Genomic DNA, 140,872 nt, shown 5'->3' on the forward strand with positions numbered 1-140,872 from the left:
AAAAGCATAATACAGGTAGAAAGCAATCAAAGGTTTGACTAGAACAAGATGTGCGAAATGAATATCTTGCTTGTGGAAATTACAATATCTGTAATGTTATTCATCTCAACCCTTCAAAAAGAACCAAAAAGTATATGTGAACATATACTGCAAACAAAAACCTTATTTTAAACTTTAAAGAAGCCAGTGAAGTAAAGATAAACCAACCCAAATGGAGGTGAGAACAAAGCAGAGAAAAGAAACTGATGTCATCTTCCGTATTGCTCTTCATTTTCACACACACACAAACACACACACACACACACACACACACACACACACACACACACACACACACACTATATTTAAATGTAATTCTGTCCTGAGCTGAACAGAATGTGGAATAAATCATTTTGGGACTAGATAGAATTGTAGATGACAGTGAGAGTAGACAGAAGCAGACCAGAGCCACACTCACACTTTGTTCCCCATGTTGTACATACACACACCACCACCTTGTGATAATTTCAGGGTCTATTATTATACTTTGGTGCAGGTTTAATTCATGTTACAGCTCAGAATGCATAGAGCCCCTGAGAATTGCACAGCACAATTGTGAGCCTTTAAATTACCGTCCTTCACATATGAACTTGAACACATCCTTGTAAATCTCCAGGCTGCATATAAAAGTTAGTTAGTTAGTAACTTTATTAATCCTGGGGGAAATTTTGTCTCGCTGTGGTCCATAATTGGGGGAAACAATTACAAAACAGAAGGAAGACAAACACAACAGTTGATAACATCGCAGTATACCATAATGCACAGAAGTTAAACGTCATCTCATCATACTGCTGATCGAGAATGGTGACTAAATCACCAACAGCATTGGAATATCTATATATAATGGCATCTTTGAAGAGAAATAAAAAGATTTGACTGCTCCTCAAGCTGGTGCGTTAAAGTGACTCCTCCATAAAAACACCTCATCTTCAAGCACATTCAAAAATTTGGTTATTGATTAACTGCTTTATTGTGTACTTGATACAGCAACATAGAAAAGAGGGAACTGATTCAAGACTGGTTGATGACCCAGAATCCTGACCATCACATCTGTCTTCTATTGGCCAATCAAGCTGTTGTAAAATACCTGATGAACACCAACCTGTGACATATTCACAAATGTTTATTTCCTTTTTATGGATCTACTGAACATTTTTGCTCTGCAGCATTTTCAAGTTACCAAATTGAAGCCTTTTACTGTTAAAACCCTGTTCCCAGTCAGACAAGGAAATGGAACCAGCAATCACAGTCACTTCTGCAAATTGGAGGGAACTGCATACCGACTTTGAGAGTTGGCCCAGTGATGGAAGAATGAAGCACAGAGTTGGTGTGAAGTAGCACCGTCACCAAGGTTGAATACTGTATGTGCGCTGGCTGCCATGGCAATGATTTTGTACCCTGTGAGCCCTGGCTCAAGACCATGGTAGTGTGACGACCCTCTCCTTTCACTACTTATAGTGTCAGAAGTAGGAAGGCTTGCCATGAATGAGTGACGAGATGAAGGTTCAGTTTCAGCCAAACCATTTTTCAGTGTTGTGGTTTTGTTTAGCTTTTGGTGTAAGTTGAGGTTTGCTTTTGTATATGATGACCATTGATCTGTCATATTGTTATACAGAATTTCTTTGTAACTAACCCTTTAATGCTCGTATAATGCATGATTTTGTTGTTGTGGTAATTGGTGGATATTGGTTTTTTTAGCCATTTTATTATTCTTGCTGCTATTGCCACTATTGTTTGTTGTGTCTAATAAGTCCCCCATACCCCAACCCCCCACCCCTCTCTCACTCCCTCTCTCTCTCTCTCTCTCTCTCCTTATCTGTCCCTGTCCCTATTTCCTTTTCCATATCTTTGTTTCTGTTCCTTTCATTACTACTGCCACAACTAGTCAAATCAAATGGCCTAACCCCATTGAACCTGGTTCTGCTTTACGTTTCGGAAAAGAAAAAGAAAAAGAAACATTTTCATCCCTGCTGTCACAGATGTGGTGCTTAGTGCAAGTGTAAATGGATTCATAGACTTTGGTTCTAGATCTAATCTACTTGTAAAATGTCATGTTTTAACTTTTGTGATTCGGTGCTTTACAAGTAAAATTGACTTGACTTGACTTTTGCGATGGTACCCTATTGTCAACTGTCCGTGCAGTGCATGTACTGTCAAGGGTCAAGTATGCTACTTGTCTCAGATGATGCATAACATCAATGCACTGATTTGTATTTCAAGATGGTGTCTCACTTTGTCACTTTAATCTGAGGAATAGCAGTGAGTTTTAAATGTCCTTCTGACACTATGATGCAATAAATTAGCAACCACAGAGCCCGGCAGTGTGTGAGCTGTTTTCTTTTATTTCGTGGCTTACCATGAGGTCATCAAAGGTCAAACCCAACCAACTTAGACATGGCAAAGCAAGGATTAAGCACTTAACATAAAAGTCATCCAGAGGTGCGTTTAAGGTTCCTCTTATCCATCTTGTCTTCTTTTCTCAAAAAAACAAATGTGTCTGTTGCTGTCGGCAACTATAATCTACTTTATTCACCAGCTGGGTTAATCACCTGAAAAATGTCAGTCACCACTGAGCATCTGCTACAAATTTCTATAGCTAATGTTTGTTAGATAGTACGATCTGCATTCTGTTAAAAGGTTGATTAGGGTGAAGCTTTGATTATTGCCAAGTAATTAACACCAAAGATTTGAACCCAAAAAAAAGGCATTTGGGCCAGCCATGGTAATGAATTATGTTGAAAAGGTCAGAGGTCAGCCTCAGTGTGATCTGATTATGTTCGGCAAAAAGCATGTCCGGCCATTACTTACCAACCAGAGTATCTCAGGAGGAGAAGGGGTGCATTCAAAGCCTTTGGCTAAACTCCATCAGAATCTAAACTACATGAGCGTGTATATTATGAACTGAGAACCATAATTGTAGATACTTAAATGAATTCTATTAGGACATTCTTTATGTCTTATGGTATTAGCAAGAGGTTGAGAATAAATCCCATTAATCAACTGGATCCTCAAACTAACAAAAACACATAGTTCCATGGCGCCAAGGCACGAGTATAGTCTGACTTTGTTTAAGTAAAGTAAAAAAAATTTAAACTCCTAACTGGACTGTTGCAGTTTCCTTGAAAACGTTTTGCCTCTCATCCAAGAGGCATCTTCAGTTCTAAGTCACGAGTGGAGAGTTGCAGGCTTTAAGCGTATGCGTGGGTGTGACCCTCTTACAGAGTCACATGTGAAATTTGTGTTTCAGAGTCCTTGAGGTCACATGAGAGTTGTTGGCCCAAACAGTATCTACCCTTACCCTTTTCACACTGAAAAACGCGTGTCAATGCAGGTTTTTGGACCCGTGTTTGCTCTGGATTAGGGCGCATTCAAGCTTCCAGAAGACCCGGGTCTGAACTCCCACTGTGAGGGCTGTATGCCTGTGTTTTTCTCTCTCATACGTCATTGCACTGACATCATCATTACACATAAATATGCGCCGGAACACTGAGAGGTAAATGAACGACAACGACGTCGTCGAGTTGAACGTTAGCGTTGTCGTTGCGTGCGTTGCAGTGTTGTCTCTTTTGCAAAGCATACAAACTAGGGGCAGATTGTAAAATGTCCGAGCGCTAATGCAGCGAAGGAGGATGGAGTTTTTGGCTGGTCTGGAAGAGAGACGAAGAAGCTACAGGCGAAGCCTGACAGGCGGCACAGTGACAAAATCAGGATGCGACAGGAAGGTTGCGTGAAACCTGAGACGACGCAGGTTGCCTTTTTCCCACCGCAGGCGAGCTGAGTCAAGCCACTAAACACCCAGGTCACTTGGCGGGTCGGTCAACGCGGGTCAAAATGCAGAGTCGACCCTTTCAGAGTGCCCAAAAACCCTTGTTGACCCGCATTTTTGGTGCAGTGTGAAAGGGGCTTATGTGGCTTGTTAGGGTCAGAGGGATCTAAGAAGAGGTGCTAAGTTCCCTGGGGAGGGTGCTCAAGACTGTACTGTCGGTGGGGGACAGGTAACGATGAAGGCCACCTCCTCTGTTCAGGGATGGTCGCTCCAGTGTGACATAGAAGTTTCCTTAACTCCTGTTTCAAGATGTGAAAATCACTGTCCTCAAAGGAATGAGGCAAAATGTCCTCAAGAAAACTGAAAGAGTCCAGTTGCCTTAGACGCAGTACTTAAGAGATACAATGGCCTGGATGACAAAAAAAATCTCCACTGAAAAAATGTTTTAAATTTTTTTTCCCTTACTAAAAAAAAAAAAAATCTAATGTTTGGACCAAAAACATTCCACCTGCAGAAATTGTTTCCAAGTAGCATATACTGTTTAGTGATAAGCCATGGCAACTGGTCTTTCTGATCCAAAAAAAATGAACATTCTGTCCCTTGAAGGTTACTACGCCCCAGTGCCACGTCCTTTACACATTTCAATCCCTTTCTACCACACAAGTATAAGAACAATCATCTCTCAAAAGATCAGTTTGAGGGCATTAACTTAGCAGTGATTGTCATGATTGTAACACATTAAGTTCTGCCGTAAAATCTGCTTTTACATGGAAAGACACCTTCTTTTTTTTTTACTTTACTATGTCTAAAGCCCTTAGAAGTATAACTTAATGTTAACTAGTCTGCAGTGGCATTGAAAGATGTTTGAAAAATTATGATGCTCCTCTGTACATGATGTAAATAGTGTGGCAAGAATACAGTACACCTCTCAATATTAATGCACTCCAGTACAACACCATCAACCAATACATCAAACCAAGTGAAAAACTGTCCCCCACATAAATACAAAATTCATGGAAGAGTCTTTGTGTCGGAGCGCTACAAGTTTGCCTAATGAAATGGCCTGTGAGTGTAAGTGAAGTTGACATGCTTAAAAAAAATTGTGAAATGTATCTTCAAATTACCGAACAAGAAAATTTTACAACTGCTGGGGAAATGTGTCTCTGTTTATCTCCTCTAAACAGTCAGATGCAAATATATTCAAAAATTTAGTCTGACTGATTGAATAATAACAGTGTCTGGTAGCCTATTTGCAAGCCATCATCCACTAAGGCTGGGGAATAATGGGGTCAGTTTCCTGCTCTGGTTAAGAGCCTATTTTGTGATTAACTGTTGATTTATGGTCTCTTAAGAGAATTAGACTCCCTCTTTCTCTGCTGACTGTGAAATAATATCATCGAAAGGGGAAAACACTTTCTAGTGTGCCATAGAGTGGAGAAATTCAATCATGAGTATTTTGGGCTTTGGTCAAGGTGAATTAAGAGAGCCACAGCACTGGCTGTTTCAGCCCAGCAGAAGGTTGTGCAGTTCATCCTTTAACATTTCTTCAGAGCACACTCAATTGAAAAACAAATAAACAAATATAAACTAAAAAAAAACAAAATGTGAACCAGATGAAAGATGAAATCCTGGTATGATCTATTCGTTTAGGAGTCATAAATGTACTGATATTGCGACAAAGCAGTGAAGATTCATTGCCGTAGATGTCTGTGTAGGTTCTCATTCATCCAGGTCATCGTAGATCGTAGATCGAAGCGAAGTAAAATCTGGTCAACTTACGTCCAGTTGACCAGATTTTACTTCGCTTCGATTCATTGCTGTACAGTTCTTTTTCAAAATAACAGTTTGTGCTTAAGTTGTGTTGGTTTGCATAATATGTGGGGCACTGTGGTAGTGTTGAAGCATCCTTGAGCAAGATAATTAGCCCTTAGTGCCATGAAGCCTTCATTTTCACTAACTGTTGAGTATATATTGGTTAATGTGAAGGAGTGTGTAGCACTAACTGTGTTGTGTGATGTTGTATGTCTGTCAAAATTTTTTTTTTTTTTTTTAAAAAGGGAGGGGGGCGACACTTCCTCTGCCACTAGATGGCAGTACCTGTGACCAAATCACAACTGAAGCACTTTTGCGCTTCCTATGGACTTTTCCTTAATTAAGTCTAAATTCTTGCTTGTGTTGTACGTCGCTTTGGACAAAAGCGTCTGCTAAATGAAATTGTAGAATTGTAGAGTGCACCAATATTTTTTACACAATGAAACACTTAACTGACACCATCAAAACCTCCAGCATGAGGAATGACGCAGTTGACTTGTCGCCATTTGGAACTGAACTAGAAAATTCCAATGTTCAAGTTTAAAGCTTAAGTGCATCATGTTTCCATATAAATGAACGTCCCTTTTAATCTCTTGCCAAATGAGGTCTCGCGATCTCCATTACTCTCATCGCTGGAGTTTTGGTCCACGGGAACATCCCTCATTGCCTGAAGGAAGCATTCTTCACACACTCTATGAGCAGATTTTGCTACTTGCAGTTTGACCTCTGCTAACTTTAATGTGGTTAAATAACATAATGGCACTGCTCCTCTAGATTTTCTTAATCTTACCAAGCTAAATGGATCAGATTTTGATAGTGAAATGAGTCATTTGGCAGGGGTTGTGTGACGCCCATAACATTTTATCCAATGGTAATGATGGAGCAGGCTTTTTGCGCAGTTTTTATGATGAGCTCTATGTACTGTCTGCCAGTGTATTCCACATCATCTTAGTTTAACTTTTTATGTGTTTGCTCCTTGCTTTTCTGTTGAGTAGAAACATGTAAATTACAAACTGACTCCATACATCATGAGAATACCAAAATTGTCCCCCAATTGATTCAGAAATGTATGAATGAAAACAGAATAGTTCTTCATTTAATGTAATCACACTGCACATGATTGTACTTCCCTCCAATCTACATCCAATAAATTGCAAAGAAAATTGCATTTTGTAATGAAGCTTTCAGCTTTTGTTGCCGTTCTATTGCAAGGATTGCAACTGACAACCACTTTATCTCCAGGTTTTCGGTTTAGACTTATAATTCCAGTCAAGAAGGTGTATGTTTAGGTCAATTAAAGCAATGTCAGATGAAAGGCATTTCTGTCTTCATAGGAAAACTCTCTTGATCCTCATTTTGTTCCAAACAACTCAAAAAATATTTTCAGATTTGTAGCTCTAAAACACTGTGATGAATTTGAAGCATTTGAAAATGGGCTGTAATAGCGTTCTCCCTTTTTCAATTAAAATTTTTGGCTCTCAGTCATATGGAGTTGGACAGCAATTGCTGTGGCAGATAGTCTGACTATACATTGCTACCAGTAGATGACACACATGTGTGCATCAACTAAACCACCACATTTGAACAATGTGAGAATTAACTTGGATTGTGTATTGACTCTGTTTAAAAAAAAAAAAATGTTGTGAATTGAGCATCTTTAAACTGAATAGTAGATTTACCCGGCACTCCTCGATTTTCACTTTGGTCAGCGTTCCCTTTATAACGAGGATGTTAGCGAGGGGGGGAATGTTACACTGGCATGTCTTGATGTCAATTTGAAAAACAATTGGAAGAAAAAAAACAATCACCTCAACTCCCATCGTCACATCACAGCTATGGTTGGGTGTCATTTGAAATCTCACGATTCTGATATTGAGTACTGCTCGGAATTGATTTTCAAAACTAAACCTTATCTATCACTAATGTAAAAGGAAGCCATAATTGGATGATATTATTCACAAGTCAAACAAAAATAGGGTGACGTGGATGTCTACTGGACTCTAGCGAACTTTCAAATATACTGCATGTCTTGTATTCAATTGCATTTCACCCTTGCTTTGTCAACTAACTCTTACATATACGTGCCACTGGCAATGTTTCTTTTCACCAGCCTTTAATTTATTGCAGCTCACTATTTCACTCTGGACAGGTATCGTGTGGTCTGCGAGTGTGAGCCTCTGAGCTGAAAAAGGTTTTCAACTGTCTGATGTAAGAGGAAGTCCAGTACATACGCCACAGAAACACTGAGCTGAGAGTGGCTTTAATCAACTCAGGATACTGGCACCTGTAGTAACAGAAGCCTTTCACATTCCAGCGTCTCCAGCAGGTAGTTATTCTCAACACATAGTCCATATGTCGACTAATTAGACTTTGGCACTGAACATTTCAGTATGTCCAAATCAGAGCGCGGCACAGCTACCTTGTTACTGACCTTTCTGTAGATCTGAGAGGCATCAGCTGTGAATAGCAATAACAATGCCCTGGGTGACATTACCATTGTGATGTGAACAACATTTCACAGATCATGGAACAGGATTGTCAGAGGGAGATGACTGCTACTAGGAAACCAAAGGCTCCAAACTCTTCCCTGACACATCTCTTTTTACAAACAATAAGGGATAGTCTGGGAATGTTTAGCTTTCAAATGATCTTGCATCAGCAAATTAAAGCCAGAAACTCCCCACTTTCCCGTGCCTTGACTCCCTAGTTTATATATGTTGTTATCGTAGCTGACAAGCAGATGAAGGTGGGGGAGATACCACTGCCATGTTGACCATATGGCTAGATTATTATGCACTCACAGAGCATCTTAATGAGTCCACAACCTGATAGACATTCTTTTGAGCCTTCAACAGACACACACACACACTCTGACACACACACACACACACACACACACACACACACACACACAAAGAGATTTCACATGCAAACATACATCATTGATTGAGACTCGCATTAAGGTAAAACATGAAAAATGTGTCTAGCTCTTGTTCATATCCATTTTTTTCTGAAACATGTATGCATTATGGAAAACTGTGAAAAATAATTAAAGCATTGGCATGAGCTAAAACCAAAGCCCTGTACTGACACCATGTGGTGATATTCACACATTAAATCTGTGCTGGACACTAAGGTCAGCAATTGAGACAGACAGACCACAGATTTGTGCTGATGACATGTTCTGGCACATGTTCAAATGGGCACAGCCCAGATAAGAACTGATAATGTTTAGATTAAAACATAAATTTAGACAGGCAACAAGCACCTTCAGATTTGGTTTGAAACAATAAAACCTGGTTTACACAAGATTATTACAGTATGTGACAACAGTGTACCTGTTCCCATGGTGCTAGTGGTGCTAAAGATGGAGCTTTACAGCCAGAGAACGAGCGAAAGAGATAAGAACTTGCTGTTTCATGCTTCTGTTCAGAAACACTACCCATCAACTCTTACAACGGTTCCACATACACCCAGATACTTGTTTGTGTGTGTGTGTGTTTGTGTGTGTGTGTGTGTGTGTCTGTGTGTGTGTGTGTGTGTGTGTGTGTGTGTGTGTGTGTGTGTGTGTGTGTGTGTGTGTGTGTGTGTGTGTGTACCAGACGTACTTGCAGAATAAAATCCAAAGCACCACTAGTGTATATACAGAATATTCCTTGCTCAAGGTTATTTTTAGTTCAGAGGACAAAGCTACGTGTTGGTCTCTGCTAATTCATTAAAAACACTTGAGTAAGAGAAAGAGAGGAAGAGTGTTTTTCTCCAAGCACATAAGTTGTGTGAGGCAGAAACAGACTGGAGTCTACATGAGGCTAGGTGTAAATGATCCTTGTACCTTTTTATTGGCCCCCCTTCCCCATACTGGTAAAAAAAATATTAGATAACATGAACACTGACGTTTGTTTGTCCGTCACACACTTAGTCATGTTGGGTGGTTACAGTGCAGTATTCCGTGGTATCTCATTCAGGTGGTTACAAATCAACATGAATCAAATCCACACACAAACTTCCTGGTTGGTCATCATCATGACCCTCAGCAGAGCATACACACACACACACACACACACACACACACACACACACACACAGACCTGCGCAGGCTAATATGGGTGGAGATTTCATAAACTAGTGATAACGCAAAAAAAAAACAAGTGACCAAAGGACAAACTTAATGACAGACTGACAGAGACACTGACACAGAGGGTTTCTAGCAGGATTCAGACTGAGAGCAAACTGGATCTAAAATGCTTAATTTACTTTTCTTTCTGTAGAATAGGGATTTGATGATATTAAGACCAACTGATCATTATCGGTTTGTTTTTTGGGGGCTTTTTTTGGGGGGTGGGTAGTGTTGAATTAAAGGAAGAAGTCGCATGAGGAAATAAAAAAGCAGCAAGAGGATAATCACTGGGAACAAGAAAACAAATATCTAATTGAAAGCATACGTATCAGCAAGACAAGGTAATTTTTACATTTTGTCTCATTTCAAAATAATCTAATTGAATCAAATGATTAAAGGAAATTGTATGTTTTTCCTTATATTAATGTTTTACATCTTTTTCCAGAGAAATCCAACAGAAAATATTACAAGTCTTGTTTAGTACTCTTTGAGAATTTCTTCTTGGCACATTCTACATACCCACGACAAAACAAGAGAAAGATGGAAGAACTGAAATTCAGAGGAAAGAAAAGGGAAGGAAGACACAGGTAAGAGTACATATACAGCTTCTTGATGTTTACCACCTTTAAATTCTGCTTTATTTGTAGATTATGAATACGCGACATGAAAGGAATTTAAAAACATAGCACATGTATGCATAGCCAACTGAGCCTAGTTACAGTCTTAATTAGCCTGCCTGATCAAATAGATACCAAAGGGAGCAAAAATCTGTTCTGCTGATATTTTCTTTTTTAAGCAACAGAAATCAATCTTGTTCCCTGGGGGCTACTTTTATTTTTATGACTAATGCTGTCTCTGTGCTTTTTGGCAAACTTGATAAGACAAAATTGGCAGTGGACATGATATCTCCTTCACTGTAGAAATTTATTGTGTGAGTAATTAAAACCCTTTATCTGTTTTCAGCCATAAACAACTAGTGTTCTGTCTCGATGCTTTTTGTACCTCAATTCACTATAAACTGGTTACAAAAGAGGGACAACAGTTCCAACAATTTACTGGAATAGAAATCATTACATAATGAAAGTATTTCCTTGTTTCAGGCCAGTATTTATAATTCTTTAACTACCAAAGTTACAAGGGTTAACTTTATAAAGCCATCAAGTGGCCTTTGAAAGGAAGTCAATTTACTCACCATGTACTTTGAGCGAGGCACTTTTAAATTTGATTTCCAGTTCATGCATGCAATCAGAGTGTACTCACCACTTCGTCATTGTCGGATGTTGAATTGTTAGGAGCATGGATACTGCAAATTGATAAAACTCTCTGCAAGGTGATGTATGATTGAGTATTACTAGGTCTCTATTTGGTATAATATACAATAGCAGGAAACAGTTAATTTCCCCTGTGCAAGACAACATCCTCTCAGATACCTACTGCAGTTCTGGGAGCACTGCTTCATTTAAAAGGTTAATTACATACTAGAATTTTAATCACACTTTGCATGTTGGTACTTCAAAATGCTTGGTCAAAGTAATATGCCTTTGCATCAAGGTATTTTCAAATTAATTGAAATATTTACCTATATTTCCCATAAATATCTTATTTTATGTTGTGCCTTCTGCTAAAATATGAGATTAGAGCCTTAATGAGAAAAAAATGACATCACTGTATTACCATTGAATATCGCCAGCAAATCCAAGAGAGCATGTAAATCACTTATGCCTTTTTGTCTAATATCATATTAGGTGTACAGCTATACAATTCAATAACATATTTCAAGAATTACAAAATTTCAAACCTCAGCCATGAAAAACTTGAAAGGAGCAACAACTGACAAGGGTAAAATATTTCAAATATGTACACGAATATTTATAATCATAGAATTATTAATTAAGCCTAGTGGTGCGACAGGAATACTGAAGCTTCGAAAACACATTCTTCAATCCTAACAGAACATACACAAAATGACTTTGTATTATTGTTATTATCATTATTATTGACCAAACTCAAATATGAGCCATACCCTGATCACAGTCTTTTATATATAATTATACATAAACATATATTTATGTAGTCATATATACACATACATATATGTGCGTGTACATATATATATATATATATATATATATATATATATATATAAGTATACAGTATATATACACACATATACACATCCATTTATATATATACATATGTACACACACACACATACATATATATATATATATATATATATGTAATGCCCTATACACAGCAATACAAGAATATGTATATGCTTCAACCCTCATTAAATAAAATAAGTGTAATGACCGAGTAATGAGTAATTTGTGTGGTCAGTTCACTAGAGGGTCACCAATTAAAAAAATAGCTGACACAATCTGCAATTTTCTGAGCAGTTCAGTGGCCAAGAGTAGAATATTAAACATTTCATTATAAATAATAAATGACACTATTAGTCTGCTCAGTTAGGGTTTGAGAAACTCATCTCAAACATACAGAATTATTTTTACTCAATTTTTCCCATACTAAAGGATAACAAAACAAGTACAACAAGCTCAATGAGCATTATTTTAGCCTGGGATAAATTAAATGGAGATCCCATTATGATGCCAGCATGTCTGCATGCATTTATGAAAACTTTAATAGCGAAGAAGACACCAAAAGCCCAGGAGTGTTCGTTCTTAAATTCAACAGACTGACATGGCTAATTATGTAGGGAGTCATGATTGAAGAGAAGAGTGAGTCACTGTGCTAAAACTGCAAAGCAGTTCCACCTGGACTCACTGGTATTTGTGATAATTGCAACAGCAAAGATCACCATGTGTTATCAATTCCCACATTTTAATAAGTGTGATGTACTTGACATGAATTGGAAAGTGGTGGAGGAGGGATCCACTCATTTCCATCTCCACTCTATTCATTGCCTGAATGTCAGTAATTTGGCTTAATGCTCAAAAACACACACGTAACAATATTCAGAGGTACTATGGCAGATCGGTACCAGAACACTTGCGGTAAGTGACAACATTAAAGCAGTCATGGGAAAAAATGAACTAAAGAGACAAAACATGAGGAGTTTATGCGGCACAGCTACAGGGAAGCAAGACCAAAACGTACCCCAAAGACTTTAAACCCCAAAAATATCTTAAATCATTGACTAATGATGGGAAACACAGACAGAAAAGGCCTCCACTTCCACTGATCATAGCCGGCTATGGTTATAATGGTGAGGATGACTGTGGTGGTAGTTAAAGTCACTCACTGTATGTGTCCATGTGTGTTTCAGGGACACATGGGATCCATTCCAGCTCAACCCAATAGGAGCTGAGAAGGAACAAAAGAGAAGATGTTTCCAACTGGCCCAGTACCTAGTGGCTCTTATTGTGGGATTAGCGGTCCTCACCAGTGCCATCATTGCTAAGGTACAGTCATCTGGCTGTCTGTGTCTCTATAGATGTGAATCTTTGTCTTAATCCTCTTTATTATAGATCAGAGTTTTCGATAATGGATCCATCTGCACTTCCACCTCCATTACCTTTCAATGCATTCAATGTTTGCCTCCTTTAGGCTCATTTTTCTCCCTTACACTCAATGATGAATTAGAGGACTACTTCAGCCATGAAACAATGTGTTCCCTCACTATTACTTTCTCTGTCCTATTTCTGAGTCAAAGTAAGTGGTCCCATCTAAAGAGCTGCCTTATTTGTGGACAAATGAGGACCATAATGCAATGCAGTATCTTTCAAGATAATTCACCAAAGTAGAAATGAGTCTCCAGTAATCTTTATGTTTCAGTGGAAGCAGAGCACACTAATAACACTACACTCAGGACCAATGAGTGGAAATGCATTTTCTCTAAATATCTCAAAGAAAAGAGACAGAGAAACATCTCAAAAACGATACATTTTACTTCTGGCTTTCTCTAATCTGCATCTTTCATTACACTGAACATTCGCGTGGTCTCTGTCTAATCAGGGTTCACTCCTGGTGCTGTCAACATTGTCCAGTCCATCTTCAATGCGCAGCCCTAAGGAAAAACAGTTCTACATGCTGATGCTGGTGTTCTGTCTCGTCTGCCCCAACTTCCTGGTGTTCATTAAATCCCTCTGGAGGTGTGCCTTCAAGAGCTTTGTACAACCCAACATGAAGACCATGTCATTTGTAAGTGTCTTAAAACATGCTCTTCTTAAATGTTTATCCTATCAGATACATTTACATGCTCCTCTGCAGATTCACAGGATTTATGAGCTAGGCGACATTTGTGGAGTCATTTTATGAACAAAAGTTAGGCTTTTATTGACCATTACTCTCCGAAGTACACAGTGTGAATCGATTTGCATCTGCATTGTTTACACTGCTACGTGTTTAATAGCGTGCAGTCTCTTTGTATATTACGGCCGCAAAGTATGATTGAAATTGACTTAAACTTGGATACAATATCGTCAGAGGCTTATGCTGCCTGAATGAGTTACGTTTGGTTAGCCCTGTGCAAATAAATGTGGACATATCACATTCAGGCTTTCCGAGTGTTACCAGACAAAACAAAATCAAATTGTGGCATTGAATAAAGACATTTTTAAGGACATTTTATGACAGTCGAATCATTTTATCCAGCCTTTTACAGCTGCTTTTCACATTGCCTGTCAGGAAAAACCTTTTGGGACTGCAAAGCCTCATGTGACAGAAGGAGCTTAAAAACCAGAGACAGCCCTTTCATTGGATAAAAAGTTAGTGCAGACTCAAGATTCTAGGATGAGCCACCAAACATTTGAATTATTATTAAAGGGAGATAAAAGACCAGTACATTTTTTGTAAAAATATTGGACTTTTTTTTCATATATCGTGAGGTAAATGAAAAATTAACACAGAAGACAAAAGACAGAGACAGAGACTTTCCATAACCATCCAGGACTACTCACCTGTATATTTCTATCCATTAAATTACTTTGAGTGGTGTGAAGATACATAAGTAAGCGTCTCTCTCTCTCTCTCTCTCTCTCTCTCTCTCTCTCTCTCTCTCTCTCTCTCTCTCTCTCGCTCACACAGATCTGTGCCATTGAGTGTCTGGTGTCTCTTGGAACCTCAATCCTTGTGCTCATTGTTATGCCCAAACTTGACGTCTTGACTAATCTCTTCTGCAGCGGAGGTGTCTGTATCATCTCTGCAATCCTTCAGATTGTATTCAGACTACAGAGAGAACCTTGGAAAATTATGTTCCCAATCTGCTCCCTCACTCTCACAGTTGCTGGTAACTGTCTTTATAATCATTGCATCTCCAAGATCGTTGACTCTCTCGTTGTCTGTTCTTTCGTTGCTCTCCTAACAAGTCATATAAAGCAGATCTCAATGAGAACCTCCACAGATGCAGGCTGCTGAGAGACACGTGCTTTAATTCAAAATTGAAACAGGCTTCTTTTCTTGCTCATAGCAATTATTTGTTTTGATCCATCAATCCATGTCCTAGATTAGGCCGTGTAGAGGTGAAATGAAAAAAGCAGTAATTTTTCTTTTCCAATAAAATGTTACTCTTTTATCTCTGTTTTCCCCAGTTGTAGAAAACACACTTCAGTCCATAAGAAGTCACTAACTTTCTTGTGACTGTTGAGTTGGGTTTTGCATGCTGAATCTAGCTCAGTAAGGTTTGCAAACTATGACAGCTGATTCATGTGAATGACACACACACAAGTTTTACTTTACTTTCTGTTATGGCTGTCTCGCATGAAATGATCAGATTTGAGCATTCAAACACAATTGCCTGAAGTTTGCAAACACCGCAGTTCAGAGTGTAGCTAAACAACTCACACTGATTAAAATAAGACTTTGATTCGTGACACACTGCAACCTCCAATGTGATGTATGTCTCTCATTAGCAATGCCAGCAATAGCACCAATGCAGTAACTTTTTTTTTATAATTTGCAACGAACAGGTTACTGCCTTTTGGGAATTGACTACTATGTTCGTGTGACATCATATGTGGACAGACAGAGTGATGACTGCTTTGTCTATATCGCCATTGGACTTTTCTCTTCACTCCTCATCTCCCTTTGTTGGTGGGAAAATCCACTGCAAGCTACAAATCGTATGCGGGTACAGTGTTCTGATATGTTCCTGTTCTTTCATCTTTTATCCATCAACTCAGATTTAACAGCGTCATTCACTCCAGCGCTAAAATACATAAAAAATTTTAAGTCCTTCTCTGACCTCTAGCCTCCGTATTTCCTGTGCTGTACATTCACCGAGGGGAAGGAACCCAAGTAAAGGATTTAAAGCTTTAAAATATCAAATACTAATCTTATTTTATAATTGAGTTTTCCCCTTTCTACAATCTCAGTGCTCACCTGGCCACCGCAGACATGTTTTCCTGTATTTGGAAAGAGATGTACGTGGATATTGAACTGTTTTTGTGCTTCTTTATTTGTGGTATTGACTCTGGTCTCTCTGATCTCCTTCCATCTCCCTGCAGGATACATTGACAGAACTGGATGGATTCAGAGACTTTGTGTTTGTCATCAGCAGTATTCTGAGGATAATAGTGATAGGTGATTATCTGCCATCACTGTCTGGAAGACTGATTGAAAAATAGACAAAATGACACACTCTCTCTAAACTAGTGTGTGACAACATATTATTTTGCCGTGCTTTGTTTGTGGAATTCTTATTTGCAATGAGAGCAAACCTTTTTCAGATAAAAATTACAGACGACAATAATCAGTGGACGTTCTCCAGCTTTGCCGAAGGCCTGAAATTGTTTTTTGAATTTAGTTATTGTGTGCATTACACGTGTAGAATTTTCTATGTAGTACAACTCAACAGTATTATTTCACGAGTTTTATCCTCAATTTCCTTCTATATACATAAAACCCACTGTCTCACACTGCAAGTCTATTGTATTATAAGTTTTTTATATTATATTACTTGAAACTTTGTTTTCATATTGTATTTAATTACCGCTAAAAGTATTCACCTTGATGTCACTGCTGTATTTTATTCATTTGTAGGAGGTGTGTACCTGCTCAACCATGTCTTGATTGAGAAGACTGTCATCTTGTCTAACTTTAAACTACAGAATGACGACTGGGAATTGTTACAGATAGGACTGGTGCTGTTCTTCTTACAGGTAGGAAGGAGAAAACGTTGATTGAAATATAAAAATAATAGGGTTTAAACCTAATATTTAATCAAAATGTATTCTTTTTAACTTCATTTTAACCAGTTAAAAAAAATGAAAAGACATTTTTATTTACAATGATGACCTGGAAAAGAGGCATCAGAATAGGGTTAACTACTTGCTTTACTAGATATTTAATGGCTCAAAGAAGATAATGCCTAAATTATATCAGCTAGTTAAATAAGTCTTTAATTTTTTTAACTTATTTGACTAAAACAAAAGACCTATATCAATGTAGTAGTCCTCTTAGGGCACTAATGTGACTACTGTTTCTACTCAGGCATTCTGCTCAGCAGCCTGCCACTGGTTCGGAGTTGTGGCTTGCAAGATTCATGCAGTCAGGATGAGTTTTGCTCTGCCAGTGTGTTGCACAGGACCTGCAGTACTGGTGTTAGGACTGGTACTATTCATTACCCAGGCACAAAAACTGGACGGAGCAGAACATGGGAGCATCACAGGTGAGTTTATTGCGCAAAAATCCTCAGTCTCATTATTTATTGGTTAATTTTTGTATGTGAATAAACCTGCTGGCTGTAAGATGCAATACTAACATCCTCAACCTTTATTCTTTTATTGCAGCATTTTGTGAAAGCTTGGTTGTCCTGAGCCAAAAAAACACCACCCCTGTGGTCTTACTAGAAATCACCAGGAGCATCTGCCGCACCTCACTCAACAGGTACAAATACTTAGGCTACGTACCATGTGGATGATGTGGATTGTGTTTAACAACATCTATGTATAGATTTATATACATTTTGCCCCAAATTTTAATTGATTATTTGATTGACAGCTACTACTTGCAATGGCCTTTTTCCATGCTGGCACTTGAGGGAGTGTGTATGTGGTCAGGCTTTGTCACATGTACTTACTATGTATGGAAGATCAAGGTATTAATATGAACACACACACACACACACACACACACACACACACACACACACACACACACACACACACACACACACACACACTCACACACACACAGTATTCATAACAACCATTTTGAATCCAGCCACAATTTTAATATCATTAGAATGAGTGCAACTTCCTTTGAGATGCTGAAGAATTTACAACTTTGAATTAGATGAACATGGAAACTGAGTGTGAAACTATTGGGAATGTAATTGTTCAAGTGTGAGTGTGAGACTGCAAGAGAGTCAACATTACAACATAATACATTCCACATTTTTAAAAAAATGTTATAAATACTTGTAAAGTCTTACACTTAAAAGCATCTTTGGTCCACCACCCCGCAGGTCCAGCGTATAGAGAGAACATCTCAGCTCTTTGTCCGTCGTCTCTATGAATCTGCTTTCATTGACTTGTCTCTGCTACTCAACACCAAGATGAAGGTGCCCCGAGCCCGAAACCAGGAGAGGTGAGAGGGATCTTAGAGGATTGTCCCCAGTCTAATTTCAAGATATTTGAAAATGTCACTTCGAGCTCTAAATCATTAACAGGGTAATAATCAATAAAAACAATGCCAGAGATGTGTTGACACACACAATATAGGATATTATGGGCCTATGCTGATGCCGATATTAAGGAGTAAAAATTTTTTCCATAACAATTAATTGGACAACAATGCAAGGAGATATAATAACTCCAATATTTTTTGCATTGGCTCGTTAGTTGGATTTGCTTATTGTATGAAATGGACAATATTCCCCACAGTTAAAATTCACTACCTGATATTTCTTCTCTCCACTCTTCCTTACAGCCATGACGACATCCAGAGCTGCGTGATCTATCTGTGTGCTACCATGTGGCATGAGACCTATGATGAAATGCTAAAAATTCTGACCTCCATGTTCAGGTTTGAAACACTGCTGTCATTGAATCACATGAAACCAAGGCAGCAAAGCAATGCTTCTCAGCACTGTACAGTTAAAATGAAAAAATGCACATCTAGCCTGGAGATTTTTTTGCTTGTTTCAGATTGGACCGCTATCGTGGTGATCCTAAGGAGGAACATAAGGACTGTTTTGACTTTGAGTGTCACATTTATGTGGATGATGCCTTTATGACTGAAAAAGAGACTGGGAAGAGGCTGGTTAATTCATATGTCAATGACTTGACCCATGTTGTCATTGAGGTTTACAGGTGAGAATATCTATCCATCAACCTCAAGATACATAAACATACATAAAATCACTCCAATCATCTATCAATCCATCAATCCATCCAGGGTGTTTACCAACAAAGAGCCAGATGACGTGTCAATCATTGAGACTCCGTATGGTGGCAGGCTAATGTTTGTTTTGCCAGAAGGCAACATGCTCTACATTCACTTAAAAGACAAAAGTCTCATCAGGAACAAGAAAAGATGGTCCCAGGTATGTTTTCAATGGTGGTTTGTATCCATGTATTTCCATATATATGTCTAAATTAGGAATGCAACGATGTACTTGACATGGATTTGATTTGTTTACACTAAAGTTAATATCAATATGGATTTTCCTAATCCGAAGAAAATCAGCACTAGACTTCCCTATTACCAGTAGATGAGTTTTGCTTTCTGTTTTTTCCCCTGATGTGGTGAGTCTGCTTGATGTTTGTTGGTGCTTCAGTCAAAATGCTACAAATTATACAGTCGATAAAATAATGTCTTTTATCTGTAAAACTTTCCTTTTAACAAATGTCATGCCATGTCTCTTGTATCAAACAAAGTTTCAACTGGACAAAACATCTCTGAAGCTGGGATACATTTTCACACATTTTTGTACATAATTGTTTTTTAGATAATGTACCTATATTATCTCCTTGGCTGGAAGGGCTACATTTCCAAGAACCCTCAGAAGATCACTGTAAGACTTTTCTGCCTTCTTTGCAAAATATGTACATAGCCATACGTTGAAATTGGAATATGTTTATCAAATATTCAATTATTAACATCTATCTTGCTTTTTTTTTAAGCGCCAAAATAACCCATGCAGAGCCAGTTTGGTCTCTATGGATGGAGAAATTTTCCTGTTGCCACAGTATGACAATGACAACAAGAGAAAATTCATTTCAGATGACAACACATATATCCTCGCTCTGGACGGAGATACTGACTTCCAACCTAAAGCAGTTATTCTGTTAGTAGACAGGTACGTTGTTTTTTTTCTGTCATTCTGCCATAAAAGTTCAACAGATATCACTCTACTGCAGGGGGACTGCAAAACAGGTGTCGTTTTGTCACTAGTAAGCCAGTTGTGAGGACAGAATGTCAGTTTTTATTTACAACAGTGTAATTTAAACATGCACTTTGATTGACAGGTTGAGGATGTATTATAATGTAGGTGCAGCCTGTGGACGAATCCATCCGACTGGTATGGGTAAGTAATTATAATTACGAATTATTAAGTAAGTAAGTTAGTATTTTGTTTTTGTTCAGGGCACAGAGGCTCAGTAGTCTGGGACCGCATGCATCTGAAGCTAATGCTGTTAAATGGTCAATTTTGATAAAATAGGCATTGTTACTGCAATGGTTACGAATGTTATTCACCATATTTCCTCAAAAGATTTGACAGTAGGTTTTTTGGGGGGGGGGGTACTCCCCTGTCTTCGCTTATCTAAACCCTTCAACGTAAGCTCTATTCTCATAACACAATTCATCGAAATCCATTCAGAACTGACAATCGTATTCTCCTCCTCTCACTATTCAAAACAAGTTCAATGGTTTTAAGATGCAACATTTAAGGTGGCGGTCATTGTCTTGCTGCAGCATCCTGTGCTAGATTCTTGTTTTCATCACCCTGTTAATGTGACAACTCAGGAATATCATTTCACCCTTCATATTTCCTCCCCCTCTTAGTCACTTTTCTCTATCATTGTCTCTGCTCTCCATCCTGCTTGTCTAGGTCCAATGGTGTGGTACCAGAAGTTTGAGTATGCTGTAGGCCACTGGCTACAGAAGACAGCAGAGCACGTGTTCGGGTCTGTGCTTTGTAGTCCCGGGTGTTTCAGTCTGTTCAGAGGTTCAGCCTTGATGGACGACAACGTGCTGAAAAGATACACGACTACTGCAACAAGAGCTTCAGAATATGTGCAGTATGACCAAGGTTGACACACACCAAAACTAGCAAATGGAACAACTCTTCACACTGATTCTCTCCAATTTATGCAGCATGTTATTCACTTTTGTAGGGGAAGATCGCTGGCTGTGTACTTTGCTGCTGCAGCAAGGTTGGCGTGTCGAATACAATGCCGCATCTGATGCATATACCAACTCACCACAGGAATTCAAAGAGTTTTACAACCAGAGACGGCGATGGGGGCCCTCTACACTGGCCAACACACTGGACCTCCTGCATAGGTCAGTACATACACTTTGTATGTGTTTACTTGATTTTATGCAGTCATACCTACAGGTCAGTATGAACTGTTTTGTTGTGATGTACATTGCAGTGGTTCAGAGACAGTGAAGAGGAACACCTCCATATCCAGGCTGTACATCTTCTACCAGATGTTCACTGTTGGTTCCTCCATCCTTGGACCAGCATCTGTGACTCTTATGGTAGCAGGTACATGAGGCATTCAAGTTCTCTTGCCACATGGTAGTTGTTCTTCTATTCAGTTTTACCTATATTTTGTGTTTAAATTCATAAAAGCAATGTTGTGTGACTCAGAGATGCACACATCCAGTATTATGGCCCTGCCCAATGCAAGAACTTTCCACTGGAGTGTTATTTTTCACAATCAATTGTCCTCTTTTCTTACACTCTAGTTACATATGGGAATGCAAAATTAATGCTGACAAACCCTTGTTCTGGGTGGTGACTCATTTCCAAAAGAATAAGTGTAACAGCAATTCCAACATTAATTATATAGTCTTAATATATCTTCATCTCCTGGCATCTTCCTCTGAATGTACTCCTCTCTGTCTCCTCCTGCCAGGTGCTTTCCAGTTTGTCTTCCAAATGGCTGGTACACTTTCCATCATCGTTGCGAGCATTCCTCCCGTGTTGTACATCATTGTCTGTTTTGTTGCCAAGCCCAATAACCAAATAACAATCGCTGCCATTATGAGCATTCTGTATGCCTTCCTCATGACAGCGTCCTTATTTTCTATTATCGGTAGGTAAAATCTTATTGTGTTTGTGGACTTTCTCTAATTATTAGTTGTGATACATGCCCCGCCCCTCTGTTTTAGGCGATATGGTGATTCAGGGCACCTTCCTCACCCCGACTGGTCTATTTTTGGTTTCTATGACAATCATGTACATGGTGACAGCGATCCTACACCCTGAGGAGTTTGGTATGGTACTATGAGTTTACTAAAATAAAAATTCACTTTTTTCGTATGAGTTAAGTTACATTACATTCTTGTTTCCTCTTCCAGGGATGATCATCTACGGTCTGATGTATTTCATCTGTATCCCCAGTGGATACCTTCTACTCACCATCTACTCACTGGTTAACATGCACATTGTGTCCTGGGGCACAAGGGAATCCAATAAGTAATGCATTAATCATTTCTAACAAAAGTTTGAGATCATTTTTTCCATAGATCTTTACAATAACTACCTGGTTTAATTTCTAATCATAAAGAAATTGCAAATCCCCATTTTCGAGAAACTAATCAAGTAATATTTATAGAAAATCTGCTGATTGACTTGTCAGGAGTTATGGTGGAATTGGGACTTATATATAATACTAGTGAATGAAAGCACTCGCAACATGGGCTTGATCCCTGAACAAGGCAGCAGCAGACAATGATGGTAACAGCAGTAGATAATAGAAAATGGATGTGAAGGATAGATTTAACATGAAAACATTTTATTCAATTGAGGAACACTGACAATGCTGCTATCAGATGACGAACGAGGCCTGAAGAATAAATCTAACATTAAAGCAGCTATAGCAAACTCAATCATGCAAAAGGGTGAGCTGAATGTTTGATGGGTTCATGATGCTGCAGCTATTCCAAATTTGTGTTAAGCAAATCTTTCAACTCATCTATCCATTAAGGACTACTTATCAGTTCAGACCGCAGTTGGAGCAGGATAGTTTTCAACAAATATTCACCTGTCCAGAACTGGAACACAAATAATGAAGAGTGATTGTATTATAATTCATGCTAATGCATCTTAAATAAGCACTCTATTTGTCTGCATTACTATGTGCGGATGTTGTTTCTGACTGTCCCTACTTCTCTCTGTCAGGGGCGGTGAGGAGGTGAAAAAGAAAAATAATATTCTGTGTGACAGAAACTGTAAACTCTGCTGCTGGGACCTTAAGTTACAGGTACTGGTGAAGGCTGTTGACACACCTTGATGTGCATGTTTAGCCATTGATGGATGGATGAATTCACTGTGTCATGTTCATCTATAGATAACCCAGGAAACTGAGAATCTGATGGTTCAGCAAATCACAGGCCAGGCTATCAAGCAAGCCACTCCTGCTCCAGTAACCCACCAGGAAACAACTCAACAGGAAGCCTCAAATTTGCAGCCACAAACTAAACAGGACACTGCTGCAGAAGAAGCTGACAATGGAGCTAAGCAACCCACAGTTGATACGCAGAAAGGGAAGGAAAGTGACACTACGTCAATTGACAGGTATTTTTGCTTCATCATCTGTTAAGTCACTCAGCCCAACTGTGATGGCATCGCTCACGCAAAGATCTGACACACCCTTGCACAAAATGCAGAAACACATGACATTTTGTTGAAAGGGATAGTTCAGCCAAAAATGAAAATGCAGTCATCATCTACTAATTGTCATACCAACAGAAAGTTGGGTGAAGTTTCTTTGGTCCACCAAACACTGGAGTTTCATTTGATGGTTTTATCATATATTTTTCACTTCATGTGTTTGGGAGAGCACTGCGACGCCTTTTCCTGTGAAACTTGAAATGGGAAATCCATGTGTCCAATCAGTCACAAACGTGTCTGTGTTTGTGTGTATGGTGATGACAGCATTGAGAAAAAGAGCATATCGCGGAGCACACCTGACACGGATTATGAAGAGGACGAGGAGGATGATGATGATGATGATGATTCCAACCTGATTGGAAGTCTGGAGAATATAGAGGAGCTTCCTCCAAGTGGTGAGACATTTTTAACTGTTTATGGATCAGTGACAAATAAAACTTGGTGAGATGAGCAATGAAAGCATGCATCAAGTTTGCTCAAATGAACATTGTGTTCTTATGGTGGTTTCATGACATTTGAAATGACATTTGCAATGTTTATGTCAAAAGGAAGACAGACTACTGTCTCATACTGTATCATGAGGTCTCACCACCAAAGAATGAGAAATAATAGTGTATCCAACTAGTGTAATTAACTATACTCAGAAAATAATTACATTATTTTTCAATATCGCATAAAGATTAAACTTCTTTAGGATAATCTCTAAAATGTTAGTTCCAAGATTGAGTTTGTGATGTATATTTAAAACTTGTACGTTTTCTAGGTAATCTTTGGCAAATTTTGTGCAAATAGTAAAAAAATAAAAAATATGTAACTGCACTGCAAAAGTGGATAAGACTTTGACACATTCATTTACCTGAATAGGATCTTTTGAGTCAGAATAAAATGACTGTATATTGTGTTGTCTAAGGTTATTAGATGACATTATTTTTACATTGAGGGATAAAAAAAAAATATTTTAAAACTGTGCATTTTAATATTTCAGCAACACTTCTCCAATGAATGATTGAGGTCATTTAAAGCTGCAGTTCATGTTCAATAGCAGGTGTCACTGTTTACATATTTAACTATGCTGATTTGTCCTAAATGCTGCATACTGCTGCACTGGACATAGTCTCCACAACAAACCATGTCAATGTTGGGGTGCATGTTTGTGTGTGTACCTAGACTGGGTGAACCCGGTGAAAGAAGAGTTTCTGAAAAAGCTGACATATGCCAACCTGAAGAGGAATTTACAAGAACAAATACGGTAAAGAATTGACCGCATTTTACAGGGAAAAGCACACTTGTTTGGTTCTCTCTCTCTCTCTCTCTTTTTTTTTTTTAGTTCTTAACTGGCTTTTTTCAAAATACCTGCAAAAAGTGTTGTTGTTCATTGAATGTTTGCGTGTGTGTTTGTGTCTCTTGTCCTTTCCTTGACCTCAGATACACTCTCCGTAATAAAAACCAGGAAGATGTGTGTGAAGAGCTGGTCTTAATGTTAACAGACACTCTTCATGGAGAGCTACAAGGAGTGGGACCTGAAGATATTTTGCCAGAAAGCCATTTAGAAGAATTACAACACGCTTTGACAGAGCAGGTAAAATAACCATGATGATGATGATGATGACGACGATGATGGGTGCAACACCACTGATTTGATTTGGTCTGCCGACTCCAGATTTCTATATTACTTATGCTTAGCAGATCTGCTCCAAAATATAATGGCTTTTTCCAAGGCCTACCCTTTAAACCCCTTCACCTAGGGTAGTGAAAATCAGCGTGGTAGTTTTTGCATACACCTGTTCAAAGATGGACAAAGATCAGTAATACTGACCTTTTCTTCCTCCCAGGCTCGACGCACCCTTAAGACCAGCCGCATGGAAAGGTTAGAGAAGAGAGTGAAGAGGGCCATCGAGAAAACACTCACTGCCCCGCAGGTGCAGAAACTGGATGAGGTAATATCCTAATTCTCTCTGGCATTGAGAGAGAAAAATATTCTGCAGTTAACAGGGATTAGATGGCACTGCTAAAAGCTCTTTACTATTGTCCAAAAATACAAATAATAACATAACATAAATGGGTCATCAATAAAGGAGAGGGGGAAAAGTCAAGTATAGCAGTGGGGAATTGTAAATGTTTAAACAGTCTTAGTTTTAGTTTTACACTCACTCTAATTCTATTAAAGTTGTTGCTCTGTGTGTGTGTGTGTGTGTGTGTGTGTGTGTGTGTGTGTGTGTGTGTGTAGGGTGAGCAGGATTTCTGGAACAAGTTACTTGAGCGCTACTTGAAGCCTATCGTAGACACTAAAGCACATCTGGAGGAGGTCACCAGAGAACTCAAGTCACTGCGCAACAAGGTCAGTTGTCAGCAATTCCTGTATAAATATGGATAGAAATTACAGAAATTTTTGCTCGGACAGACAACCATGAGTTTGTGTTGGAAGAGAGCCTCCTGATGGGACAAATGCAATACAAGATAATCAAACAGAGAATCAGTCAATGAATCTGTCAGTTTACGTAGCAAAATATGCAACAATAAGTTCAGAGAATGCAAACAGGTTGCCCCAATCAAGCAAGAGCCCAAAGCCATTCATGTCTACCACCAATGCACAGAGGAGCACTCCTTCCAATATGAAGGAGCCATAGAACCATTTATTCTTGGAAAAGTGCCTTATAATGTGCCTGTATAAACACAGGGCTTCATGCATGAATGTTTTCTTATTTCTCTCATCATTTAATCTTTTTCTTCATTTTTTTTCCCAAATATTCAAGATCTACATTTGAATTAGAGCCACAGGAGTTTAAATACTAATACCAGTATAGATGTTTGACAGTTTTAAAAGCCCTGGACCAGGTTGAAAATTCTTACTCTATCAACAGTACACCTTTGGCCCACAAGAGGGAGCTGCTTCTACCACACTTGTTCTTCCACTGGGCTTTGCCAGCTCAGAACAAATGTCTGGCTGAACCAGTTATAATTGTGCTATAATAGAAAAAAACACCAAACGATAGCACACCGACATTAGAGGGAGCAGAGAGTGCAGACTGAAATAATCACCCATTTGCAAGCTATACTAACAAAGTTTCAACCTGAAGCCAACCGCAATAAATCAATTCTTGAGGGACCGAGCTACAAAAACAGACCACAGCTTTATAAAGTTTTTTAAAATGTGTATATTGTTTTATGGATGAGAGAAAATAAAAAATAATGAGATTCAATAAAGTGATGTGGAAATAGGGAGGCTCACTGAAGCACAAATTAGCTCCTCTCATGATTTAAAGATCAGACCTATTGTGAATTAGGTCATGATGATTTGTTTGTTACTTTCAAAAAATGGGTTCTCGGAAAAAAGTGCATTCTCTGTTAAAATTTCTGTTCATTTGAAATGCACACTCAAACTTTAGTGTCAAGTTGCCCAGTAACATTTCAAGTAATGCTTCATCCAAATGTGCAATTTGCATTTCAATGACCTTCAGTTAGGTGTCTTGAATTCACAAAAATGTTTTCTCCCCTGCATGACTTCTTTGTGATTCAAGAAGTCAGAAAATGTCAGTTCATTGCAACCATGAAAGAGCTTATTTGTCTTGATGCTGAAGTTGGGTCAAATCAAGGTTTTTGTGGTTTATTGAGCAAAGGCCTGGATGCAGAAAACTTGGATTACCCCAGACAATGCATTTGAGAGTTTATAAACTGATGTTTTGGGCTGTTGTTAGTGCTGGGGCTCCAAAAACAAAAATGTGACTTTTATCTTCTGGCTTCTGGAGCCACTTCTAAGTCATCCAGGGGGCGATAACATCGCCGAGTTCAACACATTTAACTCTTGAGTAATTGAAACGCAAGTTACACTTTAAAAGTAAACTATCATTAAAATGTTCTCATTATTTGTATATTGAATATAGAAACATTATTCTTCTTTGACTCCGCAGGCTGTATTCCTTTATTTCATCATCAACGTGCTGTGGGTGGTTGCGACCTTCTTCCTGCAGGCCATTGGAAGTGATGTCATCAGCATCAAGATCCCTAAATACTATCCAAATGGAAGTGAATCTGGAGATTTCCTCAAGGTTGAGACACACACACACACACACACACCTAAATGCAGTGACATCATACTAGATCTGCCACATCAGCTGTCATGCCTGCAGTTTACCATATACATTGTTGTGTTGACAGGTGGAGCCTCTCAGTTTGATGTTCCTGTTGTCTTTTGCAATTCTCCTTATCATCCAGTTCATCGCCATGCTATATCATAGGTATACACACACACACACACACACACACACACACACACACCCTACTCTCATAACTTCAGAATTTTCTTTTCATCAACAACAACAACAAAAAAAACCTGATTCAACAATAGGTACTGAAGATTTTCCCTACCACATCTATTTTTTTAATGTTCATCAGCTTGTAATTCATTGTCTGCGTCTCGGCTTGCAGGATCTACACTCTCATCCACGTTGTATCCTACCGCAGTACAGAGAAGGACTACAAGCAGAGAGATGACGTGAGTACCTCAAACTCTTATAAAAAACACATGTAAGTTTTTGGGGGTTTTTTTTCCCTTTACTGTGACTTGAATCCTTGTCCTTGAGGAAACTGAAATCACGACTGAGGGCAAGATGGTTTAGAGAGATGCCGCTGTTGCTTGGCTCCTGCTGGACAGGTCGTTTAGCCTGAGGACCTATTTGCTCAGAATAGAAGGGTTGAAAGGAGGGATATTCACTTGGTTTCTAATCTAAAACTTTACCATTCTATGCCACCACACCCCAATACTCTGGTTCCTGAAAAATACTGCAGGCAATTTAGCTAAAGAGATTAAACATTACAAAAACAAAAAGGGAAATAATGTGTTTCAAAGAGAGAGAAAATGAAAGTAAGCCTGGTATAGAGTAATACTAGAGTATTTGAGTTTCAGAGGACAACAGATTAGTTAAACCAAGAGTTCATCGTCTCTGTTCAACCATTATTGAATACAAATGATCTTAAACATTACTAAAAGTTTGGGTTTTCTTTTTGTTTATCTTTAAAATATCGTAATAATTAATTTTAAAAGGCAAATTACTTCAATTTCTTTTATCACAATGCTTTAGTCTCTCATATTCCATCCCAAACATCAGCAGCAAGACTTCACAAAGACTCCAACAAACACAACTCCATTTACATGCATGTAATGTTTTCCTTTGCAAGTTAATTATCACAGCTAATTGCAACTGCCAGACCAGACAATCGACGCGTGCTTCAAGCAAACACAAGCACTTAGCCCAATTCATGACTTGAATAAAAAATAACCCGTAATGAATTCAAGCAAACTTCGTCCAGGATGCCAATTCCAATATCACCGCTTAAGTACAGTAAAGTTAGGTTCATTGACATCCAGCAGCCTCATCAACCACCACAGAGGGGGGGGGGGGGGTTTAATGTGACTTGTCCTGGTGTGGTCAATTTCTTTACTCCCAAGAGCATGTCCAGCCCTGAGGTAACTTAGTGGCCCTCCACATTTTGATACGTTTTATTTTTTTATTAGCAAACAAGTCTCACGAACCGACAGAAACTGCCAGTCGCGCGAGGGCACTCCTAGCTAGCTAAACTTTGCACGTAGCACACCCGGGGTAATTCACCGCTCTCAATTTGTCCAGTTCGATCGAAGTTTCTTGTCTTTAGGATTGCAGCAACTGCGTAAAGGCCACTTTGTATTTCAGCAAATAAATTTAGCGGCTTAATATATCAAAAGCAAACTTTACCTGCAATTGGTTAGACATGACGTCATTAAACTGCGCGCTTTCAACGGCGTTTTCAACCACAGGTGCACCGATATCTTAAGAAAGAAGAAAATAGTGAAGAAAAAAAAAAAGAGTACTTAAGAAGTGTTTTTGTTTTGTTGCTCATTGGAAAGACTAATTTATCGATAAAGTTGGTATGAAAATAAATATTTTAACATTCTGTTACCTCTGCGTGAAACTCCTTCGGCTCCAGTACACTGCTTGAGTATGTCACTTTTTAAATGTACAATTTAATATAGGATTTAAGAAGTAGTTTCGGAGTAGAATGACATGGCATGTAGGCATTTATGTACAATTCATATTACATCACCTTATTTATGTAGACTAAGCAAGCTATGAAAGGGGTTTTATTTAAATTTGTATTAATCTGAATTAACGCACCTGAAACAAAAACAGTCATGGAAATACGTAGCACACCTACGGCATTTCTTTCCACAATGCAATAAGAGAGTGTTTATTTTCTCACCTGTGCATCTCAATGAGATCATTTCTGTTTGTCCCTTTCTGTTGTCTAGGAGGAGGAGGAGGATGATGGAGGCTTGACCCTGGAGAACCATACAGCCAATGGACTTTTCATCACCAGCGATGACCTGTAGTCACTCTGTAGTCACTGGTTTACAAATCGCATCACTTTTCTCAGCTTCCACAGAACTCTTAACACATAGCAATGATTTCAAAGCATGGAGTGCACTTTAACAGTCTTTTTGTGACAGACCATCGACCAACCCATTTAAATTCCATGGAAATTATCAAGCTTCTCTTGCCAGGGAGGCAAATGGCATGAAGAAAATCAATTTAAGCTTTTGTCAACAATATAAATTGAGTTATCAATAGGACATGAGCTCAAGTTTGCACTCTTTAAATTAAAAAAAAAATTTAAATGTACATGGGCGTAAGACTTTAATTTACTTCATTGTTCTCATACAAATACAAGGTCTACCAAGAGTGTGTTACCGATTGTAGATTCATGAGAGAAAAAAAACTTACCAGGATTGCTTTGACAGTCTTCGGCAACAGGGTAAATGTCTGGAGACTTAATGATAGACAGCCTATGTTTGTGCCACATGCAACTGTCAGTGGTTTTGAAGCTTGCTTAAATTAAATAATTAATTCATTATACCTTGGAGGAGATACACTTTGGACACTGGGGAAAAATGTAAGAAAGACAGTATAATGTGTTTATTTTTGGACTGTCAAAATATTTGTGTAAAATACCTGTGTGGAATCCATGGAAGTAGGGGCAAACCTTGCAATTTGTATATGTATTTGAACTTCTTAATGTAAACTTCAATGTTGAGCACTGGAATCTAAGTTGTATGGATTAAAAATGCAATATTGCCCATTAAATATTGTGAGAATTGTTTGAACACTGTACTGTTAAATTCAATATTGCATCCGTGTAACTGGGCTACTTGTATTCATTTATGTGAAGAGAATTTGCTCATAAAAATGAAAACTGCATGGAGAAAAACCAAAACAAAATTTGCATATAATTATTGGATGATGTGCATTCTTCGATTTCTGTCTATGTACACTTGACTGTCAGTACGTCACACTCAGAAAAAAAATGCAATCTCGTTTTTTTTCTCCTTTTTTTAATGAACACATTTCATTCAAATGAATGGAAGCAGTACACAGGTATTAAATAGAGGCAATTGCAAAGCAATCATCCAGTACATTTTTGGGGAAAGGTTTCAGCTGAGGTAAGGCAGCAAACGCACACTGAGCACCGTGTTAAAGGTTGACACCCGCGTCATCACTGTTTTGCAGGCGCAGTCTGATTCTAGCCGTGTGACAGTGACAGTGCCATCAATTAGCAGGTTCATGAGGTTTGTTATTGGAATGGTGTCTTTCAATGTGAACACATGCTCTGTTCCACTTGCTGCCAAAGTTCCCCAAACGCCCAGTATTTAAAGAAAACAAAAAAAAAGGTTGACACATCACCAAAAACTCAGTGGCTAACATGTTCCAGCTTTCATTTTCGTTTCTTACCGTTTACCTTTTGTGTGATGATGTTTGTTTCTTTAATCCGACACTTTACGACATGGCAAATTTCACTTACATGTTTCACAAAAATTCAGCTGTTCACACGTCATTTTGTGAGTTTTGGTTACTGAGCCATCTAAAAGAAGCCAACTGGCCGTCGCTGGTACATTACTCAGAAACTGATAACCCTGAGGATGTGAACACTTGGAAATAGACAACAGGGTTTGTTTATATTATATTTATAGAAGTCAATCACTGTGCTCAATGTGTCTTGTATATTAATATTAAGAATAGCTGACAAATCAGCTTGTATCATGATTGAGATTTTCACCAGCTACTCACTAGCCAATAGAAACCCCTACCAGTCCAGAGAGGAGTCCGCCAACCAGTCAGATGCTCACTTCAGCGATCAAAAGCTTGGCTGAAGCTGCGTTTGTTTCCTCCTCTGTTGTTGCCATAGCCACCACCGCCACTCTTCCGGAACCCATTACTGCGGCCACCATTTCCTCCAGAACTGCGACCTCTCCCACCTCTGAATCCTCCTCTTCTGTCACCACGGTTACCGCCACCAAAGCCTCTGTCTCCACGATTATTGAACTGCTTCTCCTCCAGCTCTGGGAGCTCTGTGGCCACAGTCAGTTGCCAACGGCGACCATCTGTCCAGCTCTCCTGTTGAGAAATCAAATAATATGAAAAGGATTATTAGCAAAACTGCAAGTCTGTCAACTTCAAGCAGAACATACTGTCAAAAGGTATTTTCTTCATTAATTTTGTCTTTAAAAATTAGTGGTTGTGTTTGTGCTTTCTCTGGTTTTTACCTGAATCTGCTTGACTTTGTCGACAGGGACATCAAAACAAACTCCCTGTCAGAGAGACAACATGGGTGAGATGGTGAGTGTTTCTGCAAAACACACTTTTGCAGTCATAATGAGACAGACACAAAAGGCATGCTCATTTCACACACACACACACACACACACACAATCTTTTCTTACTTTTGCATTTTAATTGGCTGGAGGGTATTCTGTTTCTTTTCTACTAAGTTAGACTCACTGTCTGATTCTTATCTGAGTGGGATTTTGTTGCAAAAGACCAAGTTCAAGTAGAATCTACAAAGAACACCAAATGACTATTATTTGAGGCCTACCATTTAAAGCCAATATTCACATTCCTGTTTAACCAATACATTTTCTGAGACATTTATAGTACTGCAGAAATATTATACCATCACCACCCAAATACACACAATCACACACTTGCACGACTACTCTACACATACTGTCACACTGGCATAAAGAAAGAAAACCAATTCAGCAGAACTACTTTTTTTTTTTTTTTTTTTTTTTTTTAAATCACTGCCATTCTTGTTCCTTAAAACAAAGTGCCTCTATTACCAACAATAAAGTCTTTGCCGACAGTTTGGGCCAACATTCCTTTGTGCTGTAAGTACACTGCAGAGGTCTGGTGACCTCACTCAACACCCCCACGGCCACAAGCTACTCCGACATAAATTTTGCATTACTTGAGGCCATTCGTCAGACTTCTCAACACGAATCAGTAAAGTGGTCAAGTGTACATACTGTTTTTCCTTTGAGGAAGGTCATTCTATGAATGTGGTTCTCCATCTCTTCTCCTAGTTGTTCTTTGATGGTTCTCCAGGCGTATCCCAAATTGTGCATTTCCTGAGAACACACCAACTGCAGAGTGGTATAACCCTAACAAAAAAAAGGAGGAACGATGTATTAAAAGTAGTTCAGGAGGAGGGTTCAAAGAATGAGATGAGAACTACATTCAAAGTCCATAAACAAAGATCATCCTGGAGTTGTTGCACAGTGGTGTGCAAGTGAGGACGGCGGCTGACGTGCAGTCTGTCTCTATTGAACTTACAACATCAGAGTTGAGCAGTGACCTCTGCTCCAGACTAGTGGCTCCTGAAATATGAGCCAAGGCAGCAGCTAAAGCCTCCACCGCTCCTTTCTCTTCGATCAGCTTCTCAGCAGACTGTCTGAAGTATCCAATCGCTGTGACTGGCACAGAGTCCAGGAACCTGGTGAAAAGAAAGATGGCAAATCTTGACAACCTTAAACCTCAATGTCTCATTGTGACTGGCACAAACCAAACGCTCATACTCACCGAACGGCATCTTTGCTCGATGACTTGATGATGTCACTGGCAGTAGGAACGCCTACTCGTCGGAATGAGATGCCCTGGATTAAAAGCAAATAAAGCTGCTTTTCAGTTTGATAGCACTGTAACATCTGATGTGGTCGCAAACATTGCAAATGTTCCCCTGCAGATTCTCTCAGGCCTCTAATGAAACACGCACTCCTCTCGTTCACTCAGCCTTCTTGCACAATCCCATGTCAGCACAGATGCTACTTTGGTTTTAATTTAGCAATGTTGCTCCAACAGTTTCAGTTATGAAAACACTGAAGTGGTACGTACAGCTTTGTTTTCTACGTAGCGCAGCTGATCTTCTTCTTTCCTCTGGTAGAAACAGATACAGACACCAGTCCTGCCTGCTCGGCCCGTACGACCTGAACGATGGATGTACGACTCCACATCCTGACAACAAATGCAGATCAAGAGAATGTAGTGAAGGAAACCAGCATTTGTGATGTGTATTTTTCATCAAAAAGCCATTAAATATAACCACAATTAATCTGCTAGAATGTCATTCATTTCATTATTATTTATATGAAGCTTTACACTTTTTTAGAAATGCAGTGTAGAGTGCAAATGCTAATGGGGGGGGGTACATTGGTTGAATAAAAATCTTTAAAGTTCAATTTTAAAATTTAAATAATTTATCAGAGGTTAAAATATCTCTAAGTATCTATACCTTGGGAGGAGAACACTGAACCACAAGGTCAACTTCAGGGATATCTAACCCACGGGCTGCAACGTTGGTGGCAACCAAAACCTCAAACGTTCCGTTCCTGAAGCCCTTGAGTGTCATCTCTCTCTGTTTCTGGGGGATGTCGCCATGGAGGGACTGGGCACCCTGAAAAGACAAGACATTTCACACACAAGTGAATTTACGTCAAAGGCCCCAAACACCAGGATGTACAAGAAGAGTCAACGGCCCTGAGAACGATAACTGCAATGGGTTCTTGTCATGTAATCCTGCGCTTGAATCAGGCGACTAAGGCCAAGTGCTACCTGTTTGATGGATGCATTCAGGGAAAGTTCGTTGGCTTCTTTCTTGGTCTCACAGAAGACAATGGTTCTGCCGTGGCTGCCGCTGTACACCTGGATCACATCTCCTATCACCGCTGCACGCTGTGACCAGTGGCAAGTGATGGCCAAATGCTACACCAGAAGGACATAGGTGGACGGATAACGAGAGAAAAACACAGGGGGGCTTCCATTAATCCTGATTCATTGCCCTTCCAAGAGAAACACTTATTGTTACTGTGCTTTCCAGACTTACAGTACATGATCTCAATTTAGAGTATCTATTACTTTAATGCTCTCTGCTTGGGGTCAACTTTGGGGGTCCTTTCAAACCTACGTAATGTGGTCTGGACTCAGATTTTCAGAGTGTTTGTTTTCTCTTTTCTGAATGGTTTTAGAGCAGACTTAAGACCTTCCTTTTCGATCAGGCTTATAGTTAGGACTGCTTAGGCTGGCCCTGAGATATGCTGCTCTAGGCTTAGACTGCCAGGGGATCTCCCATGGTGCACTGCGCTTCTCTCTCCTCCTCTCTGTCCCCCTGTATGTGTTATACATAAATCACACTCATATGTGTTTCTAACTCTTCTTCCCTGGAGCCTTCGGGCTACCCGCATCCCAGATCCTGGGTGCTCCTGGAGGAGGCTGCAGACCTGAAGAGGCTCAAATTGTTGGTTTGCTTAAAACAGGACAATATGAGCACTAACCTGAAAACTCTAAACTCAGACCAAAACTGATAGCCAACAACTGTGGTAGCCCCCCCAAGAGCCCCACCTAAGAACTACACCAGTCACAATGCATGTTAAGACACCAGCCATCACACACTATCAAGTGCCTCTCTCCAACCAACACCAACACTTACTTCCACAGTTGTTGCAGTTCTCTTGGTTTTCTTGCCAATCAGGTCGACATGTTTGCACTCAGGTCTCATATATTTCTTGGCTACCTCATAGACCCACGGGGGGCAGGTGGCCGAAAACAGCAGAGTCTGTGGGTTGGCGTCACGGTCTGAAGGAGAACATCAACACACAGAGAAAAAAAACATATTGTTGAAATCGTTAGAGGGAAAGGAATTACAGTCAAATATTTATCACACTAGATCCAAGACCATACTCTTCTGTTCTTATATCTATAGCAACCTGTATGGGCACACATGCTGAGAGGTGTAACACTATCCTACACAAAAAAAAAGAAAAAACGCACACAGAACTCATACTGTATATGTCATCCAAAAAAGGAGTTTTATTCAAAAACTCACCTTTGTTATAGGATGAAGCCAGGATTTCCTCAACTTGCTCAGCAAAGCCCATGTCCAACATTTGGTCCACTTCATCCAGAACAACGTGTTTCAGTTTGGAGAGGTCCAGTTTATGGTTCTGGAGGTTGTCTTTGATGCGGCCAGGGGTGCCCACCAAAATATCAATCCCATTGCGGATAGCATCGACTACAAAGATGAAGAAATCTGTTATAGTTGATGTTGATTTATGACACAAATTGACAAAACAGCAGAAGAAAACATGAGGAAAGACAAATTCTTAGCTTGAATCAACATGGTCAAGTATTTAGTAACTACATACATATTAAACTATTTCTTTTCTTAAGTCTCAATGTGGATCAATCTTGATTCGAAGCATTTCAAAATTCAATTTACAAGAAATCAAAATAATGAAAGGGAAGTGTGCATTTGACGGATGTTTAGGTCGGACGTACTCTGTGGGTTGTATGAGCTGCCTCCATAGAAGCAGGAGATAGACAGCCTCTTGGAGATGTCTTTGAAGTCCTTAGCAACCTGGATAGCCAATTCTCTGGTTGGAGCTAACACCAAGACCTACATAAGCCAGAGAAGAAAAAAAAACAAAACAGACAAAATGTTCACAACTCCGATAATGTGTCACGTGACAGTGGATAACCATTGGACTGTTGCATTCGTGAGCACCTTGGGAGCGCGGCCTCGAACTCGATCCCCAGGATCTTTCTGGAGCTTCTCCACCAATGGGATGGCAAAAGAGAAGGTTTTTCCCGTTCCTGTGCGGGCTTGAGCAAGAACGTCTTCTCCGTCGTACACAGAGTCAAATGTCTTGAATTGGATGTCAAACAGGTAAGTGACTCCTCGAGCTGAAAGAACAGCCAAGACAAGAGAGAGAGGGGGACAGGTCATGTTGCACAGCCCACTTTTTTTTTCTTTTCTTTTTTTTTTTTATTTACATATTTTTTTCTTCCTGTCTGGCCCAAACTAATGGTGTCAGGTTGGGGACATACACCATGGCATAACAAGTCTACCTTTGAGCTTCTCCACGGTGCCTTGAGAGATCCTGAAGTTGGAAAAGGCTCCTTCTCTCTGCTCCGGCGTCTCCTCCTGAACAATTCAAATGAGCATTACTCTACTGTGAAAGGCACCTATTGAAGAGCACCGCAAACATCAAGGCACGACTAAAAAGAAGAACATTTCCATACAACACGTACACAAAGAAAAATAAATGGAGTAATTTGCATAGATTGTGAAACTTTTTGAGTTTTTAAAAACATAGCTAGTTGTGAAAAGAGTTGCTTTTCAATTATCTCCTTCCTGTTCTGATATTTCAGTCAAAAGATAATTCCAGGATCTTCTGAGAGCTTCCAGAGCAAGCCATCCGATCTTGAGAAAATAATGAATAAGAAATAATGCTTTATTATCTGAGTTTTGCATTTCATGTAAATGTTAAAATAGAAGCACATTATGACCGGGGGTGTGATATTAAAAAGGGATAAAAAGGCATTTTTCATTTCACTGCGCCTTTAAACTCACTAGATCACTCATGCTTCAGAGAGACTGTAACATCTTTTTGGAAGTTATTAAAAGTACCACTAATTAAAAAGATAGAATCCACTGTGAGCCTTACCTGTTCTTTCTCACTGTCGTCTTCACTTGACTGGGATGGCGTGGCGGCGGGGGTCTGAGTGGGTGTGTTTGGGTTGGAATGTCCGTTGATTGCTGCCTCAGCAACAGCTTTTTTCTGCTTCTTTTTCTTTTTCTGAAGCCGAGACATGTGGAGACAGTGATTTAGAAGGGCTGCGAATGACTTCCCTTGCTGTGGCAGAGCCAGAGAACATGGATTTCTTTCCCAGCAAACATCAAAATCATCATCAGCGTCCCCAACAAACACCTGGATGGAAATTAAATATGGTTTCTTCACCACTAAGCACCAACACCATGCCCTCAAATAGTACTGACCTCTGGCTCTGCTTCTGTGTTCCTCTTCATCTTCTGCTTTGGTGTTTCAACATAACTGTTGCCATTCATGTCTGCGGCGTCCTCCTTGTCGTCGTTCATTTGGTCCACTGCCAGCTTTTCTTTTTTCTTCTTCTTTTTAGGCGCAGGAGGTTCACAGTCGGGCTCCTCCAGCTCTCCTTCGACTTCCAACTGCTTCTTCTTAAGCTTTTTGCCTTCCTTGATCTTGTTCTTCATATTTTTGAAAGACAAACAATGAAATTTCACATGAGCCAAGAACCAGAACTATTACTGCAGGAAGGAGTGATATTTGTTCAAGGATAATTCTGTGTCAAATACAATTGTAAATCAAATGTTGTGGTGCTGCAGAGACACCCTGCAACATGTGGTGGCTAGTCTTTCTTTGTTCATATAACTGATCCGCCCTCATGAGGTTCAGCACTCTTGATCAATTAGTCTTCAGTGAGGAAAAACATTTCATTCAATTTGACGACATTGAGTTCCATCTAACAACCTATGACACTGTACAACTAAATCAATGGTAAAAAATTAACTTTTGATCTTTGAAGTACTTGAAGCTATTAAAATAATTATATATGTATGTGTGTGTGTATACGTTAACTTCAATTGTTTTTCAGTGGTATGTTTGTATGCGCAGCTGTGTGACACGTCATCAGCTTGCGCCCAAAACGCAGATTTGCACGTGAAACTGTAGTTGCTCGATCGCACAAGCGCTGCCTCCCTCCCTCCATCCACATGGTTTACAGATCAGCTCAGTAACACATGGGCTCGCCACGTGATCCCCTTGCTAGGCCATGCGGCTATCTTCACAATGCTAGCAATAAACTTTAGCGGTAGGACACCTTTACTACACACTTTTTTTTAAAGAAATGCGCTGTCAACACTGTTCCACTATTCCCTCGACCTTGACTGACTTCAAGTCCATTTGCTAACGCTTAACGAGCCGGTAACCTAACGCTTCGTCTCGCGTAGGTAAATCTGCCACATGTTTTGACGAAGGCAGACGGAGAGGAAGGAGTCAGTCTACAGCGACACGAGCCAGTCCACCTACCTTCAGGGCTTTAGGGTCCGCGACAGTGTTCACCTCGTCCTCCATGGCTTGATCTTCTGTTTCAAAACTGATCTTAGATGGCATTTCTCGTCCCTGATGGAATCCCTCGGCGTGGACACACAGGCGTACCTACGAGCACGCGAATCGAAAGGAACGCGTCATCGACGTGCGCGTTCATGGGAATGCGGGAGTCCAGCGTGAAAAAAAACCGAGGCAAATTAAATACGCTTTTATCGATATTTAAACCACCGAACATCTTTTTGTTCTGATATTTTAAACACAACATAACACCCTTTTATAAGTATTTATTCTTAGCATAATGATAAAAAAAATTCATGAAGCTTCTACTCGCATAACAAATGCTATATACTGATAACAAGTACGATGTAATTGTCCAGTTCTTTATGTTTTACGTCTAGTTTGAGGCTTAGTATTGTTACATCTATATCTGTCAGTTATGATTAAAATATGTAAGGCTGTACATCGAGCTGAGCTGATAAATACAGTAATTAAAGATTTAAAAATTCAAAATATATATATATATAAGTAAGTAAACCAAATAATGACGTGTACTTTAACCACTTGCCACGTTTATATCTTTAATTATTGTGATATGGTTTGATTGCCTTACCATCTGCAAGCAAAGATTGATAATTACATTAATAACTGACTAAACATATGCAATGATTATGAAAACTGCACTGAGAATATGTGTCCAGTAGATGGCGCACTTAAGCTTTCTCCTTCTGTTCCACCAGTTCGCAGGCGCCCTGGATTCACCAGCATTCCTGGCATGAAGAGCACTTGATTAGATTATGTGAGGCCATTTCTCTCTCTCAGAGAAGCACAGAGGGACTAATGCACGCATTTGTAACCACCAGTTTTGACAACTGTATTGCTCTCCTTACCAAAGAATAGAATACATCAGCTGCAGTGTTTCAAAACTCAGCCGCACAAGTGCTGCCTGAGACCAGAGGGAGAGCACACTTTACATCTATTTCTTAGTTTTGATTTTAGTTGGCTGGTCTTTTTTGTATTAATTTTTAAAATTCTCTTATTGGTTTATAAGGCACTGCGTGATCTCTCACTTGGCTACGTCTCACAAATGACCGTAGCTGGTGAACTGGGAAGGCCTCTCAAATCCTCTGGCACTTCCACAGAGTAGAATTTAAACTTAGAGCCATGCTGCTTTCAGCCATTATGTTTCCAGATGCTGGAGCAGCCTGCAGGAGGATCTGAGCGGAGCAACAGATAATACTTTTAAACATGAACTCAAAATCTATCTATTATTGTATGAAACGTAAGACTTGACACACATAATAATAATAATACGTGTCATCTAAGAACTGGTGCAACAAATTCTTTGTCAAGTTTTTAGTGGTAAAGGAGAGGAATTTCAGCCTTTCCACATCAAGAAGAATCGTGCAATGTTTGTGCATCGTAGCCTGGTGTCATAGCCCGCTGCAGTTTTTGAGTTGTTGTTTTTGTTTTGTTTTGTTTTGTTTTGTTTTGTTTTTCATTAAGGAGACAAAAGCAACACATGAAATAAACAAGTAATATAAATAGATTCACTTCTGCATTTTGCTACCATTTATGGTCACTGGTGCCTGCAGTCTGCACTTTCTCAGCAAGGACAGATTTAATGAACCCTCTGTGTGTGTGTGTGTGTGTGTGTGTGTGTGTGTGTGTGTGTGTGTGTGTGTGTGTGTGTGTGTGTGTGTGTGTGTGCGCGCGCGCATGCGTGCGCATGCATGCATGGGCACACGCGTGTGTGTTCGTGCACTACAACTGCAACATGAACCCCACCCATCTTGAATCTCTAGCATTTGATGAATCTGCAGGCAGGTCACTCTTGATAGACTGCCACACACCAACAAATACACTAGCAGGGAAGGATGGACAGGCGTGGCCATGACACCAGAGGTGGCAGGGCTCGTGCGTCAGCCACCACAGAGCTGTGCGCTGTCATACTGTACAACTCAGGCATAGATAAACATTTCCTTCTGGGACTGAAAAAGAAAAAAATTGGTTCATGTTTGCAAACCCAACATTGTGTTGTGTATTCATTTTATCAGACACCTATGGGGGAATATTTCGACTTTTCATTTAATTTCAAATCTGATTTTACAACATATTTTTTGTTTTAAAAAACATCTGTAAATCATTCAGTAAATTTCCATTAATAATACTTGTCCCAGAAGACATGTTCACTTCATTTATTTATTATATTCCATCTGAACACATAAATTGTGTTGCAAAGTACAAAGATAAGGACATTTTTGTTCCCATTTATGACTCAAGTGAACATTAACCTCATAATTTCAGGAGACACAGACATGACGGCATGTGACTTAGATGGCACAGATAATAAGGCGGTCAAGCTCCTGCTTTAGATGCACACCTCCTGATCGTCGGGGCCTCGTTTTTTTTCTTAGGATCTTCTGGATCTTGTTATTGATTTTATGAGATGAATCATGCAGAAGCTTTCCACTGTCTGAATAAGACCTTCTTTAGGCTGATGTGATCATTCGTCCGCGTTAAGTCGTATGAATCTTTCTGCAACAACAACCAAAAATCCTAATTTCCACTTCTGTAGGGCACAATTCTTTTTTTTTTTTAACAATAAATATAATCCACTCATCTACAAAACTGTGTAGTTTTTTTATTCATCACTGGATACCATCGGCTTCTGCCATTGCACATTGTGAGATTATTTCATTCTTGGCGTTTCTGAAAACAATGAATTGAAATCATATAAATATATTTACTAATTTAGTCAAAGTTTCAGCTGACCATCCTGTGTCTTACCTCAGCCAAGGAGGTCGTGTTTTCAGTGCCCCTTGTTTGTCTCATTGACTTTTAGCAGGTTACACAAAAAATAGGAGGCAGATTTAAGTGACCATGATGAAGCGCTGTAGTATGCATGGGACAACAAAGAAGTTCTTCAACTTTGGGGCAGATTTATTTAAAAATTGCATTTATTTCTTTTTTAATATGGATTTGGCTGCGTTTGCCTTGATGGTGGTATCTCAGAGTGTCTTCTAGTTACAGGACCTCCAACCAAAAGACCGTTGCTCCAACTTTCTGACAGGACACATGAGCACATTTACCAATCAATGTTTGTGTTGTTTTGTTTTGTTTTTCTTATACTTCATTCATCCTGGAGTGGATTGAAGGCTCTGTGTTTGACCCCTCAATGAGAGGGTCAACGCAACATCCCTCTGTGCACTTCAGCGCTCTGTTAATGTTTCATCTCGTCACGTTTGATCATGTTTTTCCACAGAGAGGAAACCTGAAAACACTGACTTGGTCGTCACTGGTTTCTCCAATCTTGGACTCTCAAATCTTGACTCTAAGTTACAACCCTTGGCCCAAAAGCACATCAAAGCAACTGTTATCAACCATCAGCAGCAGGAAAAGAATACCCACACAGCCTTACCCCACATGGGACTAAATAAATGCATCTGTAAATCAGTATGAGGTTTTACTCACTGATCCCTGGAGGCGAGAATGGATTTCATCCATGCAGCCTAAAAATACAGTTCCTGCATCCTGTCATGCAGTATTACTGTTTATCACTATTCACTGCAATAATGGTAGTATTACTCGCAGTAGGACGTACTGCAGCGACACTGTCTTGCAGTACTTATTTTTATTACGTTATTTCAGGCTACTTATCACGAGTATTGTTTGGACTTCCCGTCATTCTGCTCCGACCTCCATGGAATTTCCTTGTGATTGCAAACTCGCCTAACAATCCCCTTCTCCTCTCCCTCTCCCTCTCCCTCTTTCTCTCTCTGTTTTTGTCTCCCTCGTTCTGCTTTAGTTTGCCTCATGCTGGAGGTCATCAAAATACCTGAAAATACATAGAAAGTGAAAGTTAGCCTGTAGCCGTTCACGCATGTTTAATTATTTAAGACTCATTCCGTGAAAACATGGTGATTGTCTGTCTGATCTGCCAACTCAGATCCCTCCTTTCTACAGTTTATTTTTGCGGAAGCATGTGAGAGAACAGCGAGTACCATTCACCAGAGTACTCGAAGTATAATCACATCTCACTGAGGGAGGGGAGACGCTTTCAAGTTTTCTTGATCTTGTTTCTGAAAATGCACCCTGATATGAAAACAGGAAGGCGCCAGAACGGTGACAAGTTCGTCCCTCACACTGATGTCAGCCATTTTTCAAAGCTTTCAAATCACTTTAGTGAACATTTGACTTCTCCTCTGTAATGAGTCAAAACCCAAATACTATACAATAAAACACAAAGATGAAAACCTTCCACTACTTTTGAAACCTGCACATTTGTATGCTGACAAATAGTTGTTTGACGTGTTCTTTGGTACAATAGAATTAAAATTATATTTTTATATATTGTATGTTTTGTTTCATTTAACATTATTTACATATTTATATGATATTTATTGACATGAGACAAATCAATATGCAGCCTGCAAGAGTGAATGCGATCCCGCAACACAGTTTTATTTATCCAATGATTTAACAAATAAAGGTTTGTTTTTTTTAATTGAAGAAAAATAGTCAGGTATGGAGTTTACTTAAGCGGTAGGTCACGAACCCTACAGATGTCATCGTCATGTCAGATGTTGTGGCTCTTCTCTCGGGATACAGACCAGAGCAACCGACGCATCTTAGGTAGAAACATCTTAACATCGCTGCCGTTTTACGTCACTAACCGTAACTCGGTCGGTCTTTACTTCCTGTTGCGGTGAGTTACTTTCACACAATTGAAGTCAACTACTTCACTATCAGATATCTCCTTTCAGTTTGTTTGCGCGTGTGTGTGTGTGCGCACGCGCGCGCACGGCTCTGCAGCAGCATCACGCCCTTTTGTAGAAAACTCCAGGCGGGGCGTTCTTAAATCTACTCGCTCGTCGCTGAGTGTCATCGTTAGACTGGAGGCGCAGCAAACAATTTGGAAATTAAACGTCGCGAATCTTACTTGGGACTTTTCTTCTGTTTCTTTCTTAGGGAGACATCGAGAAGATATATATGTATATGACTGAAGAGGCTCGGGGTTGTTAGCGGCTGTGTTCGGTTTGTGTTGTTGAATTTGATAGGACCGTTGTTTATCTCTGGAGTTGATATGCTGCGCTACATAACGAGGACTTGTGTCACGGCCACCCTCGTCCTTCTCCTCTTCTTAGGGTGAGTCCCGTTCCCTCAGTCCACCGGCTGATGTAAAAGTGACGGAATCCTGAAAACTGAGCAATTAATGTAACTGTAACCCTTCCTGGGTGTTACAATCTCTCTCTCTCTCTCTCTCTCTCTCTCTCTCTCTCTCTCTCTCTCTCTCTCTCTCTCTCTCTCTCACACACACACACACACACACACACGTGGTTGAAGTTGGCTAAAAACCGTTAAAAAACAACAGTAAATGTTGAACTAGTTGAAATGCAGTTGTGCGACATGCGGAGTTACACGCCACGCTGTTGGAATATTTAGAAAGTTTGTGACGTAGTTGGGCTGTGCGGTGTTGAGAAAAGATGGCATTTAGATTCTTTTAGACGGATATTGTGACGGGGTTTGCAGTAACAGAGGAAACGGTCACTTTGACATTATTTTCGTAGACAAACTCATTAATATGATAATGGTGTGGGGATCTGTATCAAATAAAGATAATTTTCGTAAGCATACCGTAGAATACCGCGTGACATGTGGGCGGGACATTTCTGCGTCATCGTATAATTTAGAATAGTATTTTGACACATAATCAGCCTTTGACAAGTATTCCTGCTATTTGAAGCTTGAAGTAAACCACATTGTGGTTATGAATGAGTATGTAATGCTTAAAAATATTTGTTGGCATTCATAGTTCACTTAGTGACAATTGTAAAAGTATTGGCATGTGTTTTAGATGATTAAAGGAATGGTTAGCTGCCAGTCAGTGTCAGCACTGTGCAGCGATTGCAACATGCTCGTCCTCACACACAACCACTCCTTCCCACCCTGCTGGCAAAATATAATAATATATCAAATACTCAAATTTCATAAACGTCATTGTGGTGGCCATTATTGAAGCAATTCGTGTGTGTGATGCTCAACACAATTTGCAAAATGTTTTACAGCTGAAAGTGTAACAGCTGGCTACGTGATCAGCTGCATCATACATTTCTCAAATGAAGTGATCAATGTTGTTGAGCAGTGACTAAAATATGAAGCAAATCCATCTGGGTATGAAAGATATATTTAAAATGTAAAATCAATTCAATATTGCTGCCACAGTTGGTTGGCAACAGGCAGGGTGGCCTTAAACCAATGGCTGAGAGGTTTTGGGCCCTGTCCCATCATCGCTGTCTAACTTGTATGTCTCCCCCTCCTCCTCCGTTCCACTTCCCCGTTCTGTGGCCGTTAGCCTCCACCTGCGAGGGCCCTGCCTCCGGGAGTTAGATAGTGAGTGTCCTGCTGTGGACCCACTATCATCAGAATACTGTGAGCTTTGGGATGCTCTTAAGTATCTCTTTTCCCCGATTTTGCTAATTTTAAATTAGTGGGCACTGGTCTCAAATTTATTTTTCCCATCATTTTGCAACTCGCTCAAGTAAAGGGTGAAAGCTTGACCCATAGGGGGGTGGAGCTGGGCTTGACAAAGTGTTAATTTGGATCAATCAGCAGGTTCCAACCATGGTATAAAGTGACTGACAGGATGTTGTATACGTGGCCTATTGACACAACTGTTTTATGAATCAAGACGCTGGAGAGATGAACTAAGTTAAACGGCTCTTTACTTGTAGAATCCAGAACGTAACAGAAGTCTACACAGATCAATGCATGCCTAGTAGCGAACATAACATGTTACGACAACATAAAGTAGTCGCTATTTATGATATAGGTTATACAGTACACAGGAAAACTGACAAATTACAAAACAATGTTATTTTTTCAGTGTCCCCAAAATGATAGGCTCCACAACACGAGGGGCCCCGGGGCTTCAGCCCAGGAAAGCCCATGCATTAAAGCGGCCTTGGCAACAGGGACGTTAAATGATAGAGATCCAGCTCGGTCATAGGAGTTGGCAGAAATACAAGGATGATAACGGGGGCAAAAGCAGTTGCCCCATTTTGGTACGATTCATTATTGATCTAATGCAAAAATGTTCCAAAGTACAAGTTTTGTTAAATTGAACAAATTGGACCGAAGCAACAGATGTCATACATGTCAGACATTTACATTCTACAAACTCACAAAATTGAACGTAGCTACTTTTACTCCTTGTTGTGATACATCTTTAGTCACAATTCTCAAGTTTTACTAAATTAGAAACATATATTTACATTGGGCCAATTCCTATTTTTCCAGCAGATGAATATTTATGACAGCGTAGAAAAAGTTGTAAAATTGACTTTCTTTTCCGAACCTGTTTACTGTGTAGGGAGGTAAAAATGCATAGACAATATATGAACTTTTACAGGGACACAGAGGTGCTCTGTTCGGACCTTTTCTAGGTGCAGTTCACCTGTTTTCTTTTTTTCTTTGTTTTCTCTGTGTATAGGCTATGTTACCTGGTTGATGTTTAACCAGGAAGTTTTACAGATGCAGCTGATTAACAGGGTTAACATTCACCAGCTGCTTTTGATACTGAACCTTCACATTACTCAGAGTAAAGATCAATATTTGAAACAAATTACAGTACTGATGTGGTGGGAGGAGAAATATTTGAAGTAAGATGTGGACTGAGTTGTCCTGAGGGGTCAGGAAGTAATTAATTATACCTCTCTGGAGCCATTTGGTAATTGTTGACTCTCTGGAAGTCCAATTTATAATAATTGCATTGACATTTACAGTGATGAATAAACCTTGTGTAGTCCCAATTTTCTACTTTTTGTTTTTTTTGGAGCTCAAACCAAGTTCAAGCATGTTGAACACCGTGTCGCTGTTGGTTAGTCTTTCTGTTGTTGTCACATCTATATGAGTTGGCTTTATAGCGTCATGGACATCACATGAACACAACAGTGCAAATAAAACCTCTCTAAGAAACAAATCAAGGCCACAAAATCCTCATTTAACCACTGCAGCTACAATCATCGACTCGGTTAGAATTTAAAATATACCTGAAAAAATTCTGTTACTCTTACTTCATTTCTGCCAAATATTATCGCGCCTGAGTCGATCAAACGAGCTAAAATGAATGTTACGTTTCAAGACCGCTGAAACTGTGTAAGTGACTCAAGTATCCATGTTTACCCGTTAACCTGGTGGAAGACTACTGAAAGGGTTTTTACATGCTTTTAACTGTGTGACCTATTGCTTCACAGGTTCATCTTTATGTACTCGGGATACACTGTCCCAGTCTCAAGGTGAGATCAAGTAGAGGTTTCTGGTTCACGATACCTACACTACCATAAAACCACGCTTCAGCAAACCCACTTAACTGCATCCGACGCTCTCGTACCAGTGAATTGTAACAAACCATTAAACGCAGTTTCACGACCAAACCAGCCCAGGATGTTTCATCTTGTAGCATGTTTATGGAACATAACACATTCTTTTTTCAATTTGACATTTTTTTTGTCTTGTTATTAATAAATATGTGTGTTCCCTTTGTAGTTTCTTCAAGACTTGTGAAACAATAGTTGTTGAAAAAGAAGTGGTGGTAAGAGAATGCTGGGACAACAGCAGCTGGAGGATTGGCTATCTACAAATGCCACCTGGGTGAGCACACACTGTTGTTTTGAGTGTGAGGAGTTGAGAGTGGGCTGAAATGGAACTTCACATCCTGTGGTGTCACACCCCGGTTATTGCATTTTAACCCCCATTGCAATCGTTTTCCATAATCAGCTACCACTCTCTGGTTTCTTTCCTCATCTGGGCATGTGGCCAAACAGATAAAAGCTTCCCGATGCATCCTTTTTTCAAGGAGCAGCGCAGTTCATCAGCTCTTTTACTTGCTGGTTGTACCCTGTTAAGACCCCTGTGCTTATTCATTCACAAAAATTCTGAAAAATATGTTTGCTGTATTTTTTTTTTTTTCGCAGACTGAAATATGCTCAGCCAAGCACACAGAAGGGGTAAGCAACTCAAGAGATGTGGGTTTTTTTTTTGCATGTAAAATATTTGCAGCTGTTTATTAAAATGAATCTGTGCATGATCAAATAATTAAACGCAGCTTTAATTTATAGTTCAGTGAGACCAACAAACACCTCTAAACACCCACAATTACAACAGTATGAACATTTGAGGTTAAAGGAAAAAGAAGACGGATACAAAATTTAAGAGATTAAAAAAAAAGTGTGGAAAAAGGGATGGTATACGCAAAAAAAAAAAAAAAGACAACGCTGTCATCACCTATTCACCATCATGCTGGTGGAAGGGTCGGTGAAGTTTTTATAGTCTCCAAATTTTGAAGTGTTTGGGAGTCCAAAACACTCCTGGAGTTCCACAGGAAAAGATGTTGCAGTAATCTCTTAAATGTACAAAATGTATATGATAAAATCCCAGCAGTGTTTTTTGGACTAAAAAAAAAAAATTTGACCTGACATTCCGTCAGCATGAAGGTGAGAAGATGACGTCTGAATTTTCGTTGTTGGGTTTACTATCCCTTTAAGAGCATAAATTTTGGCTCTGTTCCAGAGCCAGAGCTGTGATATGGTGCATGCTGGCTCTTGTGAACCGTTTGAAGTTAAACAGAATGAGACCATATTGTTATGAAGCACAACCACGGTTCTATTAATATCTCTTTTGGGAAGAGAATTGTTTTTCTCTCCTGCCTCAATGCTAATGTTCATTGTCTATGCCAAGTAGCAGACAGGCATTTGGTGGAGGTTTGGAGCTCTATAATGCACACAGAGAGGAAGGAAAGGAAGAGGATCTATCTGTTTGTCTGGCTCAAAAATCACACACACACACACACACAAATGCAATAATGCTATGTCTGTTTGGTCTCCTTAGACGCACTGATGTGAACACAGTGACAAACTGGAATGCCCCCCTGGTTTGGGAGGGGACCTTCGATCCAGTAGTCATCGATGCCATCTATAAGCGGATGGATCCCAGAATTGCCGTGGTGGTCTTTGCTGTTGGCAAGTAGGTTCAGTGGATAGGATATTATGAGTAAGGATGTCCTGAGCTGCTGTTAGACCTGAAAATGTAGAAGTATGCTATGAAAAATACTTTCACTATCTGCACTGTTGTATTTGTCTTCATATTGATTTTGTTTTTGTGTTTTTCACCGTCTAATGATTGTCTGGCTTGCTTCTGCGCAGGTATACCCGTTTCCTGAAGGCTTTCCTGGAGTCCGGTGAAAAGTATTTTCTGGTAGACTTCAGAGTGACTTACTATATCTTCACAGATAGAGAAGAAGATGTTCCTAAAGTGAGTTGGTTTGCTTTATTATACACAACATAAACCAACATGTCACAACAAAGCATTTCTGCTTTGCTCATACTGCAGCACATACAAAGGAGCGATTGCTGTGTGACGTGCAGCTTGTTTGCGTGTGTGTTCTTGTACTTGCTACACAATGACCAGAATATGTTTTTAACCAACAGAGTGAGGACATTTTTGAGAAGTGAGGAAAATTTAGCTGCTCAAATCTTGGTCTTTGGGTTGGGGTTGGAATAAGTTTATGGTCAGGTGTCGGGTCAGGGTGATTTTGTTGTGATGGTTAGGGTTAAGAGCTAGGGAATGCATTACATTAATGAAGATCCTTACAAAGATATAAGAACAAAGTGTGTGTGTGTGTGTGTGTGTGTGTGTGTGTGTGTGTGTGTGTGTGTGTGTGTGTGGTAAGGTATGCTGTCACTCCCCATAAAGATGCATCTGTGAACCGGTTGGAACTTGCATGTCTCGTGCAGCCATCTAAAAGATTGAAAGTGTAGCTCTTTTATTTTAAATCTGCCACAGAGTTACATTATGTGATGAAATGAAGGGGGAAAAATGCAGTTTGTGACATTGAGAGATAGATTCAGTCTCAGGTCTTGGAGTTAATGCTTTCAAACCCAATATTTGTTTATCTTCTTACAGAAGAGACTATAAAAGATAATCCTGTGTTCTGGTTCTTTGGCCATGCAATTGGTTTCTTTTGATTAAACATGTCCAGCATCAGTCACCAGTCTACTAATGACACTTAAAGACATGTTCGGGCATTTAGAGAGGGCATACCTCCACATTGGAATTTGCTGCTGTTCCACAGAATTCGCGAGTGGTGAAACCTGATCATCATGTTGATTTGTATCTTACTGGAACTAAAAAGCACACATTGTAAACTGAATCATGTTTCTAAACTCTCGCTTAACTCCTGTAACTACTAGGTGGTTACTGGCGGTACTTGAATTGAGCTTGAAGGTGTGATAAGGTCAGGGCTCTCAAAAGTAAAGTCTCCCCATGTGGTGTATGGTTTCAGCCTTGTTGACTGTCATAAGTCTGTCGATCACAAAAACATTGGTTTCAGATATCGGTATTGAGGGCTGAACATGAATCCAAGTTTTAGCAAAATCACAATATGACTGAGTGCAATGGTTCCAGAACAAAAGTCCTGTAGCACTCAAAACCATCAAATCTACTGTGCGCCCCCCTCCCTCCACAGCTGGTGCTAGCAACACCAGTGGCCAGGCCAGTGTTGCCAAAATGAATTGTTTTTAACATTAACAGAAAAATGCAGGGTTTATTTTAAACATTGAAAGATACATTTTTAATGTAGAGTTTGGGATCCTGATCCTTTGCAGAGAGATTTTTTTTGCATTATTTTGCCTTTGTATCCTGTGTCTACCAATGCAAACGCATCATAAATGTGGCAAGAGAAGATTGAAATTTAATTTCAAGCGACATCAGTTGTTGTGTGTCTATAAAGTACATTGTGATTTGTAATCAATTACTTTTTGTATCTGACTGGTTAGGTGGAGCTGAAAACAGGCAGGAGGATCTCAATCCTCTCAGTCCCAAGTGCCAACCGCTGGCAGGAAGTTGTGCTTGGCAGGATGAAGTGGGCTACCATCTCCATTGACAAACAGGTTGAACCCCTTTCCTGATGTCTTCACGCCTCTCGTCTAGTTTAGTCTACTCAAAAACACTCAGTCTCACAGATCATTTGTTTCAGATCCGTAATGAGGCCGACTATCTTTTTATGATGGACATCGATAGTGTTTTCCACAATCGCTTTGGAGCCGAGTCCCTCAGCCCGCTGTCCGCTGTACTCCACCGTGGCTACTACAAGGTTTACTCTTTTTACTACATCGTATTCATGTTAAATCAGTGGTAATCTTTCCCTTACTCATTATATCTTAATGATAATTAAATAACCTATCTTGCCACGCTGTTTTTTTTGGGGGGGGGGGGTATTCTCTCCTAACTTGCATGATTATTGTATTTAACCTTTTTACATTCTCTCTTTTGTCAGAACACACAGAGGGATCAGTTTCCATATGAGCGCCGCCCCCTGTCTAAAGCCTTCATTCCTTCTGGTGAAGGAGACTACTATTACACTGCAGCTGTGTGGGGGGGCTACCTGGAGGAAATGTACAAGCTAGTCAAGTAAACAAAACCACATTTTCTTTAAAGTCATTTTCATGCTTTACCTGATTAAATGAGCGTACGGCAGACAGAGAGGGGAGTTGATAATAAATGGAGAATGGGATACTGGACACATAAAACACCGTAGTTCTGATGTTATTTTGTGAGGTTGTTGTTGGACCAGTATATTGGTTTTCATGACTCTCCTTCAGAATAAATGTAACTGTAGCACAAGCCTCTTAATCAACAGATCTGCCTCTTGTCTTGCAGGCATTGTTACACGCAGGCACAGGAAGATGCCAAAGTAAATATTGAAGCTGTATGGCAGGAAGAGAGTCACCTCAATAGGTATAGTGTCACATTTGGTTCCATATGTTCATTACAGATTTTCATTTTTTTCCTCATGTTTTCAGTATTATTAATTCCAGGTTTTCTATATTTAATTACATAAATTGGTAATTTAAAAACCTATTTTCAATTTCTTATCTGTCATTTAAAAAACAACAACAACAACAACAACATACGTTATCCATGGCCATGTTGTACCAGCTTGTCTCCCTGACTCTCTGTCGCAGGTATCTGCTTTATAACAAACCCACCAAGGTGCTGTCTCCAGAGTACCTGTGGTCAGACTATGATCAGGTACCGTCGGACATCAAAGTCGTCAGGATCTCCCAGCTTGTGAAGAATTATGCAGACGTGCGCCCCAATGGTGGACACTGATGTCAAGTCGATAACTTTCAGGACATTAAACCTGGTAAACAGCAAAAAATGGTGTTTCCTTACAATCAAAGAACTTCAAGAACACCCCCCCAGGGAATGACATTTACTGCAAATATAACAAAATGTTAAAACAAACAAAGCTGATTATTGTATCTCATTTAGAAGTAAAAGGCAGGTTGGTGAAGCACTGGACGGAACAGAAAACTGCTAGTCTTCCTCCTTCTTCTTCTTCTGTGAATGAATTAAGCAATATCACATGAGATATCATGTGATGATGCGTTCAGTTGCTTCTGGGTAGAGGTGGCACTAACTAACTTAGCTTATTGTACCATGATCACTCTTTGTTGGCGAAGGCTCCTGCTCCCAGCTCTCTGCATGCAGTATGCTTTGGCCCCCCACTCAGAGACTGACCTGGGATTACTGTGGGTCTGCTTGTTTTGCCACCAGACAGCCTTTAGGCCTTTGAGCTTAGTCATTGTCCCCCAGAACCTTTAAAGACTTTGTGGGGGGTAGCACCTTTGACCCCTGGGTGATTGCCACCTTAGCTCAGTTGGGTCAAAACGACCACCGTCAGCAACACAGCAAAAAGCCTTAACCCTGAACCAAGAGCTGTCCACCAGCGTGGACATGCATGGTAACCTGTGGATCCACGAAAGGCTATACTCAACCTATTTTCTGGACAAGAAAATGAAAGAAGGACTTTGGTTTGTCTGCGTCTGAAGAGGACTTCAGATGTGTTTAAAAAATCCACATGTGAAGCACAGCAAACTTCCTAGGAATTGCAACACAAGAGGATCCAGTGATTTGAAGGACACGTCCTGTTGCCATCATGCCCCCAACAGGCAGTGTCTATGTTTTACCCTTGACTACGTCCATTATGGCAGCCTTCTTACACTTGCAGTCACAGTAAAGATTCTGTTCTATGTGGATGATAGACTGCTCCATGTGCCATCCTGGTCTCTGAGAGTCCAGGACACATCTCTGCTTCTTATGTGACCCAACAGGGTCTCAAAGTAAGTTTGAGAAAGAGCTGCCTGACCCCTTTGCCAGAACGTGATCTCTGAATACAGTTCCTAGGCCAGCCTGTCTACTATCTCAGGGCATCATCAGCATCCTCAGTCTTCTTACCTTTTATAGGGGGCAAATAGTTTGCCCACATCAGGTTTCTTCACCTCTTGGGCAAGTTGATATGTGCCTCAACCTGGGCTTGCTGCAGTTCAACCAGATGCACCCTAACTCAGATAGCCCTACCTGGGGGTGTGAGTACCTGTCATCACTTCTTAAGTCAACAGTGCTATAGTGGGAATCCGTGTCCCTCATTCTAAGGGAGGCTTGAAAGTGCCATGCCCAAAAGCTCTGGGAGCTCTGACGTAGGATCTACCACGGATTTTCTATTCCTGTTATTGCATCACGGAGTCTCTGGTAGAGGCTGGGCCGAGATGGTTGTCCCTTAAGACTGTGACTGATGGCTGTCTCTTAATTGAAATATGTTGATAAGCTACAGGCGTTGTGTGAGTGAATCATGTTTGCAATAGAAACCAGATGTCTCCTGTGTAATGATGTTGAGGAATATGGACTTTTTCCCTAAGATGCTTTCTTGGTCATACCAAAATCCGCCCATCCAGCCAGGCCTGGCCAGGTTTGACCCCTCACCAGGAGAACCCAACTGTTGACTGTTAATGCCTTCAATGTTGTGGGTGTACTTATGATTCTTTGGATCCTGGATGAACAAATACAGCATACAGCCCCTCAGAATCTGTGTGATCCTGCATGAAGATTCAGCGAAACGGATCGCCTGATGACTCTTGAGGATATCAGGGGGTATTACAAGTGACTTTGGTGTAACGTGACCTGTGTATGAGCAAAATGGAAGACTTAGTGCTTTTAGACCAGAAGTTCTTGGACTCAGTTAAATCCATCAAAACAGGGACCCCCAAAAACATGCCAGTCAAAGTAAATAAATTGGTACATCATCTGACAGATAAGTGCTAGATAAGTGACTCTCACACACCCAAACATGGCTACTGAGCCACTTTGAAGGGCTTTCAACAGTAATGGTTCTGAAACGCATTTCTTTGTGTGTGTGTGTGTGTGTGTGTGTGTGTGTGTGTGTGTGTGTGTGTGTGTGTGTGTGTGTGTGTGTGGTAGATGATTTATTCATTAATTTTGCTGGCTTGTTCAAAGTTTGCACTATCTTTATATTTTGTATGTTCTATTGTATTGCTTGTAAATGTTTTTTTTTTTTTTTTAATCTGTATCTCACTTTCGTGAATGAAGACAAAGAATGTCAGCAGTACAACAGGATCAGCTTCTTGACTATCTGGCAACATGGTTTCACAATCGATGTTAGGGGAGGCAGCACAGGAAGGGGAAGCAGAGCTGTGTACAGCGGAAAGAACTGCTGATTTCAAATGGGGACATTGGCAGGAGGTGGAAGGAGCACTCCTAAACCCAAATATCCTATTTTTTGAGGAGGAAGCTGGCTGGATGACTGGCTGGTTGGTAAGAGAGTTACTCCACTAAGTTTAAGTGAAGTGAGACAAAGCTCTGAGTTTACAAGCTGATTAAAACTCGTCGACTGTAACGAGCAACAGAAAGAACGAGATTGCCCGAACAAGCGAGTGAAAGAAGCTGCTTCTTGACCAAAGAGACTGGGTCACATAGCCAGCGAGACCTCTTGGTGGAACCTCTTTCGTGAGTCAGCAGAGAGGGTTCAAGCGTCTGATTAGGATACTCCCTTGGGTGGGCTTCTGTGGAAGAGTTTCTTGGCGCACCGACATGAGAAGATGCCTTGTTTTCGAACAAGCAAGACCGTGCTGATCTGGACTGGGAACACTTTGATGTTTGGGTTTCCTGACTCAGCCTGCTCACATATTAACCTGGTGTCAGTTAGACAGTAGAAAATAAATGGACCGTAACAATTATATATGAGTTGGAGAATCATGACTCACGCCAACGACACCAGCCTGAAAGCCACGCGAACAACTCACCGTATTATCACAAAGCTGAATAAACTCAGTCATACGAAGCACTCCCCTTAAGTATATTTATTAAGTTTCTGCCACGCCTTTTCAACATAAGACTGTATGAAAAAGACATGCTTGGCCAACAAATATCTTAATATACTGATTGCGTATCATGGTGCGGCCAACAAATGGTGAAGTAGCTTTATCAGTTATGCTGTGTTACAACACTGCCCTCTAGTGGACAAGTATAATCCTGTAATAGGTTAGTTCCTAAATAATGACAGTTACTGAACATGCGATAAAAGGTCCTAAGAAGGACACGTATACTAAATAATGGTCCTGGCTTGGCTTCAGGACTGTCACAAGTCATGCTTGTAGGCCAGTCTCTTAAAGAGAGAGAAAATGTGCACAATATTCATGTTAAGAAATACAATACGATAGCTGGACTGATATCCTCAGTTGAAATTGACATAATTATACAGTCATATTTTTTTTTTAACTCTGGACAAGCGTCTGTTGAATGTTCAAATCTGAAGAGTTACTCTGGTAGACTGAAGCCCAAGTCTGCTCCACTTTCAGTCCTTAGTATTCTGGACAACATCTGATATTTGATAATGGTATGTATTGTCACAGGTTTTCCAAGTATATCTTCACAGCATGAACACATTAAACTGATGCTGAAAGACCTTTTAGTTGTTGTGCTAAGTTTCAGAAGAGATGAAGGACCACGTCAACAGTGCTGTGTTTAGCTCATGCAAGGTTCCAGCCATCTCAGGTACAGTTTCAGTGGATATTTTCCAAAGGGACAGTTTTTTTTTAACCATTAAAAACATTGTTTTCACAGACAAGGATGGTTGTTGAAATTGGGGATTTTGTGTCAAAAAGTCTAACTCAAACTGAACCTCATTTTAGCTTCATCTGAGCTGTAGGGGGCATGCTTTCGCAGAATGAGATATCCTCTCCTGGTGTGTGAATATGGTTTTAAGACACTGAAATAAGAATTTATTCTTAGATTCAGATCTTGTTTTTTATGCATCTGGCCCAGAGCTGCAGGCAGCGGTGACGACTTCAGCTGATATGTTCCACAATACCTTTCAAACAAGTTGCAGTGCAATCAATGAATCAGAATCAGAATCAGAATGCCTTTATTGTCACTATACGCAGGTACAATGAGATTAAAAAAACCCAAAACCTCACCAAACAGTGCAAAAGACAGAGGAGAAAAAAAACGAGAAATAAATACAATGTAGACATAGATGTGAGGTGCACAATGTTGAGGAATAAATAAGGTGTATATACTGTACAGATTTGAAAATAAATATATATTACACATTTATGTGTGTTGTCCATGAGTGGTTGGAAATATTGCACATAGTTAGAATATAGCTTAATATTGGAATATTGCACAAAGAGAAAATCAGTGCATGTTATAATTCAGGGTGGCTATAGCTTTTGGGGGAAAAACTGTTCTTGAGTCTGTTTGTTTAGGACTTTATGCATCTGTAGCGCCTCCCTGAGGGCATCAGGTCAAACAGGGCAGACCTGGGGTGGGAGCTGTCTTTGGTAATTGCTCTGGCTCTGCTAAGGCAGCGGGAGGTGTAGATGTCCATCAGAGAGGGGAGAGGGCAGCCGATGATCTTCTGTGCTGCCCTCGTAACCCTCTGCAGCCTCTGTCTGTCTGCAGCGGTAGAGCTGCCGACAATACTGTGATGCAGTATGTCAGCAGGCTCTCAATGGACGAGTGGTCGAAGGTCAGCAGCAGGTCGAAGTTGAGGTAGTGCTTCCTGAGGACTCTCAGGAAGTGTAGCCACTGTTGAGCCTTCTTGATGATTGAAGTGGTGTTTTCTGACCTGGATGTGTTGTCGCGATGAGGACGGCAAGGAACTTGAAAGTGTGGACCCTTTCCACTTGCTCGCCGTTGATGTGAAAGGGGGCTGGGTCGGTGCTTCCTGAAGTCGATGATGATCTCTTTAGTCGTTTTGGTGTTCAGAGCAAGGTTGTTCTCTGAGTACCAGACTGCAAGCTTCAGGACCTCCTCTCTGTAGGCAGCCTCATCACCCCTGGGGAGGAGTCCGACCACCGTAGTGTCGTCAGCAAACTTGATGATGAGGTTGTTGTTATGGGCCAGTCTGCAGTCGTGGGTGTAGAGGCAGTAGAGGAGGGGCTCAGCACACAGCCCTGTGGGGAGCCAATGCTCAGCGCGCAGGTGGAGGAGAGGTGGGGGCCAAGTCTCACAGTCTTGGGTCAGTTTGAAAGGAAGTCCTTAATCCAGGCACATGTGAGAGGGGGGAGGCCAAGTCTTTGAGTGAATATTTTATTGCTGAAATTTCACACACCGACCTGATCAGTTGCACTTGAAATGAGAGTTGACACGGGGCTGAGCAGTCCTCCAAAAATATATCAAAACCAACATTTAGATCCACTCAGACTCCATCTTAGTCATGTCACTGACTTTATTCAACATGATCATAATATAGACAAATGTGAGAAGTAATCTTGATACTCTTCTGAAGTCAAATCTATCAGCCCTACAACTGCCAAAGATTTGCTTATAACTTGACTAAAAATATATGAATACAGTATTGCATAAGGGCAACTTTATAACGCTGAATACATTTTTGATGTCAAAGATTTAAAGTAATAAGAGAATTCTGTATTTTAAACTCCCAGATCTCCTTGTTTAGCAGGAAGAAACATTAACACAGTCAAACATTTTGTTTTCATTTACTTTTATTAACCCAATGTGATCAGCAACTGTAACAGGTAATTACTCAGCAAAAGGTTTTACTAATCCAAGATATCCACACAAACAAAGACATCTGCCCTGTCCTCAGGCATAGTACTGCAGGTTGGCTTTCTTCTTGGCTTGGACCTCCAGGATTCCCTCCATGTAATCTTCATGATTCAGCTCTGTGGCTCCACGCCGCAGTGCGATCATACCGGCCTCCACACACACCGCTTTGCATTGGGCTCCGTTGAAGTCATCGGTGCAGCGGGCCAGCTCCTCGTAGTTGACGTCAGGACTGACATTCATTTTGCGGGAGTGAATCTGCATGATGCGGGCTCTGGCTTCTTCATTCGGCATGGGGAACTCGATCTTCCTGTCCAGACGACCTGAGCGGAGCAGTGCGGGGTCCAAGATGTCCACTCTGTTGGTGGCGGCGATCACCTAAAACATGTCCACAAGATTACTGTAGTTACCCTGCAATCATCCTTTGTACAGCTACAGCTAAAACCTTGTGAATAAGAAGACAGCAAGTAAAACTTTGTTATTTATAAAAAATGGTTATTATTATTATTATTATTATTATTATTATTATCATGGTCATTGTCATTTTTATTATCAATTAATTCAGAGAATTATGTCTTCTATGATTGGTAGCAATCAAAATATAAACAATGAATGTTGAAAATATGTCACAAGTGAACGCCAATATTTAGTGCTACTGTTATTTTAATGGCTGGGTCTGATATTGTTGTGGTGATCATTAAAAAAAGGGGAAAACAAATGTAGATGTTTATCATTGTACGGGGTAATGAATCGGCACGCTGTGTACTGGTGAGGAATTAGACGAGAGGGATGTGGGAGCTCTACACCGGCTTTGAATGCTGCAATACAGGAAAATTTAATTCATGAATTCAGTGTCATAAATTTTGACACAATTGTGCTGTCTGAATAAAACTACAGAGCTTTAGTATTTGTTAAATGCTTTAACTGAAATTGAAATTCACTGTCGTCTTCAATAGAGTCAGCCCATCACATCAACCTCACAACTATACCACAAGTGGATTTTCTAGGTGTTTAAAGCTGTTTTAATGGAAGTAGCATTACCTTGACTTGCATGTTGGGTTGAAATCCATCCAGCTGGTTGAGCAGCTCCAGCATGGTCCTCTGAACCTCTCGGTCTCCAGCCTTCTCACTGTCAAACCTCTTGGTGCCGATGGCATCCAGCTCATCAATGAAGATGATGGATGGGGCTTTCTCTTTGGCCAAAGCGAAGGCATCTCGAACCAGCTTGGCTCCATCTCCAATGAACATCTGGACCAGCTGTGGACCAGCTAGCTTCAGGAAAGTGGCTTTGGTCTGAGCAGCACAGGCCCTGGCCAGGAGGGTCTTCCCCGTTCCAGGTGGTCCATACATGAGGACCCCTTTGGGTGGCTGGATGCCCAGGTTTTCAAATTTCTCCTTGTGGTTCATGGGTAAAACAATGGCCTCCACCAGCTCCTGGATCTGCTTGTCTAGACCTCCAATGTCGCTGTACTGCTCTGTGGGGCGCTCATCCACCTCCATGGCCTTGACTCTGGAGTCATACTCGGTGGGTAAGGTCTCCAGGATCAGGTAGGAGTCTTTGTTGACACCCACCAGGTCTCCGGGTTTCAGCTTCTCCGCGTCCACTAGCCCGATCACCGGCAGAAAGTAGGTCTGCCGGGTAGAGGTCTTAATGACGGCGCACTTTCCTTTCCTCTGGGAGTCCAGGTCCACATTAGCCCCGTCCTCCTCCTGGTCGTTGGGGTCCACATCCAACAGCTCGATCACGTTGGACACCAGATACGGCAGGGTTTTGTTCACTTTTATCTTTTCCGTGTTTTCTTTGATTTTATCTTTCATGGCCTGAAGTTCGTGGGTCACCCTCAAGACCTCGCTCTTCATGATCTTTATCTCGCTGTCCAGGAGCCGAGTCCGCTGAACTATCTCCTCTGTGGACATTTTTAATACTTCTTCGCCGATTCCATCTTCCACTTCGTCCCAAACTGATTTGTCACTCAGCGACGCCATCTTTGCTCTCTCTCTATGGTGACCTGTGACACAGCGGAAGATAAAGATTCTTCTTTCCGGAAGTGGTCGACAATGTTGGTAACGTCCGACACAGAGAATGTCACAAACCTGACGCTCGAATGCATTTTGTTGTATTTGCTGACTTGAAGTGGGGGAAGAGAACGTGTAAGTTGTGCAGTAATACACAGTGTTGCACGTATACATGTTAGAGTTATGTGAAACTTTTTGGACATTATTACACTGTTAAAAGTGTGCAGCATGTTCGTTGCACAGGTTAGCTAACGACGCTAGCCTTAGCTCGGTTGCTAACCCTAGTTAGCCACGCTGCTGAAGCGTTTGCCATGCATTACAGAAAATTTGGAGACAACCGGTGAGCTGACAAGTTCCACACTTGTATCCTCAGTGTAATAATACGCTTTACATTACGTTCTTGCGCCCATACGATTTAAAGAGCGGACTCCTCTGTCGCTGTTGTTGGTGGTTAGCAAGCTGCGAGTATATTCGCGCCACCGCTTCAGCACCTCAGCTGTGCGTCATTTGCACGTATTTCAATTAACTCGGACGGTTCACCTGGTTCCTCCTCGAGCTAAGGCGTGTTAGCCTCATTTAACTCTTTCTCCGTCTATTTTTTCATGAAGGATTAAGACAGGGCCAAGAGCGGCGCATTTATCGTATGCGATTTGAATCCCTGGACTCACGGTTCTCAAGCAGCATTCCTGCAAGATTATCCATCCAGTGTTCCTGTCGGCCTGCTCGGTGGCAGCGAATCGTGAGGAGGTGAAGAGATGGACCAAAACAACAGCATACCGGCCTTTCAGGGGCTGGCCTCCCCTCAGGTAAGACCCTGACCCCTTCAGCACAAGTTTCAATAAAGTTCTAAAATCAAAAATGTCATCCTTTTTGTATGGATCTGTGTGCATGGCTTGTAGTTGTTTGGAAATTGTTTTCAACTTGCTTTTTTTCTCCTTTAAATCCTTAACTTCTTTTGGATGACTTAAGCTCAGTAGACACAGGAAGAATCTAGCAGTGATGTGGCAACAGTCTGGAATGTCCACAAGGACCAACTCAGCAGAGAGTGTATGACTTTATGTTTGCAAAGCTTTCTAATCTACATTTTGTGTGTCTGGATGGAGGAGGCACCAACAACTCATGCTGCACCAGTGTTCTTTGTCACACACATTGCGTAGCATAGACTATATACTTGTGTTTGGAAATGCTCATTGACGGTGTGTGCTGGATGAAAGCAATATTTGAGTTGGCTTCAGGAAAGAGCCCATATTTATCTAATGAAGAATTGAAGAAGCTCAAGGTTTCAGCTCAGCATGCAGCTTTTTTCCTGAGACCATTTGAGATTCTTTATTTTTCCATGTTTTGGAAATGACAGTCTGCTGTGTATCAGGACATGTTATGTAAAGAAACTAGCACGTGACTTTTATCATGTATGAACTCACTTTTTCAGTCCTGATACAGATACCGGGGATTGTGTCAGCCAATCCTGAGCATAATTTTGGTACCAACGCACTTGAAGATACTGTGATCAATTTAGCATGACCTATTATTATTCAGCCCAAACATTGTTTGTTTGTTTGTTTTACAGGGTGCCATGACTCCAGGCATGCCCATCTTCAGTCCCATGATGCCATATGGCTCAGGCCTGACACCTCAGCCTGTCCAGAACACCAACAGTCTTTCTATTCTGGAAGAACAGCAGAGACAACAGCAACAGCAGCAGCAGCAGCAACAGCAACAGGCACAGCAGGCCAACACAGGTACAAAGCCTGGTTTTCATGTCCCTCTTTATTCCCTCCCACATTTTCAGCATTAGTGGGCTTATTTCCTCCCTGGCTTCATACCGATAAAATTCTTATTCATATACTGTATATGTATCTTCTAATTAGCTTTCGTGAAAATTCATGAAATAATCTATTTTCCAGGTCTTCCAGGGACATCGGGGCAGACTCCTCAGCTTTTCCATTCCCAGACAGTTACAGGCTCAACCACAACAGCACTTCCAGGAAACACCCCACTCTACAACACCCCGCTGACCCCCATGACTCCCATCACACCAGCCACACCTGCCTCGGAAAGCTCTGGAATAGTACCACAGCTACAGTATGTTTCTTATGAAATGGAACTGATCATTTAGAGAAAAGTATAATTTATTTTAGATTATTTGCATCAGTCTTGATATCATTTAGCTGCTGCATTCACTTTATTCTTATGTTATGTTACTTTAGTCAGCCAGCAGTGCTTATTGATCTTGGGGCTTCTGACTTGGATCTCTGCATAACTACTTACTTTACTCCTACATGCCCTCCTCCTTCCTTATCTATTGCATTCCCATTGTTTGATGGGGAGGGCCATGGGTTGTACGACACCAAAATTTGGCACTGTGCTTTCTTTTGGGGAACCTTTTTGGAAATGAAATTTTTAATAAGCATCAAACTGCAGGAAATGTGTACAATTTTTGACCACAGGAGGACTTTGCTTGATTACCACCAATACAATGAGTCGTAATTAGTCACTGAACATTTTCGTATGCTCTTACTGTGCTTTGTCTGCCCTCCCTCTTATTAGAAATATTGTGTCTACTGTAAATCTTGGCTGTAAATTGGACTTGAAGACCATTGCCTTGAGAGCTAGGAATGCAGAGTACAACCCAAAGGTGAGACAGCCACACTTTGGTCATCTGCTCTGTGTTGCTTAATAATAGCTCTTTGAATATATTCTCTTTATGTCAATGTTGTGAAATGATCTCAACAGCGTAGTTAAGTCACTTCCCTGCTCTGTGCTTTAGCGTTTTGCTGCAGTTATTATGAGAATACGAGAACCAAGGACCACAGCTCTCATCTTCAGCTCTGGAAAGATGGTCTGCACTGGAGCCAAAAGGTCAGAACTTCTTTATTTCGACAATCTTTTCTGAGTTTTTTTTCTGTTGTAAAAACACTAAATATGTGTAGCACATTGTCTTAAACACCTGCATGGTCTTATCCATCTCTAAAAAAAATTTCCCTGTGGTTCAATTGTGTCTTCTCCTCCCAGTGAGGAGCAATCGCGGTTAGCAGCAAGAAAATACGCTAGAGTGGTGCAAAAGCTCGGTTTTCCTGCCAAATTTTTGGACTTCAAGATTCAGAACATGGTGGGCAGTTGTGATGTGAAGTTTCCCATTCGGCTAGAAGGATTGGTCCTCACACATCAACAGTTCAGCAGGTACATTCAACGCGAGCCACCATCATTCATTCATTTCTGCTTTTTCAAACTACCAACAGGGTGGCTTTGACAATGTTGTCAATGAAGGGAAGAGAAGATGCTGGGTAGTACAAGAGACTTTTAGCATTGTTGAATGTCTGGTTCACTTGTCTCACAGTTAATGAGTTTATTTCAGTTAAACCACTGAAATAGGGTCTGTAGTGAACACTTGCTTAGGATATTTTAATGTGTCAGTGAATTTTGAAGCTTTTAAGTGTCTGTCACTAATGAGTGGCTCAGTGAGACTACAGAGGTCACTGAAAGACGTCATGCCAAATACAGACACGTAAAACTGATAATGAAGTGTGTGTGTATGTATAGAGAGAGAGAGAGAGAGACTGAAGTGGTGTTCATTTGTGAAGGTCATCATGCAAAACAAAACCAGATGCGTCTTGTAAACTTTTGTTTAATGCAGAGCTCATTTTCAGCAATAATCCAATGTCAAAATCTCAGTCTTTTGGCAAAGCAACCCAGGGCATGAGATCCTGATCAGATAATCACACTGATACATCTCAGAAGAAGCATGGGGAACAGTTTTGTGTTTGCACAACAGATGGTTAAAATACCAACAAATATGCAGTTTTTATAAGTTGAATTTGTTGTAATAGGAGACACAGAGCTCTCTTGCCTGAACTGTGATCCAGCCAACTCAGGCCTGAGGTGAAGTGTCCCTCACATCCAGCATCATCTGACAGCATGGCTGTCATTGCTTAAAAGTGAATTGGCTTTAGCATGTTGGCTGTGGTGAGTTAGCAATGGTTTGGAACTATTGAAACAACTTGTGTTCTGTTGCAGCTACGAACCAGAGCTGTTTCCAGGACTGATTTACCGAATGATCAAACCCAGAATTGTTCTGCTCATCTTTGTTTCGGGGAAGGTTGTATTAACAGGTAAGGCCTGCTCACCTGTTCAAGGGTCCAAATCCCAACCTGGTTAGTTAGGTTAAGGTTGGTTATATTATTGAATTTATCATACTTGTGATATTTTTCAGCACTGACAGTAGGCTGATAACAAATGCACACGGCTCCTCAAGGGATTTCTAAAATATTGAATGCGGGTTGTTTAAATGTATCGATGAAGGTCAAGATTATCAATAATTTCCCACCATCATGATACTATGATCTGTTGTCTGTTCCAAGGTGCAAAGGTGAGAGGAGAGATCTACGACGCTTTTGAAAACATCTACCCCATCCTGAAAGGCTTCCGCAAGACTACGTAGAAGCTTCATTTACTGTCTCCCCAACCCTGTCTCTTACTGTTTTTTTTTTTTTTGGTTGTTTTTATAAATTCACTTAAAAGGTTCTTCTGCGTGTGGCCCTCAACAAGTGAACTGCTGTGAGGCCTGTGCAGGGATGTATGAGGTATTATATACTTTTGGTTCCTCAAGTGTTTTCAGATTTTTTTTAAAAACAGTATTTTTTTTTTTTTTTGTACATGTTTCGCTTCTGATGATCTGAATGGATGCTTTTAAACATACACTCACAGTTTTTAGGTGTTTTATGTTGTCACATCCCTGCTTGTATATTTTTCAAGCTGTTTTGATAGTTGTGTATATTGAATTTGTATTGTCTGCTGAGTCACTCAGTTGAAGCAATACATGTTTGGCAGGATTTGATCAAGAATTTTATCCTCATACATTTGTCATTTAAACTAATGGTAAATTCTGATCTGTCGAGCTTTGAAGTTTAAGGCTCTGAAGTTCTGAAAAGACGGATGTTGAATTGAGTTGATTGCTCTTCGGGAAAGTTCTTGCCAAGTTGTTACTTCTTAAAGGTTTGGGTTTGTTGTACAATCTCGAACACCCAACTACTTAGATCAAGCAAAAACTCTCTTTTTTTTTGTAGAAACTGTTCTTATGCTGTTATATCAGTTAATGTTTTAATGGTTCAATTTTATTGGAATTGTCATGTAATGGACTCCCATCTGATGAAGCCGATGATGCTCAGCGACCTGCTGAGCGAACAGGAAGCTTCATTTATAACTTGAGAACCATCAGTTTGAGTCAAAGTAGGCCTTAATCCAAATGCAATCAAACAGCACAGTTGGTATCAGGAGAGGACACTGTCAAACCATCCATGTTTTAAAGCTTTCCTTTTTTATTATTGGCTATCTAAAATCACGGTGTTCCATGCAGCAGTTATTAATGACCCTCAGCCACAAACATTTGAATGTGTTCAAACCTTGGGCACTCGGTGATGATGTGCTTATTCTTAACCTTTGGAAACGAGCAGTTACCAATTTCTCTGTCAAAAATGTTGCCGCAAAATGCTTTTGGTAAACATGGAACTGTCTTCATTTGTGTATCTCAGCTGAAGGCTGGCAGGAGAGATGTTGATGGGTGAGCAGATGCTCATCTGAAGATTTAAACCCGGACATCCAAATGAGTTCCTGCTTCTTCTGAAATTGTTAATGTTCTAAGATGTGTATTAATAAAGTGTACATACAGATTTTCTCATCAAAGCTTCTTAAAACACTTGATCTTTTAATGTCGTCCAGTCTAATGGAAGATCAGACATGTGTGAAGTGATTGCTCATTATTTCTGTGATGAAATAATTCCTCCCAGACTCAACAGCTGGGCCATGGTAGCCTCACACAATTTGATATTACACTAAAATTTTATTTACAGAAAAAAAACTGCCTCTGAAGTCTAATAAATTGCTGTCAGCTATATTATGTAAAGGTCCTTTGATAACTTACTAGCTAATCAGTGGCCCTGATGGGGATGCCGGCTTCCTATTGTGGTAATCTGATCCAACCCTTCAAGTACTACATTAGCTGTCCAAACACAGCCTTCAGTAGAACTTCAAAGTTCTCTTAAATGGTTACAATCTGGGGCAGCACGGTGGTGCAGTGGTCAGCACTGTCTCCTCACAGCAAGAAGGTTCCAGGTTCAAGCCCCGGCTCCATCACAGGATCTTTCTGTGTGAGTCTCCATGTTCTCCCTGTTCCTGTGTGGGTTCTCTCTGGTACTCCAGCTTCCTCCCACAGTCCAAAGACATCAAGAGGGGACGAGGCTGCTTGATACTCTTAAATTGAGTGTAGGTGTGACTGTGAGTGTGAATGTTTGTCTCTCTATATGTGTTGGTGATGGACTGGTGACCTGCCCAGGGTGAACCCCGCCTCTCGCCTGAAAGCCGCTGAGATAGGCTCCAGCCCCCGCCCCCCCTTTAAACAGGATAAGTGGAAGAAAATGGATGGATGGATTGTTACATTCTGAAGAGGTTTCAGCAGTCTCCTTTTAATTTGTCCAACAAGCTACCCATCAGGTAAAATTCCAACAAGAACAAGTCAATCAAAAGGGTTAAAACATGAGGTTGAATAACCACTGAGCTCACACCTTGCGTGTTAAGTGTTCTGTACATTTACTTCATTGGAGGCTCATAGAAAAATGCAGAATATCATCATGAATTTTATCATGACGAGGCACAAGGTAATATGTGCTTTTTATTGATCCTTTTACAAACAGTGTGGAGAGCTGAGAACTGAGTTAATCTGTTCAACGATTCATGAAGACTTCAGATTAGTGCCTGTACCTTCTGAGTTGTTGTATGAATAAGGCAAGATTGCAGTTAATCAGCAGTCACCTCCTGTGGGTAGCTAAAGGTTCAGACTACCTCAGTGTTGGTCCAGTCTTGTTACAAACACATGAAATGCAAGTTAGACTTATTTGAAGATGTGCCAACCCAGAATTCATAGTGAATCGGTCATAGTTCAGATGGATCAGAATATGACGCCTACGTAAAAGATCATTTCCTGCGTGAGTCTGCTGGTGAGGCCACGATCAGAGCCTGGTGAGTCCAGGTAGTCACCGTGTCGGTGACTCCGCCCAGCTCTATTCAGGCTGTTCAATCTGAGTGTGTTGATCTGAACTGAAGTCTTGCTTCCAAATGAACTCAGGGCAGTATTGGTTGTCATGGTTACAGCTGACGGAGCAAGTATAGACAGCCAGAGTCCCCCAGTCGATACTGGCTCCTGTTGAGTCCACACTTAAACTGTTCAACAGCTGGGGCATCACCTAAACACACACACACACACACACACAAAATACATATGAACTATTACAAAAGATTCATTTACAGAATCTTTTACTCTGGGTCATTCAGTAAAGCTGGAGGTTGATGTTAGAGTGTCTCTTAATGAACTGTATTGATTTGGCTGAATTAACTCCTGGACCATAGACATGATAAATCAACAGAGCAGGAGGTGAAGCAGAAGCTGCCACCACTAACACTCACTGTTGTTGCTGTGCCCCATGTTTATTTGTGCGGATCAGCAGACCTACAGCTCTCGGGGCCATTTGTGTGGATTTCATGGTCAGCTCTAAATGGTAAAAGGGCTCTAAAGTGCTTGTCTACCTCAAAGTACTCAAAGCACTTTACAATGTTGCATCATTCACCCAAACACTAATGGTGGAGGCTGCTGAACCTTCCAAGCATCAGTGCTAATTGTCATTATTCATTTGTTTATGTGTTGTTTAGGCGACTAGCTAAGCGGTACGGGTTCATAGCGGCTTTCATCTAAATCAGGCTTCTCCAAGAAATGTTTCTCCCCAGCAGTTAAGAGAAATGTGTTCAGATATCTAGGGGACACACAGAACTTGACATATTCAACACGCAGATATGGGGGTTGGACTGGCCAACCAGAAACTTAGAACCAACAAACTACTTTGATCTTTGCTTCCCCACAAAACAAGCGCAAGAGCAGTAAAACCACCCACCTGAAACTCAAAAGTCCTCTTGGCACCACATGGGCAAGCTTGGATATCTGGATCTGAAGGGATGTTCTGAGAAGAGACCCACAGGGGAGAGCCCCCCCGATTGTAACGCAACACCTGCACAGCACACAGCAGAGGAGGAAAAATGATCAGAGGATTTATTTATTTATTTTGGTGAGTGTGAGAAGTCAGCCAAGACATTTTACCTGGTGTGGTTCTGGGGCGATCCTCTTCTTAAACCGCTGGAACACTTTGTTGTCCTCAGTCTCGTGCATAGCCATGTCCTCCAGGTCGGTCTCTGCGAGGGCTGAGTAGATCGAGAGGTTGGGTTTGATGCTTATAGACCTGATGCATCATACAGAACCTGCGCCACTGTTGCATGCTTCTCCCTTTCAGAGCTACTGTGACTTGTCCACATCCTTTTAGGTGTTGTTCATCTACATTTCTAATACTTAATTCACAGACTGGCAATGGCAAGTCCATTTACATAGAGGCCTATTGTTGAACGTTGTTTGACTTTTATTTCATGTTTCTTTCTGCTACAGAGGTGGAGAAATAAACGTTTTAGTGGATAATTAACTTCACCTGACTGGTGCATATCAGACATGATCTAAATCTTACTTTCAGCTAAAGATGGACAATCTTCCCTCCTCGGAGGGATGGCCGTGTCCTCTTCTTCCTCATCCTCTGTCTGCTCTTCCTCTGGCTCAGTTACCAGCTCAGACTCAGGGAAGAGAAAAGGCAAGGCTGTGATCACAGGGGCTTCTACACAGAGAGAGGGAGAAAAACAAACAACACAAGAGATGTTAACAGACCTCTTTAAACCATGAAGCTGCCGCCCCCCCCCCCCCCCCGCCCCCACACACACACACACCTTTGCTGCAACACTCCTTCTTGTGCGTGTGTTTCCAGTGGAGGGTCTGGTGGTGTTTTCCGCAGTAGTTTACAGCATGACAGCGGGAGCAGGCTTTGTTACCAGGACAACCACACACCCAACACAGTTTGACTCCAGAGGCAGGCAGCGCACTCTGGCCTTGATCGTGACCACTGGGGGGTTCATCCTCTAAAGAGTAAATAAGACAAGAGAAACATGAAGACGTCAGGTAGCCAACACCACACCTGCCCGCACTATGAGGAGAGGATTCAAACCTCTTCCTGAATAGTTCAACAAGGATGTTCGTCTGGGCAGACGCACACACCTGGTGGGGGGTCGAAGGGGTAGAACTCATTCCTTCTGGGTAGCTGACTTCTGAAAACTGATTAGGAAGACAGAGGACAGAGTCTGTCAGAAAATTTGATCATTAATTTGTTTCGGGGGAATATGTTAGTGTTTATTAAGAAAAAACAGAAGAAGAAGAGATGTAACGTGGGGACAACAAAGATGGCGACAAACAGAAACAGATGAAAAACACAAAACTTGGTGCTTCCAGGTACCTTTCAAGCAGCTGCTGTCATTGCGGGTGAAGCACTCTGGAGTTTTGCAACAGAACAGGAAGAGGGTTCGGTGGAAGGCTTGGTCCTGGCCTGAGATGGGAGCGTAGACCTGCAGCAGAGAATATGACATCTACTTCAGGGTGGAATGAGGTACAGGTCATGCAGCACTCCAAGGAAAATGAGTTTTGGCTATGAAAACTGGAAATGACTTGACGACTGATATTTACATGTTGCCTTGAATACTCAGTTGATATATCCTGTAAGAAGTTTAAAGGGAATTAGCGCACAGCGTGTTTACGCTTGGATACAGTGTAACAATGGCAGACATGGAACTTGGCAGGTCTTTGATTCTACAGAGTCTCGTATTTTCAAACCTCCCCCTCTTAGTGTTTCTTAGGATCTGAAGTCTCCTGACATCTGTCACCCTGACATTTTAAGAGTTAGTGACATTCAGGCTCAAGTACTATCAAAGTCTACACTCAGTACGAGATTTTTACATGTTAACTTGTAAACATACGAACTTAAGAGTAAAACCAGCAGTTTTATTATAATGGAGCTCATCTATGGTTTCTCCAAGTCACATGACACAAGAAAACTACACGGTATCTGAGTGTATCGTGAATTATGGTCATTGCCGTAATGATCATTCCTTCAGCACACTTGCCTGCAGCAGGAATGCCATCGGCAGGCGGCATTTCTCACACTCCAGTCCCGCTGATGAGGGCAGGCCTCGCTGGGAGAGCCACGCCGGTTTCCCCCCAACTTTACTGGGGAACTGCGGTGATTGAAGCCGCCATGTCTCCGCCTCCTCCAGGAAACCCAGAACTATCTCCAGCGATGACATGTGTGTAACAACGGGGCAAAAACGCTGTCAGATGGTCCGGTGGAAGAACCGGTAGCGATTCTATACGAGAAAACTTGTCACAACCATGGTCACAACACTTGGCAACACGAGTACAGTCCGAAAAATCGTCCGTGTGGAAACATGGGGTGATCGCAGACGGTTCCGCAATCACAGCTCGCTTTGTTTACTTCACTTGACAAACTAAAATCAATTTTGTATGAGGGAAAACTTGTAATTAGTTACGTTGAGTCCATCTCCCCAAAAAATCAATAAACCAAATTAAATATGACATGTGTTTTGTCCCCTCTGTCCACTAGATGGCGCATGTAATGTGCTTGCAAGGTTCAGTTGCGTGAGGCGCTGTGCAGAGTAAATATGGAGTAACAAGTACTTTATCTAATTGTCAGAGCATAAGGGCGTAACATAGGATGCAGTGTTGGTGTCTGTCTCATGTCAAGTTCGATACAGTGGCATTTACCATTTTAAAATAACGTTATTTTTAACTCAAATTTCAAATCTGTCCGTGGCTGTCATCATTTTAGCAGATCGTACTGAAAAAAAAACAGGTCAGAACAATGTGATGAAAAACGATAAACAAGCTAATGCTCTGTGAGAAAATGACTGCAACCAAAACCAACGTGATTTCAATAAAAGAATTTAGTTTTTTTCCGTCATGCCATCATATGCCTTATTCTCTTTTATAGACAGTGTAACTCTCTCTCTCGCTCTCTCTCTCTCTCTCTCTCTCTCTCTCTCACACACACACACACACACACTCTCACACACACACACACACACACACGCACACACAAGCAGCGTGATGTCATTTGAAGGGGAGTTTGGGACGGGTCTGTCCATTGCTCCACTGGACGGTCAGGCTGTTTAATTGTATCCGTCTTTTCTTCTTAGCCGAACTAAAATCTTTAATACCGCGGAACTAAACATGGACGCATCCTCGGCTCGGGGCTGAAGGGGGACTTTAAAACTTTCCTTTTATTTATTGAAACATGGAAACTAAAGGAAGTGGACAACAAAAAAGTCTGATGACAGCAGCAGTCTGGCAGATAACGGAAGAATGGGCGATCTGAAAACTGGCCGAGACTGAAGCTCCTCGTCCAGCTTCATGTCACCTTCCTCTCCGTGTCAGATGCATGCGCGGGGCGATGGGGGCTACAAGCCGGCACCGGCCTCCCCTGTTCCGCCCGTACCACCGAGGAGGGTCCGAAGCCGGGACGGAGGGGGCTCTGGCAGGACGCGGCGGTCCGGGGCAGGAGCAGCAGAGAGGCGGGTGAAGTGTGTGCTCGTGGGGGACGGAGCTGTGGGGAAAACCAGCCTGGTGGTCAGCTACACCACCAACGGATACCCCACCGAGTACGTCCCGACCGCCTTCGACAACTTCTCAGGTAAAAACAAAGTAAATAGTCAGTTTATCATCACACCGGTGGCTTCGAGTTGCTCTGCTTGCTCCTGCACTCGAGTTACAACCACTTCCAGTCACCTGTTAACGTATAATCTCACGTTTACTCCCCGGGAGTCTGATCCACGGTACTGTAGAGCAGCGGAGCCTAGGATCTATTTGAAATGCTGTATATACTCTCAGTTATGTAACATGGAGATGTATCATTTTCAGCTGCAACTCTGGGTTGTGTGTGTGTGTGTGTGTGTGTGTGTGTGTGTGTGTGTGTGTGTGTGTGTGTGTGTGTGTTCGTTTAGCGGTGGTATCAGTGGATGGTCAGCCAGTCAAACTACAACTTTGTGACACAGCTGGACAAGTGAGTGATCTTGGCACACACACACACACACACACACACACACACACACACACACACACACACACAATAGTAGCGTTTCCTGTAGTTTTATTTGTGCTAGAGAGACAATACCTCTGACGGACAGGAAGAAATCAATACATCAGCATATCTAAGCTTTTTTTTCGGTCTGACAACAGTGTTATCATTTATTGTGTGTGATTTGGGGGCTCATCCTTAAGTCCTACAGGGCTGCAGTGTTCCTGCTGAAGTCTGTCTGGAGACCTAAGGTTACTATCAACCTCTCTCCTTCTTTTCTGCTGTCTTTTTACCAAAAAAACAAACAGGAACTGTTCAAATATCACTTTATTCACCAATGGATGATAGGAAGCAACAAAAAGCGCAAACTTCAAGCACTAATGAGCCCTCCATCTTGGTTCCATTTAATTATAACAGGAGACTAATTGTCAAATGTTTAGTTTATTCTATCATGTCTTCATAGATAATAATTTCTTTTCCTGGAAACCAGCTGATGATTTCTGGCAGATCTTGACTAGGAAACATTCTCCGGCACACATTTGCAGCAGCTGCTTCTCCCATTAAGACCTGATGCTACGTCCACATCCATGTAGGTGTTGGTTATTGATTTTGCTGGCAGCTGTGGACCTCGAGGATTCGTTTTTTTCTAGATGTCCGTCTGTCTGTCAATTCTATTATTGTTAACGTGATATTTCAGGATTCCCATCAGGCAAATTTAGCATTAAAAAAAAATATTTAAAAAGCAGTAAAAGACCTGTTGCAATGAGCTACACTGGATTGGATTTAAATTGCTATTTATCGCGTAGCCAGCCATTAACCAACATGATATAAAACTTAATAACACCCATCTGCTACAGTCAGATGGGTTGTGTGTCTGATACCCACAGATTCCATGGTTGTTGACATCAGTGTGATGGATAAATAAACGTAGAGAGGACAGATAGCGCAGGAGCTTGAAGAAGAGGAACAAAGACATAAGACATCATTGATTAGCTGTCAGTAAAGAGGTGAAGAATGTAACAAATCTCTCTCAAACACTCACTAAAAGAGGGAGTATAGTCTCTCAAGCGTGCATCCACACTCTGATTCAGTCTGAACGTGGTCCTTGGAAGTTACCTTATTTTTCTTCCACCATCTTTTCCCTTTGACTTCCGCTTTTTATCTAAAGCATTGTTGTGATGTATGTAAGCAACCCCCTGCTTGACGCTCTCTCCTCCTCGCCAGGATGAGTTTGACAAGCTGCGTCCTCTCTGCTACACCAGCGCAGATGTCTTCCTGCTGTGCTTCAGCGTGGTCAGCCCCGTGTCCTTCCAGAACGTCCCTGAGAAGTGGGTCCCAGAGATACGGAGGCACGCACCCTTCGCTCCACTCCTCCTCGTTGGCACACAGTGTGACCTCCGAGAAGATGTCAAGGTAATTTCTTTCATTTCTGAGCTATGAATATGATTCCAGTGATCCGGACCTTCTGCTAAATGACCTCATTCCTTGTCATTTTCTAACATTAAGCAAAAGAAGGGAGATGCTGTTCTCCCAGTGGTTCTTATGAAATAAGGTAACGTCTGGTGAGGAAAAACTCCCTTTAAATGTTTTTCCCGAGGAGAAGTGATGAAAACTAGATAAAGTACGCACATGAAGCAACACTTCAGGGGGAGGAAGGCTGAGCGTCCCCTGAGAAACCAAATCACTGGAACTAGATTGAGAAATAGTTGAAACATTGTTACTTTTGCCAAGGAGGTTACAGTAAAACTTTTTTCAGATTCTCACCAAACGTGATGGAGGAGCCTAGAATGGGCCAAGGAGTCATGCGTTACATTTTGGAGCAGATTAGTCAGACATGTACTCCTGATGGGAGACATCGACAAACTGATTTTAAGTCACAGTGCCACCCAGTGGCTACAGGAAATAACCCTGATTTAACAAATATCATTTGATTTACATCGAAATTAATCTCCATGTGATGGACACCAATACCATACACATCAAGTCTGTCTTCTGTCGCGCCACCTAGGGGACACAAGAAGTGATATTTGCACCTCAGTACATGCATTAATCTGTTCCTCCATGTAAAATACATATATAATTTGGGGTTTCCCCTCCCTCTATCCCTCTCTCTCTCTCAAAACCCCACACTGTCACGTGTGTGTGTGTGTGTGGGGGGGGGGGGGTGCAAGATCCTGTTCATCACCGCTCACAGCTTTAATTAGGGCTGGAGAACAAAAGAGCCTGGAGGGTCTACGGGTCTGAGTGCTCTCTAGCTGTGTATTTTACTCTGTTCAGGGCCTGAATTCCTTTTCACAGAAGCCAATATTAGCTTAAATTTTATATTTTGGATATGTAAAGAAGATGAATCCTTATAAACGTGATTGTAGCGTTAGGACAGCATTGATGTTGTAGTTTCGTGTCAACCGATCATATGCTCAATCCAAATATTTCACTGCATTCACATTTGTACATTGTTGGCAGATGGTGCTGTGCGATGTGTCAACTTATAGATGAAGAAATGAAAGTGCACCACACACATCCAAAAACCCAGTGGGACTGATGCTGGGTCAGACAAACTGGGCAAAAAGGGGAACTGTTGACAGGAACTAATAGGGGGTTCAGTATCTTGATCAAGACCCTTCATTGCGGACTCTGGAGGAGCCAAGGATCGAACCAGAAATAACTACAGGCCCATCTTTCCCTGAGTATTTGACTGATCCTGTAAATTCAGGTCATGGTCATATTGTTGTCTCCTCTCTGTAGGTTCTGATTGATCTGGCGAAGTACCGGGAGAGGCCCGTGGACCCAGCTGATGCCAGGGACTGTGCAACAGAGATTGGAGCAGTTGCCTACATGGAATGCTCCTCTCTGACCCAAAAGAATTTGAAAGAAGTTTTTGACACGGCCATACTGGCCAGCCTACAGAACTACAGCTCCCAGAAGCACCAGAGAGGGAAACAGAAACGTAGAAAAAAACAAAGGCAGACACCTGACAAGATGAAGAGCTTGTCTAAGTCATGGTGGAAGAGGTACTGCTGTGTGGCGTAGAGCAGACCTGCAAGGGGTTTGGGTCCCTCGGATCCTCTGTTGTCCTCTTGGGTTGGTTTCCACTTGGACTCACCGGTCTCAGGACCTCACCTGGTGTGTGGATGGGAACCAAAGTAAGACTCATGGATAAAAAAAGCTGTATTTTTGTTTGGGGAAGGTTGTTATTGCAAGGTCCAGCTGGTTCAAGGTGTTCTGAAAACACAGCAGCTCTGCTGTGTAGCAGAATGAACCAGGTCATTCCCCTCACCTTTGCTCCTCCTTCTAACCCAGTTGGAGCCCACCGCTGGAGGTACTTCTGCGTCATTTGGAATTAACTGGAATTAACTGGGACTCCTCTTGGACTTGTGCTCCAGGTCATGGGGGACAATAAACTTTTCTAGTCTTTTTTTTGTTTTTGTTTTGAATTGGATATGCGTGTGGACTTGTGTTCTGTTATTTTGTAGGGAAAGATGTAGCTGTGTTACAAAAAAAGTTGCCTGTCTACAGAGTGTGCTTTCCTTACTGTTTGTGTATGTTTAATAGTCCGATTAGAAAGAAGAGAATTAAAGCGTCTTTCAACCTCACCCTCATTAAGAACAGAATCTGAAGGCTGTTTGAATTATCAGGCTTAATTCAAGTTAGAAGCTCACCAACATGTGCAGCTCTATCTGTAAAGGTAGAGCTGCTTGTTCTGACCAGGTCTGATGTCACTCTGCTGAACAGACCAAGTTGTATTAGGGTTAAGGAACTGTTTTAATGTGGAACATGGATGAAGGTTCACCTCTTACTTAAGTCTGGATTTGTGCTTATGGGATACTTGGCCCTGAGTGAAGCTAGACAGTAGATAATTCAGGGAGGATGTCTTTTCCCCACGAGAGCAATACAACATTGCTGCTTTGATCACAAATAATAACGGTTTCCTGTTCGGCAAGATTTCCAAAAATTCTTGGAAACTAAAACCCTCCGTACTTCAGTCGTTCAACACGCTGCAGCTGAATTACAATTCTGAACGATGTCAAGCAGCTGTAATGCAAATAATCAGGGTCACGTCTATCCTGCGTTAGTTCTGAGGGACTGAATCACTACAGGGCCTGTGGATTGTTGGGAAACACTTTACCTGAACCAGGATCGCCAGCAAAAATCCTCTGTGTAACATCGGCTAAATGTAAAACCCTTCTCAGAAGCCAGGTGAGGATTGTAGCAGGTTCCGTCACACGCAAACGAGGAATTCAGTCTAAAACTACAGTACAAGGATGTTTACATCCATTCTCCCCCAGTCCGAGACAGACAGCTATGCTCCTTTGTTGCAAGACAGGTGAAGCCAATATTGTTTTTAGAGATTCGTGCTGCTTTGTGTGTCTTCTGGGACCTTAAATGTGAGCAGAATTGGCTCAAGCAAGTCCTCCCTGCTTGTGTTTTAATTTACAAAATGAACTCTGTCTGCGAAGTTTTGAAGCAAGGAAACGATTTGAAACCAAAGATGAGTTTGGTAGTTTTTGTGCATGTAAGACTGCGAGACTTTAGTTAATTGTGTAATCAGTGGAATTAATTTGGAGGCATTGTGAGGTATAATTTGATTCGTCGTGTTGGAAAGGCTTTACGAAGAAATGTAATGTGTAATCTCAACGCCCCCGAGGGGAACTATTGTTGTGTGCTCGGTCACCTCAGCAGCTCATCGTCGCAAATTTAGATTCAGAAACACAAAACAGATACAGAAAATGTGCATCCGTCACTCAGCTACCGCACCTTCCTTTGTACATTATATTTAAACCAGTAAGGTCTATCTCATTCCTCTGAATGGCTCTTTGTTTGCGCCAGAAGAGAAGAGGGTGCAACCAGTGTGTCGGCTGTCATGATTTAAAAGCAGCTTCGCCCTGTTTTATACAGAGCACCACTACTATTGAAACCCCATGTTAATAAGGCAAGCACAAGGGTGAAGGTTAACGTCTTCACTAGGTTCATTGTATTCGCTGAAATGACCCCCCCCCACACACACACACACAAACACGTACACATTCGTGTCCACACTGTAACTCAATCCCATGAAGCTTTACAAGTCTTCCTTACAGACTAAGCTGGGTCTTTTAGCATTTGTTTGCTCTTGCATATTGATTTTTACTCTTGAATACCTCCAATAGCACGTGATGGATTTCCATCGTGATAATTGACCAACAAGAATGGGAGATCAGTTGGAGGAATATTTAAATTAAAAAAACAAACAAAATCTTGCATAGTGTGATGACTTTAGTTCACTATGACATTTTATGGTATTACCGATGGGGGGGGGGGGGGGTGAATAACGGTGTGAGGATGAGTGTGCTACATGATGAGAATGACCTCGCCAAAGCTAGTTGTTGAATGTCTGAATTTCTAACTGCAGCTAAAAGTGGAAGGAGCAAACAGCAGATGAAGTAAAAAAAAAAAAAACAAACATAAATTTACAAAACAGGCAACTGCAAGAATTCCTCTCAGGATCTAAAAAGCAGTTGAAATGAAATGAATTGGAATTAATTTAAGATTTTCCTGTACTGAGAAGTAAATATACTGGATAAGAAATACATGTTTTTTTCTTTTACCTTACAGATTCACTATTTGGAATTCAGCTGCTGGGACCTGCTTTCTCACAATAGTGTAAATATGCAGCTTCTGTTAAAGTCTCTTTTGAATTTGACTGTGGTGAATACATTCTCCCAGGTGCTGCAGCTTGTTGAAAGTTTGAGCCCTGCCAGACAAAACTGTCTTCTTTCAACACAAATAGATGCTCCGATGTCAGCGTGTATAGTTTGTCTACAAGGTGAAGTAATACTTGTATTTACAGAGTATTCTCTGATGCACGACATAGTAATGATAAGTAATCTGCTCAGGTTCAGGTCTGGGTGTGAAGCTGTGACTGCTGGTTTGTGTTTTATCGGAACCTCTCGGTAGTTTTCAGCTAAAGATGTTACAACTGTGAGTGAATGGGTCCACTGTGTCGATCTTTGACTCATGATAGCAAATACATTGTTGCTTAGTGGGGAAAAGGCATAATAAGTTGCTTGTCTTGCTGTTTGTGTGCAGTCTTGACTGATGGTGGTTCTTAGTGGGCTAAAGGTCACACAGACACATGATGGCTGCTGTTTGCTTTGTCCTTTTTTTAGATGTCGTCCCTGTCTGCATTTATGATGTAAAGAAGTAAGTTGTGATGACCGCAGGCACAATGGGAAAAAAAAAACATAAATCTGTGCTTATTTGAATTCATTTTTTCTGAAATACCTTAAGTATGAATCTCTATTGGTGCTCATTTCTATGACCCCTGACAGGCTGAACAGACATTTTAATGAATGAGCATACAGCAGAAGGATGGATTTGTAATGTAGAGCAGACAGGTCTCTGAAAGTGAATCACTATGGATGAAGAAAGTAAAGAGAGATATTCTGCACGTCGATGGTCCACGATGAATATTAACACAGTAGGTTTGTGTCTTTGAAAGTTTGACAAATGTATTTGCTCAGTGTTCGGGACTAATGCAGGTAACCTTGGATTTGCCGATATGAAATTCATTGCATATAACATCTGAAAAACTCAGACGCGGAAAAGAAAATGGTTGGTTTTCAGTTGATGTAATGAAGTTGGTGTTAGAATCTACTTACAGCGTTGTTCTGTAAATTATTGTACTGTATACTGATGACTCTCTAAATCGGGTAGCTCAGTGTGAGAGCTGTCAGATTCAAGGGGATCTCACAGAAAATACCTGAATGACTCGGTAACGCCACTCATCACATTTACCTGACTGACAAGCTTTTCTAACTTTAAAAGTGTTAAACAGTGTTTTTTGTGCCGAAACTGAACTTTACCGTGGGAGGCTGGTGTACGACCCACTGAAATCCTGCATGCTTTCAAAAACTTTAAGGTCTAAAGTTGTGACACCGCGTACTTCAGAGCTGCTGAATTGCGCTGCGATGAATGCTAGTAGGTGGGTTAGTACACCTGTGGCCAAGGTCATTAAAGACACTTTTCTCCAAAGAGGTCTTTTCCTGCTGTAATATATCAAGGTTTGTGCATAATGGGTTTTTTTGTTGTTTAAATAACAAGCTTTAGTTTTCGCATCAGTCAAAACATCAGAACTGCTTTCCTGACAAAAGCGCTGGCGCAGTGATTTAACAGCTTTGTTTCAATAAAACAAAAAAAGAGAAAAAAAAGTGGAAGACTAGTGGCGCAACTGCCGTCACTTATCATGTCTGACTTTGGAAGAGGATGATCCCATCTGTTCGAACTGAGGCCCAGAATCTTTACTTTTTGAGGCAGGTATGCTAACACTTCCTATTGTCTATCATTCATGTGCTAAGCTAACTAGCAGTCAGTTGGTCTCTGTAGGTCTCATCACCAAGCACAGAAGAGGGAAGAGCATCTATCTTGTCCTGCCCCAGGGCAGATGGCAAATTAGCATTTTCCCAAATTATTGGCCTTGAAGAGGTCGTTGTCATTTTCATGGTCATTTCATGGTCATTTCATGAATTCCTATGAGATCTGGGTGGTCGGACAGACTTACCTTCCCTTGATTTGCTGTTCTTCTGAATAACAATGGAGAACGAGTCAAGGTAAAACTGCTTTTGTCTTCAAGTGGCCCTCATAGAATTTTCTGGACACTGAATTCCCACGCAGTTCTAATTGTTGACTGCACGATAATATCCCATGAAGTTCAGTGAGTTCAGACAGAAGCATGCTGCCTGGGGGAAACGGACAGAATGGAACATTCTTGAGATTTAATTGTTTTATTGAGGCTGATATCCCCTAAAGCACACCTGAGTTCACTCACATGGGACACCAGCTGAGAACTCGGCGAAGGGATCCAACATACTTAGCCTGTGTGTGTTTTTATTATTCCTGCATGTAAAAATATTGTAATAGATAGTATTTTTGCTGCAATCTGCTCACACTTAATGTTCAGTCAAGTGATGTTTGTACAGAAATTTTATACCCTGAGAAATAAAGAATATTTGCCGTAATACATGCCGTGGAGTGTTTATTTTGAGGCTCAGTGGTGAGACTAGGAATGTATGTGTGTATGTTTAAAAGTCCTTGATGTATGTCTGCCCATATTATGAGCTCACAGGTTGCTTCTTTATAACACATGACGTGCATTTTTGAATTTGGCATCAATACCACTGTGATATTCAAGTTATTGAATGACAGACGGTAGGATGATACAGACACTGCAGGCCCCTCGACAGCACCCTTTTTTAACTTTGGGTGATGAACATGTCCGTACATGTTGTGTTGCTCAGTTGGCTTTGTGATAACCAACAAGCGCAACAATCATGATGTACTCAGCTGATGCACATCAGGGGTGAGGGGAGGGTGTGAGCGATGGTTTTAGGGCATAGACAAAACACACAGGCACACATGGAATTGTGACTACCTTTGCAGGGACCCACCACTGAGTTCCTCTCACCAGCCTTGATGATCTCCGAGGTATTGCTGACTCTGACCTCATGACAGCCGTTTAAACTTGTGGTTGTCGGGATTTAGGGTCCCTGAGAAAACAGTGGACCCAGTAAATATGGTTAAAAACATGGCCATGTACACACACACACACACATACACACACCCCACACACACACACACACACACACACACACACACAAAGTCATCCAACTTCAGACCGGATCATTGTAAACAGACTGGCTGCTTCCAGGCTCTCATGGTTATGCAAGAGCTTTATTTTGAAGGCTGCCATGTGACATTTGGTTCGTGGCTTGTCTCTGTTCTTGGAGACACTGTGGTGGGAACATGCCCGAATTAAATCTGTCTGGGAAATAAACTTTGCTGTACCTGGCAACACAATGTGTCGTGAGAAGACCGAATTTTTCCTGATGAGTCAAAATGTCATTTTGAATGTAATGTTCAGTTGTTTCTCTCAACCTTTAGTGAATCAGACAGTAACTGATAGAAACATGTTCATAAATGGAATTGTGCTAGAAAAGAACAGAGGAATGTAATTGTAGTGCAACTGGGTTTTTTTTTATTGTGTGGGATAAGCGAGCAGTTTTCCTTTTCACTGTAATTCTTTCTGGTCAAAATGCCATACAACATAATGGGGATGTAAACGTACAGGGAGTTGTCTGTCTCAAAATCTTTCCAAAATATTTTTAATTTACCATTATTTCTATCATCTCATCATATAAAACTATTTGTTGAGCTGATAATATGTGGTAAATATTGACGTTCAGAAATATCAGATTCCCATGAAGTGAAGCATTAAGTTAACCATTTGTTTCTTATATTATATGTTGGCATTCAAACATGGACGAAGTAGTAAGAGGACAGAGAGTCAAGACAACATGTTTATCTCCGTCTTGCTACACATTGTCCCAATCACACGCTCACACATATGCTCATAATGAACGCTGCCAGTTCTTGAGGGGGACAAAATGGTCTGAGGCTCAGTTCCAGCTCATTTTGTGATTTTATAGTTCCTAATCTCTCGTGGGTGCATGCGCCTGCACTTGTACATGAGTGGCTATATCTTTTTTGGAGGCTTCGTTAAGTTTGAGATCTTTTAGGAATGGACTTCAGGAATGAGGACCTTTATGTAAAGGGGCGGTGATGCAGCTTTGGGGTTCATTTGGGGCTGAATATTAGGGTCATACAAGTAGTTGTGATGGGTAACGGTTAACAGACTACACTGAGGGTCCTCACAAGGCCACAAACATATTTGAGTGAATGTTACGCAACACATAGAGTGACATCAGCGCGGACTCTTAATCGAGCATGGCTGAAATACAATCTCCCAATTTCGAACAAGCAGTAAACCCAATCAATGTGTGTGAGTGTGACAGCTGCTCTGCATGTGTGTATATTTGTGTGTGTATGTGCGCGCGCGTGCGTGTGTGTGTGTGTGTGTGTATGAGAGAGAGAGAGAGAGCACTTGTGTGTGAGTGTGTGACAGCAGAAAGTGAGGAAAATAATGTTACAGAAAGTGACAGATGGGGAGGAGAAAAGGAAACAGTCACACGCTCTCAGACATACTGACAGACAGGAACTTCAGCGATCATTCGAACAGTCGTACACCTGCGTCATTGCTCACACTGATAAGATTTGTCTTCTCGGTTCCCTACATGTTCTCATGGTGGAACACAATGAACATCAGTGAAAAGTGAAATTTGCCCTCTGGTGCTGACTTTATATGCACTGATTTTCCCTTGAGACTTTAACCTTTAATTGAAGTGGGATGGGGGGTATGGGGTTGTGGGGGGAGAGAAGGGGTTGCCATCATTAACAACAGCCTTTTGTTCTGAAATGAAACTTCAATTTGTTAGGGTGACCCTGTAGCTAAGACGTCGACCGCAAACTGGCTGACGCTGGTTGGGGGTTTGTGTCACATTGCATCTCTTCTTCCTCTATTAAGGACGTAAGAAAATGCCCTCAAAAATGTTTCTTTTCTGCTTGTGATTTGTTATTTGTTTCTCCCAAACAGTAGAAAAACAGTTGTCATTATTTTATTTATTCATATAGCACCAAAATCAAAGTTATCCAAGGCAGTTCTCACAGAGTTCAGGTGCAGACTGCATTCATTATCAATTTACAAATTTTTTACACACCAAGATTGTGTGTAAAAACCCTTTATTGACAGCTTCAGCTGTTGAGAGGTATTGCTATATAAATAAGAGAATACAGTGTTCCAGCAGTAAAGGTGACAGTAGTGTAGAGTATTGGGGCCGTGGGTTGTGTTTTGAGCGGCAAAACCATCTAAATCTCGCCTGTCTTGTCAGTTGCTGTGACCCTATCACAAAAGAAAAGCAACTTTTGTCAGCCAGCGACCTGAAACGAGGTACGACACTTTGAGGCGCCAGCAATGCACGAGTGTGACGTAGATCGGATGAACAGTTGTTGAGATAATCGAGGAAAAGACATGAAGACAGAGACTCCTGGATTTATAGAGAGATAAGATAGAAGCATACGAACTCTCCTCCGCACTTTACTCTGCGCCGTGTGATGACAGCTAACCTGATCTGATATCTGCGCTTGCTTCACATTGGTCTGCTATATGAACTTTATTTAGGCTCTTTGAGCAATGAAATACACGTGTGATCTTCAGAGAATTCCATGAATCTTCTGTTTGAATCTGACACCAAGCCGTTGTCTTTGTCTTAAAAAGGTCCTCACAATGTGACACTGTAAACAGATTTATATCACTGAAACATGAAAAATACCAGGAACTTACACACACACACACACACACACACACACACACATACACACACACACACACACACACACACACACACACACACACACACACGGAAACAACTTGAATGGACGCTATCAGCATCCATTCACCTCTCACACACATTTTCCTCTCTTCCTTATCACTATTTCTTTTAACATATTTTCCTGTCGAACACGTCGTCTCGCCCCACGACTCATGGCGTCGAGTCGGCCTGACTCGCCCTACATTTCTGCAGGCTGTTTACTTGAACAGCGCCGTGCTTACGTTTTGCAGTCTTTGCATGGCTGTTTGCAAAGTTCAAAGGGCACCTCATGGGGCATGTGCCCTGTTGGGAAATATAGTGTGACACGCACAGCTCACACCCTCACATTCCCTCCGTGCACATCTCTGCTGTGGCCGTCCAACAACAGCTGACCACTGTGTTTCAACAGGCACGTTGCTGCAGATAACTGAGCATACACAGTCAGAGTTGGCCTTTAGCATGTCTGACCACGTCCATGTTCATTTGAAGAAACGTTATTTCAAATGGAATGGGAACTAAACTAATCATGTGGACACCTCCCAGGAACTATACAGTATCAGAACATAAACGCAAGCTAATCTAAGCTATTATAAACAGGATACTCTGTTTCACATCAAGACATGTTTCATCAGACTAGCGGCGTGAGAAACAAGGTTGGAACAAGTGAGGACTTACTTTCGATTTCGTCTTGTAGAATATTCGTTTTGGGTTTTTTTGAAACAACTTTTTTTCAAGAGAATCACTGGACAAAGTCAATATTTCTGTTTTCCTTTGTGAGTATGGTATTTTGGACTGAAGCAATACTTCACTCATTGTACTTGTGTCATTTTGAGGAACTCAGTTCTGATCATTTTATGCTACTTTACTACTTTTCAAATGTCAATATTGTACTTTCTTCACCAATGTACAATGGATAAGATAACAAGGTTTTAAAATCCAACATCTTGTTAAAGATTAAACCAGTGGTTTTCAACCTTTTGGCCTCTGACGTCTTTCAATAAGCAGCAAGCAGTTCACAATTCAAATGTTTGAGTTCTTAAAAGTTCCTCTGCACAGTGAATGCCCCCCCCCCCCATCTAATCTTCTCACATTTATTTCAGTTGGTTAAGGACCTCATGTTTACATGTATACTCTATTGTACTGCATACAAGTACTTTGTCGCTTGAAGTAATCATTGTCTACTCCGATGCTAGTCAGAGGATCCAGTAAAAATATCTTTAATTATCAGTGCTAATCATTACTGTCATCAGTACAAATCAGTACTGTTGTTATTTTTTTTTAAAAAGCGGATTCATAGACCAGTACTTTTACTTCTACTTAATGAAAACACACACACACACACACACACACACACACACACATACATGCACACACACACACAAACTCCCTCTCTCTTTCTTTCCTCTGGGAAACAGGGATTAGTAACTGATATTGAGAGGTGGGGGCCTCCTGCTGTGGCCTCTTAAGCCAGATGTAACCAGCTGGCAACCCTACACACACACACACACACACACACACACACACACACACACACACACACACACACACACACACACACACACACACTTTCTATTTTGACATTACATACATTAACATTGATTTTGTAGTTCTGCTTTGACCTGACCATCATCCGTTCATCCGAACGTTTACCTCATGGGGGCTTCCACAATATCCTTCTCTCAGTGAGGTAAAGCCAAATACCCCAGTGTGACCTCTGTTCTGGCAGCATAGATGGAACCTATGTTCTTTTTGTCAACGATGTGACCCACAAATGCGGTGAGGGGGGAAGATGTCTGAGGCATCTCAGTAGGAATGGCGGTGGTGGGCAGAAGCTCCTTCAGCAGACTTTTATTTCATCACAGATCTGTAGCTTTAATCTTCTCCACATTAAAATAAAAGCCAAGTGAACTCTGCACATACAGTATCATATCAGAGAGTTGGGTTGCTCAGATATCAGCTCTATGAGTCACAGAAATCTGCTTTTGAGAAATGAGGGAGGATGATCCTTAATAGAATCCATCCTTCTGTTGAAAATGATCTGAACTTTATTAGAATAGACAAAGCATTGTTAAATAATTCCGAGGCTCAGTGCTAAATATGCAGCGGCCTTTGTCTGCATGTCAACTACAACCAGACCAAGATGTTCATTTGACAGCCTTAATGTCTGGCTCTCAATAATATCTGTGACCATTGCTAGACATAGTTTGAGTTTTAGCTCATTGTTGAGCTGCTCTTCCTGTTTTGGTTTATATTTCAATACAGACTGCAGCAGGCAGCTGATTTCAGAGAAAGTCTTCTCAGAATTGTGCTGGTTGGTGCTGAGCAGGTTACAAAAGGTAATTAGCAACTAGCGAGGGAACGCATGGAGCTGCGAAAGAGCCAGACAGCAGGAGTTGATCGAGACCAAAAAAAGGAGTGAAGAGGCTGTAAAATAAATATAATCAGTAAGCTATTTCCAAACAAAGTTCAAACCCCACAGAAACGACGTGTTTCATTAGGCCGCCTGTCAATGATGTCATGTATTTACTGCACATAGCTTCTTCAGGGTTTTCAACTGAACCAGGACGACTGGACCAAGACGCAGCCTAGGACCAGGGATGAGAGGTGTGACGAAGGTGTGCTAGCATTTGCTGTATTGCCCATTAATTGATATAAAAAACACTGTTGTTTAAAACAGGGGAGTTCATTGGTTTACACACGTTTTAGAATCATCATTATCCTCTGAAACTTTGATGCTCTTTTTGTAGACTATGCCACTACACACACACACACACACACACACACACACACTATTCCAATCCATCAACATTTACTTACGTCTTACCCTAAAAACAAGTATGGGTTCCCTTAAAGACCCGGAGGCATGTACAAGCTGCAGAACTTCAAAATAAAAGCTCATAAAACAGAACAAAAACAGAGTCAAAACAGACAATTTTGGCTCTTCTGTTTTTTTTGTTTTTTGGGGTTTTGAGTAACAGTTATTGAAAGCAATAGAGCCTCAGCTTAAAAGAAAGTACAAAAGGAAGATAAAGCTGAATGAAGGAAGTAGATAGTGGAAAAATGTTGGGTGATGTCATGGCAGCAGTACATCAGACAGCTGCTTGTTATCTCTGACTGCACGCGCGCGTGTGTGCGTGTGTGTGTGTGTGTGTGTGTGTGTGTGTGTGTGTGTGTGTGTGTGTGTGTGTGTGTGTGTGTTTGATCAGCTGGGTCTGTCTGTCACATCTTGATGAATGATATTAAGTTCATATGTAATGTTTTATGTGCTTGTAGCTGCAGGTGTGCTAGCCTGTGGTTATGTGTATACGAGTACATGATTTACTATAAGAAATGGGGTGGAAAAAACAGCTAAATACAGTTTCATCTTAGTTCAAAGTTGATAAATACTTAGGAAGATGGCAATTGTACCTCCTCACAATCTGTAGAAGACAAATAATGGAGTTGCCTCCTCCTGGCCTTTAGAAAGAATGCCAGTTTAGGGTGATTTATTGCAGTTTTTCCTCAACCGCTGGGATGTTTCAAAATCTCAAAACTAGCAAATTCAAACTCACATTAACAGGTATACAATGTATTCATGTTAGATGCAAATCAACGGCAGGATCAATGTGATGTGTTATAGAGGAGGAAGAAAGTGGCCGTCCACACTGACGGAACTGGAGTTGAGCTTGAGTGACTGAAAGTGCAAAGTGACATTATTTTGGGAGCATGGACAAGAAGGACAGGATGTAAGAAAATGAGACCAGACAAAGGGATCAGAAAGGAAGGAAAAGAAAGGAAAACAAGGAAAACAACAGAAGACAAAGCCTGGGGATTTTGTGGTAAGAGAAGGGAGGAAGAGGAGGTGAGAGGAAGAGAGAGTGGAGAACAGTGGGAGAGGGGGCGGAGGAGAGAGTTTTCCTGTTTTGCATCAGTCGAGCGATAGTTTGATGCTGATGAATTACAGATGAAAACCAACACACACACACACACACACACACACACAGACAAACTCTGTGACGATGTCATAGTCAGCTGTTATGTTGCTGGCAGGATTTACCAGCATGTCAGCTCCAGACATATCCTGTGTGTGTGTGTGTGTGTGTGTGTGTGTGTGTGTGTGTGTGTGTGTGTGTGTGTGCGTGTGTGTGATGTTGCAGGAGGTGACAGAATCATGTTAATGATGATAGACCTCTCAAAACGTCTTTCCCTCGCCACCAACGATGCTTCTATGTTTTGGAGAATATTAGAAATACAGTATGTGGCAGAACTTGTAAGATATGAATATGGTGCTCTGTAGCTGCTGATTGCTTTTGCTCTCTGCTGTTTGGTGCTGAGCTGGTAAAACACTGCATCTGGAACCGAATCAGCACAAAGAGCTGAAAGATGCAACAAAGCCGAGGGGGAGCTTCTTCTATCATATTACACTCACTCATTTAATCTTTTACTTGGGAAAAAAAAATATGGATTTGAATGGGTTTTGTGTGCTTTAGATTAATGACAGAACTGAATACCGTGACGCAGAATGAAAACGTCAACAGTTAATTTCTTCTATTATACACCAAATATGGCAAAATAAGAGACTAAAGCTGGAATAAGATGCTATTGTGTAATAATAAGAGATCAAAGTACTTCTACTAGAATGAAATAAAATTACTGCAGATCAGAGGTATTTGAGCCTTATAGTAAAGTATTTTTGGTCAAAGTTGGTATTTAAATTGTAGTACTGTGACCACTGGAATGTGTGTGTGTGTGCGTGTGTGTGTTAAGACATTGCTAAACTCTGCAATATGAGGGCAACAAGGCCAATGCAGTTTGAGGAGAATCAACTGTGAAGACTGTGTAAGTCTTGTTGAATGCCTACAGTGTCTGACTACAACCTGCTATTGTGGTCCCATTTTTCTATATAAGATCTGTTGGCAAGATGGCACACACACACACACACACACACACACACACACACACACACACACACACACACACACTTCTATATGCACAATTACAGGTCCAGCTGGACTGCAGCAGCGCTCTTCCAAAGCCATCAGTAAAGTTTAGGAGCCTGGAGACAGAATAACTCCCCCTCCACACACAGCTGGACAAGGCTACCATTGAGCTACTTAGTTGTAGCCTTTCAGAAGTATTTTTATAGTTTGTGCAGTGAAAAAAAAGTTAGCCTGGAACCTGCAAACAGTCCTCCTACTATTTGATAGCCAAACGTCCTCTTTTTTTTTTTTGGAAGCAGAAACAGGCCTTCACTCTCTGATTCACGTCCTCTTTGGTAGAAGTGAGTCCTGCAGAATGAACAAGAGTAGTTTTAATCATCACGCTCACAAAGATATTTGTCTGTCTGACAATGAAAAAACTTTGCTCACAGTCGATGATTCCACCAGAAAGGCTGCTAATCTACACTATGAAAACAAAAAACATCCTGCCTGTTAATGACACAGGGGAAACTGTATGCTTTTGTGTGTGTGTATGTGTGTCTGCGATGACATTTTTAGATTCCAAGGACAGTATGTTTCCTCTCTTGCTTTCTATTGTTCCTGCAGCAACAGTGATCCTCTGGGACCGGTATGGAACAGCAGCCAATGGAAGAGCAGCACAGAGAGGCCCGCAGCTAATGAGTACAAACGAATGGATGTGCTCTTGGGCATCGTTGTTTCCAAGGAGGTATAAAGTATAACCGACCCGCTATGTTGTCATAACTGCCATCATGCCACCGTCTGTAAGTTTTTGTTTGACTGGAACGATTTCAGTTTGTCCTCCCTGATTGAAGCCGTGGGTCACTCAGGATGACGGTTCACATCTCCTCATTGGGATCATACCACAACCAACTAACCTGGTTATTAAAATATTTTTGCTGCCATCTGCTGGAATTTTGTGCAAATGAGCCAGTGCAAAGCAACACATCAATGTCTGGCACATATCGATGCCTCACAGTGAGTGGACGGCTCCTTTGTCAGTGTTTGAGAGCGCTACATTGTCACACTCCGAGTTCCTTGGAACCTTGATGACCTCGTATAAAAGGAGCTGTGGCTCATCTGTCTGATGCTTCTCAACCTTGTAACATCAGCTTTCTGCATGCTGACTGGACAGACACGGACCGGGGAAAAAAAAAGCTTGGAGGTGGAGCAAGTGCACGAGACTCAGCACAAATAAAGCCAGGGTGAGCGCCGCTCCAAATGCTTACAAGCACGGTGCCTCTTTCATCCCTCATCTGAACTATGTACTAGTTGAGCAGGCATGAAACTCCAGCCAGCTTGTAGCAGACAAAACTAGGATTTAACGTCACAGTCTTACAGCGGGTTTTATTATCCTGTGCCTGATAATTACAATCGCACACAAAAAGTTGTTTGATTATTTAAAAAAATTTATTTGTATGTACTTACATACTGGTGTCAAAAGAGTATGCACCAAAAATGTTACATTGACTTACAATTACAAAGAAAAAGCATTCTTTGTCTTCACTTACAAGTACTGAAAAACTATGTACAGAAAAAAAAGGGTAAGATGAAGAGATCGTACACAAACTTACAGTCACAATGATTTAAATGAGGCGGGGGGGGGGGGGGGCAAAAAAAAAACGCCTTCAACAGTTACACTCTCTCGGTGCGCTTAACTTCAAATTTTACTTTCACTCAAAAACAACTTGGATACATCCCCTCCGCAGTCCAGCGTCACAGCGTTTTCAGAATGTGCTCAGGTAACTTTATTTTTTTAAAAACTGCCAGAGGACTGCAATATCAAAAAAAAAAGAAAAAGGAAAAAAAAAAGAAAAAAAAGGTGAAAGTCTATTTAAAACTTATTCTATATCTTAAAAAGGTGACATGTTGGAACCAGGGAGACTTAATGGGTTGAGCTGTGTGTGTGTGTGGGCTCACCAAGGGCTTCTGTCCTCTCTGGATGGACTTAGAGACACATCAGGCTTGTCTCCATTTCCCTGCCATCAACTTATACAGAGACCAAAAAAAAAAAAAAAAAAAAAAAAAAAAAAAGAACAGGACAAAAGGGAAACACTCCCTAAAACTCTGATGATTTGTTTCCTGCCTCGGACATTTACAGATACGGATCAAAGACAAGACAATACGGGAATGAAGAAAAAGGCAGGATGACGATGGGATGTTACGTGAAAATATTTGTAAATTGATTCTAATGAGGGGGGAAAAGCAAAAACAAAAAAAAAGGCAAACTGGAGCAACTGGACTGGTGACCCAAACCCTTCCCCTCCTCTCTGACGGACACAGAATGCCCGAACAGAAGCTCGGGATGAGGAGCCTGAAACAGAGTACCGTCACATTCACATTCATTCTCACTGCATCAGGTTTGAAAATTTGCGGTTCTGAGGGAAGATTTCTTTCCTTCTTCTTTTTTTTTTTTAAATAAGTGGGTTTTTTTGCAAAAAGGAAAAAAAAAGCATCATTCTAACTTTACCTTAACACAGAGACAGAACCATTTCAGGTCCTGTCTCTGATATCAGACTACTTAAAGATCTGAAACGGTGCAAAGGAAAGGAATTCATGGATTTATGGCACTTCCTTGTAAGTTAGGCACAACACCTTGACAGCATTGTGCAGGTTGTTGTTGGAAACAAAATGTGCACACAAGGCAAAATTGCAATGAAAATATTTGCTGTAAAATGACACAAGAGGACCTATCCTCAAACTTAAACTAAAACAAAACTGTTCAAATGAGATGTGTGGGATTTGGACATTTAAGATTTTCTTTTGGAAAAGTTTGAAATTAACAGGAGACGCAGTACAAGTCTGCAGTGATGGTGACGGAGCTCCAAAACTTGTTTAGAAATACACACCAATATCTGTTTAACTCTCCTGCAACTTCTGTCTAGTTAAAAACCCAAAACAAAAACTAAAAAAAAAAAAATGCTACTGCCAGTGAGTGGCGAGCCTGCCTCTGTGTGAGTTCAGAAAGTTTAAGTGAGTCCAGCTTCTTTCCAATAACACCAAACCACAACTGGGGGCTGTTTAAGTGAGAATCCACCTAAAACAGGACAAAACTATACTGTTGATCTCGCTTCAGCTGATCTCCAAGCACATGTACAGCATTTGTAAAATCAGTTTTAGGGTGAACTAAATGTTTGTGAGGTAAGGATCTAACTTCGAACAGAATGTGTCTCTGGTGTTTCTAGGGTAGTCTGGGACCAGCTGCTCCACAGTTTCTCTTGTCCTTTAGTCACTTTTAGCCTTTTTGCTGTCGTTTCCATTCTTCTCTAGCTCGGACCCCTCTGCCTCATCCTGTTGCTTCCTCTTCTTTGAGTCCTCTGATTGGTTTCGAACGGGGGAGGGGTGTGGCCGGAAGGTGATGATGATGCAGGTCATGTTATCACATCCTGTCCCGTCTCCAGACGTGTCAGGAGCCAAGCAATGATCCAACAGCTAATAGGAGGACACATGGGTTTAAAACGTGCCAACGTTTACTCCTGAGAGGCTACAAGAGCACACTGACAGTGTTGGCAAGGTCAAATTTGTGTATAGAGAGAAACAAGTATCGGTGACCAATAAAATACTTTTTGGCTTTAAAAGTTCCACAAACTCTGTTTACATAGAGGTTACACAATTCTGACCCGATTATTGTTACTCTGCTTGTATACACAGTCATACTAGGCGCTACTCCCCCCAGCCCATGGATTAGCTGCACTCAAGCCTTCTGCAGAGGGGTGGCATGTAAACACAGGAGTTCCTCTTTGGTGTGAGCTGTTCCGCTCTTCCACCAGTCCCTTTTACAGCAAGCAATACAATCTGGAAAACAGAAGTTTTCACGTGGCTGCACACTGGCAGGCGTATGCGCCAACATCAGGCCATTTACTCTGCTGGGCCCAAGTAGAACCAATTTCAGTTTGAAGGTGTGAGAAGTGTCTAGTGAGGAATGATGAGGCGCAAAGACACAAAAAGGAGTTCTTTCTCACCTCCTCCACGATGGATGAGAGGGGTCTGGCTACGCCCCCCTGATCTGGTTTGATCCTCTCACTGATGAAGTCGACCACCTCCTGACTGCTTAACACATTCCTACAAACAAACACACACGCGCGCGCGCACACACACACACACGAAAGTCAAAAAAACTAACTGGAAGCAACTGGGATATGTTGTTGAATTCTTAAATCAGCAAATAAACCCAACTTGCCACCTACTATGTTGGTGGGTTTTAATGGTTTTGTTTACAGCTGTCACACAGCTGTTTGTCAGTTGTACTCCTACTTTAAGAGGATTGTACTCACCAGATGCCATCGCAAGCAATGACCATAAAATCATGGTCCTCATTAAGAGTCAGAACTTTAACATCTGGCATGGCAGAAATCATCTGCTCTTCTGGGGGCAGAACCTTGTTCCTCTTGTAGAAGTGGTCACCTAGGAGAGTCCAAGTTCATGAATTTTTGAGAAAGAGGCTCTTACATCTTAGCGTTGGACAACCAATGGAAGAACAGAACTTTTCTAAATTTCAGTTGGAAATATCAAATACTGGTTTATAAAAAAACAAAGATCATTTGCATATCGACCCATAGGCTGCCACTTGGGATAGGGCACCTCAGGACTGCATCAGAACAGGTCAAACTAAAATCGACTTCTACAACATTCCATTTCAATAAACCTATTTAAAGCCACAATAATAATAATCATAATCATAATAATAAAGGAAATGTTTAAATTATCAATTAGATAGAGTCTAATGCATCCTTTTACACATACCAATAGCTCTGGAGAGGTTCAGTCCACCGTTGACTCTTCCATCCATGGTCACTTTTCCTCCAGCGTTCTTAATGCGAGCAAGTTCAACCTCGTCCTCGGGCTTGTGGTCGTATGACATGTCGACAGCTTTGCCTGCACCCACACAGCGAGTCCTCTGTTACATCTTACAACCCCATGCTTACCAAAAAAAAAAAATTCCTTAACTAAAAAAATCTGGGGCACTCTACTTAAGCTATCCTCTTTGCTTTTATGCTGCCAAACAACATGAGACATCTCCAAAAATAGTGACAAATGGCCTTCAATTCTTCATAGGAGATCTTCAAATTATCTGCAATCCTGATGTGGTACAATAATATCAATAGTTCAAGCAGAGCTTGAATAGGTACCCAATATTTTACACCTACCGCGTTCAGACACCACGCAGCGAGAGTCTCCAGCATTGGCCACGATCAGCTGCTTCCCTCGGATCAGAGCAACGACAGCTGTGGTGCCGCTGTCTGAGCCCGGCTGGTAACACAAACACCAGTTGACACATCACGATGGATTCACATGTAAGACGCTACTTCGAGCTGTCGTAAACGTTCTCTCATATTTTACACCAAGTGAGCAAATACAACAGCCTGAAGCAAATGACTTTAAAACCTTCCGACACTTTCGTTTGTCACACTTAAAACAGTTTCAGGCAGGAATGGGACCATTTGAGTGTTGGCTGGCGTCATGGGCCGGCGTCAATAACTAGATCAAGTTTCCCAGCTGTGATGTGCAAAGATTCTGGTGACATCATGTCCAGCGTATGCCTAAGTCGTTTTTGAGGTTACGATTCATTTATTATTTGGTGTGCATATTGACACTCAGAGTCTTTAGAGCATCAGCAGTATCTAACAAATGGCAAACACCACACTGTCATTGCTCTTGTGACAAGGTCGATTTTGACAATCAAGGCATTTCTATACCGGTCACAGCCAGCTTTGGTTGTAAGTATTGTCATATATTTATTAGTGTCTACTGGTTGAGTCAGGTCGGCCCCTCCAGAGCAGGCATCATACAAAACCTCTGTAAATGACCCGTTCAACTTCCACTGACTTCAGAAGCCTGTGATTCATTGCATAATAAATATTTTTCGGACACCATCTTGAGACACTTTTACTGACATCTAGCTTTTCAGGGAGTCTTGATGACCAAAATTAGACCCTACTAGTTACTGCTAATGCTTGCAGGATTTACAACCCTTTAATGTTGATCAATTATACACACCTCCTCCTTTCCATCCATTCCAGGTAAACACATTTCCTCCTCATCTTCATCTTCAGAGTCCTCCTCTCCCTCCTCTGTGTCTTCTTCTTCCAACTCACTGCTGTCACCCTCTTCCTCTTCACTGCCGTCCTGATTCAAACAGAAGCAGTTCTACCATTTAAACAGTTGTGAACGGCAGCTGAGTTGAGGAGTCGAGCATCTTTTCAGTAGTAAATATTAATTCATATAGAAAAATATGATAATTCAGACATTTCTAGATTTATTGTCTATTTCAAGACAATTGTCATTGCATCAAAGGGTTAAATCTGGGACTGACACAGCGATTTAAAACGATATTTTAAAATGTCGTGCTTTATATGGTAAATTGCCATGTTGCCTAAAAATTTAAACAATGTTCATTATAAAACAGTAAATTGTTGTGAACCAGTGTGCAGGGTTTCGCTGGCTGGTGATCGTGTCTGACTCAGACGGTCACCAGCTATGAGCAATGAAGTCATCAAAACTGATGGTCTGTGCTTTCTCACCTCATCATCACTGCCATCCTCTTCTCCCTCCTCAGACTCCTCACTGTCATCAAAGAACCTGGACTTGGAATCTCCTGTAGCCTTGGAGGGCAAAGAAGAGCAGGAAGGGCCTGCATCTCCTTCTGCCTTACCAGCCTTCTCTGCTCCATTGGAACCTCCTGATCCACCACAAGCTTTAGCTGTTGAGGTGACAACAACAAACATAATTATTAATAATTATTGTTTAAAGCAGCACATGAACCCTTCCAGCCTCCTCTTTTGCTTACAAAGACTATTTTGTTATGGACACCACAATTAATACCTGCATCACCGCCTTCGCCTGTGACAGTTCTTCGACAGGCTCGCAGCTTAGACCCACATGCTGCTCCTTCACTCTCCTTCACTGTACCGTTACTCTCCTCCTCCACCTCTCCATTCAGTCCGTCTTTCTTCTGTCCATCCCCAACTCCCACTTTGTCCCCAGAGGTGTCGGGCTGCTGGGAAGATGCCTTCTTAGCTGCCGCACTGGGAGCAACACACCAAGAGGATATAAAGTCATGGGATGTTTTTCATGCACAACTTTAACAACCAACAGAGGGTCGCAGTGAGGATGTTTCAACGTAAGTATGTCTGACAAAGTCCTGTAAATGATGTCAAAATACGTTGTTTGAGAGGCTACCTGATGGCGGCTGCATGCTTGACAGCGTTGAGGTTCTGGCCGTAGCGAACTAGAAGCTCCTCGATGGTCATTGTTGCCTCCTCATGCAGTAACGCTGCTTCCTCTGTGTCCACTGGGCAACGACCAGAAAAGAAATCAGACAGCGGGACAGCATCATCTTTTAGACTGTCCACCATTTCATTGTACAAACAAACACCACAGTCTGAATGTCAGCGTGATCTATGTGCAGGCACTGAACACACCCGTGACACTGTTCCAAATAATGGTTTCAATTACTTACATTTCTCAACATAAGGCTTTCAATGCTGACAGAGCCAGAATAATAAAGCATTGTTGCTTGAATTTTGAGGACATAATTATTCTTGTGGAAATGATTTTGGTAGGTAAGTGATCCAGGATAAGGCAGACAAAAAAAGATTTCCGATTTGGTTCTTTCAGTTGTGTAGTTGACTTTGAAGCTTGTGGTTGGTCAGTTTCTATGTTGACAAATAATTTCATTCGTTTGCTTGTATTTCCTAAAAAACTGCATTCATTACCCAATATTCCTTCCTTTATTACTGGCGGTATACTCACAATCATCCTCATCTGCCACCTTTTCAACAGGTGGCTCCTCGGTGGGTCGTCCAGCGATCTGAACCAGCTCCTTGATGACTTCCTCTGAGGTCATTCTGCTGTCTATGGCCAAGAAGGCATCCTCGAGTGCCTGATAACAACACACGAGAAGACCAATCAAGAAGAATTCAACCTCAAAGAGGTCATGTGTGAGCTTCTAATGTCTTTCACCTTTTGCAGTTTGCCATCTTTGTATGTCTTCTGCTCCTTGATAATATCAGGGAGATACTTTGAACAGTACAGGGCCACCTCTTCACCTAGATGGACAGCAAATGCCATAGAAAATCTCAGGGAAGGTGTGCTGAAGATCAAAATGGATTTTTGGAGGTTTTGGAGAGGACGGGACTTGTTGGATGTACATGCTTAGGTAAAAGTAACTTTACCTAAAGTAACTTTAACAAATAATGCAATGTAAATGAGCCCACAATCACCCTCTCTTTTACAGGCTAAAAGATATGAAAGTGTTACCTCCATGTCCATCATACACAGAAAACATGGCCGTCTCCTCATCAAAATCTGGAATACAATTGTGAGCATCCTGCCACACAGAAACACAAAATAAAAATTGCAGACAATGTTACAAATAAAGTGGAACAAATCATATCAACTGAAACCTTTCAAGGGAAAAAAAACAGTGTATTTGGGACAGGTGAGCCAGATGAGGCATGATCTGAGTGGAAACATTTCAGAAGTATTTTGGTAAAAGCCCTTAAGTTTGTGTTCTCTATGTTAACCAAAATTGAATTACTATATCAGCTATCCAGATTCACACTTGTCTTTAAAATAAATTATCTAAATGCATATATTTACTAACCATTACTATCCAAAGAGACATCCATCGCATCGTCCCAGACAGGAAGGGTTTCCTTGTCACAGAAACCACATTTGTGATTTACAAACCATGTTTGTCCACGTCTCTTATCAATAGACTGATATTTCGTAGAAATGTGTTTCGAAATGGACAATTAACACATGAGGCGCTCAAGACCGCTAAAATTATTAAATCCATGTTAAAGTTCACTCGACCAAATAAGACACCTGGTGCTAAATGCTGTCACCTGTAGTTAACAATTCTATTAGCTAACAAACCGGTCAGTCACATCCAAACGAGAACAAGAAACCCGCATCGTATCACTTTAACTCGCCATTTACAAATGAAGACACATATGAGAGTCAATATGGTTGTCTTTCTTTTTCCGCCTCACCTCCATGGAAACACGCCAGCCCTGCATGGCTGAGAAGCCGTAGCTCATATTGCTGTTGCCGCCATCTGAAGAGGTCTTGGTTGTGTTAGGTTGCGATAAATAAGCCCCCATGGTTGTCGGATTCTATGGCTTTACACCTGGAGAGAGACGACACGAAGGAAACATCGCAATTAGGTTAACACACAGGGACACCCGCTAGTATCAGTGTGTTTGTCAATGAACTGCGTTCACCAGTTTAGCTAGTTGCGGTTGCTAGCTAGCTAACGTTAGCAACACAACAACAAAAAAGTGGACGCTCATCAGCTAGCGAACGTCTCCATGCTAACAAGAGCCGGCTAAACTTCGAGCTGCAACCTCTGCCCCCGACTATCAAGCGGCTGCGCACATGTAGAAACGCTGAGCAGCGGGCGCCGACGGTTACCTGATCTGGCAGCAGGATGTGAGCTTACACACGGATCCCGAAGAGAGAGATTCACATAGGAATGACTGCACGTGTGGAGGCGAAAGCCGCTATCAATACAGGAACACCAAGAAGAAGCACGAGATGCGAAGAAGTGGGCACGCGCATGTCCGTTTCCTTCTAACAGGGGGCGTGTCCGACACATACGTCACACGTCCTGATGTCATGGTTTTTTTTAAACCCGCGTAGGCCACCCGAGGGCAGCGGACATACCGTGGACACAACAGTATCATCAAACAAGCGCTTCTTTTCACATCCAGCACAGAAAGTGAGGAGACATAACTCGTTACATTGCCTAGGTAAAACTTGGCCACCCGTTCTAACCTGATTAATTATTGGAGGCTGGAAGCTACTCTTTTTTTTTCTTTTTTTTACTTCTATCCCATTCCTTTGTATATTGACTTGTATCCCATTGAAGGAACTGGACTTTGTGCTGATATTTGCCTCAAATTGGAGCATTAAAACGTTTTTTATGTTAAAAATGAGTGCTATGTGAAACTATGACTACATGTTAAAAAATCTACAAGGAAGTATTGTATTTGCTGCCACATTTACATTGTCTTATTTTTCTTAAATACTTGCTGAAGTTTCAAAAACAATCAAATTGTTCATTGTCTTTTTGGACTTAAATACACTGGGTGACTCCAGTCGGGTTTTTAAGTATGTATTTGAGCCAGTCCACATACACTGACATGATGCCATAAATACTCATAGACCTATTTTTAGAAGGTTTAGTTGATATTAGTTGATATATTCAGTTGATACAAATTGGACTGTGTGCCAGACTTGAGAGAAGGATTTCACTTTTTTTTTATTATAAATAACTTTATTGAATGCGTTTACAATAAGAGAGATGGCTTATTGGTTCAAGGTTACTTGGGTCTCATTTTTTTCAAGAGCTGAAAAAAGAGTAACCTTTAAAGTCCCACTGTGACAACAGAGTTTTTACCTTACAAAAATTAGGATGAATTAAAAGACTGATCAAGATGAAGTCCAACAAAAGTTGTACCACAGAGTTTTAGATATTCTAGTGTGTGAGAATGTCCAAAAATGATACATTTCTGGTAATGCAGGTCAATGTGCCAGGTGAGTCTTTCAACATTCCAAGCCCACTTTGTAATGCAAACATTTGGAGTCACTTATTAAGTTATACAGTCATTGTGTTGTATACAATACAATATCAACCAATGCAAAACCAAACGCAATATTTTTCATGACCTTATTGAAAAAAACAGAAATGAGTGCAAGCAGAAGTTTGTTAAAATGACTGATTTGCCTATTCTAATGATGTTTTCCAAATAAAGACCTCTATCATTGTTGTTGTTACTTAGTTTTCAGTAAAACTATATTTGATACATTATTTATAGGATATTTTTGAAAGAAGATAGGGAGAAAAAAAAGACGGCTGAGTGTTGCACATTTCTTGCAGTCGTTATTCCAGTCCACCGTCTGGGGGCGGTATTGAACCGTCCCATAGCTTGTCACCTGCCGAACAAGAAGAAGAAGAAGAAATTCAACATGGAGCGGGACACCCGGCGGGAAGAGGAAGAGATGGTTAATCACGGAGAAGCTGGGGAAGAAAGTCTGTCTCCGTCAACTTTGAAATTGTACGAAACGCAGTTTTTCGGCTTCACCCCGCAGACCTGCATGTTGCGGGTCTACAGCGCCTTCCAGGACTGCCTGAACGACATCTTACCGGTCGTTGAGAAAGTGTGTGTGAGACAGCTCGCTAAGGGTAAGCCTGCTGGGGAGGAGGAGCAACTCCAGGCCCGGGCCAGGGAATGTACCCGTAAACTGCAGCAGTTTCTGGTAGAGCGGTTCAAGCAGCTGTCGGAGCGGATGGAGGTGCTGCTGGTCCCCCGCTGTCTCTCGGTGCCGCCCAACGTCCTGCTGCCCGATGACCAGCTCCACAGGCAGTATCCCGCAGACACACAGGTGGGTACAGTGTCCGAGGAACTTATTTACTGAAAAATAACAAGCCTCACGAAAATCACACCCCCTTCCTATCCAGTAACATTGAATACTAGCTATCTCTCAGTTACATTGAATACTAGCTATCTCTCACGTATATACACAACATGCATCTCATATAAGGTGTGTAACATTGTACTGTCATCAGGAAAAGGATGCAACGATGCGGCAAAATATTAAGTACACCTATTAGTTTTACCCAGAATAGTGGTAATAGGGAAAGGAAAAATATGATGAAATATATTTGAACTGCAATTTTCATCTGATATGTTAAACATTTCTGATATCAGCGTTTGACTCACTATCATATACCTAAACTTCCAATCACCATGTGACCTAATAGGAAAAAAAACAAACAAAATTGGCCAAAAATGAGAATTGCCCCTCCAACTGCTTTTGAGTCAGCCCTGCACTTCCCTTGGACACCAGCACACACGCCAAGTTGATGACATATGGATGAGCGTTTGTTGAGATAATCCAGGAACACACAGACCAAGATTCCTGGCTTCATAGTGTTGCTGTGTAGTTTTGCCCAAACTACATGCTAATAAACTTGGTGTCACAAATAGTAGGTGACATTATTTGTCAAAGAACCACAGCGAGTCTATGTGGGATCTTCTCCATCCAGGAGTTGCTCAGACTGGAGTCATCGTTGGCAGACCTCCAGAGGGCCTATGAAGCAGAAGTGTGTGCCAGACAGGCCCTGCTAGTGGAGCTTGGTGAGCAGAAGGAGGTGGAGAAGCAGCTGGATGGGTTCCTGATGTGGGTCAGAGACTTCCAAGCGGCCTGGGCGACGGAAGGAAACAGCAACTTCTGCGACAGTTTTCGACTGGTGACAGATTCTGTAAAGAAACTACAGGAAGCCATTGGTGAGGTCTGCAAAAAGGCACCTCTCTGAACTGAATTCAAATTGCTGATATTTTGAGACCGACTTCATACCGCAGCTTTTAACATTATCATTTTTGTGTTTACTCAGTTTAATAGATGCACGAAACAGACACACTTAGCTATGAGGTAGGACTCTGAATATTTCAACTATTGTCAGACAAGTTGACATATTTTTTGCATATAATAAATCCCCAATGAACTAATGTAACAAGTATGTAAATGTTTGAACTGTACACACCACTGCTCCTCAACCGCACAGGGCTTGTCAATACAATTGCCAAAATAACTTTAAAACTGGAGAGCGCTCCAAGACCACTAACTCCATCCGAGGAAGCTATGCAAGTACAGAATATGAACTTAGGACCATGTAAATTTGCTCATAAATGTTCTTCTTTATCAGCAACTATAAGTTTTCCTCAGCAATGCCTATACCATCTCCAAGAACTGACAAGAACACTTGTCCCTGAATTAAAATACATTTTCTCATCAAATCCATTATTAAAAATGTGTTTTTACGATCTTTTCAATACCTTGATTGTAGGTCAATTTACTATTTTTAAAAACATTGTACAAATCGCTACATCAGCCAGCATGTTTCTTCATTAATGATTGTGATTAAGACATCTTCCAGTCATTCTGTTGTCTTCTTCACACCCCCAACAACTTTGTTGCCCACCATTGACTGTATTAACTTGAAAGATTATGAGGTATATGCTTCACACCTATTAAACCAAAGTGGAATAATGATAAAGTTACAAACTGCTTTGGACATAAAAGCAAAGCAGTAAGCAGCTACATAGTTTAATATGTCCAGATTTTGTGTGGAGCTCTCATGTAGGATCCTGATTCACCACCAGAGGGAGCTCTCAGCACGTTAATACCGCCTGGCTACTAGTTCGTGAAACATGCTCAAGTTCTGATCAAACAAAATAAACCGATGAATAATTGCTCTGTTTGGGACATTGGTGAACAGAGTTGAGTTTTCTTTTGAAAAGTGGACAATGCTGGGAGGCACTTAAGATCAAAGGATGAAAGGAAGCAAGGACATCAACACAAAACTAAGAGGAAACACAGAGGACCTTAAAGATTGATGTAGGGGAAAAAAAACACGAGTGCATCTATTCTACAACTGAGGAGAAATCAATATCCAAGACTGTGTTATTACAGCTTCAGGCATGAAAATGGCCTTTTAACAATAGTGTGCATGTCTGATACATTCAGTAAACATCGTCCACAACCAATTAGTGATGTTGACATGAAGAGAACCTGGTTTGTAACTGGAAGAGTTGCTTCCCATTCCTCCTGTTTCTCAATATCATTATGCATTAATATGTTGCTCAATCTCATCTTGAAAATATTTTAAACAAAAGAGAGAGCAACTTCGCTACATTCCAACTGTCTGTACCTCTCTACTTGTGTTGCTCCATCTCTTCCCAACAGTGATTGTGGTGAGAAGTGGAACATAAAGATTCACCGGAGTTTTGATTTGTCTTTTATTCGTGCATAAAAATAAAATGATTTGACACATCAGGCATTAAGATATATTGCATTCAGTATTTTTATTCATTTCAGAAATGACATTTAATTTTTATTTCCATTTTTTTTCTATAAAACCAAAATTACATAGACTGATCTGTCATTAAGTACCACATTCTCACTCCACTGATGAACTGTTAGTTAGGAGAACCACTATTTGTTCTCCCAATATGATGCATCTCACCCCTTCATCACAGCAGTTTCCAAATCTTTTTTTAGATTCTACTGACATGGTCACATATTCATAGGGATGCTATGTGGCACCTGCAGATTAATCACAGGGTGGTGTAATAACTGCCCAACAGCTTCACCTGAGAACCTGCATGATTAGAAACCAGCTCCATCCACAAGGGCTGGGTCATGGGACTTCAGATCAGGATTACCATTATTTCACACTCACGCCTTGACTATAATTTAAAGAACAATTATTCCATATGTATGTTTACACTGTCCTCATAGTTCTCTTCCAATGTCTATATGGAAAATATGTTGCAATACTAAAGGGAAAGTATTAACCAAATTAGTTGTAATATTCAAGAGCCAGAAAGAGGTTCTATATTTTGGTTTCAACACATTTTTGCAGATAATTACCCAGCCTTATCTTCAAAATCTTTAATTATGATTAATCTGGAGTTTGATGAATTCCCCAGCCCTTGTATTCATCACTAGGAACACCCATGGGTGTGAAGGACAGGGATGGTATTTACGGTTCCCTATGAGGATGAAGATGAAGGCAACTAAAGTTTGAAACTGTGAGTAGAAAATGATCCTTAACTTGAGGCATTTTAAATCAGCAGAACATTATTTGAAAAGCAGAAGCTGCGATCAGTGATTTATAACAGCGCCAACAAAAACAGCAATTGGAACAGAGTGCATAAACAAAAACGACAGGCCTAGTGTAAACGGTAAACATTTGTTTAAACTACAGCATTCCAGGAATACTGCAGAGTGTGTGTGTGTGTGTGTGAGTGTGTGTGCGTGCCCCCTGTTGTGATTGACTTGAGAATGGATCAGTCCAGATGGGACGGTGCGAGAACCAGTTATTGTGAAGGGGATCTTATTTGGTTATCCAATATCCCTTCAGTTGCAACTATAACCACACAGACGCTCTGTGTGTGTGTGTGTGTGTGTGTGTGTGTGTGTGTGTGTGTGTGTGTGTGTGTTTCTATGAGCAGTTTTCATCGTGTATTGAAACAGATACATTTTGTCCCAAATATTTGCTTAAAAATGTTACTCAATGTCCAGTTCACTCTGAGAATGTTTTCTACTGCTGCCTCTCAGTGTTGTAGGAACAGAGACAAGTCCATTGTATTTCTTTTGGCTTGCTGATATTATTTGACTATCCAAGCCAGCACCACTGGTCCGTGGTTTCTATGATGGGGCTCTCTCCCAGATCTTCCAAATGCTTTGGGCTTAGGATACTGTGGAAAAGGGAGCATCAGGAAGTTTATTTTCTCATGTAGCTTTGTTTAAATCCATCCTCACTTATTGAATGATTTACCAAAACCGTGACCAGATCTAAAGTAAATGCAGAGAAAAGTTTTCAATAGAGAGGTAACTTAATCCACTGAAGCAGCTAGGGGGCTGCTCTGTGTAATATTTCCTTCCTGCACTGAACGCTGCATAATGATGAATAACCACTTTCACCTACTGGTCTCATGTGTTCACTCTGATCCGTGGAGTGGTTTCCAGTGGGTTCTTCTTGATTGGACCGGTATGAGGTGCTGTAAATCAGATATCTGGTAGACTCCTGATCCCATGTGGACACAATGGAAACAAGTGCTTTGTGCTGTCATGGGAGAGGAGCAACAGCCTCCCTGGAGCCTGGTACCTGTAATCGTGAATTCATGTTTAATGGAACAGAGAAACTGTGGGAAAGATTCTTGTTCATCATTTTAAAGCCAGACAAGAAAATAAATCCCCTTCTCTTCTCTTTTTGTACATTTTGGAGCGTCACAGCCCCTAATAGCTGCCTGCTACTTAGCGGTGATGAACACTAGCAGCGGGACATTAGAAAGCTGTCGCATCATCAAATTCACTTCTGTCAAAAACACTGCTTGCATCAGTAAAACTAGAGTTGCGCTCAGCTTTTGTTAAAAAAAAAAACTAGAAAATTACATGATGCTTTTATTTTAGTCAGTTACATATATAGAACTGCTTTCCTGACAGGGTGCGGTGATTCGATGCAGCACCTGCTACTAATCATGGCTGACTTTGTCAGAGGATGAGGAGTGTTACTTCTGGACAAACCGAGGCCCTGATCTTTATCTATCTGAACCAGAATATACATAGAGAAGGAACTGCAAGATTTGGGAGCGGAGAGAGCAAGAAGAGGCATTTCCTCCTCTGGCTGAGGCAGACTAAGTGACTCGTCATTGTCAAGTTTTTCATTGCAGATATTAAGCACAACTCTGGTTCTGTTAATGTAGGCAGAGACCATTTTGGAGACAAGAGTTTTGCTTTCTGTGCGGCACTGTTGAGTGAAGGGCTCCGTCATGCAAGCAGAGAGGAGGATCTATTACGTTGTATGGCTCCAAAAATGACTGACCATCAGTGTATTTCCTGAAAAGTTGGTGAATTCCTTTAAAAGACCCTTCAGAAACTCTGTTTCCATGACTTTGAGTTGTAAGAGGGTCTGTGGAACATGCCTGCTCTCTGTTTTTCTGGGTGTGTGACTCCATAATAAATCTTAACTACTCTACATTTGTGTGTGTGTGTGTGTGTGTGTGTGTGTGTGTGTGTGAGAGAGAGCGAGAGAGTAATATGTGTAAAAGCCTATAAAAGATGTCAAATGACTTTAGAGCGCAGCTGTTTTCAGCTTGAGCATTATCTCTGGAGCGTGCTGGTGGAGAGAGAAAATAAAGAGATCTGAAGGGAAATTAAATGCCAACTCAGCAAAAGAGCAAGCCAGACAGATGTCAGAACGTTTATTTGAAAAAGTAAAGTGTTTGAAGGAAGCGGGGATCGAGATTTTAGGAGGAAAGTGTCTTGACTTCACAACAGACTCCTACATTTTCACACCTCTGTCCTAAACAGCTTCAGAGACCACGTCCACACTGGCCTCCTGAAAATGCTGTTTACCAGTGAAAACCACATCGTCATCCATAGTCTTGATATTTTGATAAATATCTATATTTCAAAATGTCTTATTTCAACTTGCAAAACTTTGAATCACATAGAACATCTGTTTGGCAGGTGAGCATGTTTGCGCTCATGTGCGTACCAGACCCCTTGGAAATTTGACTTTACCGATGTGTGTGAGAGCATGTGAATCTATATACATATATATGTGTGTGTGTGTGAGTGAAGACAGCATATGGACAGTGCCCTCCCTTCCTGTTGGGAGGGGAACAACGTGGTTGTCTGAACTGCAGTTTGGCCTTTGACCTCTTAGGATCACACATACACAAAGAGAGAGGGAGAGACACACACTCGCATAAACCCGGGTACCTACACACACATGTCCAGATACACATCTTCACTCAGCCAGCCAGCTGTCCTCATTGGCTGACGGTCCCAGCTACAGACAGTGAGGAGGAGAGAGTGACAGCCAGGCAGATTGTTTTCTCAGGCTGTGTCAGTAAGTTTGGAATTCCCTCTGATTTTTCTAAACCCACATGTCACCCAGCAGGGAAAGAAACACATGCAGCAAACCCTCTCTTCCCGTCCTAGATGTCTTTTCCATCTTAGAGCATCTTCCCGCCTGAATCAGCTGAGTGACTTTGACCGGTTGTATCCAGATGTTGTGTTCATTTGGGGATCATTACGAATTAGAAGTCAATGAAAATTTTCACCATCAACCCTCATGTGAATGCGCGAAAGAAGGTACTTTTTTGTACGGTTACTGTCAAAGCGGCATTTTCCATGGAGATGATCAGTGATGCTGCATCTTCAGAAATAAGGCAGGAGGAGGAATTCTGTTGGATATCTGGTTCAGGTTATGGCTGTGCATCAAACCATAAATGTTTCTATATAATCAAGATATCTGCTCATTCTAAAGTGTCTGAGACTTGTTTCAAATTAAACTACAGGGCGCTCTGAGCGCACATTCTTCTGCTGGGATGACCTCAGCCATCCTGATGTAAATAAAAAAGAAAAAGAAATGCTGTTTCTTGCTAAGTAAAATGGATCCACCCCAAAATCTACTGATCTTGCCTTGACCCAAACAGAACCCCTCCACCAAGTTTGGTGAAACTTGGCCTCATGGTTTTTGTGTAATTCTGCGAGAAAAACACCACCAAAATATGACCTCCCTGGCAGAAATAATGGATTAAAGTCTAAAACCTAAAACATTAACTACTCTAACAGCTTTGCGCAATTACAGCCGACCAATTTTCTGCTGTTTTGGTGTTGAGGTTAGTTGTTGATGCAATAAACACAATGAATATCTGAGTCAAGGTCTCGTGATGTGATCACGTGACCATCAAACCTCAGCTTCTTTGTGGAATCCATTTTCATATTCATCATCTTGCAGAAACATCTGTTTTGGGTGGTTAAGATCAAAAACCAGCTTCAGATGGTGCTTTTAACTTCACATTTGAGTGGAATCAGCCTGATGGATGACATGACCTCGCTTTGTAATTGGCTCCAAAGTATTCTCATATTTTAAAAATACCATCACTTTCACCCTCTGTAGCGTCTCATTGGTATCTTGGATGTTGCATAATAGCCTTGCTCAACACCTTCAGCTTGATCTTAGTTGAGCAACACCAGAGACGCTTACAAATTGTGTTCGTCACTAAGTAGCTGTGTGATGACGATGAGCTAAATAAAAATGTTCATCATAGTCCAGACTCCCTTTATAAAATCAGGGTTTTTAGTGAAGCGGTGTCCCACAGGCTGTTGGCTCAGATCCGGCTCTGAGGACCCCATCCAGAAGACGGCAGGATTAACTGGTGGTCCAGGCCACTGCGCCCTGCACCTCCCTCTGCTCTGACATTAATATCCAAGAAAAAAACAACATAGACAAACTGACCGCTTGAAGAATATGTTTGAATATCGATTGTCCTGTTACACGTGAATGCATCTCCCTCTCACTCAAGTCCAGGTGTCTTGAACATATCACCTCCTTTCTACTGATTCAGCTATTTGATCCTCCCTCTCAATGAGTAACGACTAAAAGTAGAGGACAAAAATAAAAGAAGAGTAGTGAATGGAACACAGAGGGAGGAAAGGAAAGGAGGAAGAGGTGAGAAAGGGAAGGATAGGTGAGAGGAGATGGAGAAAAGAGGTGAAGAGGAGCAGAGCAGCAGCTGGCAGGTGTCAGAAGTCACAAAGGACCATCTGTCCATCGAATGCCATCCCTGTACGCGTGCGCGTGTGCACACACACACACACACACACACACACACACTACATTACACTTTTCTTCCTTTCGATTCAATCCTCTTCATTGTCTGATCATGTGAGTGTTTGTGAAATAAGTCAAAGTTCCACTCCAGTACTTTCCCTCTCTCTGGAGTAACTCTGTAAGTTTTCCCTTGTTTCTGGAGACTGTGTTACAGTCAAGAGGAACCACTTCTCTGAACAGAGCCAAACACTCGGCAGTGTGTGAGCTCTCGTACATGTTTTTGCGTGTGTTTGTGTGTGTTTGTGTGTGGTATGTCGCTCTTGCTCTGAACCCTGTAGACTTCCTCAACTACTTACCAATAGAGGCACACACACTGTGTTGACCCCTGACCTTTAACCTCAAATGATCTCTCTCCTGGGAGTTTCTAAGAGTGTGAGGATAGCCTGGATGTCACATGTTGAGTCCTCTATACATGCAGTACACTATAGTGCACTGTGAGGGTGAAGAGAGGATGTAAAATGTCAATTTGTATTACTTCTTACTTGTTAGCGCTGTTCACCGATAACTCACTAGCTAAAGATTAGACAAGAAGTGTATCAACAGCAACAACAACAAGGAAAACAAGTTTTAATTACATGTCACTGTGGAGTTTTAGATTGCTACAATACGTCAGGACCAAAATAAAAAGTCTGAGCTACCCAGAACAACCTCAAGAAGGGACAGGTTCAAACGGAAAGGCTCGTACGTCAAACATTTACGAATCCGGTCCTGTCAATTGGTCACTTCTGCTTTTGCTATTCTTACATCTGTTGCATGTTACAGTGAAACAAGGGTCAACAGAAGAAAGGTCTGGTGTGTTATCTTATTCAAGTTTCACTATGCGGAAAATAGAGGCGTGCTGGAGCTCATCTTGTCCGAGGAGGAAACTGAATCAAGGCAGATCAACAGCACATCATTGGCTGCTGGTTAATCCAGCTGAGCTAAAGGCTCATGTTATCTATTTCCACTGAGTTTTTAAATGCTTTAGTGATATCCACACCTGCAAATACCCCTTGAATGAATTCTCCTTCTTCCTCTGAACTGGTTTTAATTTCATGTCCCTCGATTTTTTCCAAGGTACGTAGGTGTGTTTTGTACCTGGAAGTAGTTGAACTTTTATCATGGTGCATTGTCTTGTATGTGTCAGTTAAAGGGACTGTATTTGGGACACTGGTCAGCAGCTCCTCTTGTCAGATTCTGCATGTTAAATAGAATAAAAGGATAAATTCTCCTCAAATAAGCTCTTTTGTTTTGCTGTAAAGTGCAACAGAAAACCAATCAAGCCATGACAGCAGTGATCCGTTGATTTTAGGTCAGCTCGTACGTCATTTCAGTCACACTCAGTTGCTCTTTCTCTGCTTCCTAAAACACATCTTTTTATCGTTTCTCTTTTTCACTCATCCCCTCCCCCTTCGCTTTCACCCTCTCTCCTTCTCTTTCCTTCCCCATCCAGCAGACAGAGGGCGGATGCTGGCTAACACTTCCTCTCTTCATGAAGTTACTTCCTGTCTCTGGAAATCCATTTCCTGTTCGCAGCTACTACAACAGCACTTAAAGCATTCCTCAGGAGTAGTCCCTCTATCACACACATACACACACACACACACACACACACACACACACACACACACACAGATATTACTTTTCCAGAGATTGTGTGAGCATGTATGTGTGTGAACTTGTGTGTTTGTGTTTAGTTAGTTGTCTCTGTAACTCAGCTAAAAATGTTATTCATTCACAGTAATACAGAAAAATATGTGCTCGCCATGTAAATTTCTCTGTAAATAACGGTGGTTGAGCTCACGTCATGATAACACAAAGGTAAATGAGCCCGAGGGACTATTAGCCAGTGGGTCTGGGAGTGGAGAGAAATTGTAAGAAAACAGAAAAAAATTCAGCAGTGAAAAAAGAGAACTTAACTTTGAATGGATTACAACAGGGAAAGAAAGAGTGAAAAATAAAAAAGCATTCTTGGCAGGAAACGAGCATGGTTTCCTCTGGTGGTACTAGTCAGTTTCACACACACACACACACACACACACACACTGATTTCTTTCTAATCAGTGGCACTGTTATCAGGTCTTACAGGGTGAAGTGTGTTTATGCTTGTCTATGACCTTGGACTGCAACCCATGGCTGCAAGTCACACACACACACACACACACACACACACACACACACACACACACACACACCTCTGTTCTCTTCCTACTATGAGTAAGAAAATGTAAACACTAACACCGGATATCATAATGAGTGAAATTTACACTGAATAATCTTGAAATGCAGGATTTGTTAAAAGCAGGTGAAAGTGAGAAGATGGGATTTTTGACTTTGTTATCAGTGAAGAGCAGTCGATGTACACGGCACCAAACTGTTTGTTTCGTCATACAAGACAGACAAAATAGATGTATGTATTATATGGAAAATAATTACAGCTGATGCTTCAACACAACATTGTAGTGTATTAATATGCTGTTTTGGATCAAATCTCTTCACCTGAATGTTTACTCTTTCTGCCACTCTCCCATCCAAGGGCTTCATTAAAAATGCTGCAACATAATTTTAGCTGTTTATCTTTTTTTTTAACTATATCAATAAATAATGCAGCAAAAGCAAGGTTATTTTTGTGTAAACCAAAGTTCTAAGGTTTCAAAAATGCCATTGGTTTAGTGTTTTCGAGACTTTTAACAGGAAAAAGGATAGGTCAGTTTCCAAATTTGATAACAGTGTGGAAAAACTACAGTATATGTACTTGGAGCAGAAATACAAGATGAACAACCTTTCCTGAAAGTCTGGTTGATACTGAGTTTCTACAGTCCAACACATCACTACATGCCATGATTACTTCCAGGGCAGAGTTGACAGTGTTCACATCCTTCATCCAACAAGCAGAGAAGTGTAACAGAGTGTTTGTGTGTGAGGAAACACTCTACAGGAGGGTCTGTGGGGTTTTCCTAAGTTGTTCGCTGCTGGTGTGTTTGTTCATTGTTGTTCCTGCCTCCTCTCTCCCATCTGCTGCTACTCATTAGCATGGAAACAGGACTGGCAGCGTTTTCACACATACACACACTGGCCATTAATCAACAAGTCAGACCCGAGTCCATTCCCACACATACACACACTACACACAGATGAAGACAAAGACCATACACACAGACACAGCACCTAATCACTGAGACATCCCAGTGCACACTTTACTTCATCTCGACCACACCTCTCGTCTCAATAGATCCAACCTGGCGGCCCAATTTTTGTCTATCAGCTCTTATTACTATAAGGGATGACTGTTCCCTGGGCAAACACAAGGAGATTTGTTCTCATCAGCTGTTCTCTTTTTTTTTTTATTGTGCAACTGTTGTCTAGTTGGTCGAGCCATCATGAATGGGCACATTGAGTATCTACAAGAGCTAATGGCATTGTGAAAATGTGTTCAGACTGGGCTGCAAACCCTGCAGATGGTGACCAAGACACAAAATTAATCTAAAAACAGAACAGATTCAGTTCATTCCAGGACAATGTCAAACTGTGAATAAAAAAGAGCAACAGATAAAAGAGGAAGAATCTAAAACAAAGAAGGAAATTGGAGAATGTTTGGGATCAGACACAATGTGAGCTGTTATTCAAGGAAAAGAAATTGTATTTTTAACGGTAAAAGCATTTTAAAAAGGACACATACACATATTTTTATTTGATTGTGTTTCAGTACCCAATAGGTTTTGGTTTGCATTTTTGTGGCATTCATTCGACATATGGCAGCAGAGTACTGTCTTGAGAAATGAGGATAAACACTGATGAGCATCCAGTCAGATATGAAATAGGGACGTGGTCATGATGTGGATCCTACAAGAGCTTTGACAGAGACAGGAAGAGGTCGGGATCAGCTGTTCAATTTTTAGCATTTTCTTCTTGAACTTCTTAATCTTTTGTTCTTCTCGGTTGCTGTGAAAGTCAAATCACTTTCCCTGTCTCTTTGTGACACTTGAGTTTCGCACTCATGTCTCTGCAACCCTTCTAAATAATGTCAAACAAAAGATTTATACAAATGAAACTCTCCTCTTACACCTGCAGTGACAACCAAGCTCAGTTCACCTGCACTCACCGCATTAAGACAATTTAATACAGTTTAAAATTAGTTTTTGGACAGCGAGACACATCAATGTTTACATTTGTGTCCTTCATGCATCCCTAGAATTGCCCAGCTGTCCTCTCTGTGTTCAGATTTCATTACATTGTCTATCAGAACAACAAGATATACAAAGTATACTCATGTGTGCTGTCACTAAAACAACCACAAAGGCCTGAATTGATGACATTATTTCCTGCTATGTCCTTGCTAGGTTTGGGATGCATTAGTGTTTACTCTGGAAAGGTTTTGTGGTCGAATGTGTCCCAGATTAACTCAGTAAATGGTTTGAGTGAGTAGTTCACAATGTCTTTTGGTGTTTGTTTATTCTTAAAGAAACCCACATTTCTGGCCATTGCAGAGGAATGGCAGAATGTTGGCTACATTTGACAACTTAAAAATCCCTTCATAGAGGGCGATGGTGCAGCTGGTACCTGACTCTCATGCTGTCAATCATTCCATCAGTCTTTCCTGTCACAGAACCTCAGCTCATCCCATACTCATCACCGGAATGCTGTTCTAAACCTTTGTGGTGGGACTCGGCTAGCTGTGTGTAGAGGTGCGGGCAAGGGTGTACTTGTGCCAATCAAATTATAAAAATATGAGAGATGGACTAAAATGTGTCTGAAATCATATAAGAGATAAATAAGTACCCCCAGATGTCTGTAAAGCTAAAAAAAAAAAAAAAAAGTCAGTTGTAAATGTAATGTTTTATATTCTCTATGTATATCGTCAGTGAGTGCTGAGCAAGCTGATGCATAATGCAATAAACACTGGCAGCAAATTAAAGGGGATTAAAAAAAAAACAGAAACAATTTGGCAAGATGATGCTCCAGAACAGCTTTGATGAGATCTCCTCCGTGTCTCTGGATGTCAGCTGGAGTGATGAGCACCCTTTCAAGGATTTTACCTCATGTGATGTTTTGATGACTGGAATGAAAAGTGCTCTCTGTCACTTTGGCCCACAGGTGTCAGCCGGGTTGACATCCGGCGACGTCTCGTGCTTTTCACATGCTATTTGATTTTGCGTTGTTGTATTTCTTTGATTTTACCAAAACAAAAGAAATATTTAAGACTGAGATGAAAGGAAAAATGTCTTTTTAACCCTTTTAGTTCAGCTTTGGCCACATTGTTACCTCCTCAACAATATATGCTAAAAAGAAACAAAATAAGCATTTACTTTGTAGTTTATTTCAAAATCCAACTGTTTTTTTTTTCTTTCTTCAACTTTTAGTGGCATTTCTATTTGTCTATGGGCTAAGATACGTTAGAATGCTATGAAGGTGTGTCTTTGTCACCTCAAACCCTGTTTCTTTTTATTAGATTATCAAGGCTGTGGGCGCGCTGGCTACAATTCATTCATTTTGAGGAAAGAGTAAGATAAAGATGGGCTTTTTCTCTCTCCCTGACAGTGACTGCTATAGCCTCACCAAACATCATTTTCTGACATGTACTAGATATACCCACCTCTCAGTGTCAAAGCTCAACATTATTTCCTGGCTGTTTCTCTCAGAAATATGTCATGACTCAGCAGTTTGGTCCTCTGGAAACGTCATTTCTGCTGGGGCTCTTTCAGTTTGAATTTTATTTTGCACCAATGTGCTCCAGTTTCCAAGTTGAACCACATGTTCCCTTGAAAAGTTTTGAGACAGGTGTTGAATACATGAGGTGTGTACCTCCTGTGCCATGGACTTCATCCCACTGAACAAAGCAGCAGCATCATTCTGTTGAAGCAGGTAAAGCTGTCACCTGCTGCTAGAGAGTGAAATAAAAATCAAATCAACCAGAGAAAGACATCTGCTCTCTCTCTCTCTCTCTCTCTCTCTCTCTCTCTCTCTCTCTCTCTCTCTCTCTCTCTCCCCTCCTGTGTGTCCTCTGTGGCAACATCTGCTTCCTCTGCTGCTCTTTCCCATCATGCAGTGGGCGTGTCCTTTGTGTTGCCCCCCAGCTTCATTGTTCTAGCCAATCATTTGTCCCTGCCAAGCTGTTCCCACGATGCACCAGTAATGACCAGAAGGCGCTGATGGGAGCTGGTGTATCTGAAGGAATGACTCTGTCTTTACAACCACTTTAACCCCCAGGGAGAAATGACAATAAACAAAATAAAAACAAAAAACAATCCATTCAAAGAGAACTGTGAATGGGGGTCTGTTTGCCTTTGACACCTAATGACAGCGCCAGATATATATGAGTTTATCAAGTCCACGTACATTCAAGGTAAGTGCTTTTAATAGCGTTATACTCTGCTCATATCAACAGAGTTGGAAAGAGGAAGAAAGAGGAAAAATGGGTGGAGGGGGAGAACCAGAATCAGTAAGTCAACAAGAGAGATGGAGCTCTGGGAAAAGATCAGAGCCTGGTCCCTGGGGAGCTGCGACAGATGAAGTAGCTGAATAAGCTGTCTGTCATTGTGTGACTCGGACTGCTGTGGTCATTTCGTTTGTTCAAACTCAACAATGGAGGATGGTTGAGAGAGAAATCTGTTTTCCCACAAGATTTAGCCCCAAAAATCTCGAGTCAGGGATGCTGCGTGTGTGAGGATTTGTCCTGGTTACAAATTGTGATGCTAATAAAATACAGAGTGGAGTGAGGTGCCGAGTCAGTGAGTCAGTGTTATGATGCTGTTTCTTTTGTTGTGAATGAAATGGCAAGAAGGGACAGCAAAAAGGCAGAGGACAAGAAGAGAAGAAAAGGCTGGAAATGTACTCTACAATTACTCAAACTGAATTAGCCTACTTAAAAAAGAACAATATGCATTCATATTATGTAAATGGAGATGAGAGATGAGAAGTCAAATCTGAGACTTGGACTGCAATATGCAAAGTTTTTGGGCAATGAAGGATGATAGCTTGACCTCGTCAAACTTTATCAAGCAGATTGATTTATGATGTGTGTGTGTGTGTGTGTATATATATATATATATATATATATATATATATATATATATATATATATATATATATATATATATATATATATATATATATATATATATATGCAATCATGTGGCTAACAAAACACCCCATAAGGGTGCCATAGCTCTGGGGGATGAAGAGAGGAGAGGAGAGGAGAGGAGAGGAGAGGAGAGGAGGTGCATAAATGGACAGATTAATCAGATTATAGCACACTTAAACAGCCTGTTCTCTGGATTAGCCACGGTCCTGCCTACTCCCTGTCAGAATAAAAGGCGTGTGTGAGGAGAAAGCGAGAGCGTAAAAGAGTGCAACATAATTTTCATCACACATTCCGCAACTAGATTTTATGTTCAGTATTTATGCTATTTTTATTGCTATCATTTGCATAAACATGATCCACTATTATGGTACCCTGTAATGAAGCCTCTGCATTACATGCATATATACATATACAATGAAGTTGTGACTTATATAGCCTGACAACAAAATAGAGTCAAAATGCATGGCTGTAATGTATGTAAAGAACATTGAACAAGTTCAGGTGAATATGTAAATAATGTAGAACGCTTGAGGTTCAGAGCCATGGGTTCTTACTATCTCTGACTGTGATCTTAGACGTTCTCATCTCAGTCAGTGCAGTGCTGGACTCATGTCTGTCATTCTCACACTTTTGATCATCACAGGCAGATAGATAGGAAGACAGACAGTCAGGCAGATTGACAGACAGATAGACAGGAAGACAGACAGACAGTCAGGAAGACAGACAGTCAGGCAGATAGACAGGCAGGCAGGAAGACAGGCACACAGGCAGGCAGATAGATAGGCAGGCAGATAGATAGGCAGACAGACAGACAGATATCATCAAAGCTATCCAGAATCCTGTGATGCCAGTCAGGTCATTTTGGCTGTTTTCTCCCTCATGCTGTCATCTTTGACCCCAGACCATCAAAACCCCCTCAGATCCCAGACTTCCTTCAACACATCCCTGGGTAACCAGCAATACACACACCAAGTGTGATGTCAATCAGCTGAACTGTTGCTGAGATAATCAAAACAGACATACAGAGATTTCTTGAATTTATTGTTAGAGTATTCACTCAAATATGGAGGTTTCAGTATCTACCAAAAGGGATACAAATACTTGTCACTCGAGAAAGTTGTGAACCCCTCAGGTCACTTTGTACCATTTCTATTGGTCAAGAAGCACACATCTGGCCTCCTTTGCAGTTACAAATGTTCCTTTGAGGGAAAATTCTTCAAAATTCTACCTAAAAGTACAGAACCACTCTGGTCCCATACCTACATTATGAGTGTGAAGTTAGATACTAGGGTGCACTTTCTACCATAATAGAGTTTCTATTTCTGCCTCAGAAGTTCAAAGAGTGCTGTTCTTTATGTGCAGCAGGGAAGCATATGGCAGCCAGTGACCGGGTCTTTGTCTGACTATTGACACCAGAGAGATGCAGAGAGGGAGGATGCGACTGTGTGCGACTGTTCAGGGCCACAGGACAGCCTAACAGCAACAAAGGACCGGCCCTAAGCCTGTCTCCTGTGATTTTCCAACTCAGCGAAAAGCTTTTGTGGAACTGAAAAAAAGTTAAGTTAAAAAGCTTAGCATGGTATGTGCTAACAACTGCCTGCCGCTTGTGTAATACAAGCAAATACTTTTGAGCAGTCACAGTTGCAGTCTTTGAGGGGAAACCTTCCCTCTGCCTATGAACACTGGCTGCTCATTTGAGATGTGGAAGTCACATAAAATACATTTAGTCTCACTTTATATCTGTTAATACATCAGTGAATTCATGTCTGGGATTTGTTCTCTGACTCCTATTTTGACTCTGATTTCAGTCAACCAGGAGTGTGTGGACTGCTGTCTTCCATGTCGACACGTAATACAGTTCGCTCTCTGTAATTAAAGTAAAATTATGATCCTCTCTCATCCATTTTCACCATCTTGTCTCTCTGTGTGTTTTTATATGAGACTGTGAACCAGAGGAGTTTCTTTGATGACTAATTCTCCTCTCCCAGTGGTCTGAATGACATGCATGCATAACATACACAGACACACACACACACACACACACACACACACATACACACACACAAACACACAAAACATAGTCAGGCAGGGGCAACCAGGACTAAATCCAGACTGGTGGTTTCTCTTTCCAGCTATAAATAACCCTCCGTTTAAAACAAGATCACACACACACACACACACACACACACACACACATACACATACACACAAGTTCTGATCATGTACAGAAGCTCATAAAACAAAATATTCAGTGACTAATTTTAATACACACTCTCTCTCACTCTCTTTTTAGTTATTTTTCTATTATATTTTGCTTGGTCAATGCTGTTAGATATGACTGTTGTATTGATTTAATGACTGCTTGTTGCAGACCAAATTACCCCTCGGGAATAATAAAGATTCCTTGAATCCTCTCTCTCTCTCTCTCTCTCTCTCTCTCTCTCTCTCTCTCTCTCTCTCTCTCTCTCTCTCTCTCTCGTTTCTTTCTCAGACACACAAATACTCACACACACAAAGAGATGGCTCTGGCCTCAGAGGAGGCTAGCAAAGTGGTCTATGATTATGGGGTGTGTCTTTGTCTCATTTAGTGGTTCCACAAGGAGACAGTCTTCTGCTGTGTCAGACAAACACACACACACACACACACACACACACACACACACACACACACACACACACACACACACAAATGATCATACATAAATACCAATACACTGTCTTTAAAGTTGACAGCAAATGTAAAAATGTTTTGTTTTATCCTCTGTCACAAAGCTTAAACTGCAGACAAACACATTTTTATGTCATGTCAACTATGTACCGAATATACTGTTGTCATGTTCCACATCAGAAAGCTGACTGAATACGCTGTCATATTCTGTGAATTCACTCTGTTGCCTATAACCTTCAAATATTTCACCTTAAAGCAACAGCTTCAATATAATTTCAATGACTTTCATTCCCACTTCATGAAGCAAATGCTGCTTGTTACACTGTAACTTGGATTGATCGGTAGAATCACCCACATGCACCGTTGAACTCTTACAAAGAAACTTATAAAGGCGGCACAAAGTTAGTTTAGGGAAGCCACAAAGTCAAGTTCAGCTTAACCATGCTGTATCAGCAGATGGTCAGCTGTTCCAAGCCAGCCCACTTCAGCTGTAGACCTAGTAACCTCCTTCCATGTAGTCAACTGGCCCAGCGAAGTCTCCACACACACTTGCCAATGTCATTCATTGCTACAGTTTGCTTACATTTCCTGCCTCTGCGTGCTGTCTTGAAACCCAGCTAAGCCCAACCTCCTCCTTTACAGGCTGTATCTGACTTCACTAATTCTGTCGCCATCTTTGTTCTGGACTCTATGGGGGTCTTTGCTACTGCTGCTGGTGTCCCTGCCTTTGCATTTCCATGTATGAATGGGCAGGATGGTCCCAGAACAGAGACATCCAGCCAAATTAAACATATTACAATCATAGCAATTCAGTTTTGTTTTTGTTTTTTTTGACCAGCGTGGTTTTTTTGACTTTACAAAGCACAAAACAAAACAGAGGATGCTTGCCGTTAGCAAGTGTATTATAACACACAAACTGGTGTGGGTCCAGATGTTGATGGTCTCAGTAATGAGATCAACCATAAGCCCACAAGCTTTTCAATACAACAAAGTCTTTGTTGAGCTCATCATTAAAAAAAAAAAAAAAATCCTTTTCTGTTCAAGTCTTGCTTCAAGGTCATTTTCCCCCTCAAATAATGTCACAATTGTGCAGTACCTTCCCGGATTACCCTCATGCACCAGCGTTCTGCAATCAGTCCTTCTGTCAGCAGAGGCCATTGAAGCCCTGTAACTACATAATAATGATTTAAGAAAAAAAAAGAAAACAGAATATAAATAGTGTACACAAGATGTGCTATATTTCCTCTTTTATTTTGGAAAAATATTGCGCTGTTTTCCAGTAATAAAAATGACAGGCTCTGTACATACGACTTCTCTCTTAAATACAACACAGTCACAGTGGTCTCAAGTGCCTAACACATACATGCATACATACTTACATACATACATCTGCCAAATAAAAACAACTTAAATTATAACAAGTTTAACAAAAATATCATTATCACACCAAATTGGAACACAAATAAGATCATTAAATTAAAAGAATACATCTTTCTTTAGATAACAAATAAAATAAAAACAGGAATCCAATGATCCAAACTAATGGTGAGCAGGGTGATGGTGTCCTTCAATTGGCTAATAGTGGAAGACATGGGCGTGAAGAGAGCAGGAGTGTGCAGTGCATACACTGACAGACACACACACAAATGATCGGAAATTATCATACATATACCCTTCTCATACATCTCACATACACACACACACACACACACACACACAAACACACACACACGCACACGCACCTCCATAGTGCAATGAGGTCTTTTCAGTTAAGACTACTCCTTTACAGCTTGACGTGGAGACACAACAGCTTCAGAGGTCTGGACAATTTTGTACTTTTTAAACATTTGGTCAAGCAATTGTGGAGTTGGAGGAGCACAGGACTGACTTCAAACTGTGAATCCAGTAAAGTCTGTAAGTGGATTTTTACAGTGAACAAATTTATCTAAAATCATTGTTGAATTCATATGAGAACCTCTCTTCCATTTTCTTTGATTAGTTTAATCGACCTTCCCTTTGTCTGCTCATGTTGACTCTGTCCCAAATCGCCATGCCTAAAACACTGCCCTGTGTATCAAAACCTTCAGGGGTCAGGGGCCAGTATGGCCCAACAGAATCCATGTTGGATCGATCTGCAGTCACTACTGGAGTCTTATTTTCCGCTGAGAACCAGCTCAGCCAACACTTATGGTCAGTGCTGCAGAGTTTATGATGGGATCTGCAACGTCCAACTGTTTTCAATTTTGTAGTGGTCGACTTCTTCATCCTCTACTCTGCAGCACTGCACAAAACACAAACTGCCAAATATCTATGACAGCGTTCACACTGTATTTAAACAAAAAACACAGCACAAATTAGTACTACAACAGTACTTCAAAAGTTCTTAGTACTCCAAAGGTACCACACTGTTCACTGAATCAGTACTCCACGGTACTACAATAACATCTGTCAACATCCAAGTTGATGTTCCACTGTTCATCAGGAGAAGAGTTCAAAGAATCCACCTTGGCGTGAGTGGTAAATCTGTCAGTTCGTCAGCTCTGCAACAAGTTCTTGAGCAGTCTTGAGCACCAGTTTAGCACTGTTTCTATAAACAGTTTTGTACAAATTGGAGTGCTTTTACTCTCTTCTGGTACTTTGTCCTTAGCACTGACTCAGTATTAGACCTTCATTCATCTAAGGTCAAAAATGTCCAATATTCACCCGTAGTACTACTGTAGTACTAAGTCGATGCCAAGCCTGTACTGACTCCACACTGGCTCAGTGTCACCTTGGCTCAAAGTCCGCCGGGAGATTCCAGGGAACAGCAGCATACAGCAGGAGTAAAACCTCCTGGAGACAAGCTGAGCTCTACTGCTCAGGGCTGGTGGGGACCACAATACACCAGAGGAACCTGGTCTGAGCTGGTCTATCATACCTGCAATACAGAAAAGGAGAGTTTTCAGAATACTTGTACTTATATTTGGTTTGATAACACAGATGGGAAATTTCAAATCATCCCGTGCATCTATTTGAAAGGATATTCTAATATCCACTAGTTAAGTGAGACTCACCTCTGTGGCGATGATACACTCATCCTTCTGGTCTGATATGACGTAGACGGACTGGTATTTGGTGTCGGTGGTACACTGGTACCTGCTGTCGCTACTGGGACAGTTGTAGTCAATGTCGCTGGTTGACTGGTATTTGACGTCACAGGTTGACTGGTATTTGACGTCACTGGTTGACTGGTATTTGAGATCGCTGGCTGCATGATGGTTCAAATCGCTGGATGACAGATACTTTGCATCACTGCAGCTCGGCGACTCTTCTAGTTTCTTTTCTGATGCGTCACTGTGGAACAAATGAAATACACAGTTAAGCAACTGCTGCCCTGGTTGTTGGTTAAAATGCCCTTAGGCTGTTAAATCAACATTCTCAGACCTGAAATTATCACTAGCAGTATGGTGCTGTGGTTTATCTGACAGCTGCGTACCTGTTTCGTCTCTTCCTGTATCGTTCTTCTGTGTCTGACTCATCCAACATTTCACATTTAACCTCGGGCTCATCGTGCTCCTCCTCTTTACACAGTGACAGATCCTCTGGCCGCAGCTCATGGACGAGGTTGTACTCCACGCTGGAGTAGCGAGTCTTGAAACCATGCTTTTCTGATCCGCCAAGTCCATTGAGGCCACTGATCCCACTGATCCCACTCAGACCGCCCAGTGACCCAGCTAGCTCTGAATGATAATCCACCTTTTTATTGGTGTTTTTAATCGAAGTTGACATCATAGCACCCAGTTCCTTGTCACTGCGGAGGCAATTGTTGGTGGTTGTCAGGTTGTTCATCGTTTCGTGGCTGTCACTGTGTACACTGTCACCGTGGTGACTGTGTCGCTCCTGCAGTTTGACCCGAACATAGACCACCAGCACAGAGCACCCAATGAGCATCACAAGAACCAGGAAGATGCCAGCACACACAGCTGTCCAGGGGAATCTGTTATCATCATCATCTGTGTCTTCAACATTTTCACTTTCCAGGGAGGAATATCGTCTGTCCGGTCCATCCACCACCGGTTGACCCCTGGGGACCTCTGGTAGAAGGAACTGGCAGTTGTGACCGCCATAGCCAGGTACACAGGCGCACACGTAGCGTCCACTACGCTCGTGGCAAGTGGCTCCATTGTGGCAGGGGTTGTGAGAGCAGCGGGAGATGGGGGAACTGCAGTTTTTGCCAACATAACCTGCAGAAGAAGTAGAATTTCAGTCCCACATAAAACTACATAAAGACATAACTGTGTTAACATAAACACAAAGTGCTGTCCTACCTGGGGGGCAATTGCAGGTGTAGCTGTTCACTCCCTCCTGGCACGTTCCACCATTCTGACAAGGGAAAGACAGACACAATCCAGAGATGCTGCTGCTGCTGCTGTCCTCGCAGTTTGGACCTGAAAACCCCTCAGGACACTGACAGAGGTAGGAGTTCACAAGATCCACACATTCTGCTCCTGCAGTGGGAAAAGGAATAAGTGTCAGTCCTCAGATACCTCACTTGTAGGTTTAAGTGTAATTATAGGTGAAGGTAGGCTACCAAACACAGATGACAACCTACCATTTAAACAGGGGTTGGAGGAGCAGTGGTCAATTTTCTTCTCACAGTTGAAGCCAGCGTATCCCATTGGGCACTGACAGAAGTAGCCCCCTTCAGGGTTGTCAACACAACGCCCGTCATTAAAGCAAGGCCCATCTGCACAGGTACTTGCACTCAGCTCACAATTGTTGCCATAAAAACCAGGTGGGCAGGTGCACTTATAGGTATTGTCGTGGTCCTATATTGGAGAGAACATAAACCATGATTACTAACAGGCTTGTTTCCACAAACATTTATAGTTACACAACAGCTATCTCTCACACTAATCACCTCATGATTGATACTCACAGAGCAGCTGCCTCCGTTGCGACAGGGGTTTCCAGAACATTCATTGACTTGGATCTCACAGCTGGCACCTGTATATCCAGGGAGACAGGAGCAAGTGTAGCTGCCCTGGCCAGTGTTGGTGCAGGTGGCTCCATTAAGACAGGGTTTGTGGTGTGTGCAGTAGTTGAGATCTAGAAACATGTAAAGACAATGTTACAACACTATTTCAATGTGAAAGAGGGTTGATTGAGTCCCAGAGGGCTGCAATAGTAACACTCAAGACTCACCCTGGTTACAGAAGAGACCGCCCCATCCCTCCTGGCAGTTACACTGCCAGGGTTGTTGGCAGGTGCCATGGAGGCAGCCTGGGTAACGGATACAGTCATCACAGTAACGTCCCTTGAAGCCCACACGACACCTGGCGACACAACATTCATTAAAAGCCGTTAGCTACAGAGCCAATACAAATACACTGGGAAAAAAAAGTCAATGTATGAATCCAGAGAGTCATTTTAGTGACAGTGAAGATGTGAAAACATTTTTTCTTACTTGCATTCTCCGGGTTTATCACAGAAGCCATGTTCTTCATCACAGCCAGGAAGACAGATTGCTGCAGAGAGGAAGAAAATGACAGGTGAATCCTGGGAAAGTAAGATTTGGAAACACGTTTTTGCCCTCCATCAATCTCCCATTCATACAGAGACTTTTAAAACTGCTGGTTGGCGCCCTGGCTTCCTTATCTATTTGTCTGTCTGGTGGCCTTCCTGTCATTTTTGTTTACCTGCCCACCTGTCTCTGTGCCAGCAGACACTGTCTCTATTTTTACTCTGTGATATGAGTCCAATAAAACACACAGATGCCCTTCTTACAGCAGGGTCAGCCAGCAGGAGACCCGAGGCGTGCGTTTGATGTTTTAAGACCCTCTGGGCCACACTGGGCTGCCAAAGTGGAGCAGGATCAAATCTTGAGGGTCATCAGAGTCATCAGGTCATTCCTGACAAAGACCACAGGCAGCAATGTAACTGTGCAGCTCAGTTTGCTCGACTGTTTACCTTCAAGATTTAGCAGCTACAGCAGCTTTGGACACCAAAGGGGGAACCAGCCAACAAGCCCTCTCCATTAACATGGTTGCTCTCCAACACAAAAGCGTCCCACACAAAGCCTCCATTCTCCCCTTGACTGTGGGTCTGAAGTCCCTTTTCTCACCCTTGGCCCCTCTCCTCTCCCCTCCTCCCTCTGATCCACCTCTTCTCCCTTCCACCTCCATCATTCTGTGCCCTCTCTGCTCCTCCTCTCCTCTTCCTCTTCCCTTCAGCATTCTCCTTTCCTCCATGTCCCTCCTCTGCTCCTCCCATCTCTCCTCTTCTCCTCACTCCCCTCCTCCTCCCCCCAGGGCCAGCTGGTCTGTGTGGAGCTAACCACCAGACAGCTGCTCCATTGTCTCCTCTCACCGAGCAGCTGCCCCCTCCACAACAATACACAACCCCGCTTGGCCAATCACAAGCCTGAGCCACAACAATACAGGACCCCCACTTGGCCAATCGGGGAGGAGGGTTGGGGCGAGGAGGCCCCAGTGGTCTAATGGAAGGCACGCGGCGTGTGAATTACCGAGGAGCCACTGCGGCTCATTAGAATGGAGGCCTCTGGTGCTATGGGATAACTAACTGACGCCTGTTGCACACGGGCCCCGCATTAGGAGGTGGAAAAAGTCCCTAAACAATAGAGATAGCCAAGTGACTGTTGGGGAAATTAACTTTGAAAAGAAATTTCAAACCCTCAGAGTTTTGCCTTATCATTGTTAGTTCATAGATCTTGAGTTGTGACAGTTAAAAAACAATTTTTAAGCCAACAGTGATATCAATTACTTCTTTTTTTTTTTTGTCCCTCAACTTTACTATCTCACAAGCAGCTGTCAGTTAATCAAATATTAACTAGACAAGAACTTACGTTCAGTGCAGTATTGTCCCTTCCAGCCAGAGTTGCATATGATCTCTCCACGCTCGCCGCAGGTAAAGTGTCCGAAGGCATCATCTCGGGGCCGACAGAAAACGGAGCAGCCGTCGCCATAGTAGTGCTCATCACACAAGAAGCGGTAGGAGTACCGCAGCTCGGTCCTGCCCGCTATCTGCATGTCTTTGGACCATTCTTCTCCCACTGTCAGGTGACGTTGGGTGGTGATCCTGCTGATCAGACGCTCTGGGTTGTCTAGAAAACAAAAGAAAGCACCTTTTAATTTCCTATTTATGATCCATTTTTAGTGAAGTACACTAGAAGTGGGGCTGTTTTTGGTCTTTCGATTTCAGTAGACTTCTTACTGGACAAATATACTCAGGCAAAGTTGTATTTTTGTTTTGGGAAGATAATAAAAAGCCTAATATGAAGACATTTTACGGTTGTTACTTCTCTCTGAAACACACTTGTTTTCAAGAGTTCCTTGTATCCTTAAAAAAATCTGACAGCTCATATTAAGGGACCACCATCTTTCTTTATCACTACTCTCTTGGCTCTGGTCAGTTAGTCATCATTAGCGCGGTGATAAGAGGGGGATATAAAGTTAACAGAAAATATCACACCACCTCACTGAACCTGGATCAGTATGAGTGACCCTCACTTTATGTCTTTACTCAATTACTACTAGAACACACTGAATAAAGGTATCAGTTTCAAGTAAGTCCACAAATATACCCCCCTCCAAATAAGCTGTTTGAACTGGAAAATCAGCATTAATGTGTATAGAATATCATACACTTGAAGGTAAGTTAACAGTTCATTCATTTTAAAATAAGATTTGCATGTAAATAAAAAATGTAACATTGTCTATGCCTATTAAACATTAATGACTGACCAGTAAGTGAAAAGTGAAAGACAACACCATTAGCCTCCTGGCCTGTGTGCCAGTTACACTGCTGCCTGTTCTGGCTGTCACCCACCTGTTGTCAGGTCGTCCAGGGAGTTGGTGTGCAGAGCTTCAATGATCAGTGAAAACGTCCCCTGAGGAGAGACAGAGAGAGTCAACAGCTGCTGGGCCTGGAGGTGTCCCTCCCTCCCTCCTCAGAGCAGCGGAGGGCCATTAGGAGGCCTCCCAATAAACTTCACAACCTAATTCCCGGCTTGATTAGGGGCCTAATAAGGGCTACTACCTGCTCCCCTTTCACAGCCCTGCTACTATCACACTATGGCACCGCCGTAAAACCAAACGAGGCGGAATTTCACGCTGTGCTGCCAATGATGTGCCAACTCAGAGGATGTTAAATTTCCCACCACGCCTGGTCGGAGGAGAGAGGCGTTTGGTGAAAACACTCACCCCCTCCCCACAAACACCCTCCTCCCCTCCCCTATACCAAAGAGAAATACTACAATAGCCCCTCTCACACACTGCTGACAAAGACCCTCACAAGTTTGGGAGCATCTGCTGCGTTTTGCGCTCTTCAAAGCAAATATTTCCCACTGAAGTTATTACCTTTACTGTGATAGAATATATCGATAAACTATACATACAACACAAACACATGCATCAGTTATAGGTTTAAATATCCACAGAAATCTCAAAAAGCAGCTGCTGATGCAACAAAGCTTAACATTTTTTGGGGGGTGGTGATAAAAACTATATATAGACTATCGCAAAGTGTCAATTTTTTACTTATTCTTCATCTTTATCAAATTACATTGCATAAGTGGGACTTACCGGCCATGTGAAACCGAAGTTGAAGCGGATTGGGTTGGTGAAGCTCTCCGCGTTGGTCTCCGGCACCTGGAAGGAGTTGGAACCCAGGACCGGAGTCACAGCTCCGCCGTAAGTGCATGGAGGCTCGGGAGAAACGCTGGCCTGGTAATGCTTCAGACAGATCCGAAAGAAGGTCTTGCATTCACACTGCTGGTGGCCCTGCGGATGAGCCAAGCCTCCAGGACAGCAGTTGGTGTTCCCCGTCACCCCCTTCTTATTGAGAAACTCTTGCAGCTTCAGTTCAAACACTCCGGAGCTTAAAACCTGTCGCGGTAACACACACACACACACACACACACAGACACACACGCGCGTACAAATGATCAGCCCTGTGTGTTGGATGAAAGTAACTTCAGGATTTTTTTGGGATAAAATAAACGATAAAACATTTTAGTAACAACAAAAGTATCAAAACACACATGTACATTTCATATGGTTGAATATTGATAATGATTGGACCTACCTGGCAGGTGAGTAGGGAGAGAGTGACAAGAAGGCGCAGACAGAGGCGTCCCATTGTGTTGACAGCCTTTCAACAAGCAGTGAAAGCTCCACAGGTCCGTGCTCGTCTCAAACAATCATGGAGAAAGTTTTATAAGCTTTCCGTTACGTTGCCGTCAAGGTGACGCGCTGGGGAGTAGATGGACTCAGTCAAACTTTTCCCTGTGGATGCGTCTGTCTTCTGCACGTCTATTTCCCCATACGACGCACTAGCTTCTGACAGGATGAAAAAAAATGAACGTTTTACAGTGTAAATTAATCCGCAACAGGAGGGTCCCCTTGAAGAAGCGTTAATGAAATCCCCGAAGGAAAGAAAGTTAATTCCAATCAGTGCGCAGGAGGAGAAAGAGGCAGTTCTCGATGGCCTTGTTTATTTTTCCACTTGATTGATAATGATATGCTGATCCTAAACACAGGAAACAAGTCTTCTTCGCTCTCTGCTTCTCTTGGTTTGCGTATGTCTGATGAGTCTTCTGCCCTGCACAGGGTTTTATACCCAGCCAGTAGGCAAAGGGTAATAAGATGCAAATGAGCCCCTCTGCTCTTCTTCTTCCCCTCCCTCCGCCACCACAAGTCCGCCCCGGGGCCATCACAAAGAAAGAGGAGGGGGAGGAGGGGGTGCACACAACTTTTCTAAACCCGCCCCCCTCCCACTCCCCCTCTCTCCTGGCTCTCTCAAAGGGACAGACCAAATGGCTAGTGAGCTGTTAAATGTGCAACAACCCCTTGCTTCCCGTGTTGCCTCCCTCCACAGCACAACACGCAGGGCCCATTTACATTCCGACATATTCTTTTGCTTAACCTCTGCACGAAATCCTTCACATCGCATCAGTCTTTCACGCATCAGCCAGTCTGATATTGCATCTCATATTTGGGGTTCTAGTCAAGCCTGATCCCCGGGGCCGGCCGGCCTGCCAGCCAGCCCCAACTGTGTTACAACGACCATCTGCTCCGCCACATTCCTATGGTGTTACCCCTGCCGGGGCTTTCACATGTTCACACTCTACAAAACAAGTCGACCTGCTCTGATGAGCTTATCTTTAGCCTATTTCTGCGTATTATGTCCAACACCATACCTCAACAAGCGCGCACTCATCAGAGTGCCATCTTGCATGTAGGTTAATGGACACGGTGGCACTCCGGTGGTGTAAATGTGTCAAACTCGATCAAGACAGAGCCTGGGTGCATATTTATGAATCCCTATTCACGTCCTACTCTAAATTGTATTTTGGTCCGCATTAAGTGGATGAAGCCCAGCTGTATTTGTACTTCCGTGTAAAATCTGAATGTGTATTATCTGAACAGACCTCTAAACCATGTGCGCAAAGACGCACGGATGCCCTCACATGACTACAGGCCAACACCCCCACATCGTGTTCGCTCACTGCGTGCCCGTGTATTTCCCGTACTCGCTCTTTGGTAGAGGCAGTAAAAGAGACTTGGTGGTGTGTCACTCGCGTGGCTGTCATTAAGGGACTTTGTGGGGGAGAAAGACGGGGGGGGGGGGACATACAGGGAGAGTAAAGTTTTTTCTTTGTGCTTTCAGCTGTATGGTAATTGGGCCGGCAGCACCTGCTCTCCCACAATAATACAACACCAGAGAGAGAGAGAGAGAGAGAGAGAGAGAGAGAGAGAGAGAGAGAGAGAGAAAGAGAGAGAAAGAGAGAGAGAGAGAGAATGGCACATTGATTTGTTGGAAAAAAATATCACTGTTTCTGCATGTTTAATGTTACACAGGTCACTAATGGTCATTCAGAACTTTATGTGTTGAATTCTGTCAGTTTTGTCAGGACTGAAATATCCTCAGTGTTGGATAATGAAAATGCAGCTTAGAAATTGTACACAGGCAAACTCCTCCTGCTTGTTGTGACAAAATCAATGGACAACTTTGTGGTTTAGCAGCAGAGATGGAGGAAGTAGGGAGTCCTTCATCTTAGGTTAAAGTGGAAACACAGATGAGAGAGTTTTGAGAGAGATCACACTCCTGGCCATTAGTACTACATCTACATGCACCTACAATTGAATCCCTCTCATATTACGCTGACGCCACTCCACTGTCTTTAAATGCACACAGAGTATTAGGGGGGAAAATTCACACTTGTTGCCATGATGTGTTTAAGACACCTGAAGGTCAAAGCTTAAACAAAAAAAGTGCGATCAAACTTCTGTTAGTCATTTGTGGTAAACCTTAGTTCATCTAATAATGGTCAGATCTGTGAGTTTGTAGCATGCTCAATGCAGAGGGTGGGAATTGATTTCATTACGGAGAGGCCACCTGCTTGTGTGTAATGTGTGTTTAGGTGTGATTTTATTACTGGGGTTAATCTCTCAAAAAAGAAAAAGAGGCAGTGAAGGGAGTTGCTGATTGTCAATCAAGTCAGATGATCCAGGAAGGGCCTCCTTTGACTGATTTCTTTATTAATGCGCTGAAGCAGTGATGCTAATAATCTGAATGAGAGAAAACCATGGCAGAATGAAACATGGCTTTTTATATGAACATTTATTATCACACTGCAGAGGAAAAGGGGGGGGGGCTTAATTAGCAGCTCTAATTGAGCTGCTGCATTGTTGCACTTTGGAAGTCTGCACACTGTGTTTTAAGGATAAACCCTCATTCTTGCTGCCTCTGAAGAAGTCTTTGCTGGTATGTTTTTTTTCTGCAATCAGCATAAGTTTGACAACCAACAGGCGATAATTCAGACAAATGAAAAGCCATGATGCGGTTGCGTGTCCATGATGTGCTTTTTACACGCCTTCAGGCCGATTGAAGGGCCTTTAACCTTAAACTTCAACACTATTATCCTCGCCTGCCATAGCCTTTCCACATACTGTGTGTTTAGCTATGGGACGCTGCTCATTTCATTTAACCAGTTGATTTCAGCCCGAGCATTGTAGACACTCTCAAAGGTTTACAAAGCTCCTATGTGGCGTGGCGTAAAATCCCTCTCTTGAAGCCTTTTATTTACACTCATCCCGACTTTCAGAGGTGCCCTGCTCTTTCTCTCCCTCTCTGTATTAGGCCAATATACTATCAGTCATTCATCACCATGACGTGGCACACATTTTCCGATTACGCCAGCAAAGCGTGACTGAGAGGCATGGTGAGCTGGAAAGTGCCCCCCCACCCCCACCCCCCATCTTCCTCCTCCAAACCCCCCGGTCACCAGCATCATAAGATTTCCCCCAAAACACAACTTACGCCGGGAGATTCTCTGATTGTGTCTTAAGGAAACCCCAGAAACTCCTCCCCTCTGATCCCCTGATATACGCGCGTGCATGTGCGCGTACGTGAGCACGATGGAGACGAAGAAGAAGAAGAAGAGGAAGAGGATGAAGAAGAAGAAGAAGAAGAAGAAGAAGAAAAAGTGTTTAACTGGAGGTCGATTGTTTAACTGAAGTGCTTTGCTTATTGTCCGCGTGTGTACGTGTAGCTGCGTGTGCACGCGTGTGTGTGACCAGGAGCTCCGTGACACGCAGGGGCACAACAAAGGGAGAGGTCTCGCGCCCCGCCGCCCATTCATCCCTTTCTCTCGCCAAGTAATTCCCATTGATTCTCATTGAACAACGAGTCGCGAGCCCCTCGGGGGAGAACCGTGTGATTTGTGAAGGGTCGCGAGGACAAGACACGCCCCTCCTCGAGCCCTGGCCATCTGCTCGCCAAACACCACAACACCAAGCAAATGGCTCCCCTCATGTCTATATAAATAATTTCTCCCCTTAAATCTCCCTCGTGTGTCATCTCCAGTCGTCCCTCCACTGTTTCCACACCAAATGTAGGTGAAGCTACTTGTTGCCTCTTCTGTCGCTGAGCCAAGCCACAGTGGAGGCATGCAACGGTATGAGGTGGCCATATGGCTGGTGTGTGTGCCAAGAAATGGATGGATGGATGGCCTTCGTGGGAACCTCTGCATCATCACCATCACACACACACACACACACACACACACACACTGGTGCACAGAGCATGGCAGCCTGCAGTCTGGTCAGTTAGAGAAATCAAAGTTCACTGGAGATGGGAGGAAGCTGGACTCCAGATCATTTGAGCCAGAAGAAATGTAACTGTCTGTATGTGCTGGTTCCCACGCAACCATAAACAAAGCAGTCTGCTAGTAATACTTTATATTTCATCATTTAACATACTTTTTTTTTTTTTACATTTACTTTTTTTTCTCACTTCAACCATCATGTAGCTTAAATAAGGAAGAAATGGGACCATCAGTGTGTGGATATCAGAGTCAGCAGAGTATCTCAAAAACTGATTGTTTTGTTTGTGTAAAAAGTGATGGGAAGATACAATACAATGAGAAAAGAGGATTAGGATTAGGTTATATTGCAGTTTGATAACATTCTGATTTAATTGTTCAGCGCTAATTGTGTCCGTTTGAAATGGTTTAAAAATAAACGTCTGTGCCTCCAGATTTAGTCTTCATCGTGTTCTGGATAACTAAATACAGTGATATGATCAATTTCTGAATTCCACTGCGTATGAGACCACCAGCTTATGTTGCAGGGGAACAGTTTGGACATTAAAGGTAGAGAAAGAGATCTGCTACGTGGTCACAGTGAGTGCTGCTTTCAGACTGAGAGAGAACGATCCAGAGTGGCGTTTTAGAGGGAAACTGGTACTGGTTTCTACAAAAGAGAATTCTGAAGAGAAGGACGACCATCAAACAGCTGTAAAAGTTACCCAGTGCATGAGAGGCGGGCTCCCTGTGCCTCAGTAACATGTCAGCAGCTCATTTTATCCATGCGCACCCTGTCTTTGATCAAAACAGTGAGTCTCCATGGCAACCAAGAGCACATGTCATGAGGGAAGATCCAGCAAGTACAGGGTGGAACAGGCAGTGATGCTCTCACAATATGAGTGTATTAAGACACAAACCTTTCCTAGATTGCACCTTTTATACTGTCTTCATGCTGTGAGTGTCACAGTTCAATTATGAGGGTTGACATGAGCTGTCTGTGGTGCTGAAGGGGCTCTTCAGTAGGTTCGGATATTAATCAAACACAGTCGTAAGTTGTGCATTTCGTTAAATATGAGTATTCATGACCTGTTTTAATTTGAGCATTATCTCTACCAAGGAGGCAACGTTTCCAGTGGCATTTGTCTGTCTGACAGCAGGATTATGTCAAAGCTAGGAAGCCACTGTTCTCCAAACTTGGCAGAGAGCTGCTGGATGGGCTTGGGGCAAACTCACAGGTTTGTTTTGACAGATTGGTATAACGCCACCAGATGTTTTTCACCCCAGGACATCTCACATTTGGCAAGAAATTCCTTCAGAACTATCTGAAGTGTGACTGTGAAGACTGCAAGTTTTTATTAAATGCTGTTACCATGGCGAGGCAGCCATATTTGATACTTTGCCATTGAACATTGTTGTAACTGGACCCCACATGGTCAGATCTTTCCCAAACTTCACATGTTTGATAATAGTCCCAACCTGAAGACATCTTCAAACCAGATTAAATTCCCAGTCATAGCGCCACCTACAGGTAGTAAGCTTCTTCAGGTGATATGCAACATGAGACAGATCTATGTGGCGAGGGTCTTGATTGTGTTGATTATGATGATTAAAGGCAAGTCGTGTGGTAGGGTGGGCTTGATGGATAAGACTCCCCCAGCAACAACAGTGATGTCAGAAACTTGAGAGCCTCATGTCCCTCCCCCTTGTGCGCTACAAAGACATGAGGCTGCCTCCATCTCTATCAGGAATGTAGCAACTTACACCACCTGCTAGCCTAAATAAGAGACACACTTCCACCACACCTGTACAGCAGCAGGATATTGTAACAGCCTGTTAAACCTGATTCTATCCAAGATTCCTGTTACCTTGTTATGAGAGGCTGGAAGTAAACTTAGGGGACAAATGTTGTATCCGTATGAAATCTGTAATCTCTATTAAAAATTAGTCTTTTGTGGCTTTTGAGCCTTAATATTTCTCTCAAATGTCATCTTCTTTGGTTCCAATGCAAGATTAAAAGCACAGTTTAACTTGGGCATCACATATTCTGTATGTTTTGCATGGAATTGATTCAATTATTGAGTTCAGTTCCAGTGAGAAAGGGACTAGTCAGTAAGACCTAATCAATTAGTCCACTGACAAAAAGTTAATATGTTTTTTGATGATAATTTAATGGTTAAAGTAATTTTGCAAACAAGAATGCTGACTCACTGCTTTGTCTTTTGCTTTTTAGGTGGTTGCCCTAAAGTCAAGCGTTTGCAGAATTCTTCCATATTGTAGATATTAATTCATTTAAAGGTCTGAATCGCTTGGACACTTGTGGTTTGTAAAGGGGAAACTGCTTTTAATGCTGATTCAATCTGTCTGAGTCATTTTAGATTTCATGTTTCATTTGAAACCAAAACAAGCAAATAAACAAACAAAAACCCCTTTATTGAGAAGAAATCACACACTCCCTGCTCCCTGAGGTGCCTGTCCTGTGGCCCCCTGGGGGTCCTTGGTCTTTCACTTGAGAACCAGTGGCCTCCAGCAGCAGGATTAGCCAGGCCAGCTGCCCAGAGAAACCCTGGGCTCTGGACGCTGACACAAGGCCTGACCCCAGGGTGGCGACTATCAGGACACCAAGGGGGATTTGGATAGCACTCAGTGAGTATATGTGTGTGTGTGTGTGTGTGTGTGTGTGTGTGTGTGTGTGTGTGTGTGTGTGTGTGTGTGTGTGTGTTGTTCATTCAGTTGGACAACTGTTGAGCCAGTACAGATTTGGGCAGTGGTGTTCTTTGTATATGTGTGTGTGTGCTTGTATGGTCAATTCTTTCCGGGGGTTAACTGCTGATCCAGTACAAATGGGAGGTGTTGGGGGGTGGGGCGGAGGGCAGTCGTGTGCTCCTGGAACATCTGCCTCTCTGTTTCTCCTGAGTCAAGCTTTGGTCAGGAGGGGGGGGCAACACGGGGGGATGAACAGAGGGGAGGAGATGGAAGAGGAGAAGGAAGAGTCAGTAGGAGGAGGAGGAGGAGGAAGTTGAAAAGATCCAGTGTGAATAGGCCAAACACTGAACTGCAGGATTATGCATGCCCCTTCACACTATTAGCTATAGAGAGCATCTATGAAGGCATGTGAAGATTGTATGTTTTATTTGTCATGTTTCCATCATGGTAGACAAACTTCAACCCTGGTACAGATCACATTTTGACTTGTTAACATGACAAACGAGCACATTTTTATCCTAATATGCGAAATGTCAGCCCAGTTAATTTTGTTGTGCCATGTATCACGTTAGTGTTTTATGTTCTTGGAAAAATTCAGTGGTAATTTCAAGAACATACCAGAGACATCAACTGCATCTCCAGTTGCTCAGCTTTGAGCATAAATCTTTTGCATAAAGACAAGTGGGAGGAGAGGACCCTGGATGGAGGGACTGTATATCTACACATCCTAAGGACAACTTAGGCCGGAGATGGATAAAATACTGAACATCTGTTCTGCAAAGAAAGTATAGCATCGTAATTGAGTTTTAAAGCACTCGCAGAATTGACTTGGATCAAATATGTACACTCGCACCTCTCCAATGCTTTTAAGTTCTAAAAGTAAAACTTTTAGTTTGAGAAAAAAAAACTGTCATTAGGAAATTAGACAAAATGAAGGTCCATGTTTTTGAGGTAATATACACTTGATCCCTCGTTTTGTTTTGTTTTTGTCGGTTGGTTTTGTGTTTCGTGTCTCCTTTTTTCTGTTTCAGTTAGTTTTTTAGTATCCACTTTTCCTCTCTTTATAGATTTTTGAAGTACAAATTCATATATATATATATATATATAGTATATACACCATATATACTGTATGTATATATGTGTATATATGTATACACACACACATACTCACACACACACACACACACACACATATATGTAGAATAAAGAAATGTTACCAAAACATTGAAATGCAATTAGAGAATGTCACTGAAGTAAACAGAAGGTAAGAAGGTAGCCAGAATAAGACAATGTGGAGCATTTCTAAGCTATTTTCCCACATATTTCCAAGCCTTTTTGATCATAATAGTTGGTGAAGGATGGATTGAAGAAATTTTACTCTGGGAATACACCAGTTTGAGGCAAATATAGTGCGCTCTGCATAGTATGTCTGCATTTTAAATGTAATGGGTTAAAAGTCAAAGGTACATGCTTATAGATAATCACACACTCAAAAAAAACACAAGTCAAGCGAAGTAACCAAGTGTTTTTTATTTATTACCATCCACCAAGTGAAAGTGATCATTACCAGTTACAGCCTCATGTGGTTATGGAAGCAAACGTTTGGCCAAACTCTGACTGAATTCAAACAGCCTATGCAGTCTTCATGAGTCCAGTGGCCGTAACTTTCCAGTGCTGGCACAGCAGGCAGATTTACAACACAGCTCCTCCCTCCTTGAAGATCAGTTGACTGTGAGAGGTGGATTGTCTTCCCAGTCCAGAGAGCATCTGGCAGGGGAACGACAGATGCTGACAGCTGGACTGACAGCCAGCATATGTCGCTCTCTTTATTTCTGCTAAGCTCAGACAATAGAGTTGAAGGGACGGGGGGTGCTTTGTGTTGAAGGTAGACCTAATAGCTTGTGACTTCAGAAAAGAGCCTCTATTCTCCTGGAGAGCCTGGAGAGCAATTAGTCTGCCTCTGATCCTAGCCTGAAGAGTTTATGGGTGGACTGAGCACACAAAAGAGTTCCATTCTTATTCATAGCAGACGTTTATTTTATCTTCTTTTTTTTAATTGCAGCTCAATCCATTACTGTTAGCAGTTTTATAAACTATACATTTTCCTGTATTTTTTGGTCTGCACGGTCTTTTATATCTGGCTTAATCACACATACAACGAGAGTGTAACATTAGATGATGTTGGGTCCATGCGCCGAGCACGTGTAGTTTGATGAACAACGTGATGACGCCATGCCTAGAACACCGGAAGTCATTTGCATTGAGAGCAAGTCAACACGCCCTGGAGAAACTCTGCCGGATTATTCAAGACTGCAAGTAAGTTACGGGCTGTGAAAATCGATATTGCGCAGTAAAGACTTGGTTTATTACAAGACGACATGGTTTGCAACTGTCGTTGTCCCAGAATCAATCAGTCTAGCGAATGGATGTTTAGCTAACTGTTAGCATTCATGTTTGTTGACACTGGGCAGAAGAAACTTCCTAACTAGCGTATTGTGTTTCTCATCATACTGCAGTAAACATATAAATAAACAAAGTCACAAATGCACGAAGCGACAGATAACAAGATAAACATCGCCAAGCATTTTACCACATCTTACTACGTGTCTCCTCTGTAGAAATGGGAGTTAAAGGTCTTCAGTACTTCATGGATCGCTGCTGTCCAGAAGCTTGTGTGACTGTCAACCTGAGAGAGATGGCCAGACGACAGGTTGCCAGAACCCCAGACAACACTACCAGTTGAGTTACCTGAGGACAACAGCTGGTTTAGACCTGCTCTTTTTATTTACCAACTATGCGTCAGCGCCCCTGTCAAATTCAGGGGAGAATAGAGATCAAACTGATGCAAGAGAACGTTTGACTTTGATAAACACATGAAAACGAACATCTTCATCCTGTAAAGGTAACATAATAAGGGGGCACCCGGATTTGAAGCTGGGGCCTCTTGATCTGTGGTCAGATGCTCTACCACTAAGGTCTACCCCCTGTAGTTTCAGTATTATTGATTCACTTTTTTAAATTTCAAGGCTGTGTGATATTTGGGTGTTAGAGATGGGAGAATGTGAGAACACTCACACAACCCTCGGCTCCTCAAACAACTGGCACTACACAAGTATTTGAAATTTGAAGTGGCATTTCAGAATCAGATTACATTACAAAGTTTCACTGACTGAAGATCAGATTGATTGTATTAATCCAGATTCTTTATAACTGTGCCGGACCGTGAACCACTTTTAGGGGACACTGATCCATTTCCATGCACCCCCTTCAAATAAATTGCTTTGAAATGTTAAATTTAATACATTTTACATGTATTATTTGCTCTTTTCTTAAGAAGTAGTGTGTGCTTTACCCCAGCCTATGATGCCCCCCTAAAACGTAATGGTAATAGCAGCCATCATAATGTTAATATTCAAGTGAAAAGCTCCATTATTGGAATCAATAACAATATTTGCAGATGTGAATCACATCAGAAATCCCTTGTGACAGTTCTGTACTGGTAATTTAGCAATAGTTGTCATGGTTTTTATACATCCCTAGTCCATAATATAAAACTTGAAAAGTGTTACTGAAGATAAACAGTTTTCCCTGTGTTCCATAACAACAGACATACATGACAGTAGTTTTTGTCTCAGCTGCAATAATATTATTTGTCATTCAGGTGCCACGCTCGTTGTGGACGGTATGGCATGCCTGTGCCACTGGTACACATGTAGGGACTGGGTGTGTGGTGGGCAGTGGAGGGAGTATATGGACTCCCTGAAGAACTGGGTGGAGACCTTCACCTCAGCAGGCATTAGACTAGTTTTTTTCTTCGACGGGGTGATTGAAGAGCAGAAGAGGCAGGAGTGGGTGAGGAAAACCCCTGTCAATCATATTTTATTTACAGGGTTATTTCTTGAAGCAGATTGAAACATCCTGGTTGTATTTTTAAGACACATAAAATCCTCAGGAACCTGCTGACTCTTACCGACCTCCCCTTCATCTTCTTGTCCACTTTAATAGCACAAAGCCTAGCGATATATTTTAAGTGCACTTTCAAACTAGCCGAGTGGATCTCCGAAGATCATTCTTTGTTCCCACAGGTGAAGAGGAGGTGCAGAGTGAATGGAGAGATATCTAAAATATTCCAGTACATTAAAGTACATGGCGAGCAGCCCCGGGGAGATCGTGTCTGTATCCCGTCTGGCCTGGCAACATTCACATGCTTTGCACTCAGGTTAGCTCCGCTTTTGTAGGTGTTATTTTTTTAACCCGACCCTTGTTCTGGGCACACAAACCCTACTCTGCTTCTGGTTGGCTGTGTGTGCAAAGATACTGTATATACTTGAAAAAATTGTAGCTTAAAGAGAGGTAGTTGTTGCTCTTAAAAGCTTGTGACGAAATGTGGCTGGTAGGACATGTGTGAAACAAGGGTGACTCATTTCCCCTGCACCTGTGACCTGATAACTTTTAGCACATTCCAACTTGGTGATTCATGCAGTAAGTTGGTCCAAACTATCAGCATGGCGTTGTAGGGGAAACGCGAGGGAGATAGAGTGTGCTGTGCGTTGCGTTGTGTGTGTTGTGGTTGTGTTTAGATGCATTTTTTCCCTCTAGTTGCTTATTTTCATGGTGTGTGTAGGCCTACAGTGACCAGCTGATTGTCTCTGGCGCTCCTCGCATAGCAACACTTTTGACTGATGCAGTGTAGGGCAGGTCTTGACCAGTCAATCAGAACCTGAGGAGGGCTTGACAGCCCGAAATGTGGGAGGGGGGGGAGGAACAAACATCTCTTGTACATCAGTTGTTGTCAATTCATTTCCTTTTGATTAACTTTCTGATGACTGTTATAGCTCTTAAAACAATAGATGCCCTGATCGTGGTTACGTTTGTAATAACTCACAACTGTGAATACCAAATTACTCACGTCTTTTTTTACATAATGTCCTCTGATTATAGATTTCATTATTGTCCTGCAGGTTGCTGGGTCAGGAAGTGTTTTGCTCAGTTCGGGAGGCTGACTATGAGATTGCTGCCTATGCTCGTCGCCAAGGCTGTATGGGAATTCTTGGACAGGACTCAGACTTCATCATACATGACAGGTCTCTTAATTGTATGATGTTGTTGTAATTAAGTTTGATATAAACATAGCACAGTAAGTAAGGAAATTTGTGTTTGGTAGATTATTTCTTTGTCGTAACTATGCCTCTTGACGATAAATCTTATTCCATTGGAAAGCCTGTTTATTTCCCTTATAAATGGTGCCACATTTGTAAGGAACATGCATTTATGAGCAGCAGAGCTGAGTATGTGGGTTGCGCCCATGGAAAATTTGCCAAATCTTCTCTGCCGATGCCAAACAGCTTATTTTGCCATTGACTCTTGTTTGGTGTTTGGTGGACTGGATGAATGAAGTTTGTGGAAACAAGACATATTGTCAATTTAACAATTTATCCATATAACAAAAAGGAACTTCAGCAGTGTCTGGAAGAACCGTACACAGCCACAACAGCCTGGCACCTCCTCCTCATGCTGGTCACCAGCGTGGTCACACTCTGCTGTGGGATGGCATCCCATCCTTCAACCAGCATTTGATGCAATTTAGCCAACGTGGTTGTGTTGGTCACTCTGGCACGAACAGCACACCCAAGCTGATCCCACACGTGTTCAATGGGGTTGAGGTCAGGACTGCTGGCAGGCCATTCCATCGTCTCCACTCCCAAATTCTGGGGTTTGTCTCTGATAAACCCCGCTCTGTGGAGGCGAGCGTTGTCATCTTGGAGGATAGAGTTTGGTCACCTGATTGGCAGCACCTGGTGGTACCAGAAGCTCAAAACAAGAATCAATCGCAACAGCAAAATGAGCTGTTTGGCTTTGGCAGAGAACATTTTGCAAATTTTTCATGGGTGCAACCCACATACTCTGCTCTGTTGCTCACAAGTGCATGTTCCTTACAAATGCCTGCGTGGGTTCTCTCTGGTACTCCAGCTTCCTCCCACAGTCCAAAGACATCAAGAGGGGACGAGGCTGATTGATACTCTAAATTGACTGTAGGTGTGACTGTGAGTGTGAATGGTTGTCTGTCTCTATGTGTTGGCCCTGAGATGGACTGGTGACCTGTCCAGGGTGAACCCCACCTTTCGCCTGAAAGCTGCCGGGATAGACTCCAGCCCCCCCACGACCCTTTACAGGATAAGTAGTAGAAAATGGCTGGATGGATGGATGATTATAGATAGATAATTTGTAATGGAAAATTTATTGATTTGATTGTTAAACTGTAAATAATTTATTTTTTATTTTTTTAAGTGCTCCTTACTTGTCGGTGGCAAAGCTGCACATCAGCAGCCTCACCACTGTCCTGTATGACCGGCAGAGGCTCTGTGGAGCCATTGGATTGGCTGTTACCCAGTTACCTTTGCTGGCCTGTCTCCTAGGTAACGATGTGGTGTCAGAGGAGCGGATGCACCACATCAGGAACGAAGCCATGGCAACACACAGGTGTGTGGGTTTTTGTGATTGTAATTGCTTGAATATTGAATCTGTATTTTGTCTCTTCTTTTATTTGCATCTAAAAATCACTTTAATTATTTACTATGTCAACTTGTATTGTTATGGACATTGCTCATACTATTTATACAGGGCGTTTTTGTTTTTTTTTTCAACCATCCAAAAAAGGCTTGGAGTCTTTTCCAAGTGAAAACATTTATTTTTTTGTATCCTCAATCTGAATACTACTACAGTTGTGAGGCTTTAAGACATTTTATCCTCATTTGGGCATTAAGGAGTTGTTAAACCAAAGTTTGGTCAGCGCACTGATAAATTGATTAAAGCTCTGTTGTGTAGCTTATGTTGAATCACAGGAACAAGACAAATTATATAAAAGCTTATCATATCTTCTGTCCCTCAGGAAAAAACACCCCTCACCACAGTCCAGAGCTCCACAGGGGCAGATGGTTCTCGCCGTATCTGAGTTTGTGAGTAATTTGTGGTGTGGAGAGGAAGAAGAGACTGAGTATATTCCTCAGTCTCTTAGCCTGTCAGCTCCAGACAGAAAGCTAATGGAGAAGGGCATTTTTTCCTATTTACTGCCTGGACAAGAAGCTCCTCAGCAGGATGCTCCTCCCTCTCACTCTGCCTTTGAAAATTACATCAGTCCCGCAATATTAAAGGTATGTCCGGTTCCACGTAAGACTCCCCAGTTTTGAGAGTATCAAAACCGTGATACATCAATTTTTTTTTCACTGTTTGTTTTTCTAGGTGTGTAGAGAAAAGCATGTAGCAGCAGAGGATTTCATGGTTTATGGTGTTGTGTGTGAAGGAGTGCTTGAATGTAGCAACAGTCTCGAGGATGAAGAAGACAATGAGCTGCTGCCTCAGGCACTGGTCTACAGGCCCTGTAGACAACACATCTACAGTCTGCTGCTGCCGAACAAACATGATGGTAGTACAGCAGACTCACACACTCAGAGAAAAATACACATCTTTGCAAACCTCGTCATAGTCAAATTCACATTTGAATGCAGTTGCACGCAAAGTTACTGAGAAGACTCTGAGCTAGACGCACTACATCAGGGATCATGCATGTAGACACGGACGCACACAGGCACATCTCAGTAAAACTGCTGCCTTGTGTGTTTTCAGGCAGCAGTGAGGAACCTCCAGCAATCAAGGAGTGGTTTGTCTATCCTGGAAACCCCCTGAAGCAACCTGACTTGGTCCAACCCGTCCCGATCAGCCTCCCATGTGTGACACCTGCTCATGTTTTAGTATAATAATCTTTGTGTTCTTAGCTCAGTTGAGGTCAAAGTCTCGGTTTAACCTGTCAGCTGACGCAAGTTGAGAGGATCTGATAAGAAAAGAATGGATTCTTAGTCACAATCTACCATGTTAGTTACATTGTTCACTGCAATGCTCCTGCTAAAAAACCTCAAACTCAGTCGTGGTTTCCTGGAGGGATGCACTGATGATATGAAAATTTTGTCCGCTACCAATGACTGATATTAACATTCCTGTTCTGGCCGATGATCAATGTGACAATGTCAGTATGATCGGTGTTAAACACATTTCTTCACAAATGAAATGGATTAGCCTATTGCATCATACCAAATACTGTTTGTCACAATCTATACAGTGTTTTCAAATCCAAAACCAAACACTAATGGATGTTATCTGTCTGACGTAGGTGATCAGCCCAGTCTGGACTTACTGTGGTTAGGCTCTGGTCCAGAAGTCTCTGCACTTCGCCTGACGTCCTTCTTGTCAATTTTTGACTGCCAGGA

General features: G+C 41.6%; 11 protein-coding genes and 1 long non-coding RNA gene across 13 annotated transcripts in view; 6 read left to right on the forward strand and 6 right to left on the reverse strand.

Moving 5' to 3' along the window:
- Positions 1 to 10,274: 10,274 nt before the first annotated feature.
- Positions 10,275 to 30,772, forward strand: chs1 (chitin synthase 1). Its single transcript, XM_086194994.1, has 34 exons — positions 10,275 to 10,321; positions 13,024 to 13,159; positions 13,713 to 13,898; positions 14,784 to 14,985; positions 15,665 to 15,825; positions 16,202 to 16,277; positions 16,737 to 16,855; positions 17,187 to 17,364; positions 17,486 to 17,582; positions 17,697 to 17,793; positions 18,163 to 18,284; positions 18,627 to 18,722; positions 18,845 to 19,009; positions 19,095 to 19,242; positions 19,648 to 19,713; positions 19,823 to 19,998; positions 20,168 to 20,226; positions 20,752 to 20,952; positions 21,038 to 21,206; positions 21,299 to 21,414; positions 21,788 to 21,967; positions 22,044 to 22,148; positions 22,233 to 22,350; positions 23,056 to 23,137; positions 23,225 to 23,451; positions 23,812 to 23,942; positions 24,715 to 24,796; positions 24,973 to 25,126; positions 25,380 to 25,484; positions 25,775 to 25,885; positions 27,456 to 27,593; positions 27,703 to 27,782; positions 27,973 to 28,039; positions 29,837 to 30,772. Exons 1-34 carry the CDS (start codon positions 10,275 to 10,277, stop codon positions 29,909 to 29,911), a joined length of 4,272 nt encoding a protein of 1,423 aa, XP_086051120.1. The 3' UTR covers positions 29,912 to 30,772.
- On the reverse strand, positions 27,732 to 29,916 carry LOC147269487 (uncharacterized). Its single transcript, XR_015111448.1, has 3 exons — positions 29,782 to 29,916; positions 29,277 to 29,350; positions 27,732 to 27,771 (listed from the first exon to the last, which is right to left on the reverse strand). It is a non-coding gene; the product is annotated as an uncharacterized LOC147269487 (long non-coding RNA).
- A 127-nt stretch (positions 30,773 to 30,899) lies between the features above and the next one.
- ddx21 (DEAD (Asp-Glu-Ala-Asp) box helicase 21) lies at positions 30,900 to 38,921 on the reverse strand. The gene is made up of 16 exons (XM_086185711.1): positions 38,756 to 38,921; positions 37,687 to 37,914; positions 37,355 to 37,486; positions 36,756 to 36,831; positions 36,412 to 36,590; positions 36,186 to 36,303; positions 35,734 to 35,919; positions 35,338 to 35,483; positions 34,464 to 34,613; positions 34,144 to 34,305; positions 33,747 to 33,866; positions 33,435 to 33,508; positions 33,189 to 33,348; positions 32,882 to 33,016; positions 32,120 to 32,164; positions 30,900 to 31,970 (listed from the first exon to the last, which is right to left on the reverse strand). Exons 1-16 carry the CDS (start codon positions 38,837 to 38,839, stop codon positions 31,704 to 31,706), a joined length of 2,262 nt encoding a protein of 753 aa, XP_086041837.1. The 5' UTR covers positions 38,840 to 38,921; the 3' UTR covers positions 30,900 to 31,703.
- A 4,699-nt stretch (positions 38,922 to 43,620) lies between these two features.
- On the forward strand, positions 43,621 to 56,262 carry LOC147269489 (globoside alpha-1,3-N-acetylgalactosaminyltransferase 1-like). Its single transcript, XM_086185738.1, has 11 exons — positions 43,621 to 43,921; positions 47,029 to 47,070; positions 47,321 to 47,425; positions 47,749 to 47,781; positions 48,662 to 48,796; positions 48,976 to 49,084; positions 50,608 to 50,721; positions 50,808 to 50,924; positions 51,108 to 51,241; positions 51,491 to 51,568; positions 51,796 to 56,262. The coding sequence occupies exons 1-11, from the start codon at positions 43,860 to 43,862 to the stop codon at positions 51,941 to 51,943; spliced, it is 1,077 nt and encodes a 358-aa protein (XP_086041864.1). The 5' UTR covers positions 43,621 to 43,859; the 3' UTR covers positions 51,944 to 56,262.
- Positions 56,263 to 57,413: 1,151 nt separating this feature from the next.
- psmc3 (proteasome 26S subunit, ATPase 3) lies at positions 57,414 to 59,709 on the reverse strand. Its single transcript, XM_086185723.1, has 2 exons — positions 58,742 to 59,709; positions 57,414 to 58,078 (listed from the first exon to the last, which is right to left on the reverse strand). Exons 1-2 carry the CDS (start codon positions 59,684 to 59,686, stop codon positions 57,740 to 57,742), a joined length of 1,284 nt encoding a protein of 427 aa, XP_086041849.1. The 5' UTR covers positions 59,687 to 59,709; the 3' UTR covers positions 57,414 to 57,739.
- A 2-nt stretch (positions 59,710 to 59,711) lies between these two features.
- tbp (TATA box binding protein) lies at positions 59,712 to 65,404 on the forward strand. The gene is made up of 9 exons (XM_086185749.1): positions 59,712 to 59,851; positions 60,325 to 60,522; positions 61,284 to 61,455; positions 61,621 to 61,798; positions 62,264 to 62,351; positions 62,484 to 62,575; positions 62,729 to 62,896; positions 63,731 to 63,825; positions 64,075 to 65,404. The coding sequence occupies exons 2-9, from the start codon at positions 60,472 to 60,474 to the stop codon at positions 64,152 to 64,154; spliced, it is 924 nt and encodes a 307-aa protein (XP_086041875.1). The 5' UTR covers positions 59,712 to 59,851; positions 60,325 to 60,471; the 3' UTR covers positions 64,155 to 65,404.
- Positions 65,405 to 66,140: 736 nt separating this feature from the next.
- On the reverse strand, positions 66,141 to 70,376 carry pdcd2 (programmed cell death 2). The gene is made up of 8 exons (XM_086185761.1): positions 69,749 to 70,376; positions 69,085 to 69,193; positions 68,850 to 68,906; positions 68,525 to 68,713; positions 68,272 to 68,415; positions 67,857 to 67,957; positions 67,654 to 67,767; positions 66,141 to 66,951 (listed from the first exon to the last, which is right to left on the reverse strand). Exons 1-8 carry the CDS (start codon positions 69,926 to 69,928, stop codon positions 66,769 to 66,771), a joined length of 1,077 nt encoding a protein of 358 aa, XP_086041887.1. The 5' UTR covers positions 69,929 to 70,376; the 3' UTR covers positions 66,141 to 66,768.
- Positions 70,377 to 70,722: 346 nt separating this feature from the next.
- rhoua (ras homolog family member Ua) lies at positions 70,723 to 79,709 on the forward strand. Its single transcript, XM_086185772.1, has 4 exons — positions 70,723 to 71,331; positions 71,642 to 71,700; positions 72,940 to 73,128; positions 74,461 to 79,709. Exons 1-4 carry the CDS (start codon positions 71,052 to 71,054, stop codon positions 74,743 to 74,745), a joined length of 813 nt encoding a protein of 270 aa, XP_086041898.1. The 5' UTR covers positions 70,723 to 71,051; the 3' UTR covers positions 74,746 to 79,709.
- Positions 79,710 to 89,236: 9,527 nt separating this feature from the next.
- ppm1g (protein phosphatase, Mg2+/Mn2+ dependent, 1G) lies at positions 89,237 to 97,465 on the reverse strand. Its single transcript, XM_086185784.1, has 14 exons — positions 97,310 to 97,465; positions 96,889 to 97,025; positions 96,152 to 96,221; positions 95,855 to 95,940; positions 95,645 to 95,774; positions 95,072 to 95,183; positions 94,715 to 94,917; positions 94,414 to 94,592; positions 93,890 to 94,018; positions 93,040 to 93,142; positions 92,636 to 92,767; positions 92,167 to 92,296; positions 91,855 to 91,954; positions 89,237 to 91,324 (listed from the first exon to the last, which is right to left on the reverse strand). The coding sequence occupies exons 2-14, from the start codon at positions 96,997 to 96,999 to the stop codon at positions 91,118 to 91,120; spliced, it is 1,692 nt and encodes a 563-aa protein (XP_086041910.1). The 5' UTR covers positions 97,000 to 97,025; positions 97,310 to 97,465; the 3' UTR covers positions 89,237 to 91,117.
- Positions 97,466 to 98,855: 1,390 nt separating this feature from the next.
- Positions 98,856 to 101,741, forward strand: mis12 (MIS12 kinetochore complex component). The gene is made up of 2 exons (XM_086195016.1): positions 98,856 to 99,283; positions 99,948 to 101,741. Exons 1-2 carry the CDS (start codon positions 98,867 to 98,869, stop codon positions 100,215 to 100,217), a joined length of 687 nt encoding a protein of 228 aa, XP_086051142.1. The 5' UTR covers positions 98,856 to 98,866; the 3' UTR covers positions 100,218 to 101,741.
- An 18,086-nt stretch (positions 101,742 to 119,827) lies between these two features.
- LOC147269496 (delta-like protein D) lies at positions 119,828 to 125,959 on the reverse strand. Its single transcript, XM_086196280.1, has 11 exons — positions 125,906 to 125,959; positions 125,404 to 125,706; positions 124,649 to 124,709; positions 123,666 to 123,923; positions 122,268 to 122,328; positions 122,006 to 122,136; positions 121,740 to 121,909; positions 121,413 to 121,629; positions 121,129 to 121,308; positions 120,297 to 121,044; positions 119,828 to 120,154 (listed from the first exon to the last, which is right to left on the reverse strand). Exons 1-11 carry the CDS (start codon positions 125,957 to 125,959, stop codon positions 119,860 to 119,862), a joined length of 2,478 nt encoding a protein of 825 aa, XP_086052406.1. The 3' UTR covers positions 119,828 to 119,859.
- Positions 125,960 to 134,825: 8,866 nt separating this feature from the next.
- fam120b (family with sequence similarity 120 member B) overlaps positions 134,826 to 140,872 on the forward strand; it is a 16,343-nt gene continuing 10,296 nt past the window's right edge. Inside the window, exons 1-10 of one of the 2 annotated variants that reach the window (XM_086185795.1) lie at positions 134,826 to 134,927; positions 135,230 to 135,349; positions 136,273 to 136,463; positions 136,697 to 136,830; positions 137,573 to 137,695; positions 138,900 to 139,091; positions 139,501 to 139,762; positions 139,851 to 140,034; positions 140,235 to 140,336; positions 140,776 to 140,872. The exon at positions 140,776 to 140,872 is cut by the window's right edge and continues 76 nt beyond it. In XM_086185795.1, the coding sequence (XP_086041921.1) occupies positions 135,232 to 135,349; positions 136,273 to 136,463; positions 136,697 to 136,830; positions 137,573 to 137,695; positions 138,900 to 139,091; positions 139,501 to 139,762; positions 139,851 to 140,034; positions 140,235 to 140,336; positions 140,776 to 140,872 (1,403 nt within the window). In that variant the 5' untranslated portion in view covers positions 134,826 to 134,927; positions 135,230 to 135,231. Of the gene's footprint in view, positions 134,928 to 135,229; positions 135,350 to 136,272; positions 136,464 to 136,696; positions 136,831 to 137,569; positions 137,696 to 138,899; positions 139,092 to 139,500; positions 139,763 to 139,850; positions 140,035 to 140,234; positions 140,337 to 140,775 lie in introns of both variants that reach the window. The other variant, XM_086185803.1, reaches the window with a different exon arrangement.

Source organism: Aulostomus chinensis, chromosome 2 (assembly GCF_037954235.1).
Source record: "Aulostomus chinensis isolate RoL2024-O1b breed Wild chromosome 2, RoL_Achi_v1.0, whole genome shotgun sequence".
Lineage (NCBI taxonomy): Eukaryota > Metazoa > Chordata > Actinopteri > Syngnathiformes > Aulostomidae > Aulostomus > Aulostomus chinensis.

What these genes read in the sequence shown, in the direction of transcription:
- chs1 (XM_086194994.1), top strand. Translation starts at nt 10,275, where the DNA reads ATGGAAGAACTGAAATTCAGAGGAAAGAAAAGGGAAGGAAGACACAG. An exon ending in ATTCTGACCTCCATGTTCAG is followed by an intron (nt 18,723 to 18,844) that starts GTTTGAAACACT and finishes TGCTTGTTTCAG; the next exon opens with ATTGGACCGCTATCGTGGTG. An exon ending in TGTGACTCTTATGGTAGCAG is followed by an intron (nt 21,415 to 21,787) that starts GTACATGAGGCA and finishes TCCTCCTGCCAG; the next exon opens with GTGCTTTCCAGTTTGTCTTC.
- ddx21 (XM_086185711.1), bottom strand. Translation starts at nt 38,839, where the DNA reads ATGCCATCTAAGATCAGTTTTGAAACAGAAGATCAAGCCATGGAGGAC. An exon ending in CACCGTGGAGAAGCTCAAAG is followed by an intron (nt 36,591 to 36,755) that starts GTAGACTTGTTA and finishes CTGTTCTTTCAG; the next exon opens with CTCGAGGAGTCACTTACCTG. An exon ending in GAACTGCAACAACTGTGGAA is followed by an intron (nt 34,614 to 35,337) that starts GTAAGTGTTGGT and finishes CTTCTGGTGTAG; the next exon opens with CATTTGGCCATCACTTGCCA.
- LOC147269489 (XM_086185738.1), top strand. Translation starts at nt 43,860, where the DNA reads ATGCTGCGCTACATAACGAGGACTTGTGTCACGGCCACCCTCGTCCTT. An exon ending in CCATCTCCATTGACAAACAG is followed by an intron (nt 50,722 to 50,807) that starts GTTGAACCCCTT and finishes CATTTGTTTCAG; the next exon opens with ATCCGTAATGAGGCCGACTA. An exon ending in GAAGAGAGTCACCTCAATAG is followed by an intron (nt 51,569 to 51,795) that starts GTATAGTGTCAC and finishes TCTCTGTCGCAG; the next exon opens with GTATCTGCTTTATAACAAAC.
- psmc3 (XM_086185723.1), bottom strand. Translation starts at nt 59,686, where the DNA reads ATGGCGTCGCTGAGTGACAAATCAGTTTGGGACGAAGTGGAAGATGGA. An exon ending in AACCCAACATGCAAGTCAAG is followed by an intron (nt 58,079 to 58,741) that starts GTAATGCTACTT and finishes GACATGTTTTAG; the next exon opens with GTGATCGCCGCCACCAACAG.
- tbp (XM_086185749.1), top strand. Translation starts at nt 60,472, where the DNA reads ATGGACCAAAACAACAGCATACCGGCCTTTCAGGGGCTGGCCTCCCCT. An exon ending in GGCACAGCAGGCCAACACAG is followed by an intron (nt 61,456 to 61,620) that starts GTACAAAGCCTG and finishes TCTATTTTCCAG; the next exon opens with GTCTTCCAGGGACATCGGGG. An exon ending in ACACATCAACAGTTCAGCAG is followed by an intron (nt 62,897 to 63,730) that starts GTACATTCAACG and finishes GTTCTGTTGCAG; the next exon opens with CTACGAACCAGAGCTGTTTC.
- pdcd2 (XM_086185761.1), bottom strand. Translation starts at nt 69,928, where the DNA reads ATGTCATCGCTGGAGATAGTTCTGGGTTTCCTGGAGGAGGCGGAGACA. An exon ending in TCGCCCCAGAACCACACCAG is followed by an intron (nt 67,768 to 67,856) that starts GTAAAATGTCTT and finishes TGTGCTGTGCAG; the next exon opens with GTGTTGCGTTACAATCGGGG. An exon ending in AGAGGACTTTTGAGTTTCAG is followed by an intron (nt 66,952 to 67,653) that starts GTGGGTGGTTTT and finishes GTGTGTGTTTAG; the next exon opens with GTGATGCCCCAGCTGTTGAA.
- rhoua (XM_086185772.1), top strand. Translation starts at nt 71,052, where the DNA reads ATGTCACCTTCCTCTCCGTGTCAGATGCATGCGCGGGGCGATGGGGGC. An exon ending in CGCCTTCGACAACTTCTCAG is followed by an intron (nt 71,332 to 71,641) that starts GTAAAAACAAAG and finishes GTGTTCGTTTAG; the next exon opens with CGGTGGTATCAGTGGATGGT. An exon ending in ACCTCCGAGAAGATGTCAAG is followed by an intron (nt 73,129 to 74,460) that starts GTAATTTCTTTC and finishes TCCTCTCTGTAG; the next exon opens with GTTCTGATTGATCTGGCGAA.
- ppm1g (XM_086185784.1), bottom strand. Translation starts at nt 96,999, where the DNA reads ATGGGGGCTTATTTATCGCAACCTAACACAACCAAGACCTCTTCAGAT. An exon ending in GGTGGCAGATGAGGATGATT is followed by an intron (nt 95,184 to 95,644) that starts GTGAGTATACCG and finishes GTCGTTGCCCAG; the next exon opens with TGGACACAGAGGAAGCAGCG. An exon ending in GAACCTCTCCAGAGCTATTG is followed by an intron (nt 92,297 to 92,635) that starts GTATGTGTAAAA and finishes GGACTCTCCTAG; the next exon opens with GTGACCACTTCTACAAGAGG.
- mis12 (XM_086195016.1), top strand. Translation starts at nt 98,867, where the DNA reads ATGGAGCGGGACACCCGGCGGGAAGAGGAAGAGATGGTTAATCACGGA. An exon ending in AGTATCCCGCAGACACACAG is followed by an intron (nt 99,284 to 99,947) that starts GTGGGTACAGTG and finishes TTCTCCATCCAG; the next exon opens with GAGTTGCTCAGACTGGAGTC.
- LOC147269496 (XM_086196280.1), bottom strand. Translation starts at nt 125,959, where the DNA reads ATGGGACGCCTCTGTCTGCGCCTTCTTGTCACTCTCTCCCTACTCACC. An exon ending in ACTTCGGTTTCACATGGCCG is followed by an intron (nt 124,710 to 125,403) that starts GTAAGTCCCACT and finishes GTCTCTCCTCAG; the next exon opens with GGGACGTTTTCACTGATCAT. An exon ending in CTCCAACCCCTGTTTAAATG is followed by an intron (nt 121,309 to 121,412) that starts GTAGGTTGTCAT and finishes TTCCCACTGCAG; the next exon opens with GAGCAGAATGTGTGGATCTT.